Source organism: Myotis myotis, unplaced genomic scaffold, assembly GCF_014108235.1.
Source record: "Myotis myotis isolate mMyoMyo1 unplaced genomic scaffold, mMyoMyo1.p scaffold_m19_p_18, whole genome shotgun sequence".
Classification (NCBI taxonomy): Eukaryota; Metazoa; Chordata; class Mammalia; order Chiroptera; family Vespertilionidae; genus Myotis; species Myotis myotis.
Genome location: NW_023416322.1, coordinates 30,827,103 through 30,966,402, shown reverse-complemented (window position 1 = coordinate 30,966,402; position 139,300 = coordinate 30,827,103). Strand labels below are relative to the sequence as shown.

General features: G+C 49.8%; 9 protein-coding genes and 1 pseudogene across 11 annotated transcripts; 8 read left to right on the top strand and 2 right to left on the bottom strand.

The window, feature by feature from the left end:
• The first annotated feature begins 18,733 nt into the window (after window positions 1-18,733).
• On the top strand, window positions 18,734-32,315 carry THEM4 (thioesterase superfamily member 4). The gene is given in 7 exon segments (XM_036344111.1): window positions 18,734-18,991; window positions 18,994-19,167; window positions 23,831-24,017; window positions 24,561-24,735; window positions 25,329-25,439; window positions 27,875-27,999; window positions 30,417-32,315. Coding segments are annotated over 7 exon segments (1,107 nt in total). The 3' UTR covers window positions 30,494-32,315.
• Window positions 32,316-36,326: 4,011 nt separating this feature from the next.
• Window positions 36,327-37,745, top strand: LOC118673638 (annotated as a pseudogene).
• A 1,345-nt stretch (window positions 37,746-39,090) lies between these two features.
• Window positions 39,091-45,934, top strand: THEM5 (thioesterase superfamily member 5). Its single transcript, XM_036344714.1, has 6 exons — window positions 39,091-39,359; window positions 40,785-40,986; window positions 42,005-42,143; window positions 44,681-44,791; window positions 45,096-45,220; window positions 45,762-45,934. The coding sequence occupies exons 1-6, from the start codon at window positions 39,237-39,239 to the stop codon at window positions 45,794-45,796; spliced, it is 735 nt and encodes a 244-aa protein (XP_036200607.1). The 5' UTR covers window positions 39,091-39,236; the 3' UTR covers window positions 45,797-45,934.
• Window positions 45,935-49,591: 3,657 nt separating this feature from the next.
• C2CD4D (C2 calcium dependent domain containing 4D) lies at window positions 49,592-51,926 on the top strand. Its single transcript, XM_036344708.1, has 2 exons — window positions 49,592-49,791; window positions 50,727-51,926. Exon 2 carries the CDS (start codon window positions 50,810-50,812, stop codon window positions 51,869-51,871), a length of 1,062 nt encoding a protein of 353 aa, XP_036200601.1. The 5' UTR covers window positions 49,592-49,791; window positions 50,727-50,809; the 3' UTR covers window positions 51,872-51,926.
• A 5,066-nt stretch (window positions 51,927-56,992) lies between these two features.
• Window positions 56,993-78,691, top strand: RORC (RAR related orphan receptor C). Of its 2 annotated transcripts, none has more exons than XM_036344203.1 (11): window positions 56,993-57,076; window positions 59,257-59,303; window positions 69,611-69,696; window positions 69,998-70,139; window positions 71,285-71,827; window positions 72,061-72,182; window positions 73,099-73,231; window positions 73,401-73,508; window positions 73,662-73,772; window positions 75,453-75,562; window positions 78,401-78,690. In XM_036344203.1, the coding sequence occupies exons 4-11, from the start codon at window positions 70,127-70,129 to the stop codon at window positions 78,560-78,562; spliced, it is 1,302 nt and encodes a 433-aa protein (XP_036200096.1). In that variant the 5' UTR covers window positions 56,993-57,076; window positions 59,257-59,303; window positions 69,611-69,696; window positions 69,998-70,126; the 3' UTR covers window positions 78,563-78,690. The 2 variants fall into 2 exon arrangements, with proteins under 2 accessions (XP_036200096.1, XP_036200095.1); XM_036344202.1 differs by lacking the exon at window positions 56,993-57,076 and adding an exon at window positions 58,089-58,325 and having other exon boundaries at window positions 59,257-59,286; window positions 78,401-78,691.
• A 1,916-nt stretch (window positions 78,692-80,607) lies between these two features.
• On the top strand, window positions 80,608-85,957 carry LINGO4 (leucine rich repeat and Ig domain containing 4). Of its 2 annotated transcripts, none has more exons than XM_036343896.1 (2): window positions 80,608-80,712; window positions 83,442-85,957. In XM_036343896.1, the coding sequence occupies exon 2, from the start codon at window positions 83,455-83,457 to the stop codon at window positions 85,237-85,239; it is 1,785 nt and encodes a 594-aa protein (XP_036199789.1). In that variant the 5' UTR covers window positions 80,608-80,712; window positions 83,442-83,454; the 3' UTR covers window positions 85,240-85,957. The 2 variants fall into 2 exon arrangements, with proteins under 2 accessions (XP_036199789.1, XP_036199788.1); XM_036343895.1 differs by having other exon boundaries at window positions 80,610-80,712; window positions 83,367-85,957.
• Window positions 85,958-91,270: 5,313 nt separating this feature from the next.
• TDRKH (tudor and KH domain containing) lies at window positions 91,271-103,136 on the top strand. The gene is given in 14 exon segments (XM_036343913.1): window positions 91,271-91,378; window positions 96,577-96,725; window positions 97,455-97,561; window positions 98,157-98,346; window positions 99,553-99,692; window positions 99,804-100,125; window positions 100,949-101,109; window positions 101,298-101,470; window positions 101,693-101,757; window positions 102,035-102,186; window positions 102,387-102,488; window positions 102,740-102,836; window positions 103,020-103,077; window positions 103,079-103,136. Coding segments are annotated over 13 exon segments (1,749 nt in total). The 5' UTR covers window positions 91,271-91,378; window positions 96,577-96,601.
• Window positions 103,137-105,787: 2,651 nt separating this feature from the next.
• On the bottom strand, window positions 105,788-112,043 carry OAZ3 (ornithine decarboxylase antizyme 3). The gene is given in 6 exon segments (XM_036343712.1): window positions 105,788-106,036; window positions 107,004-107,089; window positions 107,573-107,748; window positions 108,699-108,773; window positions 108,775-108,835; window positions 112,015-112,043. Coding segments are annotated over 6 exon segments (570 nt in total). The 3' UTR covers window positions 105,788-105,893.
• Window positions 111,688-118,534, top strand: MRPL9 (mitochondrial ribosomal protein L9). Its single transcript, XM_036343711.1, has 7 exons — window positions 111,688-111,863; window positions 112,033-112,189; window positions 112,591-112,715; window positions 112,915-112,965; window positions 117,235-117,336; window positions 117,813-117,896; window positions 118,012-118,534. The coding sequence occupies exons 1-7, from the start codon at window positions 111,726-111,728 to the stop codon at window positions 118,144-118,146; spliced, it is 792 nt and encodes a 263-aa protein (XP_036199604.1). The 5' UTR covers window positions 111,688-111,725; the 3' UTR covers window positions 118,147-118,534.
• A 9,213-nt stretch (window positions 118,535-127,747) lies between these two features.
• Window positions 127,748-135,046, bottom strand: RIIAD1 (regulatory subunit of type II PKA R-subunit domain containing 1). The gene is made up of 5 exons (XM_036344948.1): window positions 134,933-135,046; window positions 134,379-134,455; window positions 129,647-129,693; window positions 128,430-128,557; window positions 127,748-127,861 (listed from the first exon to the last, which is right to left on the bottom strand). The coding sequence occupies exons 1-4, from the start codon at window positions 135,014-135,016 to the stop codon at window positions 128,487-128,489; spliced, it is 279 nt and encodes a 92-aa protein (XP_036200841.1). The 5' UTR covers window positions 135,017-135,046; the 3' UTR covers window positions 127,748-127,861; window positions 128,430-128,486.
• Between the last annotated feature and the right edge of the window lie 4,254 nt (window positions 135,047-139,300).

Genomic DNA, 139,300 nt, shown 5'->3' with positions numbered 1-139,300 from the left:
GGGTGTTGCCAGCTTCTCTCATGGGGACCTTTGCAATATTCTCTGCCCTGTTGAACACTCTTACTCCAATTTCATCCTGTTTCACCCTCACTGCCACTTCCAACTGATCAGACAATTTGCTTTTAGAATAACTGCTCTAAATTCAAATCGGCCCCATTTAAATCACATCCATGGCTCTTTAGTGCCTTTAGGATGAAGTGGTCATTCCTCTGCAGGGCATCAAAGGCCCAGCAAGCTCTGGGTTTGGCCTACCCCTCCAACCTCATCTCCTGCCGTCCCTCTCCCACTCTACGCTCCAAACCACCTACAGTTCTCCAAAGCATCGAGCTACGTCATGCCTTCATGCCTGCACATGTGCGTGACTCTATCTGAAATGCCCACATGTTCGCCTTCAAGATTCAGCTCAAGTCCCTCTTCCTCTGTGAAGCTGGTTTGAATCCACCCACCCTCCCCCCAACCACAGTTAACCATTTTCTTCTTTGAGCCATGGCTTTTCTTTGTACATACATTAATTACCACACTGCATTACAATTGCTTACGTATACATCTGTCTTACCTATTAGACTGTGACAGCCTTAAGTTCAAGAACCAAGTCTTTCCATCACTTTGTTTCCAGAGCCTCACATCCTATTCAGTACGTACTAGGAACTCAGAAAATGTTTAATGAATGAATTAATGCATGTCTATACATGTGAAGGGATCACAAGTCACGCAGAAGGAACGACGAGTGGTGACATTCTTTTGTTGCTTATGGAAGCCAACAGATGAAGATAATTTTCCCAAGCAAATAACTATGCCTCTGGGGCTTCCAGTTTCAATGCAGCTTGTGACTAGAAACGTCATGACCATTTCATTCTGATCTCAGATCCAGCTGGGGAGACAAAACAGTATTTTCTCATTTCTGCTGATTCTTTTATACATATCATAAGTTTAAACTAAACAGGCAGAACTAACTCAGACACCCACATGAAACAGCAAGCAGGAGCGATTTCCTGTCAATGAGAAATTGACACAATAGAGAATCTATGCCCAGTTTAAGCAACTTTCTATGGATGAAGATAGATTCAAATTCGGAATCAAATTTCTATCAGAACCAGGTAGAAATAGGTGAGCTTGTTTTATTAAAGAATTTTTTTAAAAAGTTGAATAGTCATGCTTTTTCTCACTGTTGAAGCTGAAATACTACATACTTGCTTTCCCAGACTCCTTTGCTGCTAGGGAACAGCAGATGACCTAAGTTCTCCAAGCAGACACACTGCATTGGAAGGTATTGTGCCGGAAGCCGGTCCATCCTTGCTGCTTGACACAGTCGCTGCAGGAAAGAAACATCTGCACAGCATATGTTTCAAGGGACCTGGCGTATATAGCATACTGTTCTTAATATGTTTGCTCCCCTTAGCGCTGTGTGTTTTAACCAAGGTCACCTCTCCAAGAAAGGTTGTTTCCCCAGGTAGGAATTTTTCCCTGAAGTCAGGGAGGGGATGAAACTCCTTAACTAAGTGCCAGGCGGGTAGTTAATCACTACAAACAATCATGCTTAAGCTACATAATCTTTACTCCCTGGAATGAAGATAAGAAACGCCCTAACCTTTGTAATAGAGATTGATAGGATTGAATCAACTGGTATAAATACAGATGTAACAAGACAGCAAGAGACAGAACTTAGAACACAGAACTTAGTATACGGAACCAAGAGAGACAGAACCTAGGCACAGAACCTACACAGAACGTTCTCTAGAGACAGAAGAACTTCGCTGGAGAGAACATGGCAAAAGATACTGGACAGAAACTGGCCTCAGAACCTAGAGACAGAACCTAGCGAGAGAACATGGCAAAAGATCCTGGACTGAACCTGACTACAGAAATTGGCAAGAGAACCTGACTAGAACCTGGTGACTGAACCTGGCTGGAGAACCTGGACAGAACCTGGCTGGAGAACCTAGCGAGGGAACATGGCTACAGAACCTGGCTGGAGAACCTAGCAAGGGAACATGGCTACAGAACCTGGCTGGAGATCCAAAGCAGAACTTCGCTGGAGATCCAGACCAGAACTTGGCTGGAGATTCTGGCTAGAGATCCTGGCTAGGCTGCTGATCAACTGAACGCTGTCTCCGTGTCCTTCCTTCTTCACCGACTCCATCCACACCTTTGGGGACCCCTGGACCCGCTGGGGTTGGACCCCGGCATCTGGCGCCAGTATTGATGCTAAAAAAGCAGACTACAGAGAACCGACTGCATCGGTTGCAGGGCAGAAGGGCAGCAATCCTGATTTTTCATGAGCAGAGAGGGCATGGGTGCCAGCTAGCATCCAGTACCCAAGTCAGCAATCAACATCCAGCTACAGGGCAGTGCTATCTCTGCCAGATCAGCTTGGTAACTTACTTCCCTCGTGGTCCTGGCAGCTGCCTGGCTGCCCTTGTTCCTATGCATTTATCTTTCTCAAGATTCCATGAGCTATCCAATAAGTACCCTTTTAGTAAAATCCTTTATTCCTCAAGTGTGTGATTAAATGTGTACTTGGTTTCTGTTGTTATAAACCAAGAGCCTTGACTGATATAGGTGGATACTACTCATTCCCCCATATGGAAATCAAAACTTTAGAGAGGTTAAGTACCCACAATATAAGACATAACCAAGGAGTGTTTTTTCCAGTCCAGCCCACAGCAATAGCCAGAATTGAAAAGATCCCCCCATGAAGGAAAACTGCTCAAATCAAAGATGCTGTTAGATTAATGAAGAGAAAAGTCATGCACAATAATTTAACAGATGATGAGGAAATATCTTTTTTTTCCCCCAACAACGTTTCCCAAATCTGCTTATCAGAATCAGCCACCAGAGTGGAAAGCACTGGAATGCAATACTTTCAACCCTCTTCATAACAAAACCTGTTTCCTTTCTCTGTCAGAGCATGCCAGAAAGAAATGCTGTGCCTAAGAAAGCAAAGAAAAAGTCAAAGGACGGTGTCTTTTTTCCTCCTGCTAGAACGTGGAAACAATCTTTTGAATAATTAATTGACTACGGGCCATCACTCCAGGGAGACTCCGGTTCCTGTCTATCATTGAACAATCGCGGGAGGTGCACCAACTCCAAATCAACAAGACCAGCCCTTTCAAAAGAACACGGAGTTGGCTCCGACACTGTTGTTGATTAGGGCAACACCCTGCCACTTCCTCTCAGAGATCTTTGGACTGGTCGGTCTTGCATGCAGTGGGCGCCCAATAAATGCTTACTGGGTGAATACATTTTTTAAATCCTCACCCAAGGATATGTTTATTGATTAGAGAGAGAGAAACATTGATGTGAGAGAGAAACATCTTACAACCTTTTGTTGTACAGGACGACGCTCCAATCATCAGGCACCAGGGCTGATGAATACATTTTTGTCATTCCTATATTAAGAGTTCAAAGCCATCTAACTGGAGTTCAGATACTAAGTTTATGGGGGATCTGAAAAATAGAAATTATTTTCATCTTTTTTGAGAGGAGTCTGGGAAAGCTTTAGTGTCTTCTCTCATCCACTTCTGTTAATGCCCCGAATTCCATTCCCTAATGTTACTGCGGAAGATGAGCTGAAAGCAAAATAAGCATAACCGACTTTCTAAAGCAGTGGTTCTCAACCTGTGGGTCGCGACCCTTTGGGGGTCGAACGGCCCTTTCACAGGGGTCGCCTAAGACCATCAGAAAACACATATATAATTACTATTGTTTTTGTGATTAATCACTATGCTTTAATTATGTTCAATTTGTAACAATGAAATTGGGGGTCACCACAACATGAGAACTGTATTAAAGGGCCGTGGCATTAGGAAGGTTGAGAACCACCTAAAGGTAAAGGATTCCTAGCAAGGCAGAGAGTTCCATGAGATGGGGATGAAAACCTCTGGCCCAGAAGCGAGGGTGTTTTCAGCGACTGGTGCGTGATCTCACAGAAGATACACATGGAATTACACAAGCTATATTTTCTTATCCCTGAGCTAAAAAGAAAGGCCAGACCTAGCATTCTCAATGTCTAGGATTCCCTTCTACCTACTCTGGGAAACCACTTATATCAGATAAACACCTGCATCAACCTCCAGGATCAAGATAAAGTGATTCTGAAGATAACCTAAGACCTACCTTGTACCACAAGCTCCCACTTCTGTTTTTTATCTTATTTTAAAAAATCTTTACCTAAAGGCACAGGGTAGGCAGAAAAATGCCGTTCCTTTCCCCCTTTCTCCCAGGACCTCATCCTAATCTTTGGAATTTGTGAATGGTATTTTACATGGCAAAAGAGAATTTGCCAATGTGACTAAGGTTAAGGACCTTAAAATAAGAAGAATATCCTGTATCATCAGGGTTGCCCGGTTTTATCACATTGGTCCTTAAAAGCAGAGCAACTCTCCTGGCTGGGTTAGAGAGAAGAGGAGAGATTAGTAGTGTTTTCAAGGGGACTCAACCTACCATTGCTGGCTTTGAAGATGGAAGAAGGGGACCATTAGTCAAGGAATGTGGGTGGTCTCTAGAACAGCTCTCAGATAACAGCCACCAAGGCATTCGGATCACAGTCCTACAACAGCAAGGAACTAAATTCTGCCAACAACCCAAATGAGCAAGGACCTTCCCCTAAAGCCTCCAGAAAAGAACCGTCCCTGGACAACTGGATATTAGTCCTGAGACCATCCATGTCAGACTTCTGACCCATGGAACGTTAAGATAACACATATGGGTTGTTTAAGCCTCTAAATCCGTGGTAACTTGTTACAACAGAAAACTAATACAAGATACAAGCCTGCACCTGAGAGTTCAAATTCACTATAGAAACAAGAAGACAGGCAAGTCACAGGAAGTGAGTCTACTCTCATTGCTATTGATCGTTTGTTCTCTTCTTTACTTTCCTGACCAGCTATAAAAGTCCCTACTTATCTCTCTGGAGTGACTGCTAGCATCTCCTTTCCTGAGTGAAATTCCTCCAGAATGAGTGGGCGATTGGGTGTGGTTGTGGGCAGGTCAGTATCTGAGCTCATGAAGAACATACTAGTAGCTTCTATGAGTCACGGAATGTCGGAGCTAGTTGGGATCTGGAGCTCATCTAGTCCAGTCTTATTGAGTGAAGAACACAGATGCCCAGAGAGGTAAAGTGACTTCCCTGGAATGCAGAGCGAGCTGCTTCAGAACTGGGACTCTAAACCTGGTCTTTCAGCTTCCAGCTCAGGACCTGGTTCCCATCACACTGGTGTTTACCAGCCCTGAATGTGCACAGTTACTGGGGGACCTCTTAAAAAAGCACTGATGCCAAGCTCCCGCCCCCAGAGATGCTGATTCAATTGGTCTGCAGTGGGGCCCAATCAGTATTATTTTTTAAAAGCTCTTCTATTCTAATGTGCTTTATATTGATCCTCTGAATTTTGGCTCCTTCTTAGCACAAGCTGAATTCTACTTAAAGGTCCAGGTTAATAATTAACATCCAATATAACAAAGAGACCAATACCAGTTTTATTCCTGTTTACTACAGGCTTTATTAGCAAAGTAAAAGCAAAATATTTCAGTGGCTTTCCACATATTCTTTCCTAAAAGAAGTTCTCTTTTTCCCTGTGTTTGTTTAACCTTGTCACATAGAACCTTATGCTACTAAGAATTCCTGATATCTGACATCACTCAGCCACTTAGAATTCCTGGCATCTAACATCATTCAGCCTGTGCTGCCAATCTTTCTTCTTCCTCCCCATGCCTCCGGGAACTAGAGTTTCTCTCTCAAATGCAATCCCAATAACTGACAGCCCTCTACCTGGTGGGCTGCCTGCACCACCTTTGGCCTGCCGTGGACACCTTCCACGCTGTGCTCAGTCTTCGAGCAGCAGCTAAGGTCTTCCTCCCTGAAGGTCTGCTACTGAAACCAGCCCACGCCAGGGTGAGGTTGTTGGTGTCCTCCAATGTGGCGGTTGTGCACAGAAAAAGCTATTTGCACATGCTCTGATTTTTAAGATTAACTTTCGGTTTAAAGTTACATTTCAGAGCCCAGTATTTCTAGTATGTATCTTCATATTCTAGTTATCAACCAAGCATAATTCAACACTCACTTTTAAGGCGTGCCTTCACAAATTAATTAAATACCCTTGAATATTTTAAAACTGATTTTGTAGATTTAGTATATTTTTTTCCTTTTAGATTCCTTTTCTGATTCATGAGACCTTCCATTGGGCTCCCAAGTAACTGTAATGTCAATGCCAATTTGTCAGAGTCTTCATGCCTGATGGAATTACGTTATAAACATTTGCACTTTGTCGCATGATTTGAGTTGATTGCATTCTGTATTCTTCTTGTCTTTGCTTGGCAGGGCCATTACTCATACATTTTTAAATAGCCCGCTTTGGATTCTACATGGCTCACCTGGTTTTATTTGGCTCCACAATCACTAGGCTCTTGCTACTGACTGTCCCACTATGTGCTAATAGCACCCCACACCAATGCCTTGTCTTGTCCCTCTCCTGGCCTGTCCCAACTTACCTACACAGACAGATTCCAGTGCTGACACCTGACCTCTGCACTGTTGCTCTTATCTTTCCCCTTCCTGAAAGCCCTCTTCCTCTCCTTACCCATCCATCGAGTCCCAGCTCAAATCCCACCTTCCTTCACTACAGCCCACATGGTTTCTCCCTCCACACACGCATTGCCCGTTGGTGGTACTATTCATTTAATATTACCTTGTGCATCAATCAGATTTTGCTAGCCATTTTTTCCTTTTTTTTTTTTTTTTTTTTTTTTTTTGGTCTTCTCTTACCCAGATTAGAAACTCTTAGAAGGCAAGGGCTATGATTTTTAGTGTTTCCCTGCTTATGGCCTACCATAGTGCCTTGGGAACAACAGCTTAAAAGACCTAATTGGGTGAGTGAGAGGTTGAATTTTATTAGCATGTCATTCCTAGAGGGTATGTCTACATTCTGCTCTTGCCCAATATGCCATGGGTCATCAATGACAAGTGAGCATTACTAATTCAGTTACCACCTGAGACCTATGGCACATCCTATCAGCAGACAGCACATAACCTGCTTCTCAGCTTGCTTGATGCAGATTTCCTGACCTCAACCAACTAGTAAATTGAAGTGGAGTCACATCTGGTATAGGTTTTCCATCCTGAAATTACAATGCCTACAGTGGTTCAAACACTTCTAGCTGAAAAATGTCCTCCCGTGTTTTTAACCCGAACTAAAAATAAAATGCTGAGTCATATGTTTAGGCGTGCCCCACTTGTGGACAATGAAGAGACCGGGCATGGGAGAAGCAGCAGCTCACAAAAGCCTTTTGCTGGATTTAGTTGTGTCATGACTTCACAGGTAAACAGATCTTACTTCTGTCAGAACTAATTTGCAGTTTCTTGCTATACATGGAGGAGCAAAAGAGTACCTATAGCTCCCTCTAGCCCGAGGAAGGAAATAAGAGAAAATGTCCACAAGACAAATGAACCTGAGATGTCTCTGGTTTACTGCAGGAACCAGGAGTGTCTCCCCACTAAACTATTGGTCTGGTTGGCCGTTTTAATTGAAAGCAGTTGCCCTCTCCCCACCCAGCCAGGAGTATGACTCATCCCATGTCCTCCAAGCCAACTGTTTTACAAAATACTCTTCATCACCATGGCAACAGCCCAGCATCTGCCCTCACTTGGGTGTGGTTAGACTAAATACTACCGCTTTTTTTTTTTTCCTGGTATCTGTTTGTTTCACTAGTTATAAATTTGAAACATTAATCACAGGAAGAGGCCACTTGGCACAAAGCAGAGCTGCCACATAGCTACACAAGAAGCAAAGATAAAATGGGAAATACAAAAATAACACAATTAACTTTCTGTTAACAGCTACTATTCGCAATGACTTAGTTACAGACAACACTGAACCACCTGAGAATGTTGGGAAACAATAGAATGATAATTACTGAGGTCTGACTATGAGGCACCCTTAACCCACACAGCATCATGAATTATTATTCCCATTTTACAGATGAAGCAACTGAGACACAGAGCTTAAGGTTACACAACTGGTAAGTAACAGGGCCAGGATTCAAATTCAGGCAGTCTGATTGCAAAGACCCACACTCTTAACCTCTATCTGATCACCGCAGGTTATAGGAGAGGAAGGCACTTACAAGTTGTTTGGTTGGGATTTTTGTTTGTTTGTTTTTGCCAATTCAGGTGAAATTATATCAGGCTTTAAAGACTAAAACAGGATGGATTTCTAATTTAAGAGTTAACTGCTAAGGCCCTGGCTGGTGTGGTTCAGTGGATAGATCATCAGCCCACGCACCAAAGAGTCACGGTTCAATTCCTGGTCAAAGGCATGTACCTGGATTGCAGGTTCAAGCCCCAGCCCCAGTCGGAGTGCTTGCAGAAGGCAACCAATCAATGTATCTCTCTTACATCAATGTTTCTCTCTCTCTCCACCCCCCTCTCCTACTCTTTTTAAAGACTAATGGAAAAAATATCCTCATGTTAGGATTACCAAAAAAAAAAAAAAAGAGTTAACTGCTAAGTAAGCAGAAAGTGAAGAAGCGGTATAGTAGAGACTTGGCTACCACAATAGTCATGCCTCACTCACAGATACATGCAGAAAGTTCTGCGTTTGGTGCCCAACAACCTAAATCCTCCTTACAGTTGGCAACTTCAGCCTCTTTCACAGCCACAGACTCTGCCCACTTTGTGAAAGCATCCCCCAAACCCCACCCATCATCACAAGAGGGCTCTGTGGGGGACAGATGAGCACAAGTCCATTGCCATTACTGGAAACACAATTCGCAGGCCCTGTCCTAAGGACAGAGGGCCATCAGGTCATGCAGGACAGCCTAAGTCCTGAAGAAATGTCCTATTTGCCAGGATGCCCCAGGCTGCTTGAACTGTTTGACTTCCGAAGGGTTCTTAGCTCTGGGTCCAGAACCCATTATCTGAGGCTTAGGATAAAAAAGGAGGCAATGACCACATTCATTTAATGCGCAGCTGAGAGTGGAGGTGTGGTTGAACCTAAATGCAAAAGCTAACGGAAAATGATGTGAAATCACTTTTTTAGGCACTGAAGTAATTTAGGTGCTCTGTCATGGTTGGCTAGCAATTTCTTAGGTGTGATTAGGGTCATCGCAGGTAGCATGGAGTTCCTCTAAGCTTACAGCATTATCATATGTCATAATGCAAAAGCACTGTGCCACAGTAAGCAAGTGTGCGAGGTGCATCCCCATGTTAGGCATTGGGTAAGCTGGGCAAGATGTTCTACACACCAGGTAATAGCTAACTCAGATGCCTTGGAGCTGGCAGATCACAAGTAAATGAAGAGAGCGAGCCCATGGGGGCAGCCCTACCTCAGTTCCAGTCTGCTGCGGCCATGTAGGAAACAGGGCAGGGGATCTTCAGATGTTCCCATATTTTCAAGAGGAGCCAGAAGTTGAGGTTGTTATAGAAAAATCTGATTTTAAGGCTGGTAAATTATTAATTTACTAACTAAATATTTTTAAAGCATTGCATGGATGACCAAATGTATACATACCATGAATTCACAACCTCTGGCCATTAATGACACCCCCTGCACATGACCTTAAAGCACTCATCATATTAAGTTCATGTCTGTGTTATTATTTGCTTTGGTTGCCCACTGGCCTGCTTGCTGTACACCCATCATCTCCTTTCATCTCCCACAACAACACAATAAATTATGGACTAATGCTACTATCTCCATTTACAGATAAGAAAACTTGAGTCTGGAAGAGTTGGAGTAACTTACCCAAGGTCACAGACAAGTGCTCCGGGATCTGCCCTGGGGCAGCCATGCACTCTAGCTGCGGGGTGGGACTCCACTAGCACCTTTGCCCTAATGTCCTGGGTTCCATTGAGCTCATCTCTCAGACCAGGGGTCCTAATACATTCAAATACAGTGTGGTCAGATGTTAACCACTCAAAACATAAAATATACTAAATTCTTCTTTAGTGAAGGACAGCAGTATTAGACTTTTGCCATGAGTATCTAAAAATAGGAATTGTAAAAGCCACCATGAAGCAATTCCATGCCATAGATCCAAATGTCTGAACTTGCAAAATTTGGCAAAAAAAAACCACACAACAACACAAAAAACAAAACAGTGTTATGAGTAATGCCAAACATAAGGAAGAAGGAAGGGAAAAGGTACAGCATGGAGGACTATTGTATTTTTGTTTTCCCATGATAGTGGTGAGAATTAGAGACTGTAAAAAGAGAGGAAAAATCTGTATGGAGCTGGTTTTAATTTTTTTTAACTCCTTACAACGGCATATACTAGTAGTTACCAAGCAACTGTAACCAAGTTACTATATCAGTGATGAAAATACAGCACACACACAAACCTGATCTTTCCAATGAATAGCCCCTGACTCATTTTCACCAGTCCTGAACACCACTGTTCACAGATCTGCAGCAGCTATGATATCATCATTTCTTCCAGTGAGCCAGAGGGAAAGAAATTGTGTGTGTGCATGTGTGTGTGTGTGTGTGTGTGTGTGTGTGTGTATGTGTGTGTGTAAATGAAAAATGGGGCAGTGGAGCTGGGCAGGAAGTCAGATGATTCTGATTAATTTCCCCAGCAGCAGGCTTAGTCAGATTAGTTGAGGACACTGATAAATTTTAATAGAGCCACCCTGTATTTTGAGGGAACTGATTCAAGATTGACCAGCTCTACCCAGCCAGCATGGTTCAGTGGTTGAGCATCAATCTGTGAACCAGGAGGTCACAGTTTGATTCCTGGTCAGGGCACATGCCTAGGTTGTGGGCTCGATCCCCAATGTGGAACATGCAGGAGACAGCCAATCAAGGAATCTCTCTCATTATTGATGTTTCTATCTCTCTCTACTGCTCCCTTCCTCTCTGAAATCAATAAAAAAATATATATATTTTTAAAAAGATTGACCAGCTTCTATTATAAAGCGGTGAGGTGCAATGGGTTACTCACACGGGTTCTAGCATCAGACTGACTTGGTTTGAATTCCAATTTCTTTATTTATTAGATATGTTTATGTTGGTACCTAATGTGATGGGCAGAATAATGCAGCCCCCACCAAGGATGTTCATGTCCTAATCCCCAGAACCCATTGCCCAAAACACGGCGAAGGGGAATTTAGGTTCCAGACAGAATGCAAGTTACCAATCAGCTGACCTTAGACTAGGAATTATCCAGGCAGGCCAATGTAGACAGCAGAGTCCTTAGAAGTCAAAGCGAGGCAGAAGAGTGAGAGTTAGAGGAAGATGTGATTCTGAAAGAAAGGTACAGAGAGGTTCAGCACTGATGGCTTTAAAGGGGCCATCCCTAGAAGCTAGAAAGGGCAAAGAAACAGATTCTCCCCTCAAGCCTCCAGGAAGGAAAACAACCCCGCTGACTTGGAGATTCTAACCCAGCGGGACCTGGGTTAGACTTGTAATCTACAGATCTGTAAGATGACAATACATTGCTGTTGTTTAAACTGCTACATCTGTGGTGACTTATTCAAGCAGCAATAGAGAGCCGATATAACTGAAAATACAAAATATTATTAAATGATAAAAATAAAATTCAGAACATACAAGTACCCATACACACACACACACACACACACACACACACACACACACTGCCCGCAGCTGGGTTTAAATTTCGATGGGAAATGAAGAGTGTAGAGCTGATGTGTCAGTGACTCAACAGGGACCAGCCAGACCAGCGAACACAGGTCAGGGACCTGGGCCCAGCCCGGCTCCACAACAGACGTGCTGAGGGAAGTTTTTAAGATTCTTATGAATCAGTCCTTTCTCTGGGCCTCAGCTTTTCTCATTCAGATAAGAAATATTTACAGAACACCTGCCACTGGGCTGGGCTGGGCTTTAATGGAGTCAAAAAATGAGTCATTGTCCTTGGCCTCAAGGAGATTCTTGGTCACTCTGGAAGAGAAAGGCGGTGACCAGAGGCTGTCTGAGGTCTCCTCCTGCTTTAACAGTCTATAAATCCACTAGTTGAAAGATAAGTTCATGCTTACTACCTTTTATGAATGTGTGTGAGGTTGCCTGAGTTCACAAATATTTTAGGTTGCAGGAAACAGTCATGTGAAATTGGAGTACTGAAAATATTTCTCTAAAACAGCAAAGGAAATCACAATCTCTGTTTTTCTCAATTAAAAACATCAGTTAAACATTCCTTTATTTCCAGACTAAAGTGTAAGTATTGAAGTATTGCTATTATGTTCAACTAGAGGCCCAGTGCACAAAAATTTGTGCACTGGGGGGGGGGGTGCCCTCAGCCCAGCCTGTGTCCTCTCACAGTCTGGGACCCCTCGGGGGATGACCACCTGCTGGCTTAGGCCCGCTCCCCAGGGGATTGGGCGTAAGCTGGCAGTCAGACATCCCTCTGGCAGTCCGGGAGCCCTCAGGGGATATCCACTTGCCAGCGGGGAGCAGGCCTAAGCTGCAGTCAGACATCCTTAGCTCTGCTGAGGAGGCGGGAGAGGCTCCCACCACCACCGCTGTACTGGCAGCCATCAGCCTGGCTTGTGGCTGAGCAGAGCTCCCCCTGTGGGAGTGCACTGACCACCAGGGGGCAGCTCCTGCATTGAGCGTCTGCCCCTGGTGGTCAGTGTGTGTCATAGTGACCAGTCATTCCCAGTCGTTCTGCTGTTAGGGTCAATTTGCATATTACCCTTTTATTATATAGGATAGAGGCCTGGTGCATGGGTGGGGACCGGCTGGTTTGCCCTGAAGGGTGTCCCAGATCAGGGTGGGGGTCCCGCTGGGGTACCTGGCCAGCCTGGGTGAGGGGCTAAGGGCTGTTTTCAGACTGGCCACACCCCCTTCAGGGTGGGGGTCCCCGCTGGAGTGCCTGGCCAGCCTGGGTCAGGGGCTGATGGCTGTTTGCAGGCTGGCCATGGCCCCCAGCCACCCAAGCTCCCAGTGGAGGCTGGCTGGAAGCAGGTATCTGGGATTTATTTATCTTCTATAATTGAAACTTTGTTGCCTTGAGCAGCAGCCATAGCCGGCCAGGGCAGGTGGAAAGCTTGGCTTACTCCATCGCCAGGGCAACCAAGCCTCCTCTTGCTCCAGCTCCGTGCCTGCCAGCCGCCATCTTGGTTGGGTTAATTTGCATATAGTCGCTCTGATTGGCTGGTGGGTGTGGCATGGGGTGTAGCAGAGGTGCAGTCAATTTGCATGTTTCTCTCTTTTTTTAATATATATTTTATTGATTTTTTACAGAGAGGAAGGGAGAGGGATAGTTAGAAACATCGATGAGAGAGAAACATCGATCAGCTGCCTCCTGCTCACCCCCTACTGGGGATGTGCCCGCAACCAAGGTACATGCCCTTGACTGGAATCGAACCTGGGACCCTTCAGTCCGCAGGCCAACGCTCTATCCACTGAGCCAAACCAGTTAGGGCTGCATGTTTCTCTTTTATTAGATTACATTACTTTTAATTCAGTGTCTCCCCCAACCCTAACCCCACCCCCCTCCAAAAAACCAGTGAGTACTTACTATTACTCTCTTCTCTTGATAGTAATTATTAGTTTATAATATCAGTGCTGCTGTGTTAGCTTTCATTTACATGTATAGAGGCAATTTTAAATGAGTACATTTTAAGACAAATTTGAAGTTCTTAAAAATAAGAGAAATAATCTAAAGGGAGAGAGAGAAAGAGTAGGAAGGAGAGTGACTTATAAGGAACAAAGAAGCTAAGTTAATGTAGGAAGCAAAATGTAATTGTGGTGGACAGGATTAGGAAGAAAGTTTAAAGACAACACTAAAACAAAAAAATTTTTTTTTAAAGAAAGAGAAATGTGGTAGGAAACAGCCAGGAGGAAAGTGAGGTGGCTCTTTGCCTCTGTAAGCCCCGCTCTGTTTTATTCCTGTCCCACATCCCCCATACAGAGACACCCTGTCCCAGTGCCCTTCGGCTTCTTTCTGAATTGTGCTAAAGGCCCATGAGAACCAGGTTCAATGGTCCTCTGATGCCCCCTGCAGGGTTCTCAAGGCAATTTGCTCTTTTTTTTTCCCCTTTTTTCTTTCATTTTTTTTTTTAATTTGATTTACCAGACCATACTTAACCTTTGTATAGAAACCTGGGTCCAATAATGACTTAGAGCAGTGATGGCGAACCTTTTGAGCTCAGCGTGTCAGCATTTTGAAAAACCCTAACTTAACTCTGGTGCCGTGTCACATATAGAAATTTTTTAATATTTGCAACCATAGTAAAACAAAGATGTATATTTTTGATATTTATTTTATATATTTAAATGCCATTTAACAAAGAAAAATCAACCAAAAAAATGAGTTCGCGTGTCACCTCTGACATGCGTGTCATAGGTTCGCCATCACTGACTTAGAGCAACGACAGATTTCAACAAGTATGGTCCTGGGAATTACTTTCATATCAGGCTTTGGCATTCCCCATATTAATGAAATGAGAGATTTCATCATGATTTATAAAAGACTGGCTGTGTAGTTTGCTGTGATTTAGTCAAAATGCATGGACCTTGTTAAGAAGACCTGGCTTTGAATTCCTTTCCCATCACTTACTAGCTGTGTGGTCCAGGGAAAATTCATTAATCTCTTGTTAATCCTTGCCTGAGGATATCTTGCCATTGATTTTTAGAGAGAGTGGAAGGGATGGGAAGAGACAGAGAAACATCAAAGTGAGAGAGACACATGGATTGGCTGCCTCCTGCACATCACCCTGGAGGTACGTGCCCTTGACTGGGTTCAAACCCAGGACCCTTCAGTCTTTGGGCCAACGTTCTATCCACTGAGCCAAAACGGCTAGGGCTGTTTCCTTGCATTTAAAAGGGAGCTATCGCCCTAAGCGGTTTGGCTCAGTGGATAGAGCTTCGTCCTGCGGACTGAAAGGTCCCAGGTTCGATTCTGGTCAAGGGCATGTACCTTGGTTTCGGGCACATCCCCAGTAGGATGTGTGCAGGAGGCAGCTGATTGATGTTTCTCTCTCATCAATGTTTCTTGTTCTCTATCCCTCTCCCTCTCTGTAAAAAACCAATAAAATAAAAAATAAAAAAGGGCTGCTATCAAGATAGATCTTATAGGGCTGCTATGAGAGTTAAATGAGATGCTATGGGTATATAAAGTGCTTCATTCAGCATCTAGTACCTGGTAGCTCCTCAGTAAGCTTTTATTGCTTTAGTCCAGTGGTTCTCAACCTTCTGGCCCTTTAAATACAGTTCCTCATGTTGTGACCCAACCATAAAATTATTTTCGTAGCTACTTCTTAACTGTAATGTTGCTACTGTTATGAATCATAATGTAAATATCTGATATGCAAGATGGTCTTAGGCGACCCCTGTAAAAGGGTCGTTCGACCGCCAAAGTGGTCTCGACCCACAGGTTGAGAACCGCAGCTTTAGTCCAAAGAGAAAAGTATATTGTTAAGAGCTCTACGTCCCTTGTGATACCAGAAGCCAATTCATAATAATAATTAGGTGTTACTCCGCTGCTAACAGTCCTTCAGTGCCTCCTCTCTTAAACCCTAAGCTCATTGGTATGGATGGTCATAGTCTTTCAGGATACTGAAGGCCCTGCCTGTTTCCCCAGCCTCATTTCTCCCTACACCCCCTCCTAACAAATACCCAAACCCCACAGAAACTACTGGTAATTCCATGAACTTGCCAAATGATTCCACACTCTCCTTTGGCATGAAAATCACTCTTAGATGCCCTGCCCCTGCATGTTCACTTCCGCCTCATCTGCTCCTGCTCACCCTCAAGGCTTAACTCAAACTTCACTTGCTCAGGGATTTAGCAACCCATACGAGAACAATTTCACTAGGAATCGACTGTAGCTTTCTTTTTCAAGTCTGTTAAGGCATTTGGATTAGTGTCTAATCCTAAATGGTTTTCTACAATAGTAAAGGCAGTATGGCCGACAGTAATGCCACAACTACAGAAGTGGATTTGTTTCTTGAGTCACATGTTGGTGCCTTAAAATCTGTATTGAACATTTATAAGTATTTATAAATGGTGCTGTTATTACTCATGGCATACCAAAGCAAAATAAGCTTTTTAAATTAGAATCCTGTAAAGAATGCTGCTTATCCGGTTCAGCTGATCCCACTCATTACCAGAATTTTCATCTAACAGCTTGGTCAGGTCCATCAATCCAGCTGCCTTTGCATTACAAATATGGGGATCCTTAACTCTGAGTTCAACAAAAGCAATATTGAAAAAGAACAACCCAGCATTCTGTAATAAAACCAACATAGCAGAATCTTCTCAGGAATGCATCATAACATCCATAAAACTCTACATTTGATGGTGTAGGCACCACAACATATCACTTTCTCCATGCATTCCATCTATAAATAGAAATGATAATGGCAATTTCACACGATTATCCTAGTGATTAAGTGCAGATAAAAAGTGGGGACTTACCAGCATCTAGATGGTGTTTGAATCCAATAGAATTGATGAAATAACCTGGAGAGAAAAAGTTGAGGGAGGGGAGGGAAAGGGCCCAACCTCCTTCTAAATGTTTCCCATTCATTTGTTCATTCACCAAGCATTTTCTGAGTGTCTATGGTCTGCCAGTTACCATGCTAGACACCAGGGATGCAGAGACATGGAGAAAGCTTATCGTCTCCTAAGGGATTCAGCACAAAAATATGTGCTTAATTACAAACGATGATAAGTGCTTTAAAGGAAAAATTCCAACTACTATGAGAGAAAATGGGACTGAGGACCAAATTCAGATGAAATAAAATATTGTATGTAAAGCAATTTAGCACAGAAGCAGACACACAGTAAACACTTTGGTCAAGGACAGTCCCACTAAGAAAGTGACAATTATGCTGAGACCAAAGGATTAGTAGGAGTTAGTCAGGTTGGGAGTCAGGGGGAGATGGGAAGGGCATTTGCCAGCTGAGGAACAACACACAAGAAGGCCCTGGGGCTGCTAAGAGCCTAGGGTATTCCAGGACCTGAAAAGGGACCTGTGTGGCTAGAGCACGACAGTTAAGAAATTACAACAGCCTCTACCTGGCTCCCCAACGTAGAAATCTCCTTACCATATGTGATTAAAATGACCTGAAGACCCACACAACAACACTAGATACTAAATCAAGATGGTAATGATACAAATGAATTGTACCTGCCTGAAAATGAGACTGAAGTCTACGGGTTCTCTTCCCAACCTCCGTTTTCAATCATCCTTCTCCTACTACACAAAGGAAAGGCACACTCTTCATCCAGAATCTCACTTCAGGTTGCCAATACATTCTTCCTGAGGAAAAGTCCAATGACAACAAACCTGAGAGAGATTCACCAAGAATATTAAATGAGGCAGCAACTTGTCATCATCCAGGTTATGTATAAATGCAACTTAAAATGTATAAATTTAACCTAAAATTCAGAAGTAAAATGGTTATCAGAGAGATACCTATTAATATCATTATTTGAGTTTAAAAAAGACAGACTTTTTCTAATAGAAACCCCAATTTGGCTGACTGTTTTTCCAGTGAGGATTAATTTCGACAATTAATTCATATGGTGAGCATTTTCCAAAACTTGAATGAGCTAAATCTGCAGCCCCAACATTTTGATGAAAATAAATTGAAAGTGCATATTCATTATACGAGTCACAAAAGATTATGAACCTTACAACTACTTAAGTTTATGAGGAAAATCTTAGATATCAACTTTAATAAGTACAAGAATATAAAATTTTTCAAAATTATTTTAAGGTTATGCTAGCAAAAAACAAAATGTGGAGACCACTAGCTTACATGAAAAACTTAAGAGTATCTGCTACCTAGATGGGGTGGGTGGGGTGTGGAACAAGGAGACATCAAGAGGAATCCCTAGATTTATAACCAGGAAATTTAAGTTTGAACGCCACTCAAAATTCTTGTATGTTCATGGTTCATTAAGGCACATCAACGCCAAATGGGGGGAAAAATGATAAAAATAAAATTGTAAAAGCATCCAGAGGAAGAAGGCAGATCATGTATAAAGATAAGAGTGACATCAGATTTATTGCCAAAAATAATGCAAGTGATAATAATATAGTAGAGGAATATCTTTAAAATACTGAAAGAAATACTGTCAACACAGAATCCTATACTTGGCAATAATCTTTCAAAAGTGACAGCAAAAAAATAATGACATATTCAAACACATGAAAGCTGAAAAGAATACATTACCACACTACAGACTACAAGAAGCCACAGAAAACTACACTGTAAGAAATATAAAGGATGGCTCAGGCAGAAAAAAAATGAGCCCAGATGAACCCTGGCTGGGTGGTTCAGCTGGTTGGAGCGTCATCCCATACATCATTAGGTTGTAAGTTCAACTCTGAGTCAGGGCACAAGCCAGCTTCTGGGGAGACCTTCTTTGTAAAGGACAGAGAAGGCCAGGTAACTTCTAACTTCGTGATTCCTACGGAAAGAGAAGGTCCTGGCAATAGTAAAAGCGGATATACACTCTTTTGCGTTCTCACAAGTAAAAGAGGAAGCAGAGGCCAGGTGCAGTTCAAGTATCTGTACAAGGTGTTAAGGGGTGGAGGGGAAGTTTGAACTCAGGTTTGTCTCCAAAGCCAGAGATAACACATCCTTCAGATGTTCCTACGATTTCGAGTTCTATTTGGAGAAGACTTCAGGACTTTTAGCTCCGCGGAAAGGTTTTAAGAGGTGGACAAGGGCATTTTAAGCATACACTCTGCACCCAGAAAGTTCTCGGGAAGCCAGTACCAGGGTCTTGCCCATGGCCGCCTGAGGAAACACTAGATTCCTGCAATGCACTGTGTGTGCTCCTACCCGCCCCAGGGCCTTCAGTCTTCTGCCGGAGGGCCCCTCGCTGGGGAACAAAACCGCGCTGAGCTGGGCAGCAAGGGAGCCGGCGGAAAGACGGCGACTCCTGCACTCGCAGCGCGCAGGCGCCAGGGGTCGCTGTGCCGCAGCGGCGGGTCGGGCCAATCCCGCCCCTCCCTCCGCTCCCGCCCCGGCGCCCCTCGCGAGCACGTGGCCTTGGCGCCAGGCTCCGCCCCCCTGTCACGGCATTAAGAGGAGCAGCGGGCGTGCCGCCGGGAGGGTCGGCGATCGCCGCGGGCCGGGCCGAGTCCCCGCGCGCCCTGGGAGCCATGCTGGGGCGCTGCGCCGCGCGCGCGCTCGGGGCCCTGCGCGGCCTGCGGGAAGGCGCGCCGCCGGCGAGGAGCCCAGGACCCTCGCGGGTGAGTTCTCGGGGCGGAGAAGTGGGCGCTGTGGCGACACGGTCCGTCAAGAAGGCACCTTGAGCGGTGCACGTGTTATCTCAGCCAACTGATGGCAGAATCCAGGCCCAGAGGCATCCGCGTTCGCGGCCGCAGGACCTTTCAGCCCCGAGGTTGAAACCAGGAGAGACCGCGTAGGAAGGTGACGCCGTTTTGAAAGCGTGCAGGACGTTTGACTCTGGTGTGTAAGTGAAGGACTTCCCCTGCCACTAATGTTAATAAGGGAAGGTTACGTTATTCAAACAAGGTCACGCCGCAAACACGTGGCAGGGTTGCGTCGGAGGCTGGCTCTTACCGTTACACCCTGCTGCACTCTCTCCCCCGGGTTCAACCCTAATTTCCTCTGCTTGGCAGATAACCAGACCCTGTCTAAGCCAGTTTCCTCATAGGAGTTAAAGGAGATAATGCAAGCAGAGTGGTTCACACGGGGCCTGGCGTTAATAATAAAGAGATTATTGTCTTCTATCACTGTTTTTATACCACCAAGTTTTATTTCATTGGTGTAGTCAATATTCACTTAATTTGGAAGAAATGTGAAATTTCAAAATTAAAAAAATACATGTACTGCCCGGCCTGTGTGGCTCAATGGTTGAATGTTGACCTATGAACCAGGAGGTCACAGTTCAGTTCCTGGTCAGAGCACATTGCCTGGGTTGCTGGCTCCATCCCCAGTGTGGGGTGTGCAGGAGGCAGCCGATCAATGATTTTCTCTCATTGATGTTTCTATCTCCTTCCTTCCTCTCTGAAATCAATAAAAAGTATATATATATATACTTTTTAATAGTCTGATGGTTTTATTAACAAGTACATAATACATATATTGCATACTGTATATAGTATATGAGGACTGTACAGTACAAATTTATGTTCACAGTTTGACATGACAAAATGTTATTACTGAATTCCCATTGGACTTCAGAGTAGAAACAGAGAAGGTACATTAAACATTCACATCTTTAGTAAGAAAGATTACCAAAATGTTTCAGTATTTGCAAGTATACTAATGCATGCTAAAAACCTTTACCCATTCAGTCTTATTAGCTTATAAAATATATTACACTTTATTAAAAATTTCTGCATAGTTTATACTAGTATTAAAGTACTGTAAATGTAATGATCCTGCTATACTTGCAGGTATGGTTTAAGAGATGCTAAGCAGAAAGATTATTTTGACCCTCTAACACTAAGTACATATCAGCAAAAAAAAAAAAAGTGCTAGTATTTGTAAAACTTAATATTGTAGCCCTCGTTTAATGCATGGAAAATGGCTTTGCAAATGTATTATTTCATAAGTGGATTTGCAATCATTTAGAAATTGTTAACCTTGTTAACCTTGACCAAGAAGAGAATATATATATATATATATATATATATATATATATATATATATATTGCTTAAAATGTACTATGTGCTATAATGAAGTACTATATCGAGGAGGGAACCGCTCTGTATTGAGCAAGAACTGGAAGCTACTGTAGCTTTCTTTTAAAGAATGATAAAGTGCAGATTGTTAATCCTGTATCATCTTACACTTTAGAAAAGAAAATGTCCTGGGCTGATTTTACAACAAAGATAAATCCGTTTCCTTAATTCAGTGGTTCTCAACCTTCCTAATGCAGGATGGATCTCATACAAATGAGGACTCCAAATCCTTGAAGTTTGATTGATCCAGAAGGCACTGTCCTGACTGATCAGAATGGAGCCACTTTGGTCAGTGAAGATGTTGATGGGAATATAGCAATATGGCTCCTACTGGATGGGGAAAGCCTCAGTCCTATGGGTTGAAATAGGATTCCAGGAGCTCCTTTATAAGGGCTGGTTCAGATGGCAGAAGACAGTGCAGGCAGTTCAGTGCAAGCACGCTCTCACCTCCACCTGCACCACCCCACACTTTAGGAGGAAAGAGGGGAAGCTAATGGCCTGCTACTCAGAAAAGCCAAGGACTCAGAAGTCTTCTGGACTTGATTGGGCTCTGACATAAGGAAATGCATGACTGTGCACCTGCCTAGATAGAATCAGTGATCTCAAGACCATCTTGCATATGAATGAACAGGAACCAATCAATTACTTCTTAAGACCACTTTGAAATCTTACTAAAAGCAGTTCATTTTCCTGTGTCATTTCTACCTTCCTCTCCCATACTATGTGGCTAGGAAGCCCAACCTTTGACCTCTGTTATTCAAAATACATACATGTGATTGATTCTACCTGCTTCATTTTTGCAAGTCCAATAAAGCTGACTCAAATGACGTTTTTAAATCATAGCAGACTTTTTTCTCTTTTTCTGGCACCAATCCAATCGGGTAATCTATTTTTCCCCCAATACTCCTAGGATAGTTGGCCTGTGTTACCACACCTTTGGTAAAATTTCTAAAATCAAAGCATAGAATATTTCTTTATATCAATGAGACTCTTTGAAGAGATGTGTCATATAATTTTTTTTCTTAGCCTTCAGAGAAGGAAAGCAGTGGGAGTCTTATTCAAACTGCTTATAGATAAAATGAGTAATTCTTTCCATATAACCTCAAGCATACATCTTTACACCATTGGCCATACGCTGGCCCCAAGTCCCATAGCCAAGCCTTTGCCTCTCAGTCTTGCTTATCTTCTAGAAAAGAGATCCCTCTCTTCTGTCCCAAATCACCTCCACTGGAAACCTTGAGCTCACGTGCTTGTCTTCCTTAGTGAGTGTGGTACCACCTATCATGGGAATCTTGCTGTTCAGGGAACTGCTGGGGTGCCATTCCCATTTCCCATCATGAGTTCCCCTCTGGCTGGGAGTGCTTCAGAGGTGTACTCATTGGGTGGAAACGGGGCGGGAGTTGCTGGGGAGAAGCTTATATGTGGTTACTAGATGCTGAAACCCAAGGGAGCAAAGAAGCTGTGCTTAGAAAACAGTGCCACCCAAGTCCACGGTGGACTCCCAGCCTAGAGCAAGGCTACTTGGACAGGACAGGCAATTTTCTACCATTAACCCATTTGTTATATTTCTTAATTTATATAAGCCCTTCATTTCTTTAAGTCAAATAAGCAGAGCTCTTTTTATCCAGTTCTGAAGAATGCACTCCAGGGGGCTGCGTTTGGGTATCGAGTTTGAGTTTTTCCCATAGCCGACACACACATTTACATATAAGACAAAAGGCAAATGAAAATATACCCACAAAGAAGAAAATTCAACTCCTGCAGGACAACCAGACCAGAGAGTCTCACCAGAGGATGTGTCGGATTGCCCAGCAGACATTCCTCAACCCCAGAGTTAGACAACCCAACCAGAGACTGTCACCTAAGGGTGTCTTGGATTGCTCGCAGGCGTTTCTCAACCCGCCAACCAGCGGACCACTGGTGGTTCGTGAGGTCCGAAAGGTTGGCGACCGCTGCTCTAGACCCTAGAGGTAAACAGCCAGACCAGGGATCATCACCTGAGGATGGTTTAGATTGTCCCACGGGTGTTTCTCAACCCTCGAGAATTAAACATAACGCTGTTCCCTGAATCTAATGTCCTGGAGGCTGTTCCTGCTTAACCAACCACAAGCTCAGTGCACACCAGGACTGAAATGACCTTTCCTACAACCCTATGCCCCAAATAGAAATACTGATTAAAGCAACCACAGGGGCTGACCTACCCACCTCCCTGTCGAAGCACTGAATGAAACAAGTTCAGTAGGCCATTTCACTTCACTGTCAAGGCAGGCTAGGCAGCCATTCCAGTGGTCAGCACCCAGTTGGAGTACCCTATAAAATAGATCCTCCATCCAGTTGAGACACAGGTGAATAAACCTTAGACAAGCTGCCACTGCCAACTGCTTCACCAGTGTCTATACCAGGCCAAGAGGGAGTTCTTTTAAGAGAGTCCCGTCTGGTCTGGCTGGTATGGCTCAGTGGTTGCGTGTCGACCTGTGAACCAGGAGGTCATGGTTCAATTCCTGGTCTCCTGACTGGGTTTCTTAGGGCTTGATCTCCAGTAGGGGCGTGCAGGAGGCAGCTGATCAATGATTCTCTCTCATCATTGATGTTTCTATCTCTCTCCCTCACCCTTCTCTGAAATCAATAAAAATATATTTGCAAAAGTATGAGTAATGACCGTAAGTGACAAAAAGAACTGCAAAAGGCATGGTTATAGATCTGATTATTTGCAATTGATAAAGAAATTTGCTCTTCTCTGTAACATAATATTTTAAGATACCAAATAGAACCCCTCCTAGAATCCCCAATCTGAGATGAATACCTCTTCCCTGTGCTCTGGCTTCCTATGCATACCCCACTGGTAGCACTTTTTACATGGAAAAAACTGTCTATCCTTCATTTATCTTTATTTCCAGTACCTGGCTCACCTGTGCTTGATTAAAGTTTGAAAAAAAGGGGGCGGGGGGGGGCGGGATCCACAGACCTGGGCTTGATGCTGCCTCTTCCAGTAGCTAGTTGGGTGACACTGAGCAAATCATTTACTTTATCACAATCCCCATTTTTCCCAGGGAGGTTGGACCAGATAATCCTTGAAATTTGCTTCCATTCTGAAATGAATGCTTCTGTGAAGAGGAAAAGCAGCAAAATAGTCTTAAAAATAGGCGAATGTGTTATGACATAGAATGCACCTCCCATTACTCTTCCTTCTCTTTTCTTTAGAGGTTGCTTTCTTCTGAGAAGGTCTCTGAGAAGGACCATTCTCTCCCCAAACCCTGCTGGAGCAAGGACATGAGGCTCCTCTTTGACCAGTTCATGAAGAAATGTGAAGATGGCTCCTGGATACATTTGCCTTCATATGAGGATATAGCAACTCAACGGAGTCAAGACTTCTCAACCTTTATTCATGGTAGGAACAGCAATTCACCCATAAAGAATATTTAAATATTGTCCTGGCTGGTGTTGCTCAGTTGCTTAAGCATCCTCCCATGCACCAAAAGGTCATCGGTTTGATTCCTGGGCTGTGCAGGAGGCAGCTGATCAATGTTTTTCTCTCACATAAATATTTCTCAATATGTATCTCCCCCGCCCCCCCGCCTCTCTTTTCCTCCCTCTCTAAAATCAATAAAAACGTATTTTCAAAAAGAATATTTAAATATCAAATATAAAACTAAGAAGAGATTGAAGCACGAGTTACCACTTGAAAAGGAGAGGAGTGTAATGCAGGGGTTTCTATAGTCTCCAGTTTTATAGACCAGAAATCTCAATGAATTTTGCAGTTTGTGGGGAGGCGTAAAGCCTTTTGCCAAGAATAAGACTGCCTCCCACTGGCATCCTCCTCACCATTAGCAGGAGTGAACAAAAGACCCCAGAGAGCCTCCACCCTCCCACAGCCCCAGCACTTCTCTGTGATGGCATCTTTCTCATACGTGTTTCTCATGTGCCCATCCAGCTTATTTCCCGACAGCCTCCGAGCAGATAAACAAAGAAAAGCTGTCACAGGGCCGGATCTTCACCAGAAGCTTTGAGGACGGCCTGGGCTTTGAGTATGTGATGTTCTATAATGACGCTGAGAAAAGGATAGTTTGTGTGTTTCAAGGAGGCCCCCACCTGCAGGGAATGCCTGGGTAAGAGTGCCGGCCTGAAAACGGGGGTCTAAAGGGGTGTGATTCACACACACTGCCCCTGTGTGTTCAGGGACTAGACTGGAGGCATTAAAACGGTGATGTAGAGACATTCGTTGACATGGAAAGATGTTTGTAATAAGTCACAAAAGCATAGGAGACATAAGGCAACAGTATGATTTGAGAGAGTATCATTGGCATGTTAACAGTGGCTTTGTCACTAGAGGGCCTCATAACTTTTTATTTATTTTTCATTTTCTTTTGTTTACCTACATTTCCTAAATTTTTACACGATGATGTGTATAGTTAGTTAAATGCAAACAGCAATTTTCTAAATTATATTTTAACGTTTTGCTTGCTTGTGATCTGATTACCTGGTGTATTATAAGTACTACACCATTATGGTATGAACACAGGAAAGTTGGGGACATGGATATTTGACATTCAGTACACTGAACATGGACAAAGTGGACCTTTCTTAAGCAAATTATGTGGAGATGCTTGGATAATCTCCCCCCCTCCAACCCCCCCGGCTAAGGGACTCTCTCTTTTCAGACTTTTTTGAAACACTTCTCTTTTCCTCTTATTATAACTAGATTTTTTCATGGAGGTGCCATTGCAACCATGATTGATGCTACTGTTGGTATGAATGCGATTGTATCTGGGGGGATCGTCATGACTGCCAATCTCAACATCAATTTTAAAAGGTAAATTCATGGGTATTCTCACTACTTAGGTGTCATAGGTCAGGTTTACCAGCAACAGAGCCTGAGACAAAGATGTATGTGCAAATAATTATGAAGGCGGTGCTCCCAGAAGCAAGCTAGCAAGGCAGTGGGAGACGCAGCACAGGGAAGGGGAAGAAGCCAACGGAGGTTGAGCTCACGGTCCCAAAAAGGGGAGCAGCTGCCTGATCACACATGGAACTTTGGAGTGAAACATGTGCCTCAGAATTGGCCCTACCTCAGGCAAAGGAACTGGAGACTTCACATCTCACACATCAATCACAGGCTAAGTCATAAGGAAATCCTACCTGGGGACCATAAATTCCCAGGCATGTCTCATCGTGAGCAGTAAATGAATCAATCCATGTAAACTCCCAGCACAGTATCTGGCCGCATAGTAGGTACTCAGTAAATGTTAGCGGCTTATTATTATTATTATTATTATTATTATTATTAACATTATTGTTATCATTACTTTTACTTCTAGCAACAAGGCACATCTGTGCCAGGGCAAGGAATAGCTACAAAGGTCCCTGATTCCTATCCATGGAGAATAGTGCTAAAGATCCGAAAAATATTAGACTGTTCCACCTGTGCCATGTTGAGCGGGATGACCTCACTGCTATAGATCGCTTTGGGTACTGTGGACCTCTTCAAATTATGAAGTCTTTCAACCCATAAACATGGGATATCTTTCCATTTATTTGTATTTTTAATTTCTTTCAGCATTGTTTTGCAATTTTCAGTTTTTGTGAATCAGCAAGAAACAATGAGTAACATCTCCCTTAGATCCTCAGGGACTTAAGGTATGATAATCAGATACACAATCTAACAGAACTGTGTATGAGGTGTTTAAAGAAATAAAAGATGAAATCACAAAAAGAGAATTTGCAAGTTTTTGGCCTCCTTAGTTAAGTTGATTCCTAAGTATGTTAGTTTTGATGCTATTATAAATGAAATCGATTTTTTAAATTCCCTTTTCAGATTGTTCATTGTTAATGTATAGAAATGCAGCTGATTTTTGTGTGTTGATTTTATATCCTGCAACTTTGCTGAATTCATTTATTAGTTCTAACAGTTTTTTGTGGAATCTTTGGGGTTTTCTACATACTAGATCATGTCACCTGTGAACAGAGATAATGTACTTCTTCCTTTTCAGTTTGGATGCCTTTTTTCCTTGCCTAATTGCTCTGGCTGGGACTTACAGTACAATGTTGAATAGAAATAGCAAAAGTGGGCATACTTATCTTTTTCCTCATCTTAGAGGAAAAGCATTCAGTGTTTCACCATTGAGTGTGGTGATGTTAGCTGTGGGCTTTTCATATATAGCCTTTAGTATGTTAATTTAATTCCTCATGCTTAGCACATTAAGATAAACTTATCAAGATAAATAGACAAAGCAGCTAATGATTAGTGGTGGCTAGCAGCTGCAAGATCAATATTTCAGCATTTCTGTAACGCATCCATGGCATATTGGTTGGGAAGCTCTGGATTAGGCTTTTTCATGCAACATGGCAGACAAGAAATTTCAAAGGACATTTTCCTTTCCTAACAATTAGATCCTGTGTCAAATTCACAAGGAAACAAACCACCATAAGTGAGAATCAGCACGAAACAATGAGTAACATATTTAGATCCTCAGGGACTTAAGGTATGATAATCAGATATACAATATCACAGAACTGTGTATGAGGTGTTTAAAGAAAGAAAAGATGAAATCACAAAAAGAGAACGCAACAAGAAATTATAAAATTATTAAGCAGATTTGCCACAGAAATTAAAATTTTTAGAAATGAAAATGTAATTGTTTAAAAACAAGCACCCCCTCAGCTGATAGGTTAAAGGGCTATTTAAACACATCTGAAAGTGAACAGAAATATAGAACTGAAGAAATTACCCTGAATCCAGCACAAAGAAAAAAAAAGAGATGGAAAATATAAAATAGAGGTTAAGCTATAGAGGACAGATGAAAATGTATGTGATCTATTCAGAGTCCTCGAAGAAGAGAGGAGAGAATGGAAGGGATCCAGTGTTTGGAGAGAGAATGGATGAACATAGTCTCAAACTAAAGAAAGTCATGCACAACATGTATCAAGCAAAATGAATAAAAATAAATTCATATCTAGATATATTACAGAGAAATTAAAGAAGATGAAGGCAAAGAAATCTTTAAAAACAAGAGATACACAGGTATCCATAACAGAGCAGTCTTGCTTCTTAGAAGCAAGAGGGCACCATTGCACTGGCAGTAAGCTCATCGGTAACAATAGCAGAAGTCAGAAGACCAACCTCTTTAAGGAATGTTTATCTAGGATGGTCACACCACTGACATCAGGTGTCATACGCTTGATCATCTCTGAATGTCACAAAAATCTGATAAAAACGGATTTTTCCCCCTTTTTTTCTTTTTTCTACAGACCTATCCCCCTTTGTTCTATTGTTTTGATAAATAGCCAACTTGATAAAATTGAAGGAAGGAAACTGCTTGTGTCCTGTAATGTTCAGAGCGTTGATGAGAAGATCCTATACACAGAGGCAACAAGTAAGGAGCTGCCACTCCCTTTTTTTGGTTTAGTTTGGTTTGGTTTGGGTACTTTTCCTTTGGGGGGTTTGTTTGAGTGAGGGTTTTTTTTCTGGGCCGATTTTTGTTGTTTTGTTGATTGTTGGTTTTGTTTTGTTTTTTTTGCTTTGGTTTTATAAGCCATACATGCCCAGAAAATTTTAATTTCCTGTCATTCAAAGAATAAGTTAAAGGTATTCCATACACATGCCAGTAGGGAGCTATTTGCCAACATTTATCAAAATTACAGCATCATATATATATACCCTTTGACCCATTTCCAGGACTTAATCCCACAAGTGTACTAACTTGTGCAAAATTACAATGTATGCAGTTGCTCTAGGGTTCCAGTAATTGTGTGGTTTATGCAGCGTTATTTGGGATAGCACAAGATTTGGCAAAACACAGATATCCATAGATAGGGACTGATTAAAAAGATAACAGGTCATCCATAAACTGTATTGTGTGTGCCATAAAAAGGTACTGTGGGCCCTGGCTGGGTGGCTCAGTTGGATGGAGTGTCCTCCCAAGCACCAGAAGGTTTTCTTATTTTACATGAGAAAAGAATTCGCAACATTTTACTAGTGTCTTGGAGATGCAGGTCTCTTCCTTCTGGGATCTCTATAGCAGTCTGTTAGAAATGCTCACATAGAGATGCTCCCCAACCGCATCCGGGGCACAGCGCAACTCCCCGCTCCCACCTTTGCAGGTGGGGGACCCTTGAAGCCTCACTTTTACTCACTTCAGATTTAGACAAATTAATTTAGATATCCAGTGCTTTTTGTTTGTTTATATTTTTTCTTGTAACGAATCCCAGATGCAGAGGTTTGGAAATATATATTTCTCCTTTAGGATACACAGTCATCATTGGTACATGAATGATCATCTCATTTATTCATTCACTAATGTATCTGTTTTTTAATTGAATAATAAACACCCTGGAACCTATCATCAAACAAGAACCAGAATCTTAATAGTTTATCCCTGCCCAATTACTTTTCCTCATCTCATTCTCCTGCATTTCCTCCAGAAGTAACTCTGGTCTAGAATTTTGGGGGTTTTATTCCTTTGTACCTTATTATTTTTTTAAAATCAAGAATATAGGTGTACCTAAGGAATATATTGTTTAGTGTTTGCTTTTGAACTTGGTAGGAAAATTTTGTGCTGCATGTGCTTGTTTGGGATTTAATTTTTTGTCACTCAGCTTCATGGTCCTGAGGTTCACCCATGATGCTGGCTATGTAGTTTGCCCGTTTTTACTGCTGTATAGTATCCCACTGTCTCACAATGGATTTATCTCCTCTTCTGATGGTGGGCCTCTGACTATTATGAATGGGGCTGCTACAAACATTCTTGGTCATGTCTGCTGGTGGTGTGCATGGGCCGGCTCTTGGCATGAACTGAGGAGTAGTATTTCTGGGTTGTAGAGTATGAGAGTGTTCAGTTCTACAGGGGAATGTCAGATTGTTTTCTAAAGTGGTGCCAGTTTACACACCCACCAGCAATATATGAGATTCTGTTGATCCCCATCTTCTCTAGCAGTTGGTAAAATCAGACTTCTGGATTTTTGCCAATCAAATGGTTATAAAATTGTATCTTAGTGTGATTTCGATTTGTATTTCTTTGATCACATACGGAGTTGAGCATCTCTTCATATATTTATTGACCATATTTGTTTCCCATTCTGTGGCATTCCTATTTGTTCAGCCTCTTTTATTGTGTTTTTTTTCTCATTTTTTCTGGTTTATGTTTATTATGTTATACTAAACTAATCTTTTTATTGAATACATAAACTGCATATATTTCCTTTTAGTATGTAAGTTGTCTTATTTTCTTTAAGGAGTATTTTTTCTGAACAAGAGTTTTTCATGTTAATATAGTCACCTTTATTAACTTTTTTCCTTGATGGTTAATGCTTTTTGTGTCTTGTTTAAGAAATTCATTTAGCCCCTAAGCATCAGCTATTTGCAGGAATGATGGATGAAAGAAGCAGGAGGAAGACCATGAATAATTTGAATCCGTAATCAATTTAAAAACTCCATTCCAGGCTGTGGTTTATACTTCCTATCTTACAAAATCTTTCAGTATCCTAAAGGTACCAGATGGCCCGGTTGTAATAGTACTTCCTTTCACTTCCCTGACTCTCTGTAATGAAAGTGGTAATGAACCATGAAATGACCAAGTGGTAGAGGATCTGGTTACCTAGGGAAGGTAATACAGTATTGATATCATCAAAAGTTGATTCATAATTTTGCTGAAAAATGAGAGATAGACTGAAGGTACAAATATGAATCTAAATGCCTTTCTTTGAATACATATTTCTACTTAGAGAAGTCTCATGAGGTTGAAGTCAGTTGACTTATAATCATCTTCTGGTTTTTTGTTGTTTGTTCATTTAGGCTTATTTATAAAGCTGAATCCTGAAAAAGAGTTTCACATAAAAGAGCTTGTGTTGAATTCTGCTCCACCTGCTTAAGGCTCTCTGTCCTTCACAAGAGGCTGTGTTCCCCAGTCCTGCTCTGCTCGCCCACTGTGAGCCCCTATACGGTGAAGCCTGCTGACACTGCCTTTATGAACAGTCTTCTGAATGCAACTCGAAGAGCTCCGTTTCCACCTTCTACATTTCCTAACACAGAAGCACTTCCTATGAGAGTATCAGCAATGTTAGAATTGCTGTGTCACCTGTAAACTTGAAAATTCCAGAAAACCAAATGAAGGAGCAAATATGTGCATGCATATTTGCATGTGTGTCTAATGTGTGCATGCATGCATTCATGATTTGTAAATTCCAAAGCTAATCTTGTTGTATCTAAAATCTTTTTGAGCCTGGCCGGCGTGGTTGAGTGTCGAACTATGAACCAGGAGTCATAGTTCGAATCCTGATCAGGGCACATGCCCGGGTTGCAGGTTTGATCCCCAGTGTGGGGCGTTCAGGAGGCAGCCGATCAATGATTCTCTCTCATCACTGATGTTTCTATTTCCCTCTCCCTTCCTCTTCGAAATCAATAAAAATATATTTAAAAAATAAAAATAAAATCTTTTTTACTATAGTAGGAAACACAACTAGTTCCTATAGGAATAGATTCCTCAGTGCAGTTCTCTTGGATTCTAGGGATAACACCACTGTGCCATCTTTAACATGGGCAGTGCAGTTGTGTCTTTCCAACAGCATAGTTTCTCATCACTGGAAGGGACCTGGTTTTGTTTCCTGTGTGTCTTAATCTATTCAGCTGCTATAACAAAATACCACAGACTGGGGAACTTATAAACAACAGAAATTTAATGCTCATGGTTCTGGAGGCTGGAAAGTCCAAGATCAAAGCGTCAGCATGGCCACCTTCTGCTGGAGGCTTGCTTCCAGGTTCATAGCTGGCACCTTCTCACTGTGTCCTCACATGGAGGAAGGGGTGGGGCTGGGATCTCTCTGGATCCTCTTTTATAAGGGCACTAATCCCATTCATGAGGGCTCCATCCTCATTAGTTAAGAATCTCCCAAAGGCCCCACCTATTAGCACCATCACATTGGACATTAGGGTTTCAACATGAGAATTTGGGGGCAACACAAACATTCAGACCATAGCATTAGGGCTGCCATAACAAAGTACCACTAACTGGATGCTTCAAACAACAGAAACTCATGGTCTCACAATTGTGGAGACCAGAAGTCCAAAACCAAGGCGTCATCGAGGCCATGCTCTGAAAGCACCAGGGAAGGAGCTATTCTGAGCCTCTCTCCCAACTGCTGGTAGCCTCAGGCCTCCCTTGGCTTGTAGACACAGCGTGCCTCATTTTATGGTGTTTCACGCTATTGCGCTTTACAGATACGTTTTTACTCACTGAAGGTTTATGACAATCCTGTCTGGAGCAGTTCTCATAGGCACCATTTTTCTAACAGCATTTACTCAGCATTAGTCTCTGTCACTTTTTTTTTTAATCCTCACCTGAGGATATTTTTTCCCATTGATTGTTTTAGAGAGAATGGAGGGGAGGAAGGAGAGGAGAGAGAGAGAGAGAGAAACATCGCTGTGAAAGAGACACATCAATCCGTTGCCTCCTGCACACGCCCCAACTGGGGCCAGGGATTGCACCCGCAACCCTTTGTTCCAAGGGCCGACACTCTAACCACTGAGCAAAACTTGCCAGGGCTCTGTGTCACATTTTGATAATTCCCACACCATTTCAAAATTTTCCTTATTATATTTTATAGCAATCTTTGTGTTACTATTGTAATTGCTTTAGGGTGCTGTGAACTCTGGCTATAGAAGATGGTGAGCCTAATAAATGTGTGTTCTGACTGCTCCACTGACTGGCCATTCCCCCATCTCTCTCCCTCTCCTCAGGCCTCCCTATTCCATGAGACAGCAATATCAAAATTATGCCAATTAACCCTATAATGGCCTTAAAGTGTTCAAATGAAAGGGAGAGTCATGTCTCTTTAAATCAAAAGGTAGAAATTATTGAGGTTAGTGAGGAACGCACATTGAAAGCCAAGATACACTGAAAGCCTGTACCAAACAGCCATGTTGTGAAATCAGAGGAAGTTTTTGAAGGAAATTAAAAGTGCTGCTCCAGTGAACACACGAATGGTGAGAAAGCAAAATAGCCTTATCGCTGATGTGGAGAAAGTTGTAGTGGTCTGGGTAGAAGATCAGACTGAGAGGGTTGTGTGGGCCCACACTCGGTGTCTACTCCTTTGCAAACCCTAGTAACCAGGTGGTGAGGGCTGTTCCCTCCCACTGTGTTCCAGGTGCTCACCCACACCTGCCAAGGTGCCTGCAGGCCAAGCCTTCAGCCACAACATTCCCTTGGTCAAAACCTAATAAAAAAACACACAAACCTAATCCAGAACAAGGCCCCCTGCAACAAGAGTCCCAAGAGCGTAAGAGCAACCAAGAAAGTGAGTTCCTTTGTTTAGGGCAGCGGTTCTCAACCTGTGGGTCGCCACACTTTGGGGGTCAAGTGACCCTTTCACAGGGGTCGCCTAAGACCATCGGAAAACACATATAATTACATATTGGTTTTGTGATTAATCACTATGCTTTAATTATGTTCAATTTGCAACAATGAAATTGGGGGTCACCACAACATGAGGAACTGTATTAAAGGGTTGCGGCATTAGGAAGGTTGAGAACCACTGGTTTAGGGGATTAAATGGTCCAAATTTCACACCCTTGCAGTGGCCGTACCCATTCTGGCCAATGACCTATTCCCAGCTGTGACTGACAGACAAGGACCTTCCTGGGGTCACCCCAACATTACTGGGCATGCGTCTGTTCTCCCTGTCTGTCCCTTCTCCCAGTGATCTGCAGGGAATAGATCGGTGGCTCCCTGGGGAGTGGAAAGCTTTAGCTTCCTGGTGAAGCTGTCCAAATGACATGTCTATGATAATTGGCCTTCCCTTTGCTCCTTTCCTTTTATTAATAACTGGGTTAATTACAACGGTATCACATTGTTTCTGAGTATGTATATCCACACCAGGGTATGACTGTGGAGTGTGTCTGTGAGTATGCGATTGTGTGTGAATGCATATATGAGTGTGTGTGGCCATGCATAGTATATTTGTGAGTGTATGCATTGCACACGCCCGTGTGTGCACACGTGCACCTGTGCATGCATTATAAGAGCCAGGTAACTCTGGAGCTGCACCTGCCAGAGGTGGGGAGCAGGGAAGCAAGTCACTGGCGTCCTCAGTGTCCGGGAGCCAGGCCAGCTCAGCCTAACAGAAGGCACCGGGAGGGAGCAAGACTTTCTCTGCACCAAGGAACTCTACACCTGAGCAGCTACGCCATTGTTCTTTGCTGACAGGGCCACCAACGCACAGTGGTGATGCCGTGTGCCCAGTGCCCAGCCGTGGACAGAAGACCTTACCTCCAAGGAGGCCACATCTCCCAGACTCCCCTGCCCAGCTAAAGGCCAGCAGCCAGAGCCTCAGGGAGGAAATGCGCTCCCTCCCCCCCCCCCCCCCCCCCCCCCCCCAGTGGGTTCTTCCTCTGTCCTCATGGACAGAGCCTAAGGCAGAGCCCCCAGAGCCAGATACCCCTGAACAGCTCGGCTTCCAAGAAGGAATCCATGGCCAAGTAGTTTAATAGGAAACTTAATCTTGCCATGCCGCTCACAGAATGGAATGCTAAAATTGCCCTCATTCCCCAGAGGTATGAAGACAGAGTCCTACCAGCTCCCAGGGAGGAAGAACTGGTTTTTCATATGCTAACCATTCTGGCCTGTGCTCTGGGAACTCTTGTGAAAGATAAGAAGGATTTTGAAAGAAAGGGGATCCCTCCACCCCATCTCAGTGGAGGTCTGAGGATTGTCTAGGGAGCCAGGAAGTGAAAAAGGGTGACTATAGGGCAGGTAGCAGGGAAATTTGCCCCCAAAAGGAGAGGGCACCTTGCTTCGGACGCACAGAGGAGGGCTGGAGGTAGAAGAGCCCTGAGTGGCTCCTCTGTGTGGAACAAGGTTCAGAAACTCCTCCAGGAGCCACCTGGGAGCTAAGCCATCACCTGGCAAGCATCTCCCTCCACCTGCTCCTAAGATCTGGTGGTGGTGCTCCTGGGGCCTGATGAGGACTTGCCTTCACAGGCCCACACTGCACCTACTCCTCCTGTGACTCAGCAGCAAGACTGATGCACCATCAGGGCCACAGGACCTAGGCCTGTACCCATCTGATTATCTTATGTGGACATATGCTCCACTCCCAGGATGCCCATGGCCCCGAGGAAAGGGAACAAGGGTCACCTTTCTAGGAAGGCTCGTGAGCTTGCTCCTTGACCTTGTTTACAATTAGTAACACCTGGTTTCAGAGTTCTCAGGGGATAAAGGGGCTCAGGATATCATGGGGGCAGGTGGTCATCATTTCATATGCTTTTAAAATGATTTGACCTAACTTTCTACTCCAAGCTGGTAAAGCAGGTGTGCCATTGGCACCATGTGGCTGTCTCATTGGTCTGGAGAAACCACCTCTCAAGTGATTGTCTGGGTTGAAGACAAGGGGATTTCAGGTCTGGCTTGGGCCTATGAGCCCCACCCTGAGTGTGTAAACACACACACACACACACACACACACACACACACACACACACCCTTCAGCATTTGTTACTTTCTGAGCTTAGAGGTCTTGCCTCTGCCTCTTAGTGTTTCACAAATAGGAACTCAGTTCCAGTTGAGCTGTGGTAGGGGCTCTCCCATTTCCAGGGGAGCTCAGGGTCCCCTTGGTCCTGGCACATTCTCTGCCCCTATATCAACCGTGGGCAAACTACGGCCTGTGGGCCGGATTCGGCCCGTTTGAAATGAATAAAACTAAAAAAAAAAAAAAAAAAAGACCGTACCCTTTTATGTAATGATGTTTACTTTGAATTTATATTAGTTCACACAAACACTCCATCCATGCTTTTGTTCCGGCACTCCGGTCCAGTTTAAGAACCCATTGTGGCCCTCGAGTCAAAAAGTTTGCCCACCCCTGCCCTATACTCTGCTGGGACCCCCTCCATTAGCCTAGTGATCGATCACACGGCTTATCAGCCCTGCCCTCTCAGGTGTGTACCCACCCAGCCACCGGGGCCCTCTGGGCAGAGCCCTTAGCAACCACATTCTTACCTCCATCCTGTGCCCCAGGCTTGGTGAAGATAGCCTCTTCCCTATGTGGGCTACCCTGAAGCTGTGCTTCCACCCTTCCCCAAACTTCCCCATTAACACTTTCCACCCACACCAAGACCCAAAACCTTAAAAACTGGATGAAGCAAAAACCCTGAGGCAGCCCTGGCTTACGTGGCTCAGTTGGTTGGAGGTTCATCCAGTACACCAAAAGGTTGCGGATTCGATTCCTGGTCAGGGCACATACCCAGGTTGCGGGTTTGATCCCTGGTTGGGGTGCATAATATCGCAGCAAGAGAAGCCCCCAAACTCAACAGTTCCCTCTAGTCAGGCACCAAGAGAGGGAGATCCCCCTGGGATGTGTGATTTGCGAAGAAAGTCTGGTCGTGCAAGGGTGATGACGCAGCTCCCACGTGGCTCTGAAGCAAAGAAACAGAATCCCCTTTCCCAGCTGCAGCTACTGACTCTCGGAAGAACAGCCCTTGTATCACCCCTGGGCAACCTTTCTGGGATCAGCTCCCAGCCTCAGGGGCCCCTGTGGAGCCCCTCCCCTCCCCATTCTCTTTTCCTCGGACCCCTCTTCAGTCCATCTGCCCTTTCTATGATCCCCCTTTCTCTCCTGTCTCTTCCTTGAGTCCCATCTTGCAAATCAAGAGTCACACACAGCTGCCCCGCCGGAAGTGAAGGTGTGGGTTCCAACGCGGCTCTGAGCGGCCCCTGCCCAGATGGCAGCAGTAGTTCTAAGGGGAAACACATGGGCCCTGAGTGTATCTTCCCCAATCAAACCAAGGAACTGGGGCTGCACCAGGGCCCTGCAGAAGGCACTGTGGGTTGGAACAGTGAGGAGCCTGAGGAAGAGCAGGAGAAAAATGGGGCAGGCCCAGCTGGCGACTCCTCTCAGTCCCTGAACCACGATCCTGAACTGGCACCGGTGGGGGATGGAGAAGATGTAGTTGCCAATATCCAGGATCCGATCCAGGCCCTGGGATTCATTTGCCAGAACCACCATTAGAGAGTGAGGATGAAGATGAGGGAGAGCTATAGTGTTGAGCAAGAACAGCCCTATTTCCATGGAGCCAGAACAGGTAGAACTGGTGAAAAGGACATTGGCCGGAGTAAGCCTGCTTGCCTCAGGGGTTCCTGCCTGTGCTCGGAGATATCAGATGCCCAGTGGGAACACGTGGTAGCGAAGGCTCTCCAAGCCCGCAGGCATCCCCTACCTGGGAGGAACCAGCTTGAGAGCTGCCCTATCTCCCTGCATTCCACACTGGAGCCAGCACAGGACTAAGCTCTTCTCCCTGTCCACATCCAGGTAAATCCGACTTCTTCTCAGAGACCCACTGTATTCAGTTCTGTGCATATGGGGACATAGGCCCAAGCCCAACCCACCATAGCAGTATCACTCTAGAGCAGTGGTTCTCAACCTCGGCTGCACATTAGAATCACCTGGGAATCCTTTTAAAATCCTGATTTCTGGGCCTCATCCTCTGGAAATTCTGTTTCTTTGTTATGGAGTGGGGCCACAACATTAGTAATATATATATATATCTCACACATAGAGGCTGGCAGAGGGCAGAGGGGAGGAAGGAATACTCAGTACTGGGACGGGGGGCGGGGGGCAGGGGCCTGCAGTGAACCAGAGGGCCCAGGGTGTCAGCTCCAACCAGCTGCTGCCACACAGGAATGAAGATGCACCCTTGCCAGACCTTTCCACTTATCAGGAGATCTTTGACCTTCTACTCTGTATGAAACTCTCTGTTTTTAAATGTTGATGACTAATGCACATATTTTTGGTTAGGCCCAGAACCCAAATCTATCAAAAAACTGGTTCCTCCCCTAGCCAGTTTGGCTCAGTGGATAGAGCATTGGCCCACAGATTGAAGGTTACTGGGTTTGATTCTGGTCAAGGGCATGTACCTGGGTTGCAGGTTCTGATCCCTGGCCCCGGTCCAGACGTGAGTGGGGGTAACCAATTGATGTCTATCTTTCACAATGATGTTTTTCTCTCTTTTCCTCTGTGTCTCTCTTCCTCCCTTCCATTATCTCTAAAAATCAATGGGAAAATATCCTTGGGCAAGGAACAAGAAAAACCTGGTTCCTCCAGTCCTTAACAAAGTTTCATCAGAGGCTCATACGAGGTGAGTGAAGTCTATCCTAGTCTTCTAGGGACAAAACCTTTAAATGTCCACATTATATCAGTTTAGCCTTTCAGATACCAAAATATCATCATCATTATTATCATTCCACCTTTGCACAGTTCTAATCTGTAGAATTTGCTTTATTCTAGTGAAGTAGAAACTGGCAGTTTTAACTCAAAAAAGAAGCACCACCAAAAAAGTCCACAGCCTTGCAGATGCTGGCTGAGCACTCCTCCCCCCTCCTCCACTCCAAGCCGCCTCATTTCCAAGCGTAGCAATGGCAAAGCTTCCACGGCCCTGCTCCCCCCCACCCCCACCCCCAGCAAGTCTGCTGCCACCATCCCCTCCCTGGGGTTCCCAAAGCACAGAGGGGCCTTGCTAAGCTGCTTCCTCCCACATGGTTTTTTGTCCTCGCCTCCACCCCACCTATCCCTGCCAGGACCAGCAGGTGGAGGCTTTCCTTGTCTGGGATAAAAGGGTGTGGCTAAGGCCTGTGCATTGGTTTTCTGAGTCCCAGACTGATCACAGAGCTTCTGGCACACAGGCCATGTAAACGCACCCTCATACACAGATGTGCCGCCAAAACCTTACACCAGTGATGTCGAACCTATGACACCTCTGACACGCGAACTCATTTTTTGGTTGATTTTTCTTTGTTAAATGGCATTTAAATATATAAAATAAATATCAAAAATATAAATCTTTGTTTTACTATGGTTGCAAATATAAAAAAAATTCTATATGTGACACGGCACCAGAGTTAAGTTAGGGTTTTTCAGAATGCTGACACACCGAGCTCAAAAGGTTCACCATCACTGCCTTACACTCAAGAGACACCATCCCAGCCTGGCTGGCCTGGCTCAGTGGTTGAACTTGGATCTATGAACCAGGAGGTCACAGTTCAATTCCCAGCCAGAGCACAGGTCTGGGTTGCGGGCTCAATCCCCACTGCGGGGTGTGCAGGAGGCAGCCGATCAATGATTTTTCTCTTATCATTGATGTTTCTATTGTTCTCTCCCTCTCCCTTCCTCTCTGAAATCAATAAAAAAAAATTAAAAATTTGAAAAAGAGACACCCTCCCATATCTTTCTGGGAATTCTCTTGGGTTCTCTCCCCAAACTCCAGAGCAGCTCTCCAAGTCTCCACATACCCTACATTATTTTTTATGCACTTTTTTGCTTCTTTAACAAATGTTTCTTTCTGAACTCAAGCCTGTCCTGCTATGCATTCGTGCCCAGGCAGCATCTGCCCTCCCCAAGCACTGGGTGGGGCTTGGGGCCATCTAAGGCCCCAAACACAGATGGGTGTGGCCTCAAACCAGCTTGGTCTTGTCCAATCACCTGCCCTGGAAGCTTGCTGATGAAAGCTTTGCGACAGAAAGGAGAGAGGCCTGGCTGAGAGCTGGCTGCACCCACAGCCCAGGGTGCAGATGAAAAGTGCTCTCACCTTGAGCTTCCAGCAGCCCTGCAGACCAGATCCCCGTGCTCAGCCATGATGAGGCGAGGCTTCCAAGCGGCAGCCACACTCAGCCGCCTCAGAGCCCTTCCTGGTGCGCCCCGCATCCTGCCCATACTCAACCCCGCCGCAGCATTCGGATCCTCCATTGACTCCCGGGTGAGTTCCCAGCTCAACTAGATGGACAGCCTTTCTTCTGGGGACCTTGGCAAATCTTCTCCCTGATTGTGGCTGGGGCAGGTGGGCAGGGTGTTGGGGAGCTATTTGATTTGGCAAAGGGAGGACTCTTTGAATACCAAGTAGCTCTTGGAATACCAAGTAGCCTACATCCAAAACTTTCGTCCTGGTCTGAGTTTGGTGTGGCCACCAATGAAATCATTTTTCTCTTGTGAGACTCAGACTGCTGCAGCAGAGGTGGGGCATCCCCAGACGGAGGACCCTGTGAGTGGTCTTGGCAAGCCCGGGCTTACTGCCCCCCATTGTAATTGGTGCATAAGCACTATTGCCATGGGAGAACCCTCGTCCCACAATTTGTACCGCACCTCTCCGGGCACCCAAAACATGTCTCAAAGGAGCCACCCTGCCAGGGCAGGCCTACAGCTGTGGGCAGAGCTGGAATGGCCCCTGCCAGTCTCTCAGAATGGGCTCTAGTCTGACCATCAGCTCTCACAATCACAAGCTTGGCAGCCTTAGCCATATTTCCTCCATATCCCCATTTCTACAGGGGGCGGGGGGCTAATACTAGCAATTCACAGTCTCAAAGAACAGCTCACAGGTTTGTACTCTTTTATTTTTTAATTTCAAACTTTCATTTATTAGTGTACTACTCACACCCCAATTTCCAAACATATCATTATTGTCTTGGTCATGGACATTTCCAAATATGAGAGTTTATATTTCACTCCCATCACTGCCGGCGATCAGAAAACCCACGCTTTCCTTTATTAAAGGAGTTCAGTCCTGCTGAGGTTAGAGTACCCCTTCCAGTCTTCATCCTCATCTTTGCTTCCGGAGGCACTTCCTCTGCTTGGCTCTTTTCATCTTCATTAAAAGCTGCTGCTACCACCGAAAGGGTTTTTGGAGCAAGAGTTGGAACAGTTTCTCCAGGTTTCCTGGCTCTAAGTCTGAGGGAGATGGCTGAGGTTTTCTTCGCCATCTGACTACTATGGCAGGTCCAAACTTGGAGATCTTGTAGGCCTTGTTGGGAGGTCTGCAGCTTCTTCACCCATCGCTTCTCAGAGATGTGACTGGGGCTTTCCCCTCCATTACTCTGGCGGCTCCAGCTCCCTGCAGCTTCTCCGGCTTTTTTTTTTTCCTCCAGCTCGCGGGTTTTAAAACAGGACAATTGTAACGCACAAAGCACTAGCAGTATGCCCTTCCCTCACTGTCAGCCCCAATTCCTTTCTTTCCCTTGCCCAGTCACCCACAGGGGTCCCCAACCCTCCCCCCATCCCCACCTCCCCACACCCCTGCAAGGAGGAACCCAAGAATGCACACTGCCCAGAAGTCCTGCAGCCCAAGCAGCAGTCCCCACCCCACCCCCAGGAAGCTAGCTGTCTAGTCTCCCTGATTTTTCGTACCCAGATCTCAAGATTCTGCCCAAAGAAGACAGACTTTAAGGATTATGCCCTTCCCAATGCCAGCTGGTGTCCCGACATGCTGAGCCTGTACCAGGAATTTCTGGAGAAGACCAAGACCGACGGCTGGATCAAACTGCCCTCCTTCGCGTCCAACAGAGAGCATATCCAGGGGCTCAAACTCCCAACCGGATTAGCAGTTACCCCGGGTAAGACCTGGCCGGAGTGGTCACAGCAGCACAGGTGTCCCAGCCCACGGGAGTCGGTTCAGCCAGCCCCTTTCCCTGCGTTCAAAGATTCTGGGGAAGGAAACCACAAAGCCCCCATCCAGTTCTCAGCCGCAAGTTCTTTCTGCTAATCTCAGCCCTCTTGCCGGCAGTGACTGTATCTTCTCCTCCCATTTGAAAAGAGAGCGCATCCTAGCGGCCTCACTGGAGAACTGCCTGCTCAGCCTCTGTCCTGCCTCATCCCAAATCCTCCTTCCCCAACTCAAAAGTTTTTGGGGGGCCCGTCTCCCACCGCAGGCCTGGCCCACCGTCCATGCTCTGCTAGACCCAGGCCGGCTCTCCTGAAACGCCCACCAGTCAGACTGACAGAGCTTCCCACCTCCATCTTCCTTGTACGTGTGTGTCCGTATTTTCTTGTCTCGCTCATTCATAAATATGATTTTCCTGCCCAGTGATGAATGTACACAGTACAGTACAAAGACTACCGTTTGGGTTTATGGCACACACAAAAAAAACCAGGGACACCAAAATAATTTTTAAAAGAATTTGGTATCTATACAAAAAGGATATAGTTGTAGTTGACTTGAAGGAAGAAAAATATCAGAATTTTGGTGGACTTTTCAGCACTTATTTTGCTGTTTAGCATTGTTGTTATTTTGAATTACTATCTGTGAATGCCATGAGTTGTGTTTTTTAATTTTTTACTGTTTAAAGTCTGTTAAAGTCTTCACTTGACATTGACCCTGTCCCCACCCTCAACCAGGGATCTTTCTGAGTGTTTCTCCCTCCAGACCAAGGGCTCCCTGGGGACAGGGCTGTGCCTCTGGTCTCAGATGGAAGGCTCTCGGCTGGTGGAGCCTGGCTGTCCTCTGGTTCTCTCCGGACCCTGTGCCTGACTCAGGACAACCCGGGGGCTGCATGACCAGCGCTGCACCCTGAGCGGGCCCCATGCCCTGACGCACTCCCTGCTCCAGCTGCCACACTGCTCATCTCTCCCCAGACAACAGTGACTGCCGCATCATCACCAGGAGCCTCCAAGTGGAAGGACAAGGCTACGAACATGCCATCTTTTTTAACCCATCTGAGAAGAAGTCCGTCTGTCTTTTCCAACCAGGCCCCTACTTGGAGGGGGCCCCAGGGTAAGGCCACCAGCTGAGGTAGACGTCCTTGGCTGCTTCCTAGCCTTGGCTCAGGAGGTGGATTGGGGATTGTTCCTCTCCCTAAGGAGCTGGGTGTGTGTGGGGGGGGGTGCCCTGGACTGGAAGGACATCCGGGTCACCAGGTCCAGTCCCATTGTGAAGATAACAGAGAGCCTCCTTGCCGAGTCGGGGAATTTTCCAGTAAGGGATTTTAGAGGCCGCTCTGAGACAGATGTGGTGAACTTAGAAGTGGACAAGATCTGGAATCAGGAGCCCAGCTTCCAGTCCTGCTCTGCCGCTGCTGGCCACGGGACCCCAAGCAAGCAATTTAACCTCTGGCTTTCTGTCTCCTTACCTAAAACCTGGGGCAAGGATATATACCTTCCAGAGAGGGTCTGTGTGTATGTGCTCATGAACCATAAGGCACAATCTAGCTGTCATACACCATCTATCCACGCTTCATGTTTTAGCCACCAGCAAACTGAGGCAACTTGCCCATGGTAGCACAGGCAGCCAAGGTCAGATGCAGGACTCTAGTCCAGGCACTGGGGCTCCAAGTCCACTGCTCTCTCCATTGTACTCTGCTGCCTCCAAGCTTGGAAGAGAGCCAGGAAAGAACTCACTCTGGACATAACTATGTCTTGCCAAAGGCCACTGACCCATCAAGTCCACAGTTGACTTGCCTTCTCCATCCCTGCTCCTGCAAGGAGAGAGAGAAGGAGGGATAAGGAGCAGCTATAGGGTCCCAAGACCTGAGAAGGACTCATTTGTAGTTAAAAAGAATTCAGAGAGTTTAGTAGATGCCAGCACCTGCAGAGGTGGTGAGTTCAGACTGTAGCCCTCGGTCCCCTAGGCTAGAAGTTGGCAAAATACCAACTTCTGCACATGAGCCACGAAGTTTCAATCGCACTGTACATGCGCGCCCACACGTGGTATTTTGTGGAAGAGCCACACTCAAGGGGCCAAAGAGCCGCATGTGGCTCACGAGCTGCAGTTTGCCGACCACTGCTCTAGGCCATCCCAAAGGCATCTTCCATGGAGACACTGGTTCCCACCCTAGTGCATGCAGACACTGAAGGACTAGGTCAGGATCCCCTCCCTTCTGAAAACCTCAAAAAGGCAGTGATGGGGTGGTGGTGACTGGCTTTTATTTAAGGGCTCATGGAGGTGGGGCAGGAGAGGCCAAGGAGGACCATCCAACACTGGGGGGATCCAGCGAAGAGATTATTACTGAATTAGAAAAACCCAGTTCAGTCTGCCTCCTGTGCAGGAAAACACCCAGCTCTTCTCTACTGCGTCTTTTTCTTTTCTTTTCTTTCTTCTTTTTTCTTTTCTTTCTTTCTTCTTTCTTCTTTCTTTCTTCTTCTTTCTCTCTTTCTTTCTTTCTTTCTTTCTTTCTTTCTTTCTTTCTTTCTTTCTTTCTTTCTTTCTTCTCTTTCCTGTGTGCTACTCACACAGAACACTTCACTTCTGATATTTCTGGTCACCAAAAGTGTGACCACACCAAACACTTCTCTGGGACACCCGCTGGGCGTTCTACAGTTTTATTCAGTTCTGACCTGGAGATAGCGTCAGTTCCCACAGGTTAAGGACTCAGTCCCACAAGAGTGTCCCCCCCACGTCGGACCCCAAACCCAACTAGTAGGTCCCCAGGTTCCTCGCAACTTCTGTTTGACTTGGCTACAAACCTGAGGTTCTCACAACCCCTTCCTCAGGTTTGATTGATTTGCTAGACCAGCTCAGAGAACTCAGGGAAACAGGTTTACCACTTCAGTAAAGGGGAGGACAAAGAAGCCAGGTGAGCGTCCAGATGAAGAGGCGTGTGGAGCCCTGAGCGCAGGAGCTTCTGTCTCGGTGGAAGTGGGTGCGCCACCCTCCCTCCGGGTGTGAGTGTGTTTGCCAACCTGGAAGCCCTCTGAACTCCACACGTTTGTGATTTGATGGAGGCTTCCTCACGTAGGCGAGATGATCATTAACTCCATTTTCAGTCCTTCTCCCTTCTCAAGAGAATGGGGGCAGTGCTGAAAACTGCAAATGTCCAGTCCTGGCCTGGTCTTTCTAGTGCCCAGCCCCCATCCAGGAGCCATCTGTCTGACAAAGGATCTCGCAACCCCCCCCCCCCCCCCCGCGCCCGGAAATTACAAGGGTTTCAGGAGCTCTGTGCCCGGAATTGGGGGCAGAAACCAAGCCATATATTTTCTATTGTCTCCCAAGCACCCACCCAGCCCCTAGACAATGGGGAGAGATAGGTTACAGCAATTAGGTGATGAATCAGAAAAATGTTTTTCGATGAACTCTTAGGGAAAAACAACACAGAAACCTTTTTTCCTGGTGAAATAAAATAATTGTACATGGTTGCTAATACCCGCAGAAGCAACAGTTGATTGAGAAGGATTTGATCAGATGGGATCCAGCTCCATTCCCTTTCCTTTCCCGGGAAAGGCAGAGGTGGTGGTTCCACCTCAGGGTCCGGGGAAGGCCCAGGGAGCCAGTCTGCCCAGCCCGCAGCCCTGCCTTGCTTCCCACCCCCACCCCAGGTTTGCCCACGGAGGGTCCCTGGCAACCATGACGGATGAGACCTTTTCTAAAACTGCCTACCTGGCTGGAGAGGGGCTGTTCACACTAAGCCTCAGCATCAGGTTCAAAAAGTAAGTACTGTATAGAACCTCACGGTGTTGGCCAAAGTCATGGCCCTCTTCGTCACTGAGGGGTGGCCATCCTCAGCAGTTGGGGTGCAGGAGCCCTGCCTCAGTCTCCTTCCCCACCCGCTGCCAGAAAACCACCCCCGCCATCTGCTCTGGGAGCTGGCAGGCCAGCCCTGAGCCCAGAGCCACCCGCTTGAGGCGGGGGGGGGGGGGGGGGGCGTGAAGAGAAGGATGGGGGGACGGAAGGGTGAAGGGATGAGCGCCGGGGGTCCATGGGAGGGATGGGCTAAGCCAACTCCTCTCCCAGCTTGATCCCCGTGGGCTCACTGGCTGTACTAAACGTCAGTGTGGACAAGATTGAGGACCAGAAGCTTTACATGTCCTGCATCACCCAGACCAGAGACCAGAAGACAGTCTATGCCAAGTCCTCAGGTAAAGGGCTCCTTCAGGCCCAGGCCCTGTCCTGCCACCGCCAGCCCTCAGGCCAAATGGAAGAAAGGATGCTCAGGACCCAGTCCCACTCGGGGCTCCAGCTTCTCCGCCTGGGATTGGGCGCCTGCTGTAGACATGGGGGGAGTGAGGGAAAGATCAGCTAGGATTTTTTAAATTTTTTAATTAATTAATTTGTAGAGAGAGTGGAAAGGAGGGAGGAGGGAGAGAGAGAAACATCAATGTGAGAGAGACACATCAATTGGTTGCCTCCCGTACCCGGGGCCAGGGATCGAGCCCACAACCGAGGTACTGTCCTTGACTGGAATCGAAGGCGGGACCCTTCAGTCTGCGGGCTGGTGCTCTAACCACTAAGCAAAACTGGTTAGGGCATAGGATTTTTTTTTTCTATGTGTGAGTTGCCCAACCTGCACCACAGGACAGGATTCCAGGTAACTAGATGCAAATGCTCAGAGCACCCCACCAAGCTCCTGCCATCTCCGCCCTCACGCCTGCCTCTCACTTGCCCTTCTTTCTCTTCCAGGTGTTTTCCTTCAGCTGCAGCTGGAACAGGAGTAACAGGAGAGCCTACCTCTGACTGTTCTGTCTGCTTGGGAACCCCCCAACAGGTTGGGGGGGCTCTCCATGGAATCCACTGATGAGGTGAAGGAGGGGGCACTTTCCTCTGAGCAAATAAAGTCTCTCGGCCCCATTTCAGCTCAAGACCCTTCTTGTAGTTGGAAATGAAAATCCTTCCAGGGCCTCCCACACACCCAACTTCCGGTCAATACCCACGGAAGAGATCTGCTGAGCCTCTGCCAAGCACCAGGCGCTACGTGAGGCACTGAGCACACAACAATGAAAAGACAGGACCCCTGGCCTTGAGATGCACAACCACGGGCCAGGAGCTGAATACACAGAATGGGGTAGGCGTTGAGGGAAAGAGGAGGAGGGCAGGGACAAAAACAGGCCACAGAGGCTTCATAAACCCTGCTGTGAGCTTGAACTCTGTCTGATAGGCAACAGGATGCCTTAACAGGGTTTGGGCCATAGCCAAAACCCGTGTGGCAAAAAACTCCCCCCCCCTCATATACTCCATAAAAACCCCTTTCTCTTTGTGTGCTTTCACAGTTGCCCTTGATAATCTGTTAAACCCAGAGTCTAAATCATTGCATACCAAATACATGATTAACCTTGATTCGTGGACAAGAAGCACCTAATCTTCATTTTTTAAAAAATATATTTTTATTGATTTCAGAGAGGAAGGAAAGGGAGCAAGAGATAGAAACATCAATGATGAGAGAGAATCATTGATCAGCTGCCTCCTGCACGCCCCCCACTGGGGATCAAGCCCACAACCCAGGCATGTGCCCATGACCGGAATGGAACCTGGGACCCTTCAGTCCGCAGGCAAATGTTCTATCCACTGAGCCAAGCCGGCTAGGGCCCCAATCTTCATTTTAACACTCCCAAGAAAAGAAGGGAAATATATTCCATCCTTTATTGTGCAGCGAAGAAAAAACAGAACAGTTATACTTCAGTTTCCATATTAAAGTAGGTTGAATGGGTCCTGCCACTTCTCTGCCGGGGCCATTTTTTAAGAGAAACAGGCACGAGCTGGAAATCTGCAGAAGCTCTCTCTTGGGCAAGGCGCATAGCCAGGCGGGGCGCCAGCCGTAACTGGACAAGGCCAGGCGGGCAGGCAGGGATCTTGGTAAGGGAAGTAAGGTCATCAGCCTCTGAAACACTTCTTAGTGTCTAGGGCTTTGACAGCTGCCTCTGCTCTCCTAAGAGGCCACGTACTGCAGCTTTCTAGGCTGAAACAACGGGAGCTGCTGCCTCCACGCTCCAAACACCCATCCCCATGCCCAGCGCGTTCATCTGGGAGGCAACTGCTGCCGAGGCAGATGGGGTGGGATCCAATAGGCCAGTGGTCGGCAAACTCATTGGTCAACAGAGCCAAATATCAACAGTACAACGATTGAAATTTCTTTTGAGAGCCAAATTTTTTAAACTTAAACTATATAGGTAGGTACATTGTTATTAACTTAATTAGGGTACTCCTAAGGCTTAGGAAGAGCCACACTCAAGGGGCCAAAGAGCCACATGTGGCTCTTGAGCCACAGTTTGCCGACCACTGCAAGAGGCCATCCAGGCAAAGGTGGCAGCTTATTCTGCTGGAAGCAGCGGCTGTGCTGTGTTCTTCAGGTGCCTGAGTTAAGTACCAGGAGAAAGAGTGAATAAGGCAACTGGTGTCTGACTTCATCTCCCCCTCACTCATCCTGTTCCAGCTACACTGGCCTCTTTGCCTCCTTGAACACTCCAGGAGTGTTTCAGAAACACTCCTCAGTGCTTCTGCCTGAGGGCCTTTGCACTTGCAATTTTCCCTTCATAGAATGCTTGTCCCTCGCCTTCCCTCCCTCCTTCCTTCATGTCATTACTGGAACATTACATTCTCCAGGGGGCCAGCCTGACCACTCTATTTAAAATTGTATACTCTCCTGATACCCGCTGTGAGCCTTCCCTACTTTAATTTTCTCCCCAACACTGATTTGCATTTAATTAATGATTTTTTTTTACTGATTTATTTTTGTCTATTGTCTTTCTTTCCCCACTAAAGTATAAACTCCATTGGCCAGGAGAGTTCTCTTTTTTCTCACTGCTATGTCTCCAGAGTCCAGCACAGTGCCTGCCCCAAAAAGGTAGCAAAGAACTATTGATGAATGAATGAATGAAGCCACAGAACCAAACTCCCCTGAATCCTAACCTACCTCTGGACTTACTACAGAAGCCAAAAATGTCCTTATTGTTAGGTCAGATGGAGTCGGGCTTCTGTTTTCTTACACTTTTGCAGAAGTCAGTTTAACTGATGCCCATGTGATCTCATGTAATCCTCATGCCAGCTCTGCGAGTCAGGTATATTTCTCTCCATTTTCCAGATGGGTAAGATGAGCCCTAGAGAGATGAAGTTACCTATCAGCAGTCACACGGCACAGACAGCATGTCACACAGCCCACATCCCAGCCTGTCTGACTGATGCCAAAGCCATGAGTTCTTGGCCACAGCACTGCATGTAGACCACCCTTCCCAGACACGACACCCAAGCTGAGCTGAGTCGGGAGCCACAAGAATGGAGAGCCTGGGGGGTCGCCATGAATCTCCGCAAAAGAAATGCTTGCTTCCTCTAAACTCTCAAGTATCAGATGTTAAAATAATCATCTTGTTTATTTCCTGCATTTCCCAGTCTTTTTTGTTATTGTTGTTTGCACATTTATTGAATGTCTCTCCCCTTAGACTCCTCCCCTTTCTATCTATCCCCAGCATCTAGTACGGTGAATGAAGGAATGAACTGATTCAAGTACAAATCTACTTAATATCATGAATTCATTCAACAAATTCTGACTGAATATCTGTCTTGTCCTCGTGATGCTTACAGTCTAGTAAGATATTAAATAATTGCATACATAAATCACAGGGGGAAATGTGATCAGTGCCATAAAGGAAAAGTATGGGGTGCTGTGAAACTGTACAGCAGAAGCCCCTAATTTATATGACAGGGTGTCAGAGAGGGCCTCCAGATCTGAAGGATGAGGGGTAATAATGGTCCAAGGTCCTAAGGAGGAAATGAGCTTGATGCCTTTGAGATACTGAAGGATGGTGGGCATGCCGGGGGTGCAAGTTGAGGGCCTCATTTTGCCAGCGGTGGGCTGTGCTTCCTAGGACCTGCCTATGGGGATAGGAGGGGACATCCTCCGTGTTTATGTTTAACTGCCTTTTGCCAAGGATGGGGGAAGGGCACACAGATAAGCCTGCCCTGGACTAGGATGGAACCAGCTCTGTCCTCAGTGTCTATGTCCATCCATCTTGAGCCTGGTCACTTTTCCTTGGGCCAATACAATTCAGAGAATTAGTCACTACAAGTCACTCTGTCTGGGAGAACAAGACAATGGAAGCCAAGGCCAGATTCCAGCAAGGAGGGTTTTGCAGATGTGATGTGTGTGGCCGTGGCTATGGGCTCACCTCCCTGCACCCTGATGGCCACCTCCCTCTCCCCTGAAGCCCTCCCCAACTCCCAAGGAGCCCAGGCCCAGCATCTGCACCCCAGGCATACCCACCATCCTTCAGGCTCTCAAAGGCATCAAGCTCATTTCCTCCTTAGGATCTTTGTATGGGGTCTCTCCTTGGACCATTATTGCCCCTCATCCTTCAGATCTGGAGACCCTGACACCCTGGCATATAAATTAGGGGCTTCTGCTGTACAGTTTCACAGCACCCCATACTTTCCCTTTGTAGCATTGATCACATTTTTCCCCCTGTGATTTATGTATGCAATTATTAACAGGGCAGGCTTGCTGTTACAAACCTGGGTGGAGGAAGGAGTTAAGAAGGCCAGGCTGATGGTCACAGAGACAGGGCGCTGTTTATCCAGGAAAAGAGGTCGTACGTAGGCAACGGCGGCCCCTGCCAGCTCCTCCCAGAAGGCCTGGGCTGGGGGAGCAAGCTGGAGAGGAAGCTGCTCCCCCGGGCTCTGAGCGCCTCCCGGCCTGAGGCCGAGACCCAGCGGCGGCCCAAAGGTGAGGCCTGCAGTCCGGGCACCGGACCGAGCCCGCGGTGGGCTCTGTCTCCCAGGCAGGCAGTGGGAAAACGCGCTCGCGAGGGTGCGGGGAGGGCGAGGTGGTGGAGCCTCCGGGAGCCGCTGGGGGTGGCGGGGAATCAATACTGCCTTTGTGCTCAGTGGTTTCCTAGGGAGAAAGGAGAGGAGAGTGGGAGGGGCGGCCCAGCGGTCGGCCCGCCCTGCAGACTCTGGATGCCGTGGGGCTGGGAGGCGGGGAGCCCGACCTCAGGGCTTGAGGCGGGTGGGATTCTGTGCCCCCGGGCAGGAGGCGGGGTGCGTCTCCTAGGACAGGCCCTGGGTGCTCGCAGGGCAGCAGCCAGGTGTGCAGCGAGTCTGCTTCTGGCCGGAGGAAGGCAAGGGAGGAGCCAGAGGAGGCTGGTGGGGCTGCGGGCCAAAGAATGGCTCAGCCTGGAGGAGCTTTCAGTGGGGCCTGGGATGGCAGCTGTGGGCCCCCGAGGGCCTCCAGATTAGACCGTGCAGCAGGCCCCGGAATGGGCTGGGGAGAGGAGGTGGGTGCGCCCTTTCAGGGGGCGTGTGTATATGAATGGGGTTCAGGACCTGGGCCCCTCTTTAGGACGACAGAGCTTGGGATAAACGGGTGTTACTCTGGTCCCCTAACAGGCGTCCAGGACTCTGGTGGATGTGTTGGGCCTTCTAACTCTGAAGTGGGTGGCATCTTTAGTTCCCATGGGAGAGCCCAAGGCCTGCATCTGAAAATCTAGCCCAAGGCTCCCTCCATGTCTTCCCGGGTCCCAGACTTCGCCATCCTTGGCTTTTCCTGCTCAAATAGAGGGGCCCGTGCGCGCCTTGGGCCCCGGGAGAGGTCGCGGCGGCGGCGGGCCCGGTGCGCTTTCCACCATCACCCACCCCGGCTCCTCTTCTCTCCGCGCCCAGCCCAGCTCCCCAGCCTCCGCCGAGACGCTGCTCCCCGGAACCTTTCGGCCCGAGGACCCGCACTTCCACCCCCCACTCGCCGCATGTGGCTCTTGGAGAAAGCTGGCTACAGGGTGGGCGCCGCGGAGCCCGGGGCCCGGTGGGCGCCCCGCAGCCTGCTCCCTAAGCGCCGCGCCCCGGGCCCCGCGGAACGCGCCTGCCCCAACGTCCTCACGCCCGACCGCATCCCGCCGTTCTGCATCCCGCCGCGGCTCCCCGACCCCGGCGGCGCCGAGCCCCCGGCCGGGCGCGCGGCGGGCGGGCGCGGCCTCCCGGCGGCCTGCTCGCTGCCGCACCTGGCGGGCCGCGAGGGCTGGCCCTTCCTGCCCGAGAGCCCGCACACGCGCCGCCGCGAGTCCCTGTTCCACGCGCCGCCGCCCGCCCCCGGGAGGCTGCCCCCGGCGCCCCCGAGGCTGAACGTCTCCGCCCCGGACCTGCGCCTCTGCTGGGCCCCCGACAGCGACACGGCCTCGGCCTCCTCGCCCGACTCGTCGCCCTTCGGCTCCCCGCGGCCACCTCCGGGCCGGGCCCGCGCGCCCCGGCCGCACTCGCTGTCCCCGGAGGAGGCGAGCTCGGCCGACACCAGCCCGCACGCGCCGCGCCGCGCGGAGCCGGCCCCGCCGCCGCTCTTCCACCTGGACGTGCTGTGCCGCCCGCTGCGGCCCACGCGCGAGAGCGTGCTGCGCCTCGGGCCGCGCGGCGGGCAGCTGCGCCTCTCCGCCGAGTACCAGGCCGGGCCCGGGCGCCTGCGGCTGCGCCTGGTCAGCGCCGAGGGCCTGCCCCGCTCGAGAGCCGGGCCCGGCGGCGGCGGCGGCTGCTTCGTGGTGCTGGGGCTGCGGCCCCGCCTCCGGCCGCGGGGCCAGCGGAGCCGCGTGGTCAGGTGCAGCGCTAACCCCATCTTCAACGAGGACTTCTTCTTCGACGGGCTCGGCCCGCCGGACCTGGCCGCCCGCAGCCTGAGGGCCAAGGTGCTGGACAGGGGCGCGGGGTGGCGCCGGGACGTGCTGCTGGGGGCGTGTGAGACGCCCCTGATCGCCCTGCTGCCCCCCTTGGATGGGGGGCTAGGTCTCGGGGCCTCCCTGGCGCCTGCCCATCTCAGCCTGTAGACGGAGACCTTCCTCAGGAGCTCTCCGCCGGGCCTGCAGCCCCCCATTTCTTCCATCTGCCTGGCATGTGTATTTATTTTTGGTAATAAAAGGTCTGTTTGTCTCTATCGCCACTGTGGGCACGCTGCACGGTGTCAGGTCTGCAGCTACCCTCCTCCCTCCGCCCTGGAAGAAGCTCATTCAGATGGTCTCAGTCGGGGCAGACCTGAAGTAGTGGCTCTCAAACTTGAAAGAGCATCAGAATAACCAGACATCAGAAACCCTGGGGGAGCTTGTTAAACATGCAGAGTCCTGGGCTCCATCCCCGAGAAACACTGGTCCTGGTTTCAGCAGGTCTGAGCTAGGGAGGAGCTAGGGTCCCTGTCCAACAAGGCCCTTGCCCTTTCAGAGGCCCCTCTAATCACTGAGTCACTCCAGACAAGGTTCTGTGACTGAAACCAACACCAGTCACCTCCCCGCTAGGGGCTGCACAGGGGAAATCAACCCACCCTCCCTACTCCAGCCATATCTGACCCGAAGAGAGAGGAAGAGCCTGTCTCAGCAGTGCCTTTAGGAGTCCTCTCTCTTGCCTTTCCCTTCCACACCTGTGCCACGCTGGCCACTAAATGACATAACGTGATGTCCCAGGAATTGAGACCTTGGGAGAGAAGGGTGTCCCACTGGAGTGTGAGAGCTGGGGGATGCCCAGAGAAGGGCACCCCAGTGAGTAAGGGAGGGTGTGGAAGATGGATGACTGAATGTAGGTCAGATTGTGTTTACCTCCTACCTGAATGTCTCTGACGTCAGCAGTGACCTTCTTCTCTCTCTCTCTCTCTCTCTCTCTCTCTCTCTCTCTCTCTCTCTCTCTCCCTTTCCTGGAGCTGGTTCCTCTTGGCTCAGGCCAGGCTTGGAGGAGGGGAGGAGGGAAGGAGGGAGGTACTCACCTAACTCAGCTCCTTTGCCCTCCCCGTGGGCCCTTTCTCATTTTCCATAGAGTTCTGAACCAGGGTGGAGCCTGCTGGATCCCGATAAACCTCAGCATGTGTAATGCTGACACAGCACATATCTCCATCCAGATGGCTCCCCGGTTCCTTCTTCCTCCACCCCCCCCCCCCAACACACACACACACACACACACACACACACACACACACACACACACTCCTCCCCAGCCCTAGGCCTCCTAGGCCAGGGACATGGCTTGCTCCAGGTGTCCACCAGGTGGTAGCATTAACCAACAAGATCACCACCATGCACAGAACTACTGTTCCAACAACTTGTAAAGTCATCAAAGTCATTTCTTTCTCCTGGCAACTCCCTGGAGGGTTAAGTACTATTGTGTTCAATGTGACCTTGCACTTGACTCATCTAAGAGAAGTAGAATTAGGATTGAACCCAGAGTCTGGCTCCAGAGTCACTTCACTATAATATACCTAAGTGCCAGCTACCCAGTGGAAGTCCCTCACCACTTCCACCCCTCCCCCCCCCCCCCCCCGACCCCCAGCAACCAGGTCACTCTGAAAGGTCTCCTTCCAACCTTCCAACTGGCTCAGCCTGAGGAGGCCACCCCTCAACCTCACCCTATCCCTAGTACTGTCCTCTGCTTCAGCCTCAATCTCCCTGTAACAACCATTTGAAAATAACTGGAAAGATATGTCGAAGTCATTTAACCTTCGTCCATGCATTTCTCTAACAAATACTTAGGGAGGGCCTAGGAGGTAATAGGCGTAGGATACAGCAGTGGTCAAATCAGACGAGGGGGGTCAGACAAGATACAAAATAAATGTAAAAAATGTTACAGAGAAAAGTAAAGGGGAAAGGGGGCACAGGAAAGGGATGTCAGATAAAGAGAAGAAGGGATGATTATAGGAACGGAGGGGGGTCCTGTATTTTACCTGTCATCCCAGTTAATTGTCACACCCACTCGGTGAGGTAGGTGTATCCCCATTTTACGGAGGAGCTGGATCAGAGAGGTGACATAAACTTGCCTAGGGACCCTCCTGGCTGCAGGGGAGATTTAGGACGGTAGCCCCACCCAGGCTCCCCACACCCCTCCCCCACCCCCTCAGAGCGGGCTGCTAGGTAGAATTCAAGTCCACCCACTGAGGAGCAGTCCACTCAGTATTCATAGCTTCCAACTCCCCTGTGATGGGAGCCACAATGTTCCTGGAGGAACTTCCTGGCCAGCTAACCCACAGAAACCTGCCCTGGGGCAGATGAGGCCCTAAGAAGCCCTCCTGCCTCCAAGCACAGGCACGTTCACAAACAAGCCAGACCCCTTTTGTAAACAGCAGAGCAGAAGCCAACCAGTAAGTATTCCTTTGGCTCCTGCACAGTCTTTTGGCTCCTGTTTTTCAACCCTCCTTGCTATGTCCAACCCTAAGTGACCGCACATGTTCATGGATAGATGAGTGGTCTAGTCAGGGTCACCATGGAAAGTTCAGGGCCAGGAGCGGGGTCAAACTCCAGCTGCTCCCTCCACCCACAGTGGCCTTTGTGGCAGAAGGGGGAGGGGTGGAGGCTGTGAGATTTACTGATGTTTACAGAGACTGGGTTGTCCTTCTTTTAATGGGTGAGTGGGGAGGGGTACCATCCCCTCCTTGAGTCATTCTAGTTGGTTGAGGTCTCCCCAGGCATGGACCTCCTAGAGAGGACCCCAAGATAGCTGGTCCCTCATCACTGGGTCAGGCTTCCCAGAGAGGGTGGGCCTCAAAGGATGGCTGTCCGGGACCACATACTTTTCACCTTCACAGCCCCAGGCCCTCCCTAGAAGGCCAGGCTTGCACTCGGCTTCAAGTGGTTTCTGTGGTTTAGGGGGTGGGAAGGAAGGGAAAGAGAAGTTGGTGACTGCTCCCCAGTTCCAAGCCACCACCACCACCCTCCGCCCCTTCCAACCTGCTTGCCCCTTGGCTGAGATGCCAGCTTGATAAGAGAACTTGGGCACGTGGGGGGTGAAATGATTCTCTTGAAAGTATCTGAGGAGGAAATACCCACTGCCCTGCTTTGAAAGGTCTGATTCATCTAGAAAAGGGGCTGTGATTGAAGCAGGAGGGAGGAAGGTTAGGCATCAGGGGGGACTTCCCAAAAGGATGTCCGAGGTGCGTTCTTACCCTGGGAAGAAAGAACCCGTCATTCATGCTTAGGGCAGGAAAGGGGTAGAGACATGAGAATGTCTAAGAAGCATGTGACTCACTGAGGCCTAGAGGCCAGGACCCTGGCTTCCAACCCCCTGCCCTCCCCCTTACTTCCTCCCCATCCCACACAGTGGTACAAAGTGGCACAGCTCTGAGAGTCAGCCATACCTGTGGTATCTGGGGTGGGAAGGGCTGCCTGGCATCGTTCCAGAGCCAAGTGCCCATCCCCAGGCACTCGGCATGCTCAGTGTCCACAGTTGGCAAGTCGGAAAGGGCCCAGGGGACCCAGAGTTACGGAGGAAGAGGGGCTTAAAGAGGAGAAGAGACAGAGAAGGAAGAGCTGGAGGGGACAGAAAACAGAAGTGCCATGGACAGGGAGGGGCTGCAGGGAGAGACAGGGAGAGGATACTGAGTGGATGGAAGCAAAGCTGGTCATCAGAGGGAAGGGAGAGCAGGGCATCATGCCAGCACCCAGCCCTCTGCCTTGTCTACCAGAAGGCGCTGGTGGGATGGTATTTTGCAGAACTTTGCTTCTTACTCCAAGCCTGCCCAGGGACAGAGCCCCAGAACAGACCAACATCCTGTTCTGTGCAGAGAAGTGCACATAGACGCGTGGGTTATGCATTTACCAAAAGGACATGGGGACAGCCAGAGGCTGTTTGTGAGAGGCACGAACACACACCCTCAGACTCTCCATACGAGAAGGTTCCCCAAAAGTTTCCACTTCGCTCTTCCTCGTTCCCCATCTCTTTGTCAACTCTCTGGGCAGTTGGAAAGTCCTCCTCTACGTCTAACCTTTGTCCCTCAAGCTGCAGCCATTGGGAGACGCTGGGAGCTACTCAGGAACAGAGGTGCTGATGGTAGCAGAGCCTGACGCTCCAGGGCCGGGCAGGAGTGGAGGATGGCGAGATGGGAGGGCCCAGGAGGAAGGGACAGCTGCCTGCCCTCTCCACGCCAGGTGCCACGTGCGCCAGGTTGGGGGGGGGGGTGGTGCGGGTGAGTCACGAGGCTGTGGCGTGGCTGGCTTCTGCTCCGCTGTTTACCAGCTGGGAGGGAAAGCAGGAGGAGGTGCCAGGGAGCCTCCCCACTGCAGCCTGGCCCCTAGCCAGCTGGCCTGTTGGGTAACCAGGGGAGCCAGGCCCAGCTAATCAAACTCTGGCCAAGGCTGTGCAGGAGAGAAGTGGCAGCCAGAACCTGCTGAAGCCTCCCCCTGCAGCCCTCCCCCTGCAGCGAGCCCTTCCCGGGGCTGGCCCAGTGCGGGCCCACTCAGCTTGGGCTCCTCATCCCCCAACCAGTAAGTGTAGCACCTCTCCTCTCCCCTCCCATTGATCCTCTGCCTCCACACACTCCTCCAGGCCTGCCCCCACCCCAGCCCCAACAGCCCCAGGAGGACGTCAGGGAACTCCAGGGAAGGGCGGCCGTGAGGGTCAGGGGCTAAGCAGACAGAGGCCTCAAGGAACCCAGGACCCACTGGGATGTCTGATCGCATCCTGGAGAAAAGGCACAATCTACTCCCCCCCAACCCCCCAAATAAACCTACCTCTCTCTCCCTTTGCCTGTCTCTGTCAGGGAAAAAGCACATGCTTTTGAAGTCACAAAGACCCGGGTTCAAAATCACAGTCCAACCGACCACTTATTGACTTTGTACAAGTCCGTGAGTCATTAATCCCTTTGAGCATCACTTAGCTTATGTGCAAACCTGGAATAATTATGTTTACCTCCTGGTGGATATTGTAAGGATGGAAGAAAATCATGGGTTTACATAAAGTGCCTGGCAAAGGGCCCAGCACACAGTAGGCGATCAGTAAATTCCAGGCCCCTTCCCTTGCCTTCACCTATCCTATTTCTCCTCAAGGCTCCAAAATCTGTTCCTTGGGCCCCTCCCCTTGTCCCCTCCCAGTGCCAGGACGCTCTGCCAGCCACTCCTTTCCCCTGCCTGCTGGCGGGCCAGGTGCTCCCTCCCTCCACACACTCCTCCCCCCTCCCCTGGGCCTTGCTCCCTGCCCTCCTGGGCAGCCAGGGCAGCAAGGACGGCACCCAGGGAGTTGCCCCATGGACAGGGCCCCACAGAGACACCACCGAGCCTCCCAGGGTAAGAGGCCCTAGGCCCTGCAGGCAGGTGGAAGGGACTGCCAGGAGGTTCAGAGGAGAGGGTAGAGACAGGACTGGTCAAGAAATGAGGAGGGAAGGAGGAACAAGAGAAGCAGAAAGGAGAGATGGATTGTCAGGGGACCGCAGACAGGTGAGACAGGACAAGCCTTGATAGAACTGAAGGAGAAACGGGAGGAGGGGCTGGGGACATGAGAGGAGAATAGGAAAGGGGGGAAATGCATTGAGGGAAAAGAAAGGGAGAAGTGAGGAAGGAGACAGTGCGGTGGAGGGAGGAGAGAGGGGCTCAGGCAGGGAAGCTAGAGCCAGGGGAGGATTAGAGTATGGGCAGGCCCCACAAGAGGCTGCACCCCTGGGAGAAGTGGGGGCACTGCTATACTGCCTCCGCCGGCTGGAACCCCGCACAGCAGTGGCTGGGAAGCTGGCCACTTCCATTCTGTTCACTTGCCACTGGAGAAACCTGTCCTGCCTTTGAGGGTGACAGACAAGGGTGGGGGAGGAAGCAAGTTGCCCATGTCCACTAGCCTGGCACCTTCCTCCCACTGGGGCTTCGTTTCTGCAGAGAATGTGGGGTACTGAGCCCAGGGCAGCGGGGGACAGAGAGGCGGGCAGTCCTTGGCCCTACCAATGATCTAATCAGAGACCCTCTCAAAGCAGATCCCACGGCCACATGTTTGGTCAGCTGTGAGCTCGGAGGGGGAAGCCTGAGGGCCAGAGCTGCCAGCTCCAGGGCCATCTGGTGGAGGAAGGACGCCACTGCCACGCAGGGGACACCCCCACCCCAGGACTGCTCTCAGGCGCAAGGCTGGAGGCCAGAGAGCAGTGTGGGGTGCCACGTCAGGGAGTCAGGGAGGAAGCCGGGTGGGGCTAGGCAGGATCGGGCGGGTAGGCGGGAGGGGCCGGATGGAGCCACTCCCTCTTGGGGAGTCCAACCCCCTTAACCCCACCCCAGCAGAGGCCAGGCCTTCACATCCACTCACCCGCACTGGGCAGAGCGGAGGAAGCCTGCCAGGGGGACAGTGAGGGGCTGGGAGAGGCGTTGCCCAGGATTGGGCCACAGAAGGAACAGAACAGGAGAGCAGATTCAGGGGGTGGGGAAACTGGAGGGGACATGAGGCAGGGCTGCAGGGTTTTCTGGGACAACACACTGGCCTGTGCCCTCTGAGGAGCTGCTGTGTGGATGTAGAAAATGGACCAGGTCTGGCAGGGAAGCGCCTTCAGGGGCTCCCTGGGTAGGTGTTTAATACATGTTAACCACATGAATGAACAGCCCCCAGAGATGCTCTGGCTAAGGCTTTCCCCTCAGCAGCTGCCCCGCTCAGGCCTGCGCCTCCCTGCTCACCCGCATCCACCCACCTGTGCTCCCTGCTGCCCGCTCTCCACCCAGATACCACACAGCTGGTGGCAAGGGACTCCTTCCTGTGCGGGCTGGTGAATGCGAGCCAGGGCCTAGGAGGGCAGAGCAGGCTCCATGCTCGCCGCTCTCCCATCCTCTGCCTCCAAACACCCTCGCCACCCCACTTCAACCCCCACACGTCTGGGGTCCCCAGGTGCCTAAAGGAACAAACAAACAGCCAAGAGCTTGAACTCCCACAGAGGATTAACGGTGGCTGCAGAATAGGCTCTGTGTGCCTAACGGGCCAGGCCTCTGGAAGGCTCTGGGAATATCAGCGTGAACAGGGCAGACACAGTCCCTGCCTCCAGAGGGCTTACCATCCATCTACGGAAAGCCCTGGTTCAGGGATAATGACACAAGGCTATCAGCCAGGCGATGGGGTACCAGGAAGTCAGCTGCCAGGTGCTGAGTGTAAACACCTGGGCGTGGGAGGTGTAGCTTCCCCAGGGAAGAGGTGTAATGGGAAACGCCAGGGCTGAGGAAGTTGGCTCCACTGAGGGGTGTGAGGGAAGGCCATTCTGGGCAGAAGGGAGAGCTTGGGCCTCCCAGAGCTGGTGAGCCTGCCACTCCCGAGGACCTGGGAGAGGGCCAGGATGACTGCAGGGCAGAGAAGGGAGAGAGGAGGTGCAGAGGGTGGTCCCACCTTCCCCTCAGACACCAGGTTCCGCTGGGAAGCAATGGGATGGGGATGGAGACCAGTGAGGGGGGGTGTGGGGGTGAGGGACATCTTTAACTGTCAGCCCTGACCCCCTCTCTTCTCTTTACAGAGCTGCTGGCTGCAAAGAAGACCCACACCTGTGAGTAGAGGCTTGGGGTGAGCACTGGTGCTGGGGTGTGGAGAGATGGCACAGAATCCAGCAAGGGCTGTGGGAGGTTCTTGGGAGAGAAAGGCACGGTAGGTTACAGAGATGGAGGGGCCGTGCACAGGTGGCCCGGCCTGAAGAGAGGTGGAGCCTAGAAAAGCAGGGGAGATGGGGAGACAGACAGGGAGATGAGGAAAGGAGAGGGAGGGATGAAGAAACCTCAAGATCAGGGCAATGGAGGAGATAAGGGAGAAGCCCGAAGAGCCGAAGAGCGAGGGGGAACATTGCAAAGAAACAAGGAGTAAAAGGGCGCTGCAGGGCAAGGAGGGGAGGGATGCTGGACAGAGACACCGAGAGGGAAGGGGTGGGGGCAGGGAGGCAGGGTGGCCAACACCAGGCTTTGCGGCAGCTGAGCCAGGTTTGGTGTTCCTCTCTGTGGTTAACACATCCTGAGGTGTGAACAAGCCTGGGGCCAGGCTGTGCAGGGCTGGAGAGCAGGAAAGTGTTCATTGCTGCAGGGAACACATGGACAGGGACACTCTGGGTCCCAGGGCCCAGGAAGACTGAGGCTACAGCATGCAAGAAGGGGCTAGAGCTGAGGAAGGACTTCTCCAATGGATGTGAGGGAGTAAGCACATCAGATCTACCCTCCTGGTTTGTGGGAAGAGCTACTCCCCCAGAAAATGCACCCACTCCACCTCATTCCCAGAGCTTGTGTCATACCAGAGCCAGGCGTGCCCTTCACAGCCTGAGGGCGCTCTGGGGAAGGCCTCCATGAGCCAGGAGTCCCTCCCTTGATGGGGACAGCTCTGGGATAGGAGAGGCTGCCTCTCTGGCCCTGCCTTGAATGGCCTACCAGTTCCTCCTGAGAGCTCGCCACCACCCCTTCCGCTGATAACAGTGCCTAGGACCTTGCCGTTCCAGGCAGAGGCACGGCCGAGGGCAGCAGCGCCACTGTCTCCCTGAGCCGGGCAGACTGGGGCTGGGGGCCATCCAGGATGCTTCAACTTCCTGGGTGGGGGCTTGCTTTGCTCAGCACAATCCTGGTGGGGCCTCGCCTGCCCCTAGCCACAGGGCCCCACGGAAATGCTGAGCAGGGCCCGGGGAGGAAAACGGGTCAAGGAGTGACGTGCGAGCGAGGGGAAAGGAGCCGGGGACCATATGTGGGTGGGGGGTAGAGGGGGAGTTTCAGAGCAGCTAGAACTGGAAGTGGCTAAACTCCATTCCTACCCTTAACCCCTAACCACAGAAACCTCTGCCTGGGCCACCCCCCTGATGCCCTTCCCAACCCACTGGCCCTGTGCAACCGCACCCCCACCCCCACCCCATGAGTGTCCTCCCAAACCCAGGCGGCCAGCCCTTCGCCCAATTCACTGCCCAGCTCCTGGGGACTGAGGACGGCCAGCAGGGAGAGGGCTGTACCAGGCTGAGGAGCTACTGGGGTTCCGGTAAGAACGGAGACCTCCGGGGATCTGACCCAGAGAGCCAGGAAAGATACACCTACCTTCTCCAGGCAGAGAGGCCCTAATCGATGGGCTCCGAATTGAGACAACTCCAAGAAGGGAGGAACCCAGGAGGGAACCCCCCAGACTGAGGTACCCAGAGAGCAGATATGAGGCTGAGAGGGTCTCTAAAATGGATTGGCCCCTCAGAGGGACCCCTAGGCCAAGAAACTCTATAGAGAGACTCACCCACGAGGAGCCCTCTCCCAAGCTGAGGCACCCTTAAGGGCAGACTTGAACCAGAGAAACCCTGGTTCAGTGGGATCCAGGATCAAACTGCCTGAGTTTGAATCCTGACTTCACCGCTTGCTAGCTGTGTGATCTTGGGCAAGTTACTTAAACTCTCTGTGTCTCACTTTCAACTTTGAAGTGGGGATAACGGTACCTACCTCATAACGTATTTTGTGAGGATTAGATAACCCACATAAAACATTGAAAAAAACATTTCTGGCACATAGTATCAGTTTTGTTCCCAAGGAAATTTCTGACAGACTAACCCTTCCTACAGATAGTGGGCATTTGTCGGATGGTTATTACTGCTACTATTGTCATTTATTCCCTACCTCAGGGCATACATGGTGTCTGTAGGGAGGGCGTGAGCATGGTGGGTGGTGGGGGCAGCCTCCCAGACTGTGCCTCAGTGGGCACGGCTCTTAGCAGTCCACGGGGTCTCAGGTGGAACACGCCACCACCCCAGGCAGACATATCTGTGACTTACCTCTAGAAACATCCCTGTCCCTGGCGTCACCTGGCAAAGAGGGTCAGGCTTGGGAGTCCCCAGAGGGAGGGGGAGTCGGAAACTGGCCCCAGGCTCGTGTGAGCTCCATGCTGGCTCCCCAGCCAGAGCCACCCTGTCAGGTGGAAACAGCTTTTACCGTGTGTGGCTGTCGATTGTGGTTTTGGAATTTTCCAACGCCCCCTGCCACTGGCTGCCCCGCCCCTCACACCCTGCCCCAGGCCCAGATTGGCCACGTGGGGCGCCTGTTATCCTACCCGCTGCACCCTAGGGAGGGGTGGGGGTGGCGGAGTGGAGTTGGGGGGTTGTCACTGGGCCACCTGTGTGGTGCTGGCTTAAACCCCCCAGCCCAGAAGCATTGGGGGAGAGCTGGGTGCAGAGCTGCAGGCTGAGGCTCTGCTGAGAGGCCTCGCCCCCAACCCTGCTGCCAGCTGTGCCCCATCTCTGGACCACTCCGGGCTGAGAAGGACAGGGAGCCACGGTGGCAAAGCCCACAGCTCAGCCATGAGAAGTAAGTGAATGGGGCCGCCTGGGAGCGGGGAAGCCTGGATCCCGCATCATCCCCAGGCCTTCTGGAAAGCAGGGGTGTCTTGGGAACAGTGAGCAAAATTGAGCCCTCTCCCCTGGCAGGGTGTGTCTCGGTCAAGGCCAAGGTCTGTAGGCAGGTGGGTGGAGTAGCTGGGGAGTCTGAGAGCAGCGAGAGGAAAGGGCTCCCCTGCCCTGAGTGCTGGAAAGGATTCCAAGAGGTGCCCTGCCCCTCACTTTAGAAAGAGACTGAGCCCTGAGAGGCCGGGAGGCCGGGGGCTGCCCTCCAGACCACACAGTTGAAGTAGATGGAGGTTGGTGAGTAACCCGCACCCTGAACGCACTCACCGGCTCCCGCGGCAGGGTTGCCCTCTGTGCCTTCAGCCTGCCTGCGAATGTGGTGGGAAAGGGGCCAGAGGAGCTGCTGGGCCCTGGAGCAGCCGGACTTGAGAGGCGGGTGAGGTCAGTAGGCGGAAAGGGTCAGAACCCCAGCATCCAGGCCTCAGAGCCACCAGTCCAGGGGCGTGTGTGTGTGTGTGTGTGTGTGTGTGTCCCCAGGCCCAGTCTCCAGGGGGATCAGGCAGAGGAGATGGGAGCAGAAAGCTTTCAGATTCACCCCCTTTCTGGCCCGGGGTCACAGGCCAGCAGCTAGTGGGCAGATGTCTGGGGTCCCTGTGCCATCCAGCAGAGCAAGAGTGGGCGAATCTGCCAGTGCCCAGGTTCATGTAGGAGAAGCCAGAGAACTGCTCAGAGCAGTGGGTGCAGGAGAGAGAGGAAAGCCCGGGCCCCTATGGCCCGTACCTGGGGCAGCCCGGCCTCCACCTGGCGCCTTCCCACAGGACACAGGAGCAAGGCCATCTGGGGACCCAGAAAGGCCCATGGCTGAGAGTCTGATGACCAGGCTCTGCTGCCACCTGCCACCGACCAGCCATGCAGTCTTAGGCGAGTCCCTGGGTCCTGGTCTCCTCTGCAAAACAAGGGAGCCCAACTTAAAAAACAAAACCAATTCTGGAGAGGCTCTGAGGGCCCAGGACCAAGGAGAGAGCTCTGGGCCCAAGTTAGGCACCCCCAAGAGTAGCGAGGGACACTCAGCTTTCTGGGGTTGGGGGGACAGGCAGGAAAGAACTCCGCTCCCAAGCTTGGGATGGAGACTCCCGTCCGTGCAGGTGGATGAGCCTGGGTGGGCCAGGAGGGGTGAGAAGAGCCAAAAGCATCCGCAGGAAGAAGGGCCCCTTAGAGTGTCAGTTTCCCTTCTAGCGTCTTCCCATTCGCAGCAAAGGTTAGCCCAGCTGTCTTCCCAGAAATGGCCTCAAATCCGCTGCCCCAGGAACCAATGACTGGGCGTGCTGCGGCGCCTGGCATGCGGGCAGCAGTCCCTGGGACTGGGTGAGGGAGACACGGGGGCACCCCGATGTGGGACCCCCCACAGCTCCATCCAGGCTGGGAAGAAGGAGAGGGGTCTCTTCTGTTTGGGGCTCTGTGCCACTGGTCCTTCTCACTAGGACATCTCTGGGTATCTCACAGCCCCAACTTACCTGACTTCACCCCCAATGAGCCAGACACCACCATGCCCTCTGAGGAGAGCTGGGGCAAGTCGGAGCACTGGGGGCTTGGGATCGGGACTTACCCAAAGACCAGGGAGCAGAAACAGACTGAGACATAGAGATGCAGAGGCCCAACTCACAAGACAGAGACTAATGTGACACACGGGAGGGAGTGGCGGCCGTCCGGGTGGAGATATAATGGAGAAACCCCGGGAGAGCCAAAACACTGCGTGTGAAGGCCCAGACGGAACACAGAGAGGCCCGCAGACTCGGAGAGAGGAAGCGGGGAGCGTGGAGGGAGACACTGAGTACCCATGGCGTCGAGGAAGGTGGAGAGGAGGAGGCATGGGCTTCCGGAGCTTCTGGAAGGGTGGTACAGGCTCCCTGCTCCTAAGTAGAGAGGAAATGTCCATGAGCCAAAACGTCCCAGCCAGCCAGAGGGCGGGCAGTGCAGCCAGCCGTCACACTCCGGCAATGGCCAGGGTGGAGCCAAGAGGCACAGGCCCTGGCGAGAGGCCTGGATGGGGAGGTAAGAGGATGAGCGGGACAGGTGCCTGCCTGGCTTTGCTGTACCTGGTCTCTCTCAGGTCTGATCCGGCTGGTGAGGAGCCGTGGGCCAGATAGAAGCCCACTCCCCAGGGTGCCACCGGTCTCCCCCTGAGAGCCGGGCCATCGGAGACTTTACAAAGGGCCCCTCCTTCCTGGCATCACTCCTGCGCCTGCCCTTTTCCTCTCTTCCCATTCCTCACTGGGATCCCAAACACCCCTTACTCACCCCACCCCAGCCCGGGGCTCTGGAGGCTGGAGCGTCCAGCCTGTCTCATCACAGCGAGACCTGGGTATTGGTGTGGCCGTCCCTCCTGGGGGCTCCCTCCTCTGCCCTGCCTCTGTGCCCCTGACTCAAACGGGGAACAGGGACTTTCCCCTGCTAAAGAGCTCTCCGAAGAAGGCAGTCCCGGGGTCCTCTCCAGCCTCCACGGCTGGTCCACTCCTGCTGCTGCTGCAACACTGCCCCTTCCCCGCGAGACCTTGGGCTCAGAAAGGATGGAGCCGTCTATTTGCCTATTTGTGGGGAGGGATAGTCGCAGAGCAGGGCCTGGGGCCAGAGCCAGGGTCTTTCTGACCCCTTGAGCCTCCTGGAGCAGAAGGAAGAGACAGGCCTGGAGGCAGGGAAGGCGGCTGAGGGTGCCCTCTGGGCTCTCACTCCTCAGAGCTTCCTCCTGGTGATTCATCCCCTCCCCCATCCTCTAGTTGTTTTCACTCAATTCTTTTGTTTCCCCTCCTTTTGCCAGTCCCAGACTGCGGGGGTGGCGGGGGCACAAGGAGGGGGTTTCAGGTGGCTGGCTGGCTTTCATGGCTTTTCAAAACCCCAGACTCTCCCTCGCCCACCTGAGTTTTAGCTTCGCTACTTTCTCAGCCCTGGGATCTGGGTGCATCAGCAGAAAATTCTCGGCATGGGCTGGGAGGGGTGCTCACCAGGTAGCCTGACCCCCCGCCTAGCCCTCCCCTCCACCTCCCCTGCGGTGGTACCCACCACCGTGGTTTCCAGCTTTGCAGAAGCTGCGGGAACTGAGAGCTGAGGAAGGAGGGAGGGAGGCTGGCGACTGGCTGGGCACACTTGTGGTCTCCCTGGGCAAAGGGACTCAGAGTCTGGGCTGGGGGGAGAATGGGGCCTAAGCTAAGAAAAGAGACACGTTCATTCCCCTTTCCCATTCACTCACTCGAATCTGCAGAGAGGTCTGCAGAGATACGTGAAAGCCAGTCCACACCCAGTGGAGCTGTGTCCTGCCAGAGGAGTCCCAGTCGGGAGCTCTGCTGGGCTGGGCAAGCTGCCCACCTTCCCCTGGGTAAAGGCGGGAGGAAGAGCCGGGACAGAGGGCATATTGTCTCTCTGGATCTTTACATTACACATAAGTCCCGGCTATAGTTCCACGGGTGTCCTCCCTGAATTCGGTTGCTAGCCTGCCCCCTCACTTCACACTTCCCCCTGCAGCCAGTAAGGACCCCGTCCCCTATCCCATCCTCCTCAGTGCGTTTGGGCAGCTCATTCTTGTAGGGTCCAAAGCTAAATGGTTGAGGACACTGTTGTAACCTTAGGCAAGCCGTTTACTCTCTCCCCCGGACTCAGTTATTCCTCATCTGTGCAATGGGGACAGTAAAGTAGTGCCTACTTCGCAGAGTTGTGATCATTCAATGAAAAATGTCCACAAAACCTGGCAGAGAGATGGAATTCAGCCTACCATTGTTATTCCTCCTCAATCGACGTCCACTGGAGAAAGGGAGAAAGAGGAGACAGGGAAGGCCCAGCTCGAGAGTGACAGAGCCCTAGAGGAGATGAGGACCCCAGGTTCCGCTGTCTGCGTCCATTCTCCACCAGACCCCGGGGCGCAGTGGTTCTGGGGTTTGAGGGGAGAGATCCTCCAAGATGGAAGCCCCCACTTTGCACCTACCATTTCCTCTCTGTGGCATAGGGCACCTGGACAGGGCCCAGGGCTGGCTTCCTAGGGTGGCACAGAGCAGCTCTGGATGTATTCAAAGCGCGCTATCAATGAATCTCACAGCTGTGAGGAGGGTGAGATTAGAAGCTAGAGGGAGGGGAGCACAGACTACTTGCTCTCTACCGTATTTCCCCCTAGGACGCTCGCTGCTGATCCTTCACTGTGCAAAGCAATCCAGGAGAGATGCATTTTCTTTTCTCGGTGTCTCACCAGAATGACATTGTTAGAGGTCACACTGGGTGGTGGAGAAGATACCAGAATGAGCTGGGAGAGAGACCACCAACACCACACTCACCTGGCACAAAAGCAGGAAGAGGGAAGAAGTTCTCGCTGCTCAAAAGTGTAGGCTGAGCCCAGCCAGCTTGGGTGCCAACCAGGAGCTTGTTCAAATGCAGAATCGAGGCCCCTCTCAGACCTCCCGAGTCAGGACCTGCCTTTTAACCAGATCCCTGGGCGATCTCATTTGAGACAAGCAAAGGCTAGAGTCATCTAGTCACTGGGTGGCTTCAGGAGACCACATGCATAAGTGGCCATGTCTCTGTCCTTGGAATGAAAGGATGTCCTTGGATGGGCCCTGGGAGAGATCCCCCCAGAGCAGCATGCGGGCAGACGGGGCTCTGCAGGGGCTGTGCTGCAAGGCTGGCCTCAGGGTTCCCGACCTTTGCTTGGTTCTAGTTCCTGGCACCGTTGGGCTCTTAGATGGTAAGTTCCTGGCAGGCCAGGCTCCCAGGCAACAGTTTGAGTAATCCTGTGATTACTCAGCTCCCCCTCCCCAATCTGGGTTCCCAGCACCTGCTGCTTCAGGGCAGTGGCTCAGGGGTAGGTTCAGAAGGGGAGGTATCCGAGGTGTTTTTCAATTCCTGCTGCCCCCACTGCCACCTCTGCCCGTCCCCTTCTCATCCTCTCCCCTCCCCTCCTCCACAGTCACACTTATGCGCACCAGGACTTTAACGTTGAGGTTTTGGGTAGATGGCTTCGAAGGGGACCCAGGTGTCAGGGGAAGGAGGGAGGAGTAGGAAAAAGGGCCTGACAGGGCTGACAGAGCCAGGACGTGACTGGGTTTTTCTGTGTTTCTTTGGCCCTCTCTCCATCTCTGGGTCTAAGTCTCTATTAATCTGACCCTCTAGTTTGGACCCTCTGCCTCTGTGTCTGTCTCCCTGGGTACCGCTGTCTTGGACTACAGCTGGGGACATAGGGCAGTGGCTGGCCTCATGGCTGGGGTCTAAACTCAGACATCCCCCAAACCCGGTATTTGTGCTGGAGGCCTGTGGCTGGCCACAGAGCCCCAGGAGAAGGGTGAGGTCGTGGTGACACTGTTGTGAGGTTCCTAGAGCCGGGCCAGCAGCGGGTCAGGCGTGGGACAGGGAGATGTGTCTGGGTCACCCGTGTGGTCAGCGCACACACGCATGCGGATGTGGCTCTGGGAGAAGGGAACAGGCTGGGAGGCCTGTGGTCGACGGCGGGGCTGGAGCCTGAGTTCCCACTGTGGCTTGGCCTAATCTCCCTCCCGCTTACTTTTGTGGGCGACCCACGTTGGTTTCTCCCCTCTCTGGGCTCAGGTCCACCGAGGAGAGCGAGACCACAGTGTTGGGGGGAAGGTGTTGAGGCAAGGGCAGACTCCATGGGGCACAAGCATGTCTGGCGACCTCAGATGCCCACTGGCTTTCCTCGCCCTCAGCTCCACTCAGCGGTAACCGGCGTGGCACATGCTCCCCATGGTGATATCATTTAACTGTACCACCTACAACCACCCCAGGGACAGGCAATGTTATTTTCATCCTGATTTTACCAACGAGGAACCTGAGGCCCAGAGAACCTAAGTGACTTGACGTGCAGGTGCCCCCACATTTTCTGCCCCTTTTCCAAGCACCCGAACCCCTCTTGTTCCCTCTTCCCTCCATGCTTTCCAATCTTCTCTTAACGCACTGGAAGGAACCTGCACTGCCCACTTTCCCCCGGTCCTGGGTGACCACAGCTTTCTGTGTGTGTGATGCACAGGCAAGTAGGGCTGGGGCTGGGGATCGAGTCCTAGCGGAGGGTTTCAGACCCCTGGTGCCCTGCCTCTTTGAGGAGGCAGCTTAGTCTGACTCACCTCAAGGATGATGGACACAATACTACAGGGAGTGGCGGGCAAGTCATGGTCACCCTCCCACCTCACCTCAGCAGACCCTACACGTGATCAGGGCCTAGGTGTGGGCCCGAAGGGAACTCAGAGGGAGGCAGCAGGTCAGCAATGGCAGAGAATAGACCTCTATGCCCTTGGGAGGGACAAAAACACCGGCAGTAGCAGGAATCCCAACTCTGCCAGCTCCCTTCAAAGATGGGCTGGAGGAAGGCCAGCTGCTGGGCCCTGGAACTCAGTAGAGAGCTGTGGGCATTGACAGCATCAGTCAAAGGAGGGGGCAGGCACAGCTTATAGTGAGTTCAGTGAACAAACACTAACACACAAACATGTACGTGTGCCCCCTGGCTCACGCAGACATGCATTGGCTTACAAATCACATGTACCTTTCATGTGTACACACACACACACACACACACGCAAACATGCCCACTGATATGTGCACCCCAAACGCCGTGTACACAGAGCAGCTTAATGGAAAGCTCAGGGGAATTGGAGTGTAGACCCAGCTGTGGGTCAAACTAGCCGTGTGAGCCTGGGCCAACGGCCTTCCTCATCTGGTCTCTTTCTTCGCTTTCTTCGTCGGCAAAGGAAAGAAAAGGTTGAGCGAGATGGTCTCAAGCCCCAGGCAGCGTTACACCCCTGATCTGTGTGCATGCAGTTGGACACGGAGGCCTTCGTGTGCACATAAGCATATTCACAGAGCCACCCGCTCTCTGCTCTGGGGCCAGGGCCCTGGGAGCCCTGCCTGATGCTCTCCCTGGCTCCCAGGCGTCCAGCAGAACTGGCTTGCTAGCCCCACTCTCCTGTGCTCCATCTTGCTCTTCTCCCTCCCCTCTCCGGGCCCCCCTCTGTGGACCCTGTCCCTCCCTGAGCCTTCTCTGCCCGGCTGAAGATGGCTGGCATCTCTACCTGGCCCAGGTGCCCCCTGGCTTGGTGAGCCACATCTTCCCGCCAGGCCCCACACTCTGCCCGGGGGAGCCCAGTGGGGGAGGGTGGCCCAGAGGAAGCCCCCTGGGCGGGAAGCAGGTGTTGTGAAGTAGCGAGGACTCCTAGGTCCCCAGGCGGGCGGGAGGGAGGCAACGGGGCCTTTTAAACTTGAAGCGCTGAGCAGGTGGCCTCCTCGCAGCTGCTGTCTCTGCCCCGCTAGAGCTGGAACAGCTCCTGGCCGTCCCACAAAACAAAACAAAAAAATACAAAAACCGGCCCCCACAGCCCCTGGGCTGGCAGCACTTCGCACATTACTCCTTCCAGTTTGCAGGAGGGAAAGAGGCTGAGCTGAGCCGGGCGGGGCGGGGTGGGAAGCACCGTGGCCCTGTATCCACAGGCCAGGCACACGGGGTAGGGCCCAGAGAAGGCCCCAGGCCCACCTCCTGCTCTTTCTTTTCCAGCACAAATCGAAGTGATTCCTTGCAAAATCTGTGGGGACAAGTCATCTGGGATCCATTACGGGGTTATTACCTGTGAGGGGTGCAAGGTGAGTGCACACGTGCACATGGTGTCCGAGAGATGAGGAGGGGGTGGTCGGTGGCCATGGACCCCAGGGATGGGCTCCTGAGGCGGCCGGGGCGGTGCCTGACCTGGAGGGCCCTGCACGCAGGGGCCTTGTCTTAAGCTGGGGAAGCGATTGCGGGACGAATCGCAATCACACCAAGAAATGGAGAGGAAACTGACCTCAGGACCTGGGAAAGCTGGGGTCAGAGCTCGTGGGCTGGAGGCGCTGGGGGCTGAGCTGGCCTGGCCACGACCAGCAGCCCGGTCTCCACCTGCCTCCCCAGGGTTTCTTCCGCCGGAGCCAGCACTGTGGCGTGGCCTACGCCTGCACCCGCCAGCAGAACTGCCCCATCGACCGCACCAGCCGGAACCGATGCCAGCACTGCCGCCTGCAGAAATGCCTGGCCCTGGGCATGTCCCGAGACGGTGAGGCCCCGTGGGCAGACCCCCCAGCTTTCCCTGCAGCCTTGAGGGACCTCCTGGCCTCTGCACATGCCCTTCCCAGGGTCCCCTCTCCATCCCTCCCGATAGGCCCTGTCTCCTCTGCTGCCCACTGTGGGGTGAGCAGGCCACCCTCATCGGAGCTCTTCCCAGCCCCCAACTTCAGGCTCGGCTAGAACAACCCTCCTTTCCCTGTGGCCCCCAGCTCCTCCTTTTCTTCTCCTCGGGATGGATCCTCCTCCCTCCACTCACCTCTTTCCCTCCTGCCCCATCGCTCTAGCCCTGGCCCCTCTCTCTTCCCAGCCCCTCACCCCTGTCCTGAACTCTGTGTCAGGAATGGTGGCCTCAGGGTAACCCAGAGGCCGGGAGGGTGTGGGCTTGCTGTTCCTGGGGCCTTTCTCCACCTTCCTTGCCTACCCCCTCCTCACACCCCCACCCCCACCCCACCACAGAGGGAACCCAGGCTGGGGGGGCATGAGCTGAGGGGGAGCCAGAAGGAGCCTGTCAGCACTTTTCAGCGCCCAAAATAACAAAGTGAAAGGAAGCAGGCAGGGGTGCGAGGGGCAGGCGGGGCGAGGGGCTGTGCCCCCACACCTGGGAGGGGGGGGGGGCGAAAAGGCAGGAAAGAGAGAGCAGAAGAGGATGTTCAGACACCAGCCGCGGAGCCTGGGTTGGGCTGTGGTGAGTATCTAGGTCACCAGGGAGCCTGCAGCCTGACCACAGGGAGACCTGTGTTCTCAGCCTCCTCTTCCTCCGACCCTCCTCGAAAGGCGAGGTGACCCCGATACAGCCTGAGGCCCCCTCCTCGGCCACCCCCAGTCCGGCTTCGAAAGGCCAGGATTCTCAGTCCAGAGTCATGGCCTAGACTCGGCCACATTTAGAAGCTGGGTTCACGCCGGGAGAGTTTACTCAGATGAAATGCCTGGGCCCCCGAAGCCGACAAGAGAGAGAGGTGGGAGGGTCCTGAGCAGAGTCCCCCAAAAGGAGGCGCTCGGGCAAGACCCCAGAAGCTCTGCTTGGAGTCGGCTATTCAGGGAGCAGCAAGTTAACCCCCCATCATCAAAACGCTGTGGGCTCTGCCCAGTGCCTGTCCTCCTGCCTCAAAAGCTCCCGGCCCCCACCTCTTGCAGCTGTCAAGTTTGGCCGCATGTCCAAGAAGCAAAGGGACAGCCTCCACGCTGAGGTGCAGAAACAGCTACAGCAGCAGCAGCAGCAGCAGCAGCGGGAGCAGCGGGAGCCACGGGAGCCACGGGAGCAGGTGGCCAGAACCCCTCCTGCGGGGGGCCAGGGGGCAGCCGCCCTCTCCTGCACCCTGGGGCTCCCCGATGGGCAGCTGCCCCTGGGCTCCTCGCCTGACCTGCCCGAGGCCTCCGCCTGCCCCCCTGGCCTCCTGAGAGTCCCAGGCACCAGGCCTACCTACTCCCACAGCTTGGCCAAGGCCGGGCTCAACGGGGCCTCGTACCACCTCGAATACAGCCCAGAGCGGGGCAAGGCTGAGGGCAGAGAGAGCTTCTACAGCCCGGGCGGCCCGCTGACCCCTGACAGATACGGACTTCATGTGGAGGATCCCAGGCATCCTGGGCGGGGGGACCCAGGACAAGGCCCGGACAGCTACCGCAGCCCCAGTTTCCGCAGCACCCCCGAGGCGCCCTATGCCTCCCTGACGGAGATCGGTGAGCAGCTGAGGAGGCGGAGGGGGTGGGCAGGATGAGGGGGGGCATTCTGAGAAAGAGGTCCTAGTCGGCCCCCCATGTAAACCAAATGCGAGCCCCAGAGAGCTGAGGGGTCCTGGACAAGGGGTGGAGGGGTCAGCAGAGCAGGGATGCGCCAGGCAGAGGGGTGCCCTCGTATGTGTGGCGAGGCGCCAGCTGAGACGGAGCCCGTGTGCCTTCTCCTCTGGCCCCAGAGCACTTGGTGCAGAACGTGTCCAAGTCCTACCGAGAGACGTGTCAGCTGCGGCTGGAGGACCTGCTACGGCAGCGCGCCAACCTCTTCTCCCGGGAGGAGGTGGCTGGCTACCAGCGGAAGGTGAGGCCGGGGCACCTGCCCGGAGCGGGACACCCCACCACTGGGGAGTCCAGAGGTGGCCACCTGCACACCATGTGGGCTGGGGCCGAGCGGCGCATCCCAGATAGACACATGTGCACCCACGTTGGGGTGGGGGTGTCTACCTCCCAGCAGATGGACCCCAGCTTTCCCCGAGCCTCTGCCTGGTAACACTTGGCTGGGTCTCCACGCCCCCACCTTGGCGCACTGTCCCTCCTCTGTCAACCACAACACCAGGCAGAGCCCTGATGGCCACTCGTTGAGCACCCTCCCCGGCCAGGCTCTGTGCGAAATACTCTCTGACATCCACTGTCCCTGACCCTCTGACAACCAACCCGTGAGGTGGGGATGTGTTTCTATTTGTAACAGACCTGGAAACTGAGTGCGGAGTGATTAACAGACTCACTCCAGGCCCCAGGGCGTGGAGCCAAAGGCAAATCCAGGTCCGCTGGGCTCCAGAGCGAATGTTCCCTCCTCTGTCCCGCTGGGACGGTACCGCCAGCTCTAAACACACTCGTCCGGCCCTGGCCTGTTGCCTCTCTAGACCATTAAGGCCTTTGGGTGTGTCTTTTTGGGAGGGGGTCAGTAGGTGCTTTTCACTTCAACAAAGATGCAGACTCTTTGAGGGCAGAGCTGTGTCTTAGACTTTCTTATTCTCCCACAAGAGCTCAGTCCGTGCCAGCCGCTGGTGGGTGCTCAGGAAGTGGGACCCAACCCCCGGGGAATGGACCCCGAGTGTGCATCTGTGCTGAGAATAGGCTAACGCGGCCGCGCGGAGAGAATGTGGGAGTTCATAAACTATCCCCGGCCGCTTGGCTTGTCTGTGCGGGCTCCCAGGGGCATGGGGCGGTCCCCGGGTCATAAGGGGCTACAGTGGGACCCTCCTCCCTCCCTGCAGTCCATGTGGGAGATGTGGGAGCGCTGCGCCCACCGCCTCACCGAAGCCATTCAGTACGTGGTGGAGTTCGCCAAGAGGCTCTCGGGCTTTATGGAGCTCTGCCAGAACGACCAGATTGTGCTCCTCAAAGCAGGTGCCCAGGGAGGGTGGGCAGGCCTGGGGGTAAGGGGGGGTGGGGCTGGGCGTGCAACGGGGCAGGGCTGAGTGGAGGGAGGAGGTCAAGGAACCAGGATGCCCAGCGGGACAGAGACGCAGGCCTGGCTTTGTGTGACGCTGCACCTGCCTTTTCCTCCCCGCCCCAGGAGCCATGGAAGTGGTGCTGGTGAGGATGTGCCGGGCCTACAATGCCAGCAACCACACCGTCTTTTTTGAGGGCAAATACGGTGGTGTGGAGCTGTTCCGAGCCTTGGGTGAGAAGCAGGGGAACGAGAGAGAGGAGTCGGGTGGGTCTAAAGCTTCAAGCCCCAGGGCAGATTGCCCCCTCTGCGCCAAACCCCAACAGGGTGTCCCTGGGCACTGAGGCCTCACGCAGCGGGCCCACTCTTCCGCTTCCTCTCCATCAGGCTGCAGTGAGCTCATCAGCTCCATCTTCGACTTCTCCCGCTCCCTGAGTGCCCTGCGCCTTTCTGAGGACGAGATTGCCCTCTACACAGCCCTGGTCCTCATCAATGCCAGTGAGTGTCGCTGGGCCAGGGTAAGGGACATTCAGTGGGCTGGGGTGTGCCAGATATTGAAGAGTCTAGACCTTCGGATGTGGTTAAGTCTGGGAAATTGCTTTAAAGAGCATATAAGCCTGGCCAGTGTGGCTCAGTGGTTGAGCATCAACCTATGAGCCAGGAGGTCACGGTTTGATTCCTCGTAAGGGCACATGCCCGGGTTCCAGGCTCAATCCCTGGTAGGGGGCGTGCAAGAAGCAGCCAATTGATGATTCTCTCTCATCATTGATGTTCTATCTCTCTCTCCCTCTCCCTTCCTACCTCTGAAATCAATTAAAAAATATTTAAAGAGCATATGCACCCATTAAAGCCCAATATTGCTATAAAATAAAATGAGTTAAAATGAAGATTCAGAGGAGCCCGAGAGAGGGAAAGGCGCAGCACAGGTGCGGTTGGAGAAGTGGGCGATGAGAGGATGAGGGGAAGCGAGCCAGTTCCCTGGGAGAAACGAGTCTGGCTGTGCATCCAAGTCAGTCATGCCACTGTGACCACACGTCGGAATCACCTGGGGAGCTGTAAGCAGGATTGTCACCTGGGCCCGTCTCCCAGAGATTCCAAGGTTTATTAATCTGGGTGCAGCCAGAGCATCAGAATTGTTAACAGCCTCCCCAGGTAGGTGATCATAATGTGCCACCAACCTTGAGAGTCTCTGCTCTGTGTGGACTCACTTGAAGCCTGTACGCCATCATGGCAGGACTCCGGACAGCACTCCACTAGGCGGGCGAGGCCTGGGCTGGGCCTGGCCAGCAGAATGCTAATCAGTATTCGGAGAACCTGGGGAAGAGTGTCCAGCAACTAACCTGCGTTTACAGACCAAAACGATCAGTTTCTGGCTCTGCCACTGAGTAGAGACCTAAAAATACTCCTTAAACTGGAAATAACGACTTAAAAGGTGACATCTGGCTATTTTATGAAGCCAGGGCAAATGGTGGTTTGTCTGCTGACGTTAGCTGCAGACTGCGGCAGAGGCCCTGATGCTGGCCTAGGTGACCTCATGAAGGCCATCTCCTATCTGAGGTCACCCTTGGCTAGTGGACAAGGGCTCTCTTCCAATCTCTTGGGGGTTTTTTTCCATAGCAGAAGCCTAGTGCCTAGGATTGGATGGGTTAAGAGAAATACCAGGGTACCAGGGAGAAGACAGCTTGGAAGTTCTTATCTTTTTAATCTCTCTCCCCAGTTTTCCTTGTAGGCAGCCAAGCCCAAGGCCCTAGAGCTAACAATTATCAAATCAACACACACACACACACACACACACACACACACACACACTCAGCTGAAAGACCTCATCCAGAACAGATGTCCAAAATAGTACACCCTAGGCCTAGTCGGTTTGGCTCAGTAGATAGGTCATTGGCCCACAGATTGAAGGGTCCTGGGTTCAGTTCCGGTCAAGGGCACATACCTGGGTTGCAGGCTCGATCCCTGGCCCGGGTCAGGGTGTGTGCTAGAGGCAACCAATCGATGGATCTTTCTCACATCAATGTTTCTTTCTCTCTGTCTCTACCCCCTCCCTTCCACTTTCTAACAACAACAACAAAAAATAACCAGCCAACCAAACAAAAAATAGTACACCCTTTTGGTGGAAGCTATTGTCCATGTGTTTTCTTGTTCTCACTGTGGCCCCTTCCCCTCCTTCAGGCCGGCCGGGGCTCCAAGAGAAAAGGAAAGTAGAACAGCTTCAGTCCAATCTGGAGCTGGCCTTTCACCATCATCTCTGCAAGACTCATCGCCAAGGCATCCTGGCAGAGGTAGGAGCAGTCCCTGGGGCAGACAAGGCCGGCCCAGCGCCAGAGCTGTGACATCAGGGCTTGTGGGGCCCGGGCTCCGAGGGTACAGAGAAGCATCTGCCACAATGCATTAGAGAGCTTGCAACAGCACGGGAACTGAGGGATCCGGCAATCACTTCTATGTGCGTAAAGATGGAAAGTTAGAGAGCCCGGGATTGGGAGGGACCTCCAGGGAGCAATTCAGTTTAATATAGCCAACACTTACCCAGCACCCGCTCGTACAAGGCACTGTGGAATGGAAATATACAGGGATGTGTCCTTGTCCCTGCCGCGAGTTTTCAATCTGCTACGAAGAAGAGACTCCTGCACGAATAGCTCTAATATAGCGTAGAATGTGATATAGTAATAACGCAATTAACACAGTTCTGTCTGTGGCAGATGTGATCGCTCATCCTCAGCGCAGCTCATTCAATAGGGCAGGTACTAATATCTTCCTGGACGATTCAGGAGGCTTAAGTGACTTAGCCAATTTTACACGATAGGTAGGTGATACACGAAAGATTTAATCCCAGTGGTCTTTCCACCATATCCCTTGCCTGGATACATTACTTTGATAAGAGCTTTGGGGGAAATGTTTGGAGAACATAGAACAGGATTAAAAATAATTTGGGGGTAAAAGGAGTGAATCATAAATGCTTCCTAGAGGAGCGTTTAAAGTAGGCCATGAAATAGGTAAGATTTTTAACAGACATTCACGGGATGGGGCAGGCATTTCAAGTTTAGAGAACATCTGAGTAAAGCTAAGGAGACGGAATAATGCCTACATGGAGAATATAGTTCATGGTGCATTTGCACTAAAGGGTAAGATCAGGATAGATTGATGGAGGCAGGGAAGTAGCGGAAGACGCGCTTGAAAATTAGGTCAGGGAGCAAATCAGAGAGCACTTTAAATGACATAGTAAAGAGTAAAGGCTTTATTTCTAGGCAGTGGCGAGCCCCAAGGGCTAAAAGAATGATATCATCAGAGCTATTATTTAGGCAATTTAATTTGGAACCAGTGTAAAGGAACCACTTATGTAAGTGTTCAAGCAACGGGCCCTTGCTATGTGCCAGGCACGGTGCCCGGTGCTGAGGATACAGCAATGACTTAAACAACTGTCTGTCTCTGCCCTAAAGAACTTCCAGTCCAGTAGACTAGATTAGGAGGAGAGACGGAGGCTGGAACCTGGGAGAACAGCTGTGAAGCACATCTGCTTAGATCCACCTTCAGAATATATCACCTCCCCACTGTCACCACACACATGGCACCCACCCCCCAGCTATCAGTTTTCACTTGGATTGTTAGAGAGGCCTCCTAACGGGACCCCTGTCCCACCCTTGCCTGCCCTGTGTCAGCCAAACAGCACTGTTCTCAGCCCTCCAATAGCTGCCCTCCATGCTGAGAGTCAAATCCAGTGTCTGTGTCAGGGTCTACCGGCCTCATGACATGACCCCTGACTGCTTCTCTCACCTCTTCTCCTTCCGCTGCCCCCTCAACTACCCTTTCCAGCAACACTGGCCTCCTTGCTATTCCTTGAACACACCACACACAGTGGTATCTCTGAGCTTTCGTACTTGCGGTTCCAGCTGCTGGAATGTTCTTCCTCGAGTTTTCTAAATGGCCTGCTCCATGCCTTCATTCTGGAAAGGTTTTCCCAGACCACATTGTACCAAAAGCCCCTTACCCTGCTTTATTGTTCTTTAAAGAAATTCTCGGACATGTTATATATTTGTTTAGTTTCTGGATCCTTGACTAGAATATACATTTAGTAAAGGTAGATATCTTATCCACTGATGTATTATCCCCACAGCCCATCCCAGTGTCTACCTGAGTAAGTGCTCAACACCTACTTGTTGAATGAATGAATGAATGAATGAAACTACTGCAAAAGCCAAAGAAACTCAAAGTAAAGCAGACAAATGAAAAGACAATGAATTCAAGAGATGCCAAAGGGTCCCATGCTGCCTGCTTTTCCCTGGCTGCCCCTTTCCCAGGAAACTAAGCTGGGCAGAAGGGGTGGGGGTGGCTGTGAGAGGTATTTTTAAGCCTTGCTTGCTTATAGAGGAAACTGCAGAAGATAAATGGCTTTCTCAGCCTTTTCCCAATGAGGTCTCCCTCCCTCTGTCACCTCATGGGTCTCTGGGTCTTTTTCATTCCCCCCTCCCCAACTGAGTCCTGGCAGTGTTGAGGAGAGAGAGAGAGAGAGAGAGAGAGAGAGAGAGAGAGAGAGAGAGAGAGAAAGAGACTGACTCTACCCAAGGAGCTTAAACCTAGGGTAGGAAGGCAGACAAATTGGATCGTTTTTCTAAAATGGGATTTAAGTGCTACACAGAGGAAAGACCTTTAATCTGGCAGAGGGATGGGGGCACTAGTTAGAGAAATGTTCCCAGAGGTGGTGACACTTGAAACTAAGAATTAGCCAAACAAAGAGCTGGAAAGGCATTCCAGGTGAGGGGAACAGTATCAACAAAAGCAAAGAGTCATGTGACCGTACAGAAATCAGAGACTCACAGAGTTTCACTATTATAAGAGCATAAAGTATCAATTAAAGGCTTTGACAAGCTTCCTTTTTAGGGGTAGCAGGAACATGATTGGGGGTTTCACCCAGAAAACATACACCTGGCCCACATCAGCGTTCCCTTGCCTCTGCTTCCTGACAATACCTACCCCTACCCATGGGGTCTGGCTGTCCCAACAAGTGCCAAGTGCACAGAGAGAGAGGCAGAGGGTTACCCTTGGCGAGGAAAGATGAGAGGACTCCATTGCTCTGGGGAGAGCGCTGAAGTACTGACCCTCCTTCCCCATTAACTCATCTCCAGCTGCCACCCAAGGGGAAGCTTCGGAGCCTGTGCAGCCAGCATGTGGAAAAGCTGCAAACCTTCCAGCATCTGCACCCCATCGTGGTCCAAGCTGCTTTCCCCCCACTCTACAAGGAGCTCTTCAGCACTGAAATCGAGGCCCCCGAGGGGCTGTCCGAGTGACCTGGAGGAAGGACTCCTTTCCTGTCTAGAACCTGCTGGACCACCTCCCTGGACACCGCCCCCCCCCCCCCCCGCCTTTTCCTTTCCCGTGACCCTGGAGGGTGGCCCTACCTGTTCTTTGGGACTGAGCAAGTGCTGAGACTGGCTTTCTACCCACAGGCCCGCCTGGCCAGTGGGCCGAGACCCAGAGGGCGGGGCGAGGGGAACAAGGTCTCCAGCCTCAGCTTTGCTTGATCCTCTCTCCCATGCCCCTTACCCCAGCTTCTGGAGCGAGGGGGTGGCGAATATTAGGACCTCTAGGAGGACCAAGGTGTCCTCGGGACAACAGGGGGGATCCAGGACAGCCTGGACAGATGGAACTCAGCTCTGGGCTCAGAAGCTAAGAATAGACCGTTGAAATACCTCATTGCATTTCCCGTGGGCTTCAGCGCAGGGGGAGCATCAAGCTGAGACTGGCGGCTGGAGCCCAGAAGGACCTGTACAGAACTTGAATCTGGACCTTTAGATTTTCTGCCTTCCCCTCTCCTCCCAGCCCAGCAAGGAAATGGTTGGGCACCCTGCCCTTCTCCTGGGGTCTAAAAAACACACAAAAGAAACCCTGCATACATGGAGGGAGGGGCTGGGGATAATTTTTTATGGGATTTGGGTATAGGCTAGGGTACAAGGAGAGCCAAGAGCATCACAGACAGAGAGAGGGTGAGAACTCAAACCTCCCTCATGTGCACTTTAAGAATAGACGTTAGGGGTTAACACAAATCTGATCCGGCACACGTCCGCAAACAGGGGAAACACACACACACACACACACACACACACACACGCACTCGACCTGCAGTTATGCGGCTCTACAGACACGTCTGATCTCACATGATCTCCGTCTTCCTTGAGGTCACTGAGGAGCTTAGCGGCCTCAGGAAGAGCACCAATCCTGAGGGACCCAGAGCATGCCCATGGTGCCCCACCCACCAGTCTTAGACCTGGGGCGCTCCCAACGCTATCCCAGCCCAGCGGTCTCCTATCACAAGACAATCCAAGAGAAGCAGAGCTGGCTGGCCACTGGACAGTCCGAAGGCCACGGATGGACCTCCAAGAGGACAGTGTAGGCCCAGCTCTCGCGAGGGAGGAAGGAAGCAGGAACAGGTGCAGTCCGGGCACTCAGCGATTGGGAACCACCGACCGCAGCAGGGGGAGGAGGCCCCCGTCTCCAGCCCCAGCCCCAGGCTTTACAATGAGCTGCCAGCCCTCTGCTGAGGGATGAACAGCAGAGGGAGGGGGTTTGCCTGTCAGGGGAGGGATTCATCGGGTAAACGTAAACCCCAATCTGTGCCATTCTTTATAAAATGATTTCAGAGGCAAGAGGTGTGTGTGTCTTCAATAACATCATCTACACACGGCTCCGCAGTCTGGCTCCTAGGTGGGGACCCAGGTCTCCGGCCCAGCCAGCCGTCAGGTCAGCGTTGTCAGGGCTCAGCCCCTACTCCGATCACCCCTCGCTGAAGCTTGGGAGCGGATCCCCGGGAACCCCCACACAAGGAGCCTCAGACTCAGCTCCGCAGGGGACGTTCCGGGCGGAGAACTTTCCCCACAAATGATACCCACAGGGGACATTTACAGTGAGAGGCTGCCGGGAATTGCCCTGCATCTGGGAAGACAGCCCTAAGGGGCTTGGCCCTGGAGCTCCCCGGAGGGAATTGGGATGTGGGGGAGACTCTTTGGAGCTGCCCAGCTGCTTCCACTGCTCGGCCCCCACCCCTGGGGGCTCCAGACTCTCCCCCTCACCCCCCCCCCCGCCCCCTCACCCGCTCCCCAGCAGTGGCGCTGCTGCAGCCCTCCCTGGCTGCTTTATTTATTTATTTTGCACCAACGGGGTTGCTGCAGACTCATTCTCGCCTGGTTTAAAAAGAGAGAGAGAGGAAAAAAAATGCTTTCTGGTTCTTTTTTCTACCTCAGTCTTGGCAGCAGTGGCCGCAGCAGCAACAGCAGCGGCGGCGGGCAGGGCGGGTGGACTGGCAGGCGGGCGGGCAGGCAGGTGGGGGGCAGTGGGAGTGAGCACCAGGGGAGGTGTGGACCCAGGTGCGGCTCGAATGGGACGAGCCCCCAGCCCTGGGCAGATGCGGAGCCTAACTTGATGCGGCCCTCCAGCTTCTCCGGTAAGTGCCCCCACCTCCCGACCGGGGCTGCAACTGCCCTTCTCCATAGCGTTCTCAGAGAAAAGGCCAGACCCCCGCCCGTCAGGGCTAGAGGGTTTGTAGCCCCACCTCCATCCCGCCCCCCAGGTAACCATTGATCCTGGCCCCACAGGACTTTGGTGGGAGAACTAAGATGTCCCAAGGGCCCCTGGGGGCAGGGACTCCAAGGAGACCTCCGTTCAGCTCCCCGGGGCTCACTGTCTCTGAGAAGTGTCTTCCCACCCAACGAGCAGTGTGGCTATTCCAGAAATCTTTCCTCTTGGAGCCCCCTCCCCATGCAGGTCCCCATGTCTCAGCGAGGTCTGCCTTAAAGAGGCTCTCCAGGTGCAAATGTGTTCCTGACGGCCACAGAGAGACAAAACAGCACCCCATTCCTTGAGGGGATGGCGCCCCAGCCCCCAGCCCATTTGAGGAGAGAGAAAAGTGGTTCTGACACTGATTTCTTCCTGCAAAGTGGCCGGAAGCCAGTCCTGTAGCCATGGAAATTGGCAAGGGAAGCCCGTGATGAAATTAGCCACCTTATAAATAAAGAAAATGGATTAGCCCCAGATCCCGCAGCCCCGGGCCCAGGAGGCTTTGGGAACGAAGAGGGAACAGGCGGCAGAGGGAAGGAGGGAAAGAGAGAAGGAGGGAAGCTGGGCTGCACGCTTCGCTGCACTTTTGCTGAGTGCAGAGCAAGAGGGATGAGCAGGAACTGCGGCTGGTGGTGACAAAGTGCGAGCTGCTGGGTGGACTTCCCAGAGCAGGCACAGGGAGAATGAGACAGGCTGGAGCGGCTCTTAGCAGGCCATCGATACCTGTGGGGTTGACGTAGGGGCGAGAGGAGGCTGGTCAGCAGCCCTTGCCCGCCCTGTGCCCACCCCATGCCATTCTTTCTCAAGCTCAAGTCTCAGAGTAGTGTCCTACATCCCTCTACTGTTTGGGCCTCTTTCTTCAGTTTTCCATTTCCTGTATGTCTGAAGTGGCTATAGGACAGCCACCACAGCGACCCTTCTAGAGGAGAGTGTCGAGTGGGAAGGGAAGGAGAAGGAATCCTACCACCTCGCAAACTGCCTCTCCTGAGTTCCACGGGGCGGGGAGAAAGTGAGGCGTGCAGTAGCGAGCTAACCCTGTGAGGGCCAGAAAGCCGGAAGCCTGGAAGCCCAGAGGTGACCAGGATCTGCAGCCAGAAAGAAACCCGGGCATCCTGCCTCCATCTGGCCAGCCCTTGCCAATTCCAAACCCTCCCCTCCTTGGGGGGTCCCTGTTGGCATTGGACAGGGTGTCAGTCGGTGCCCAGTGGGCACTGTAATCACAGCCTTCCTGACTTTGTCCACACCCCTGGCACCCAGAAACCCACTTTAACAGGCTGCGCACGCAGCCTGTGCCCAGAGATCTGCTGCGCCTGCCAAGGGCCGCCTTGCTCCCTACCCACCTGTCTGAGCAGGTGCTGTCCCGCCCGCCCCCGCCCCGTCCCCCCCATACATTTCTCTGTCTCCCTGGTTCTCAATCTGTCCCTTGTGTATTGCTCAGGAGGCTGAAGCCAAAAGGGACAAGAGATTTCCCTCAGATTCACACACTGGACTTGAATCAGAGCACCATGAAGAAGGGACCTAGGAGAAGCTTAAGTCTGAGGACCAAGCAACAAAACTCCAAGCTTGGGCAACTCACATACCCCAACATCATCTATCGGGGAGGCGGGGTTGCCCTTGGGGTTCTTATGAGGGGCTCAAGTGGGCCCTGTGTCCTGTGCCACAGCTAATGTGCCGCTTGGCTGTGGTCCACACAGCATTCTGGGGAAAGTGGATCTCGCTAGTCCAGAGCCTCAGGCTCTGTGCCAGCTTAAAGGAAGGCAGACAGGCAGTCAGTGGAGGCTGGGGGGCTGTGGCCTGCACAGTTCCCAGCTTTGGGCGATGGACTCATGGTAAAGCCTCTCTCCAATCAGGATCCAAGGTTATGATCCCCCTGAGCCTTCAACAAAACTACAGGCAGATATATGGGAGGAGAGGGTGGAAAGAGAGGGAGAGAACGGAGCTTGGGAAGAGCAGATAAGGGACCTGAAGCATTTCTGGACCTCACAGGTACAGAGGAAAACCCGTTACAGGGAGACTCAAAGTTGCCTCCTGCTGCTTCCTATCCCAGTCCAGTCCCATAAACCTTCCCACAGAAATCAGTTTTTTAAAAATATTTTTTAAATTGATTTCAGAGAGGACAGGAGAGGGAGAAAGAGATAGGAACATCAATGATGAGAGAGAATCGTCGATTGGCTGCCTCCTGCAGGCCCCCAATGGGGATCAAGCACACAACTCAGGCATGTGCCCTGACCAGGAATCGAACCGTAACTTCCTGGTTCATAGGTCGGTACTCAGCCACTGAGCCACGCCAGCTGGGCCAGAATTCAGTCTTGACTAGGGCTCCACTTGACCTGCAGGCACCCAGGACCGGGAGGAAGGGAAAGTAGAGCTTCCCCAAAAAGAAGCCCCCAGGAGGTACACACCAGAATTCCTCCTGGTCTGTGCCCCACTTCCCGGCAGTTCTGAGGTGGTGGCTCTCTCTCCTTTCTCTCTCTCTCTCTCTCTCTCTCTCTCTCTCTCTCTCTCTCTCTCCCCCCCTTCTCTCTCTCTCTCTCCCCTAAGGAAGTCCAGGGAAGCCCAGGGTCACCATCATCTGAAGCCACTTTCCAAAAAAGGCCATGTCATCATCTGTTCCAGGACTGAAGAGGGGATGGCTGCCGTCACAGTAGCTCCAAAGCAAGCCCGGCCCCCATGGCCGCCTCTCCTGCTCTTGCTCCTCCTGCCCGCAGGGAGCAGTGGCGGCTGCCCTGCGGTGTGTGACTGCACCTCCCAGCCCCGGGCAGTGCTCTGCGCCCACCGGCGGCTGGAGGCTGTGCCCGGGGGCCTCCCGCTGGACACTGAGCTCCTGGACCTGAGTGGGAACCGTCTGTGGGGGCTGCAGCAGGGGATGCTGTCTCGCCTGGGCCTGCTCCGGGAACTGGACCTCAGCTACAACCAGCTGTCCAGCCTGGAGCCCGGGGCCTTCCACGGCCTGCAGAGCCTGCTCACCCTGAGGCTGCAGGGCAATCGGTTGCGAATCATGGGGCCTGGGGTCTTCTCGGGCCTGTCCGCCCTCACCGTGCTGGACCTCCGCCTCAACCAGATTGTCCTCTTCCTTGATGGAGCTTTTGGGGAGCTGGGCAGCCTCCAGCAACTGGAGGTTGGGGACAACCACCTGGTGTTTGTGGCTCCGGGGGCCTTCGCCGGGCTGGCCAAGCTGAGCGCCCTCACCCTGGAGCGCTGCAACCTCAGCACGGTGCCTGGCCTGGCCCTGGCCCGGCTCCCTGAACTCGTGTCCCTCCGGCTTCGAGAACTGGATATCGGGAGGCTGCCGGCGGGGGCGCTCCAGGGGCTGGGGCAGCTCAAGGAGCTGGAGATCCACCACTGGCCCGCTCTGGAGGCCCTGGAGCCGGGGAGCCTGGCTGGGCTCAATCTGAGCAGCCTGGCCATCACCCGCTGCAATCTGAGCTCCGTGCCCTTCCAGGCGCTGCGCCACCTGAGCTTCCTCAGGGTCCTGGATCTCTCCCAGAACCCCATCTCGGCCATCCCGGCCCGAAGGCTCAGTCCGCTGGTGCGCCTCCAGGAGCTGCGGCTGTCGGGGGCCTGCCTCACCTCCATCGCCGCCCATGCCTTCCACGGCCTGACCGCCTTCCACCTCCTGGACGTGGCGGATAATGCCCTTCAGACACTCGAGGAAACGGCCTTCCCTTCTCCAGATAAACTGGTCACCCTGAAGCTGTCTGGCAACCCCCTGACCTGTGACTGCCGCCTCCTCTGGCTGCTCCGGCTCCGCCGCCGCCTGGACTTCGGGACGTCGCCGCCTGCCTGTGCTGGCCCTCGGCATGTCCAGGGGAAGAGCCTGAGGGAGTTCTCAGACATCCTCCCTCCAGGGCACTTCACTTGCCAACCAGCCCTGATCCAAAAGTCTGGGCCTCGCTGGGTCATCGCAGAGGAGGGGGGGCGCGCTGTCTTCTCCTGCTCTGGGGATGGAGACCCAGCCCCCACCGTCTCCTGGATGAGGCCTCCGGGGGCCTGGCTGGGGAGGGCTGGGAGAGTTCGGGTGCTTGAGGACGGGACCCTGGAGATCCGCTCTGTGCAGCTACGGGATAGAGGGGCCTATGTCTGTGTGGTGAGCAACGTCGCTGGCAACGACTCCCTGAGGACCTGGCTGGAAGTAATCCAAGTTGAGCCACCGAACGGCACTCTCTTTGACCCCAACATCACGGTGCCAGGGGTCCCGGAGCCTTTCTTCCTGGACAGCAGAGGGGTAGCTATGGTGCTGGCAGTGGGCTTCCTCCCCTTCCTCACCTCCGTGACCCTCTGCTTTGGCCTCATTGCCCTCTGGAGCAAGGGCAAAGGTCGGGTCAAGCATCACATGACCTTTGACTTTGTGGCACCTCGGCCCTCTGGGGATAAGAACTCTGGGGGAAACCGGGTCACTGCCAAGCTCTTCTGACCTTTCCTTCCACTCTGGGGACCCAGCCAAGCCAGCTTCAGATACCAAAGGGGGAGGACCCACGGCCGCTTGGGCCAGAACCCAGCCCCAAGCAGCACAGGTGTCCCAGGCCTCCTGCCCGCGGCCATGGGACCCCCGGTTAGTCTGCCTCGTGCTGCTGCAGTCTGAGGATGGCATTGTCATCTCTTCCCCGAGGGCCCCAGCGAGCTGGTGTGGAGACCTTGTAGTCAGCCCAGCCCTCGCCCCACAATACACAAAGCAGGAACTATCACCAGGGCTCCAGTCTGCTCGGCTACCCATCAGGCTTTCTTTACACATACTTCTAGGTTTCAATAAGCAATAGCAATTGCCAACCACAGCTAAACGATTACTTCAGAGGGAAGTGCCATTTGCTTCTTGGAGTCTCTGCTCCTCAACCAGGTGGTCTCCCCCTCTTTCTCCTCCATCCCCTCCCCCAGGAAGAAGGAAAGAGGGCCGAGGGCCGCAGCTGAGGAGAAGAGGAGGTGAGTGGGGGATGGGGGAGGACAGACTACACCCTGGCACTGTGTCCGCATGAGCCTCCACATCCGGCCTCTGTCTGTCTCATCATTAAACCTGCTGCCCAAAGGCCCTGACAGTAGCAGCCCAGACTAAATGTGATTTCTGGAGTTTTCTTTACTTCAGACTTTTCCTGCCCCTTATTGCTGTCAAATCTCCCCCTTCCTATCCTTCCTGCCCATTGAGCATGTATCCCAACGGCCTTGCCTAAATGTAATAAACAGGGGTTTATGCAAAAGGTGACCAGCCAGGTCTGGGGAGAGCAGCACTCCTAGCCCATTTCCGTTTTAACCCTTTAACATACTCTCCGTCTCTGGGATGGGCGGAGCAATCCTCCACCTCCCAGAATTCCAATCCAGGACACCCAGCTCCGACCCTCCATCCTCATTCCAGTTGGGATCTCCCTCTCATTCCCTTGTCACAGATCCCTACTGCCCTTCAGGAAAGGCACGAGGGGAACTCCTAGAAAATGACTAACAAAAGCAAAATCTGCCCTTGTCAGAGGAGAGAGACCCAGAACAGAGCAGGGCTGGGCTTGGAGGAACAGGGAGGAGGGGCTGCGAGCTGTACTGAAAAGTAGAGGTAGAGGCAGCCGCAGGAAAGCCTCGGGGTGCACTTCACTGCCCTCCGCAGTCCCCGTCCAGTCCGGGTTTAGTGCAGCCCCAGCGGGAAGCCGTCTCCTGAGTGAGGTCACTGTCAGACAGAGACCTCTGATGCAGAGGCGGGGCGGGAGCTCGAGATGCTGACGGCCTCTGAGTGTGCTTCAAATAGAGGGCAAAGCGGAGCCAGAAAAAGTAGAGATGCTGAACGCTCAAGGGACAGCAGCCGAGACGGGAAGAGTGAAGGGAGAGAAAAGGAGCAGGGAGGAGGGGCCAAGAGTGGAGATTCACAGCCCTGGCAAGCCTCTCCGCAGCAGCATCTGCAGGGCGTCCACCCCAGGAGCCCCCACCACCCTCACCCCCCTTACAGCACCGCGAGCCTCCCGGCTGATTCCTGCTGCTGCTGTCCCTGTCCTGCGGAGACCACTCGTTACAGTCCCCAGGGAGGGAGGGGAGCCGGCACCACCAGGACACAGGGGGACTCAACCGCCAGGACAGCGCCTCAGTGGGGCAGAGGTGAATGTGAGACCCCGCAGTTTGGAGACTGAAGCTGGAGAATCAACCATCTTCAGAAATGGGTACCCTTGAGCCTCCAACCCTATCCCCACCTTGCACACAATTCTCTTCGCCTCCCAACAACTCCCTCTCCAGCTCCGAAGACCCCAGGAAGGCTTCCCTGTCGGGTCGCAGCCCTGCCCCTCCTTCCCAAATGCTCCACCAGCATCTGATTATGTTGGCAGCGGGGTCAGGTGCTAGTGTTTCTCGCTCGTGTTGCCTACTCTGCAATGCAGAGGAGAGCGGAAGCCGCACTGCTGTCAGAGCAGCCCCCTGAGGGGCACAGATGGTGCGTGTCTGGAGCAGGAGGTGCTGCTGCCTGTGTCCCAGAGGCTCCAGGGCAGCCCAACAGAAATAGAGTATGTTCGAGTCGCAGGTGTAAGTTCAAATTTTCTAATGTCACATTTAAAAGCAAAGGGAAACACACACAAATTATTTTAATACTATACATTTTATTTAATTTAACCTAATGTACCCAGACTATTATTTCAACATATTATCAATATAAACGTTAGTGATGAACTGTTTTACATTGTCTTGTCATATTAGGTCTTTGAAATCCAGTGTATATTTCACACTTACAGCATATTCCAATTCAATCAGTAAATTTTCACCAGAAATATCTGATCTGTATTTAGATTTCATGAAATTCACTGTTGAAAAATTTGATTCACACATCCAAGCTGTCCCAAACATATTAAAAGTTTTACAATAACAAAATCAAGACTTGGTTTTCACATTTACATGAATTAAAATTGAATAAATGTAAAATTCCACTCCTGAGTTGGTTGCCTCCTGCTATTAGGGAATGAGACCACAACCTGGGCATGTGCCCTTGATTGGAATCAAACCTAGGACCCTTCAGTCCGCAGGCCAACGCTCTATCCACTGAGCAAACCAGCCAGGGCCCACTAGTTTTCTTTTCAGTGGCCAGTGTGTTGGACAGCACAGCTCTAATCACTACAACTCTGGGCCCAGACTAGGCCCTCCTTGGCAGAGATGGGCAAGTACCGCTCAAGAAACACATTGGAGCTGGGGGAGGGGGGAATGGAGTTGCTCTCCCCCCCTCACTGCCATCCCTTATTCTTCGTAACTGCTTTTCCAGAGACCTTGGAGAAGTGAGTCCCCTTAATGCAGCAGTTACTCAGATAAGCACTTCCATGGCCTATACAATCAGCAAATCAGTCCCCATCACACCTGTCTGGGAAGGCTGCCCTTAGCTCAGTGTGTAGACGTGTGTGTGTGTGTGTGTGTGTGTGTGTGTGTGTGTGTGTGTGTGTACAAGTGTGTGAAGCAACCAGGGACACAGGTGGCTGTGTGCATGTGTGTGCATGTGCAGCGATGTTACGGTCCACATCTTTGGGATAATCAATGGCGCTCTCCCCGGGGTGAGACATTTATTGAGGCCTATTCTGTCAGTGACTTTATCTTTGCTTTCTTATTTAACCCTCACATCAATCCTATAAGATTGACGTGAGGCTCTTAGCTGATCATGGAACTAAAGGTCAAATAGATTAAGAAACGTGCTGGAGTCCACAGGGCCAGTTAGGGCGGGAGCTGCACTGGAACTCAGGGCCGACTCAAAAGCCAAATGCCTCCACCAAACTGCGAAGCTGCTCTAGTCCCTGCATGTTCCTGCAACTCTTTCCAGGGCCTCTCCGCTGCAGGACCTGACCCGTGAGAAAGGCCAAATCCAGGGTCATCTTCCACCCCACTAGCTCTCCACAACTTTTTTAGGGGCACCGGGGTCACCTGTTAATCCTCACCTCCTTCAGTAACTGCAATGCAACTGACTCAGGAAGCTGAGGATTGGTTGGTTTTTACTCTTTCTTCTCAGTCACCTCTCCCAGCGTCTTGCTGCCTCTTTCCCAGGGACCAGCAGAGAGCAGCAGGAATTCCAGGGATCAGATGGACTGAACTGAAATGCCTGGCAGAGCCTCTCACGATTAAAACAGAGGCTTCAGATTTCCTAGGTCCTTTTTGGGGTTCTAACCTCAACCTCCTAGGTTACAGAGAGGCTGCTCGGGGAATTTCTTGTACGGTGGAACAATCTGTGAGCTGTTTCAGACTTGAGGGGGATTTGACTCGGCCCACCTTCTGACTACCCCGGCTTGACCGAACCTGCCGGAGGTCATTCCATCCACCCTCCCTCAACCTCTCCCCATTTCCATTTCAGACAGGGTGTCACCTAAGCCGAGAGACACTGGGACCCAAAGATACATGGGGAGCGCTGGCAGCATTTCAGCGCTCCCCATGTTGGTCCCTGATATATTTTAATTTCTGTATTTCCTTCGCTGTGCTGGCTCCCTGATCAAAGGATGAGAAGCCTGTCAACCTTTTTTGAGTCACAGATCCCTCTGAGAATACCCGGTGCAAGCTATGAAGAAAAATGTTTATAGATTGTCCACAGTCATCCTGAAGCCACCACAGATCCCACAGAACGCAGGTAACGAACCTCTGCTGTGACCAGCCCCAGGGGGCAGGGGAAGGAGGAGGGCTTAGGCTGCCTGTGCGCCCCAGGGTCCATTAGAGGCAAGGAGGAAAGGCTGGGAAGACTGTCAAACATCGAAAAGCTTGGTAACAAATTGCATAAGCATGTTGATGGGAGAGAAAATTAGTAGTAAAACTTCCATGGAAGGCAATTTGCAATTCTGTCTATACCGATATCCTGTTAATCATTTCTGGTGTGGAATGAAAATGACAAAAGTCTTCCTGGAAGGAAAGGAATTTGCAGAAGGCACCTATCCAAGTGGGACAAAGACACCACACACAATTCTTTGACCTAGTATTTGCAGTCCCGAGTATTTATTATACAGATATGCAAGAGCCAAAGGGCATAGACTTGGGTATCAATATACTAGTAAAGCGTGGTTGAATATATCAATATATCCCTCAGGCTTACTATGAAACTTTCCTATGAGGCAGACACGTATGTACTGCTATGAAAAGACATCTAGACTCTATAAAAGGAAATTGCAAAATAGTATGGATAGTATGTTATCAGCTGGTTAAATGATATATATGCATGTTTAGACTATCTTGTGAAAATTCACAAAAAATCTGGTAATATTGGTTGCTTCTGGGGGAAAGAAGATGTATTCGCTTGTAATAACCTTTATTCCTTTTGGATTTTGTAGACTGTGCATGTGTTATTCAAAGCACGCGTGCTTTTTAAATGAATACAACCGACAAACTGAGCCTCGAAGGTATCTCTCTAGCTGACGGAAGAGATAATCTTGCGTTCATTCAACGTTCCCTGAGCGCTTATCCTGCGCCAGGCACGGCGATAGAAGCTGGTGCGGAAGACCCCCGCCCGACGAGGAGCGCCCACCCCCTGGGCCCCGGGACGAGTCCTGGTGCGGGGCAGGGGCTGCGCTGGGAGGGGCGCAGGGCCGCCCGCGAGGCTGCCGGCGAGGCTGCCCGCGCGCAGAGGCCGGAGCGGGGCCCAACGGTCCCTAACGGTCCCGGGCCCGGACGGCGGGTGGAATGCATTTTCCCAAAGCAAACCGCGGCCTTCCGAGACCCACCCCCTTCCTCCTCCCGCACAGAAGCGGGCCCCGGCGCCCGGCGCCAGACCCGTTTCCCCCCAGGCCCAGGGAAGGGCGGGCCCGCAAACTCCCTTACCCCGGGGCGCTCGCATCTCGGGCTCTTCCTCTTTCCTGCTGCGTGTCCATCCTCATCGGCTATTCGTTCCTCTGCAGAGGAATAGCGGGCCCTCGCTCTTGACTGTCAGCTCCTTCCCCTTCACTTTCCATCTCTACGAAGCCTATTTTTTATGCCCCCACCCCCTCACCCCAACATGTTTTCCACGTCTCCCGAGCCCCCGTCACAGTATGGGAACCGATCGAGGCAAAAGATCGCAGAGCAAACAGGCAGCGGAGCGTGGCCCATCATGAGACTCTTTTCCCAATGGTCACCGGGTTGCGGGGTGGCACTGGCCTTGATGGTACAAAGGCACTAATTTGTGCGAACGACGACACGGCCGCGCTCGCACCTGGGTCCCAGTCCCGGGAGCGCAGACTTTCCTCCCAAGCTCAAAAGGTGGCAGCCTCCTCGGTAATTGGCCCGGAGGTGGGCCGGGGGACTCCGGGAAGCCTCCAATTGGCTGTTTAATTCTCAGCCGGTGCACTCTTCAATTAACAAAGCGCGCTTTCCCTGCGTCCTATTGGCTGATAGGGTGGGGCCGGCCTCGAATTCCTTCCGGGTAATTGGGTATCAATCCGCAGCCGTCCGTCTCTCGGGGGCAACCCGCGGAGGGATTGGTTGTGGCGGGGAAGGCGATTGGTCGGGCTGCGAGCCGGGCGTTGATTGGTGCGGGCGGGCTGCGGGGGGCGGGGCGGCGGCGTCTGAAGCGAGGTCCGCGGAGCTGCGAGGCGGCTGCGTATGGGAGGAGGCGCCGGCCGCTGGGCTGAGGTGCGAGGAGTGCGCGGCAGCTGATTCGAGGAGCGGTAAGGGCGGGGGCCCGGAGCGGCTGGCGGGGGGCGCCCCTGGCCGCGAAGAGAGGAAAACGTGGGGCTGAGGAAGGGGGGCGTCCGAGCGCCCCCGGGCGAGGCTGAGGCCAGGTTGCGGGGCCCGGGGGCGGCCGGAGCCCCCGGTGGGGAGGCGCTGTCGGGACGGCGTTACCTCCCACCCCGCCGCCCGCCGCCCAAGGAGATGCGCTGGGCCCACCCGGTGCGAGAGGATTTGCCACTTCAGACACTTCCATGGACCGCTTGTTTTTGAACACCGCTCGCAGTTTAGGTTTGCCTTTTATTTCCCCCTGCTTTTTCTTTCGTTATCTCTAATAAAATGACTATTTGCAGTCGTCAGAATAATAAATTGGGGGGGGGTGTGTTCCCAGTTCCCCTCCCTACTCCCTGCAGGTATTTTCTTGGGTTTTGGCTGAAGAGCCCCCTGCCAACGTTAAATTTTTTAGATTCTCAGCTTTCGAGAAATGGGTTGAGGCTTTTTTTCCCTCTCTCTGTGTCTCACTGATTTAAAAATAAATGCAGCAAGGATGAGGAAATGGGACGGGGCACTCCCACCACCCTGTCGCCGCGTCTTGGGTGCTGGGCAGGTTCTGGTTGTGAGGAGATGCCAGGTCCTTTCCCGATGGAACTCACAGTGTAACTTGACTCCTGGGTTTTCGAAATGATGATATAGGCGAAACCCTGTCAGATAGTTGTTAGCAGCTGTTTAATACACAAGCCAGGAAGCTTTGGAGTTAGCTTTGACTGATGAAAACCATCATCGAGCCACACTTCGCATCTCGAAGTGATCCGCGTCTCCTTTTCCCGTTTCCCAGCTTCCCCTGGGACTTGTGGCCTTAACTGGTGATCGATCGCCTCCTCTCCACATTCAATTTGAAGTAATAAAATGAAACACAAGCTGGCAGTCGGTACTGTACAGTTGTCCCCGTTTCCGTCATATTATTTCCCATTTTTCTTCTAAAGAGAATCTTACAGCAGTGGGAAAGAATGGGTCAGTTGTAAAATAAATAAAAACAAAACACTAGACCCGTCAAGTCGATAGGCGTTCTTTTGAGATATCCGCCGATAACTCCGTGGGCACACACTTCATTTGTAATATCCAAAGAGAAGTTAGTAAAATGTAGCTTTCGGTTCACATAGAAGTCACCCAATGAATGGATCCTGGTCCCAGATACTCATCTGCCTACCCCACACACCCCTTCCACCACCAGATTGTCAGTAGTCTCTATCTTAGATGCCACCTCTGCCAGGTGCTCAGATGGGGAGCCTGGTAGCCAGCTGCCTGGCTCGCCCTCCAACGTTTCCATAATCAATTCCTAAGCCTTATGTATGCCGCCTGTTAAAACTCGCCGATCCAGCTACTTTTCTCCATCTGTATCTTTGACACCTGGACTAGCTTCTGAATTAAGTCTCCCTGCCTCCACTGTTGCTGCCTCCAGTTCGTTCTCGCTACAGACACAGCCATTAGTCAGAAATCACAAGCAATGGATGTGTTGGGAAGGGATGTTTGGAGTACATACTATGGAAGCCCATAGCGGTGAAATCCAATATATAGTGTAAGGGCCAGGACTGGGGGGATTTGGTTGCAGAGCCAGAGGAATATCAGGTATCCTTTTGCCTTGATCCTGGTAGTTTCTGAGCTGGAACAAACAAACAAACAAAAAAATGCTGTGAGTCTCCTTTAAAGAGGTGCCATTCCTGACTGGTCTTCAAACCGCATTGTGTGGAAATGACTCATTAGCTGTGTATCCTTAGGGAAATTTCTTTATCTCCCTGGGCCTCAGTTTCCCCACTTGCAACATTATTAGTGGAATTAGGTAATGTCTGTGGTCCCTTCCAGTTCTAAAATTCTATGATTTCTTTGTCCCATAAGCATGAATTATGGCCAGAAAGGTGGTGGTAAAGGCAGACAGCATTAGAGTTCGGATCGAGTTATTACTGATCTTGTTCACAAACTGGATTTGTTTCAGTTTCCCCAAACGTTTGACACCTGCAAACTGCTGTCGATCAAAATAAGACCTTCCCTACCTGATAGGAAGCTTCTTGAAGGCAGCTACTAAGTTTGTCTGAGCTGTTGTATCCCCAAGGCCACGCACACATTGAATACTATATATTTATTGCTATGAATGCAGAAGATAAATGATTTGCATTTTAACAGGGTGGTTTTTCACCTGTGTACCAGCTAAGAAATAAACCATTTAAGTTCTAGCTCTTCCCAGCTGTTGCATTAACCAGAAATTTATATTGTTTTTGCATTGCCATTTGGTTTGGTATTGATCTTTCCTACTAGACCATTTCAGGGCAACAGTTATTCCTTGTTGTGTCCTGAGCATGCTCAGCCCACAACTGTTAATTAACTGGTGCACATTAATAGTGAAGACAAGCTTTGCATTTTAGAGACCATATGAGGAAATATACAAAGTAGCCAGTACATAAAAGAAGTGAAATCTTTTCTAGACACCCAGAATAAACCATATCTTCGTATAGAAAAATGGTAGTTGTTTTGGCTCAAGAATTAAGCAAAAAAGAAATCTCCTTTATGAAGCCAAGCTTGTTTCCTTTCCTTTGGTATATAAAAAGATGTTTACATGATACCACCCAAACTTTCACAGAAATGTTGAAAGGTTTATTTGCAGCCTACTTAGGGGGGCGGGGGAGAGAGAAACTGATATTTATCCAGTTAGGGAAGGAACCGCATATCTCTAATAACCCCACATTAAAACTCAACCCTTTTATTCCTACCCATTATAAGGTGGGTGCGCGTGTGGAGCAGGCACAATCTTTTGGGTTGATACTCAGTCTCTACAAGTGATATAGGCTCACTTGGTCAGAACATCGTCCCATACACCAGAAGGTTGCAGGTTTGATTCCCAGTCAGGACACAAACCTAGGTTGTGGGTTCTATCCATGGTCAGAGTGTCTGAGAGGCAACCGGTCAATGTGTCTGTCTGTCTGTCTGTCTGTCTGCCTCTCTCTCTCTCTCTCCCTTCCTTCCTCCCTCTCTCCCTCTCTCTCTGCTTCCCCCTCTCTCTCTAAAAATCAATAAACATGTCCTCAGGTGAGGATTAAAAATAAATAAATAAATAAATAAACAAATAAAAGTGATATAGTATACTGGGTCTACTTACTGGGTAACTAATTGCCTAGAATAACAAGATACTTGAAAAGAGTCCCTCATTGAGGTGATAAAAGGAGGTTTTGTTTTTTTCTATTCAAGCCATGAGTCTGGGCAAGAGAGTGGATTAAATTTCTAGGAAAAAAATAGATTTGTCAAACTTTTGACAACCTTTATTCATTTCTGCTGATCAGTAAAGCTCTCTGAGGCCAGATGCAAAACTGGGTCCTCTGACTGACAGTAGTAAGAAATCCACCTACAGTCTCCTTATGTGATGTTTATGTGCTCCTCAGAATGAGATTTCTGAGCTAGGTCTTCTGTTCCTTGTCACTCCTCCTGAAAGGCTTTCAGGAAAAGCACATATGGAACCAAAGTTTTATTCCTAAGTAGGAATAAATGTTTATTAATGAATGTGCTTTTTTTAGGCTTACTAGGATACAACCATTTTTTTTCTTATATCATAAGGGTTGAATTTTTTTTACCTGGAAGCAAATTGTAGCATAAATTACATTTCCTCGCTCATTTTAAAGCAGATCTTACTAAAAGCTGCATTGTATCTTATTCTACGGATTGTAATATCTGGAAATAGAGACTGTCTTTGTTTATTTTTGCCACCTATAGTGTTTTCCAACAGTATTTATTCATTTTGAATTGAGTATGTTGACCAAAATAAAGATACCAGGTACTGTTTCGCTGAGAGTGCTTCCAAAGTAACTTTAAAAGTTTTTAAATATGGCCAAAACCGGTTTGGCTCAGTGGATAGAGCGTCGGCCTGCGGACTGAGGGGTCCTAGGTTCGATTCCGGTCAAGGGCGCGTACCTGGGTTGCGGGCACATCCCCAGTAGGAGATGTGCAGGAGGCAGCTGATCAATGTTTCTCTCTCATCGATGTTTCTAACTATCTCTCTTCCTTCCTCTCTGTAAAAAAAAAAAAGAAAAAAAAAGTGTTTAAATATGCAAATAATAACCCAGACTCTGGGTAAGAGTTTAGGTGACCTCTTTAATCAGGTGTACTCTTCTGCAAAATGGGTTACTTCCTATTTCACAGGATTGTATGAAGATTGAATAAAATAATGTATGTAAAGTGGCTGGTGGCATTTTATTAAATACATATATCATTTCATCTTCATACATATACTGTAGCATCTAGCACATCTACTTAATACATGTGGTTGAACTGCTCTGGTGAAACCAGTGGTCTAGAGACAGCAGGTAAACCATTGCCTACAGTATGAACAAGTGCTGTCATGGAGGCATCATTTACAGGGCAGTGTGAGCTAAGGAGAAACGCACCTGATGTCAGCTAGGGGAAACCCTAGAGACCTCAGAAGACATGGTAGTGGTAGAGATGAGACCTAAAGAAGGAATAGCTTTTGCCAGGGATATCAGATGGACTAAAGAGTAAGACTCGGAAGACAGAAGTGACACGTCAGAGCAAGGATACATAGAGAGCACATCACATGCCTGTGGTAGAGCTGGGATTAGAATCTAATGGTAGGCAGAAATCAGATTACAAAGAACCTTTTATGCCATTAATGAGTTCACATGCAGGCAACAGTTGCTGAAGTAGAGGAAGTTCATTCATTCAACAAATGATTATTGACCAAATACTTACTGAATGGCTACTGTTTACTAAGCACTGGAAACCACTGGAAAGTTTACTTCAAGAAAGGCTTGGAAGCATAGACAGGCGCATATATGAAATTTTAAATAGTTTGAAATAAAAATCTAATATTTTAAATATTTAATAATTTTTTGTTCCTTTGTCTTTTAAAACTGTGATCAGTGTATAATTCTAATTGCAATGCAGGGATGAAGTGTGCCTCTATTTAGTTGTATATGTATGTGTCCCTTAACTAACTTAAAAAATACCCTGAGACCTTTTACATGATACAGATTTTGAGTCTGCTCAAGCTCTTAACATGGAGAAAAGTAGGCAGTAGTATTCTCTTTAATAATAATAATAAATAGTAATAATAATATAATGTGTTCCCATATGTCTCTGCCAGTCATAAAGGAACTTGGATGAAAGTTCCTTCTTTTCCCTCATTTGCTTATTTTAGGATATAAGTCAGACTACAGCAGAAAATGTCCACTGAACGGACTTCGTGGACAAGTTTGTCCACTACTCAGAAAATAGCACTGGGCCTCGGGATCCCAGCCAGTGCAACGGTTGCCTACATCCTATACCGCAGATACAGAGAAAGCAGAGGTATGTGAACCACACAGCTGTACATATGGACATGTTCAGACCATGTTCAGTTTAACAGCCTTGTTAAATTGAAATGAAAACTGTCCTTGCTAGCCTGGGGATCATTTGTTGGGATGTAATTGGCTTTCATGAGGAGTCTTTGAAACTATTTGATTTCTTCTTTTTTATATTCTTAATGTGAAATGAATTCATTTTATAATTCTATTGATCTGTTCTCTTCGGCAACATCAACATTGCAGTGGATTCTTTTAATTTTTTTAATATCCATACTCTTATCTTTTTTATATGTTCCTTCTATTTAATTGTTAGGAGAAAGCTAACTGTGGGGTTTAATTTTCCCTAAGGGCTGGACCTAGAGAGGACCTAGAGAAATTATTTCTGTAGAAACAGGAGAAGTTCTGAGCCTAATGGACTACTCGGGCAACATCTAGCCTTCATTTTTCTCCAAGAGAAATAGTTTGCCTAAAGTCCAACAGCTCTTGAGTGCAGAGCCAAACGCTTTACCAAAACACTGAGCATCTGTAACAGTATCCCAGAGATAATACTCATCTTCTGGTCTTTGGGGATCTTCTAATTGCCACTCAGATGCTACTTCTCTTTGTCATTGTGGTTGAGATTTTCAGTTTATCTCTTGGATCAGTGTCCCTTTGACAGCTAGGTTCAGGGGAGGGCTGGTAGTAGCTTTGGGTGTTAATCTAAGTCTGATCTGATGAGCCATGATCTGTGCAGAAGAGCGGCTGACGTTTGTTGGGGAGGACGACATTGAGATAGAGATGCGAGTGCCCCAGGAGGCTGTGAAGTTCATAATTGGCCGGCAAGGAGCCAATATTAAACAGGTAAGTGTGTGAGCCAGCAATCTGCTTTTCCAGAGATTGATTCTTTCCCTTCTCTGCCCTCATCCCACAAAATCCACCCACATTATGTATATTTTGAAAAGAAAAAACACACAAAAAAAGAAAAAACACAGGAACTTTTTAGCTAATATGCTGTTTACCTTCTAGAATTGAATATTCTCCCTAGAGAATGGACAATTTAGCTTGAAATGGGGATTGGCTGCATTTTAGCTTTTTTGCTTTTCAAATTCTCATTAATTGACATTAAATAGTGAATTTCTGCCTGGTTCTTCTTACCATCTTCCATTGTTCAGGCGGTGTGTCAAGAAAGCAAAATACTTGATTCTCTAATACAAATCAAATTAGGAGAAAAGAGGGTTCAAAGCACAAAGAGAAAGTGTTTTAAATTAACTGCTATTTGGAGTTACCCTTGTCACTAATCTCCTTCCATAAGTTCCTATAAGTGAGGACTGCTTATACAGCCTGATTTTGCTGATAATTGTGTCCAGTTCCACCTACCTCCGGGTTAGGTTTAGGGTGTCTTTCGCTAAAGGGGAGCTCTTCCAGAGCATGTCGCCATGTATCCTTTTCTCTGCAGCTGCGGAAACAGACAGGTGCGCGGATTGATGTGGACACGGAGGATGTAGGCGATGAGCGGGTGCTGCTTATCAGTGGTTTTCCTGTTCAGGTGTGCAAGGCCAAAGCAGCAATCCATCAGATCCTGACAGAGACTGCCCCAGTGTCTGAGCAGCTCTCAGTTCCCCAGAGATCTGTGGGCAGAATCATAGGTACCACTGGACAGCTTCCTCTACTGTTTCCTTTTATTCTTTACCTTTGCCTTTCTTTCACATCTGCCCAAGGGTTTTTCCTGGCCTACTTCCCCTTCACCTTGCTGAGGAAAAAAAAAAGGGACATTGAGATCAGAGCTTTACTTTTTTACAGAGCTGTTGGCAAAGTAAAACCCATCATCTCAAGAAGTTGTTTGATCTGAACTTTACAAATATGTTCCAAAAGGGTTCAGGTAATGTTACTTACCTCATAATAGATTTTTGTTGTTGCTAATCCTCACCGAGGAGGATATTTTAAAAAAGTATATTGTTACTTAGAGAGGAAGGGGGAGAGAGAGAGAAAAATCAATAGTGAGAGAGAATCATTGAGTGGCTGCCTCCTGCATGCCCCCCACTGGGGACCAAGCACGCAACCCGGGCATGTATCCCTGACGGGAATCGAACCCAGAACCTTTCAGTCCACAGGCCGACACTCTATCCACTAAGCCAAACCAGTTAGGGCAAGAAGGGTATTTTTTTCCATTGATTTTTAGAGAGAGTGAAAGGAAGGAAAGGAGAGAGAGAGAAACTTCGATGTGAGAGAGATATGTTAATTGGTTGCTTACGAACACACCCCGACAGGGGCCGGGGATGGGACCTGCATTGCAGGTATGTGGCCTTGACCAGGAATGGAACCCACAACCCTTCGGTGCATGGGCTAATGCCCTTAACTCCTGAGAACGCCGGCCAGGGTATAATAATGGATTTTTAAAGGGAAGCTGAGGATGCTTCAATTATCCCAAATCATTGTAGACAGTGCTCTGTAGAGCACCTGTCATGCTTTCCTCTAGTCTAGAGCATTACTTATGCTGCTGTTAGAGGCAGAGAAATGTCCTTTCCTTGGTCCAATGTTTCATGCACCTTGTATGATCTCTTCTAATGAAGTGGGGATGTAAAGTATGCTGAGTGGTCAGAAAATGGAAATGACACGAAGAAGTTAACCTAGCCAGTGTTAGAGTTTAAATAAAGTGGATAGAGCAAATATCCAGAACTATCCTTCTTACAGTAGGGATTTTAGTAGCTCCTGCTTTCCATTCAATATTTTGCATTCTGTTCAATTTGAAAATGGGCACTGACTCTCTTCTAGTATATACAAAATAGTGATTTCTCTAGCAGTTAATGTTGGCCAGAATGTAAGGACAGGATTTTATGTATTGTTCAATGTAGGGAGAGGTGGTGAGACGATTCGTTCCATCTGTAAGGCCTCTGGAGCCAAAATTACCTGTGACAAAGAATCAGAGGGGACATTACTACTATCAAGGCTTATAAAGATCTCAGGAACACAGAAGGAAGTGACAGCAGCCAAGGCAAGTAGCTGATAGACTTGGATCATCTCTAAGAATGAGAAGAACCCTTCATTCCATCCTGGGTCAAAATATCTGGCCACATAGCTATCATCTCTTTTCTGATTTTCACAGCATTTGATACTAGAGAAAGTTTCAGAAGATGAAGAACTTCGGAAGAGAATCACTCATTCTGCAGAAACCAGAGTCCCACGCAAGCAGCCAATCAGTGTAAGAAGAGAGGAAGTGACAGAGCCAGGTGCAGCTGGAGAGCCAGCCTTATGGAGAAACACTAGTACTAGCATGGAGCAGCCTTCTCCGCTGGCAGATCCTCCCTGCAAAGGAGGTGGTGACATGGCTGTTGCAGGGCCAGAAGAAGGTTCCTGGGAGAAACCTAATGGTGACGGCTTTCAGAAGTCTGGAGCCCAGACCAGTCCAGAGATGTCCATGTTTGAAAGTATGTAACAGAGGGAACCCATAGTTACATGGAAAATAGAAATACTAGCTTAGATAATCCAAAATAGGAAGTATTTTTTACTACACTTAGAAGTTTTCATCACAGATATGTCTTTCTGGTACTATTTTACTTGGATTAGTACTTAAGATAATATTTTTCTGAATATAAACCAGCTAATGTGGAGAACACTATAGAAATATTCTAGTTCATAGGAAACTAGTCTGTAATATATCAAATAATGAATTTACATGATATTCTTTCACCAAACATACTTATTAAATAAAACAGCATGATTTTTCTTGCCTGTCTCATTTTTTTTAAAAATCATCACCATTCAAGAAGAATTAAAAGGCTGTCAGCTTTGTCTTTTATACATAGGTATAGGGTGAGCAGGGGAAAATAGGGCCCCTGAGAAGTTCAAATTTGTCCAGGGTCACATAGTGAGTCAGTGGAGGAATGGAATCTGGACAAGCCCCTGTCTGTCCATGTATCTTTTCACTGGTCCATGCTGCAGCTAGCATATGAAGGATTTACCGTCACTATAATTGGTGACTAATTTGAATACATAGCTGATGAGTAAGAATGTAAACTCTCTTATTACTCAGTTATATAGGAAGTACAAAACATAGCTTAGACCTCTCTTCAGGATGTTCTTTTATGATTCATCCAGTTGTCCCTCCAGCCACTTCTAAAATGGTAATAGCCGCTTGGTATTTGTACCCCCTGATGCAGTCTAGTCATTCCAACCAGAGGTGAGTCTGATATGATTGCCATATTAGATGGTGATGATTCTGCAGCTTAACTTGCTTATCCCTGTGTTTAGTCCCCAGTCCTGACTTCAGTTTCCATGCTGATGAGTTCCTAGAAGTCTACGTCTCTGCTTCTGAACATCCTAACCATTTCTGGATCCAAATCATTGGCTCCCGAAGCCTGCAATTGGATAAGCTTGTCAATGAGATGACCCAGCACTATGGGAATAGTCTGGTGAGTTGCCAAAGGGACAGGGCTCGGTCTGATGAAAAAAAGGGCATATCTTTTTGATTGTGGTATATTTTTTTCCTTTTCCTGTGGAGCAACTACTTGTTCTTTTTTCCTTCTGACACTGTCTGTTTATTTTTAAGCCTACCCCTTCCTAACTCTAACCCCTCCTGACTCCTTATCCCCATGTCTAGCCTGACGACCTAACTGTGCATGTAGGAGACATTGTAGCAGCTCCTTTATCTACAAATGGTTCCTGGTATCGAGCCCGGGTCCTTGGCACCTTGGAGAATGGGAACCTGGACCTCTACTTTGTTGACTTTGGAGATAATGGAGATTGCCCAGTGAGGGACCTCAGGGCACTCAGGTCAGTGTGGAGGCCAGAGTAGAATCCGGCTGGAGTGCCAACTGTTGACTCAACCCTAGCCACAGGGTGGTGAGCTAGCTGTTGGCACTCCTCACAGGGGGATTTGGGAGAACCTATTTCAGAGAACAGAAGATTATCTTCTCCTGCTGGGTGGGTCAGAAGCAAGGAATGTAAGCAGGCCCTCTGGCACCAGGAGTCTAATGTCAATTTCTTTCACTTTAGGAGTGACTTCCTAAGCCTTCCATTTCAAGCAATTGAGTGTAGTCTGGCGCAGATCGCCCCCGCAGGTAAATTGTCACAACACTTACTGACCTTGCCTCCAAATAGAATAACTTTGATACAGCACATGGGAGGAGTCCTCACATTCCAAGGCTTTTTGAGTTAAAGGGGCTCAGGTGTCTTTTCCTCACCAGCACTAGAAAGCAACAGCCAGAAACTGGCCTGGCAGTCAGACATAAGTGCCTTCCAGAGTAGGAAGAGGTAGTTCCAGTTTCCCTCCAGGGTATAATCCTCCCCGTGTCAGCACTGACCCCTTCTTGGGCTCTCCCTACAATCTTTTATCAGGTGAACAGTGGGAAGAGGAAGCTTTGGATGAGTTTGACAGACTTACTCACTGTGCTGACTGGAAGCCCTTGGTGGCCAAGATCTCTAGCTATGTCCAGACTGGGGCCTCAACTTGGCCCAAGATCTACTTATATGATACTAGCAATGGGAAGGTAAGATTGGGGTTCACTCATTGTTCACTAGCTTTAGTATATTTATAGATTCATTTACTTTTTCTGTCCCAGGAAACCTATCTGATGTTACTCCTACTTTGTAAGATCTTTCAAGTATCAATCTTAGCTCTCCTGCCGTTTCTTCAGATGTGCCCTTCCTTACAGAGAGAGCATGATTCCCTTTTCGTTTTTCTTCTCAGAAACTTGATATTGGGTTAGAATTAGTTCGTAAAGGATATGCAGTTGAGCTTCCTGAAGACATGGAGGAAAACAGAACTGTCCCAGGCATGTTGCACGATGCGGTGAGTGAGCGAGCTATTGCAGTCATTGAGGGTGCTGCTCTGGGGCAAAGCTCGTGCCTTGCGAAACACGAGGGCTTCTAGTCATGCATGACATTTTGTAGAGTGCTTTCCTAGGTTATCGGAGGGGCATTGTGTCCCTCTCAGCTACCAAGCTCAACTGCCTGAACCAGGTCCTGTGAGCAGAGTGACCGAGTGGCTGCTCCTTTCCCACCAGCTCAGTCTTCCTTTTCCTCTTGCTTTCATCCTCTCAGGCCACAGAAGCAGCTGCCTCTCTCAGCAGCACGTTCACTGAGAGTAAGAAGAGCCCTGGAGAGATGGCAAACACCCTGTCCTGCCTCAGCTTATCAGGTACAAGCAGCATTTACTCCCTAGAGCGTCTTTGGAAGCTACCACTTCTCAGTCAGTCTCTCCAAACTAGGGAGCTTGTCAGGCTTGGCCCTTAACCCAGGTGGCCGTTGAGCATCCTGAGCCTGTGGCGATGCCTGCTACATTAGGGCAGTGGCTAACTTTCTCCTCACCCCTGCTGTGTAGAGGCTGCCTCTGTGTCTGGTGATGATAACCTTGAAGAGGACTACTTAATCTGAAGTCTGCTTCAGCTGCCTCGGCCATCTGCTTTGCTTTGTGAGTGGAGCTATCGTCTATCCGTAGCAACAGGAAAAGTAACGAGGGTGACAACAGGGGCCTTGCTTAGTCTCTTCCCCACAGCCTATCTAAACACTGCTTCTCTGCAGCTGCTTTCCTGCAGCTTAACTTGCTCTCAGATTGAGTCCTTTCAAGCTTTTTGTGTCTTTGTGTTTTTGGCAGGATTTGGGACCTGGAGAGAGGAGCCTATGATAAAGATCTCTATGCAGTCCTTTATTAATACACAGTCTGGCTTGCTGTGGACCAAATGCGTTTTCTCCTTCCTTGGGACGACCAGAAAGAGTGTAGGGCAGGAGACAAATACATGTCCCTACTCCACTCTCCACCCCACCCCGACCCTTCCAGGGTTGGAATACGGCTGCATTCTGTCCGGGCTGTTCAACATGACTGTCCCCTCCGCCAGTCAGAATGCACACTCCTGCTAGTCCTTTTCGAGGCTGGGAAGTAGCCAGGGTTTGGTCATTGGAGGTGATGATTCTGCATAGTTCTGACTCTGGTAAGGAAAGTTTTTTAATGATGAACTAACTCAAAGACTGCAGTTCAGTCAGGAGGCAAAGGGGAAAAAATCAGCATATTTATATTAAAAAATCCTCATGAACTGGGAAAAGAATGCTGCCTCCCAGCCTCAGCTGCTGAATTTATTGGAGACAGGTTTTTTGAAAACAGTACTCTATTTCCCTTTACATTTTGGTTAAAATATAAGCAAGAAGAGAGGCAGCTCAGGAAATATTCTAAATTGCTAGTATAGTATCTACTATATATTTGTGTATGCACACACCCAGAGAGAGAAAGAAAACATGTATAGTTTTTCAAAGCGTTGTTTTTGGGGAGGGGGTTCTTTGCTGAATAAAGTTATCAAAAAATGATCTAAAACTAAATGCTGGTTGAATCACAAGGTGGAAGCAGGTCTCTGGGTATCTCTTCTGAAACTAAATCTGGTGAAAATTATGAACACCTCACATAGAGGGGTCCATCTATAACAAGTGTTCCTCCGTGTATAGATCATATTCTTTCCCTAAAGTTACCAGAACCAACTTAGGTTTGGACTGTGTAAAAAAGACCCCACCTAAAGTATTGGAAATAAAAGCCTGGAATATGATTCTAGAAGCCTGGGTTCCAGAAATAAATCTCTGGACTCTAGGGAGCCTGTTTCCCTAAAACCTCTCTCCTCTGAGTATTGTCAGGATCCAGTGAGAACTGGGAAGGTACTTGAAGTAAATATTATCAATGTAGTGTGGGTGGTAGGATAATGGCAAATTAACTTTTTTTTTTAAGGATCAGCAGAGTAAACTGAAAACTTGAAATAGCACATAAGGATGTCTTGTGCAGGTTTTTTTGAATCTAGGAATTAGTGCCCGCTCATTGTGACTCAGTGGTTGAGTGTCGATCCATGAACCAAGAGGTCCCGGTTTGATTCCTGGTCAGGGCACATGCCTGGGTTATGGGTTCAATCCCCAGTAGAGGGTCTGTAGGAGGCAGCTGACCAATGTCTCTCTCTAATCAATGTTTCCATCTCTCTATCCCTCTCTCTTCCTCTTTCCCTATGAAAAAAATTTAAAATCTAGGAATTAGTGAGCGAGGTCTACCCATATATTACATGGCAATTCTATTTTCCCATAGCCACAATTTTCAAAAATTTTCTCAAAAATCTCAGTGCTTGCCCTGGTCAGTTTGGTTCAGTGGACAGAACATTGGCCTGCGGACTGTAAAGGTCCTGAGTTCAATTCCCAGTCCAGGGCACATACCCAGGTTGTGGGCTCGATCCCCAATAGGGGGTCGTGCAGGACACAGCCAATCCTTGCTTCTCATCATTGATGTATCTCTCTCTCCCTCTCCCTTCCTCTCTGAAGTCAATAAAAATATTTTTTAAACATCTCAGTGCCACTTAGCAGAGGCCCTCCTGTGAAGGAGCACCTCTGATGAGTAGTTTTAGAAAATTCAACGCAGGGCTACCACTGACCTTTCAGACCTTGGCTTAGCCCTGGAATTGGAGCCACTCTACAAGGTCATGAGGTCACTTAGTCCCTAGTTTCCTCAGCTCCTCAGCCTTCACTGTTAAGTAGAGAGGACCCCTAACATAAATCATTCGTAGAACTTCTTGCTGTGGAAAATAAGTAGTGTCTCATTCCTAGCTGCAGTTTGCTGCTGTGTGTAAAAGTTTGTTCCTTTAAGTGGCCTTTAAGTCTTGTCAGTTTACATCCCATTCTGATGTGTTCCTTAGTCTTCCAACACAAGCCTGTACCTTTCCTGCTACCCGGAATGCCTGTGCTTCCTATTTCTTATTTTGTCTGTTGCAGTCCCCTGAGTCAAAGTCAGGGGACCCATGTGCCTCCTCTCATCTCTACATCCAAAGAGAAGGAATTAGCACTTGTCTCCAATTTGAACTGAAATATATGAATGAAAATCTCCCAATAAGGCTTGGTTCTTGCTCTTGACAGCTGTTCAGTAAATGGTTAGAATAAATGGGGAAATGGCTTTGGGGTGAGGGGAAGGCAAAAGGAACCTAAAATCCTTGTGTCCCTTTCCTCTCTGTTCAGCTCCGTCTGATCTTTTCAGTCATTGAATGTTTCTCCTACAGTGAATTCATTCAGCTCTGTAAGGCCCATGTTCCACTCCAGTCACCCCCAACTTTCCCCCAAGAAACAGTGAACACTGGAGGATTGCACTACCCTTTATTCCTAGGATACAAGGAGGTGTCCAGAATCACATCCTGGTCCCACTTATCAAGGCCTCCAGCCCCTCACGGAGTATGAATAAGCATGTTCAGGGAGGCTCACTGGGCAGGCGGCCCAGATCCCTTTCAAGGGGATACACCATAAAGATGGTATTGTCCCAGGGAGGGAGGGCGGGGTGACCTGGTCTGACCAGCTCAAAGCCCATGTAGCTGAAGGCCCGAAGCAGGGCACCTGTGAAGAGAGAGAACAAATTAGAAAACTCAAACTCAGTACCACTGTTCCCCCAGATTTCCGTTGTTTTCCACTAAGGAATGGATGTCAGGGGGTGTGTAGTGCAGGTATTAGGATGATGTGCTTTGGACTCAAACAGACTTAAGCTCTAACCCTGGCTTTAACATTTACTTTGTGACATTTTACGAATTAACCCTTCTGAACTTTTTTTCTCATTTGTAAAATGAGGACTATAGAACTTTCTTCACAGAATTTAAGATTAAATAAGATGGCCCTGGTCTGTGTGGCTCAGTTGGTTGGAGTATTGTCCTATGTACTGAAAGGTCACGGGTTCAGTTTCCATTCAGGGCAATACCCTGGTTGCAGGCCTGATCCCCAGTTGGTGTATGTGTGGGGGCAACCAGTTCTGTTTCTCCTCTCTCCCTTTCCCTTCTCTCTCTCTAACCTCAATAAAATAAAGAGTAAATTCCCATAGGGGAAAAAAAGATTAAACAAGATGTTTATGAAGTGCCTAACACAATGATGGTATTATAAACTCTTGACCATCCTTTGTCTTAAATACAACAGAGTATGAAGTCCTTGAAGGAAGAGATTGTGGTTTCTATAACATGTGCTCCAAGCATCTAGTTATATTCCTATTCTGGCATTATGCCCAACCCTTTCATACTGTTGGTGCTTAATACATTTAATATCCTTCCTGTTCTACCAGCCACATCCCTTGAATGGATTCTGATTTCACCAGTGGTCCTTTAGTCTGGCTTCTGAGATCTACCTGCAGGGACTTCCTAATAGACCTGTAACTTGAACAGAATGCTAAATACCTTCATTTCCTTAGCGGGGGTGGGGGGGGGACTGAAATGCTGGAGCATTCCCTTTTTCAAGAGTTGGGGAAAGAGGGTCTCTTAAAAAGGAAAAGTCACTGTTAGCTGCTTCAGCACCAAGGGCCAAGGACAGAGCAGATTCCCACCTCTGTCATTCCGGTCGTTTTGGAAGTTTACAAACACGGAATCCACATTGGTCTTCTCCTCCACATACTCCAGTGTTGCAGTCAAACTAGGAGCCAGGGAGAAACATGGTTAATGGAAATGTTTAGCGAACTCAGAACCCAAAAGAAATCTCATTGGTCAGTTTTTGCTAACCCAAGCCAAGAAATGAAAGTTGCTAAACTAGTTTTGATAGTTTTTTCTCCTAAGCCAAGGGATTGTACACTATGAGACTGAATCCATGCCATGGATGGAGTCTGGGGAGAAGCGACTATAGTCAACAGCTGGAAAGCACATCCTATTCAACTGTTTATGGATTCTCCCTTCTGTGTTTCTCACTCTGAATCCAGCAACCTCCCATGGGTTGTTATCCCTTGAACTCCAGATCCAGGCTGATCACAGGCCTGTCTGCATGCCATTTCATTGGTTTGAAAGTATTCAGCTCCTGAATCAGCCCTCACTGGCTAGTATACCCAGTACCTGATGATGACATGATAAAATAGTGAAACCCCAACCCCCATCCCTCCCGACTCTACCATCCAGGCTCAGTCACCTTTTCTGGTTGCCTTGATCCAAGGCCCGATATGGGATATCCAGGAAAAGCTGACGGTCACAGAGAAGGCCGTGCCAATGGACAGAGGTCTGGGGGGTGAGGCGGAAATGGAAATCTAACTGCACTGGGTCCTGGTGGATCAGGGCATCAGTAGCCAGCACTGTCAAATTCCCAGCCTGGAAAAGGAATACAAATGAGGTTAATAGTCCCCTGCTTTTGTGTGCTTCTAGTCCTCACATAACAGGTCTCGGGCCGATTTGGGTGTCTGAGGAAGCAAGGAAGGGGCTGATGGAGAGCCTGGGAGAGTTGGAGCCAATGTCTTATTCAACAATATAGATCTCTTAGACCTAGGACCTAACTCCATCCCTGTCATGGAGTTCTCCTGGATACCAAACGTCTGAAATCCAGATTCAATGCAGGATTACTGCCTGCTAACCTCACCTCAGGATGTACTATCCCTTTAGAAACTGCCATTTACATCAGAGAGCTTATTTTTTTTAATATTTTTAATTGATTTCAGAGAGGAAGGGAGAGAGAGAAACATCAATAATGAGAGAGAATCACTGATCGGCTGCCACCTGCACATCCCCTACTGGGAATCGAGCCCACAACCCAAACATGTGCCCTGGCTGGAATAGAACCGTGACCATCCTGGTTCATAGGTCAATGCTCAACCACTGAGACACACCAGCAACAAAGCTGTCTCATTTGTTTACTGTCTCGCTGATAATACTCTTCCACTTTTCCCCATCATATGGGTTTTCTGTAATGTCTCCCATTTCTCATCTAAAATGCAAACGTCACACACAAGCATGTTATTGCAAAATGATATAAGGGCAAGTGCAGGAGTTCTGGGTTCTAGTCCAAGTAAGCATCTGAACAGCCTTATGTCCTGCAAGTCTCAATACATTCTGCTCTTGGTTCCCACCTACTCTTCCCATCCTGCTTTTCACTACCACCTGAAGATCTCTAGGCAGAATCATTGTCTATAAAGCAAGTAGTTTTTACACATGAGCTTTGAGGTCTCATCTTGCTCTTTCTAATGTTCCTTCTCCTCAAGGTATCATTACAGTAGGCATGGGGCTTCCTGACACCAACTCACAGCACCAGCTCACACTCTGCTTACCGAGTACAGTTCTTTAAGCTGATCATGGTCACTCTGCTTGGTGCTTCTGCCCATCTGGAGGCCTACTGGGGAATCAGGAGCACTGAAGGCAGGAACGGGGCCGGAGTGTCAAGTCCTCCTGTTCCTTATAAGTGATGCTGGTTGGGAAAAAGAGACCCAAATTAGTTTACCTCTTAGTCTGATGTGGGGAGAGGGTCCTAACTTCCAGGAACGCAGGACCAGGCTCTGGCACTGTCTTCTGTATCTTCCCTAGACGAGCCTATTTCCATTTTCCCAGGTCAGCCCAGTTGGAAAAATTCTAAAGTTCCATGGCAGCCTTCCACCCTATTTTGCTATTATCATCTCTTGCCACTTGGAAAGTTCTTCCAAATTCTTTTATTTTTCCTTACTATTTACATAAACTATTACAAGTAGAGATGAAAACAAGTACCTTCTAGCCCAAGGCAGCATCTTCTCCCGGAGGGTGATCCGGTATTTGTAACAGTAGAAGTAATAGGCGTATGGTGACCAGATTGGGTAGTAGTAGTTCCGTGTTTTTCCCCTCTTGATATAAGAAAGGGAGTAAAGAGAGGGGCGCCACCTGTTACAAGGCAGTTTCTCCGTTCAGTGCCTCCCTGTGGCAAAGTGAGGTTCAGAGATGGGTGACAAAGATTTAGGCAGTCTGGCACCATTGTGACCTGATGGGCACTATGACATGCACAAGGAGTCAGCCCTTATGTCACTTAGGACTCTTCCTGCTGCTTCCCTACCCCACCCTTTCCCTTTAGCCAAGTGTGCACTTCACAACTGGACCAGTGGTAAACAGCCCTGCCTCGGCTTGTGTTGTGCCCCCTCCCAACACACATACCACTTCCCCTAAAATTCAGCAGCTAAAGGGTTAGTGTCTGACACTGCAAGAAGCTCCCAAGATCCTTATCCAGGGTCTGACCTGATTGGTTGGTTTCTATTAATTCAATATTTTCATTATTATCCCTACCTTTAACAACCCAGGGGTGCTACACATTTTTGAACTTTCTAATTGCCTTGTAGGAATTGCAAACTAACTGTCTCTAGGGCTCTGGACAGCTAAAGGGAATTAGTGGAGCTTCTGGGTGAGGCTGTAGCAAAATGGAAAGCTCACACCCTGTCTCTCAGAAGCCAACACAACTCCACTCCATCCCTCCAGTTGTCATACAGAAATGTAGACTCCGTGGTACCAGATTGTATGATTTTCAACAGAAACTAGACAGATTTTTGTGGTAAATTTAATTTTTAAAAAAATACTAACTCAAAACTTGTTTTAAAGCAACATTGTGAGTAAAATTAAGTTCTGGGGCCATCAGTTTGAGACCTCACTCATCTGTTCAACAAATATTTGAGGGCCGCCTATGAGCCAGACACTATTTTAGGTGCCTGGGATATATCAGTAAAAAAAATCCCTGACCCATGGAACATAACTTCTAACACTGAGAGAAAAAACAGTAATCATAATAAAGTCCTTTAATATGTTAGAAGATAATATGCAATGAAGAAAAAATGGAGCAGGATAAAGGAGGGTCAGGAGTGTGAAGGGGGTGGGACAGGCTGCAGTAATAAATAGGGTGACGCAAGTGGGCCTCATCGGAAAGGTGACATTTAATCAAAGATGTGAAGGAGGTGAGGGAGTTAGCCAAGGTAAGAGCATTCCATGCCTACACAACAACAGTGCAAAAAACCCTGTGCCTTAGTGTTTTCAAGAAATAGCCAGGAGCCTACTGTGAGTAGAGCAGTGTAAGCTGAAGAGAGAACAGAGGGAGATGAGGTCAGAGAGCTATCAGACCATCGCCTGGACTTTTTCACTCTGAGTGAAGGGGGAAGTAATTTCAGAGTTTCGGCTGGAAGAGTGACATGATCTGTCTTACATTCTCAAAAGATTGTGACTGATGTAACTGCAGAGCATTGAAGGGAGCTTTGTCAGGAGACCAGTGCAGCAATTGAGAAGGATCGTGTCTAATTCCAGGGTGAAGCATCGGAGGTGGGAAGTGGTCGGATTTTGTAACTAGAACCCACAGGGTTTCCTGGGGTATGAGAGGAAGAAGCTGGGTCCCAGAACTGAAAGAATGGAGTTTCCATCAACTGAGATGAGAAGGCTCCAGGTGAGGGAGTTTGGGCAGGAGGCTAGGGATGGGTTTAGTTTGGAGCTTGCTAACTTCGCATGGTCCCTTAGACACGTAAGGGGGAGATGATAAATAAGCAGTTGGATATTCAAGGCTGGAGCTTCGAAGTCTAGGATGGAGATAGGAATTTTGAAGTCCCTGCATATTAACAGTACTGGAAGCCCTGGACTGCATGAGATGTCAGGAGTGTGTGTATTGAGAAGAGTGTCCACCCTAAGAAGGGAGAAAGAAGTCAGCAAAGGAGACGGAAGAACCTGGTGACGCAGGAAGGGAAGAAGCATAGAGCGTCTCCCCATAACCTCCTCTGCCGAGCAGACCCCACTCATTCCATTTATCTGCTCTTCTCTCCAGCACTGCGACCCTCCGAAGAGAGAGCCGTCTGGGCCTGGTCGTGTTTAGTTTTTCTCGGGCTTATCTCCCTAGTGATTGAGAATTCTTTAAATATTAGCTTAAATACTGCCGTTGTAAAGATTAAGAGAGACAGCTCCTGGGCTGGTATAGTTTTCCAGACAATCCATCCTTTCACCACCTTCAGGTAGCTGTCAAGGAAGGAGAAGGGACCCCTCCGTGTCGTTTCCTAGACTGTCAGGTTGGCATGACTTGAGAGGCCACACCGACACCAGGGGGAGAGGGTCTCCCTATGGCGGCACAGTGGGCGTCCCTCCCCCGAAGAGGAACGGGGAGAAGGGCGTGAGGGAGACGCTCAGTCGGGGAGCGTCGGCTCAGTTCTCTGGTCTCGCGGCTGCGCGACGCCGGAAGCCGAGACCCCCGCGCCTGCCCCTCGGCTCCGCCGGGACCAATCCGCGTCGCCTCAGGCGCGCCGCGGGCACCCGGCGGGGGCCTTCCTTGCGCAGGCGCGGGCCGCCGCCTGGCCCCCTCCGCGCCCGGGAACATGGCGGTCCCCGGCCGGGCTCTGCTGCGCGTGGCCGCGGAGCAGCTACTGCGAGGACGAGTCGGGGCGCTGCTCCGGCCGCAACTCCAAGGGGGCACCCCCGGCCCGGAGCGCGGCTTCAGCCTCTCTCACAACCGGGTGAGGGCCGGGTCTGGCTTACGGGACCCTTGACTTTGGCGGGGCCGTTTACGCCCGTCGCGTTTCTGGGGGCGCGTTGAGCCGTGGCGGGCTCCCCTGGAGGGGCGGACGGAGGGGGGACGGAGGGGTCGCTCCGCGGAGACTCGCTCACCCGCTCTCCGGCCGCCAGGGCACGGTCATCGTGGAGCGCTGGTGGAAGGTGCCGCTGGCCGGGGAGGGTCGGAAGCCGCGCCTGCACCGGCGGCACCGCGTCTACCGGCTGGTGGAGGACACGAAGCACCGGCCCAAAGACAAACTGGAGCTCATCCTCACGCAGTCGGTGGAGGGTAAGGCTGGGGCACGGGTGCCTCTACCTCAGGCCGGGCCTGTTTGGCCCCAGCTCTTTCCTGCCCTTTCCTACTTTGTTTGATTGAGGAGAAAGGCGTAAACCGCGCTGTGATTATCGGCGATGTTGGCCTGTGGAGGAGGACGGGGCGCAGGAGGCGGGAGGCCTACGCGCCGCCGATCCTGAAACCCTGGCATTGGACACGCTTCGCTTTGTATGGAGAATATCAAGCTTCTGAATCAGACCCTCACTAGTTAGAAGCCTCTTAAATGTTGTTCCCGGTGAATGTTAACATTCTTCCAGGAAGAACAGAGCTGAGAGAATCAGAGGCGCTTCCTGCTTTGGTCATTCCTTCCCTAGGGACCCCAGCTGGTCTGACCCAGTGTCTGTTCGCTTTGGCAGAGCTCGGAGTCCGCGGTGACTTGGTTTCGGTGGAGAAATCTGTGGGCCGGAACCGGCTGCTTCCTCAGGGACTGGCTGTATACGCATCCCCTGAAAACAAGAAGCTGTTTGAAGAGGAGAAGTTGGTGAGCTCAAAGACAGGCAGGGGGACTCAGACCTTAAGATTTCCTCTAGCAACTTCTGTCCCTTTTATATTTAATTTGAAAATGAAATAGTGACTGGACCAGGAATCCAGAAATCCAGCCCATGCCTAGCATAGTAAGAGTTTGTTGTTATTTACTGTGGACTCACTTTTTTTTTTTCATCTTTATCTTTCTTTTCTAGCTAAGAAAAGAAGGGAAGTTAGAAAGGATCCAGACCAAGGCCGGTGAGGCGGTGAGTAGAAACACAGAAAGTCTGTATTTGTTGATCATCTGCAGGAGTCACCAGCCTCTGCGTGAGTGGTTTCTGATTTCCTTGAACTCTCTTGATTGCAGACACAAGGTAGGGAAAGGGGAAGCGTTGTGGCTGCCATAGCTGGTATTGAGACCGGGAAACCCTGGCCTTGTGAGTGAGGCCCCAACATGGAAGAGAGTGAGAGGGAAGCTCTGCCTCGATGATATTTGCAGACAAGTTGGAGAGAACATTAACACATACAAAAGTAATCAATAAACGTAAGACAGTCAATTAGAAGAGTGGCAGGGACCAAAACGGACGAGGGTGATTGGAGAGGGCTTTTGTCCAGATGGGATTGAATTTGGCCTTGTGGGATTAATAGAATTTGGATAGGCCAGGAGGGTATTTTCTTTTTTTTTTTAATCTTTATTGTTGAGAGTACTACAGATGTCCCCATTCCCCCCTCCACCTGGTTCCCACCCACCCAGGCCTTCACCACCCTACTGTCTGTGTCCGTCCGTAGGTAAGACCTTTGGTTAATCTCTTCCCGCACCCCTTCCCCATTTCCCTCTGAGATTCGTCAGTCTGTTCCATGCTTCCCTGCCCCTGATTCTATTTTATTCACCAGTTTATTTTGTCCACTAGATTTCTTGTTCGTTTATTTTGATTTTTAGATTCAATTGTTGATAGATATGTATTTGTTGCCATTTTATTGTTAATATTTTTTATCTCTTCTTCCTCTTTTTAAATATTCTTCAACATTTCATGTAATATTGGTTTGATGGTGATGAACTCCTTTAGCTTTTTCTTGTTTGTGAAGCTCTTTATCTGGCCCTCAGTTCTAAATGAGAGTTTTGCTGGGTAGAGTAATCTTGATTGTAGGGCCTTACTATTCATCACTTTGAATATTTCTTTCCACTCCCTTCTGGCCTGCCAAATTTCTGTTGAGAAATCAGCTAACAGTCGTATGGGCGCTCCCTTGTAGGTAAGGTAACTAACTAACTGCTTTTCTCTTGCTGCTTTTAAGATTCTTTCATTAGGTAGGGGAAGTTTTCTGTCATTATTTCTTCAAATAGGTTTTTTCTCTCTCTCTTCTCCTTCTGGCCCCCCCATAATGCAAATGTTGGTACGTTTGAACTTGTCCCAGAGGCTCCTTGCACTGCCTTCATATTTTTAGATTCTTTTTGCTCTTTTGATTGGGTGTTTTTGGTTCCTCATATTCCAGATCATTGATCTGATTCTCAGAATCCTCTACTCTATTGTTAAATCCCCGTATATTCTTTCTTTCAGTTAGTGTATGCTCATTTTCTGACTGATCCTTTTCATGTCTTTGACATTCTCACTAAGATCTTTGAAAGTTTCATGGAGATCTTTGAGTAGCCTTATAACCATGGTTTTGAACTCTGTATCCAGTAGTTTGCTTACTTTCATTTCTTTCATTTGTGACATGTTTCTTTGTCTCCACATTTTGGCTGCTTCCTTGCGTTTGTTTCTATGTATTAGGTAGAGCTGCTATGTCTCCTGGAATTGGTAGAGTGGCCTTGTGTAATAGGTGTCCTGGAGGTCCCAGTGGCTCAGTCTCCCCAGGCACCTGAGCTGGACACTCTAGGTGCACCCCTGTGTGGGCTGTGTGCACAGTCTTGTAGTTGAGCCTTGATTGTTGTTGGCGTCACTGGGAGGAGTTGACCTTTAGGACAATTGGCTATGAGGACCAGCTGAGACCACAGTGGGAGAGGACTTGCTGCAGTGATGCTTTGGTGCTGAGTCTGCCTCTTGAGCAGTGGTTCTCAACCTTGGCTGCACATTAGAATCACCTGAGAATCTTTTTTTAAAATCCTGATTTCTGGGCTTCATCCTCGGGAAATTCTGTTTCTTTGTTACTAATGTTGTGGCCCCACCCCATAACAAAAAAACAAAATTTCCGGAGGGTGAGGCCCAGAAATCAGGATTTTAAAAAGATTCCCAGGCCAAAGCCGGTTTGGCTCAGCGGATAGAGCGTCGGCCTTCGGACTGAAAGGTCCCAGGTTCGATTCCGGTCAAGGGCATGTACCTGGGTTGCAGGCACTTCCCCAGTGGGGGATGTGCAGGAGGCAGCTGATGGATGTTTCTCTCTCATCGATGTTTCTAACTCTCTATCTCTCTCCCTTCCTCTCTGTAAAAAATCAATAAAATATATTTAAAAAAAAAAAAAAATGACCCCCAGGTGATTCTAATGTGCAGCCAAGGTTGAGAACCACTGCTCTTGAGTGTGCCCTTGTGGATGTATAGAGTTGAAATCTGCTATGGTCTAAAGCTGCCCACCTAGTGCACTAGCTCTAGGACCTCCAGGGAGGTGCAAAGTCAGCCTCCCACAACCAGGGAGGGCAGGAGCTACAAAGGGATCTGCAGGCAGCTGCCATTTGCTGTTTTTATTGGGCTTGGAGGTGCCCAGGCGAGGCTGGTACTAGTGCCAGGTTGTGGGCCTTTTATTGATAGGTTTGGGGCACTCTGTCACCAGCTGCAGCTTGTTTGATTTTAGGAAGCCTGAAGCCTGAGCCAGGACAGGTCTATGCATATGGAAAAGCTGCTGCAAACAGCTTGAGTGGTGCTGCAAATTGGATGGGGCAGGGTCTCGGGGAATACCCAGGGTGGAGCATACAGTGTGCTCCAGGCTCACGGAGCCTCAGCTATGGCTGCCTGTCAGCCCCGGGACAGGGAAAGTCCCAGCACAGGAACAGTGGTCCCTGTGAGTGCCCCTGCCTGGCAGAAAGCCGCCCCCCGAGTTCCTGCCTGATGCCAGGCAATTCAGTTCCTCCACCTATGTGTCTGGGTTCCCGGCGCTGAAGCTCAGAAGTGGGACCGTGTAAGTTTGTGTGCGGGTCCTTTAAGGGGAGCGCCTGGGTCTCCAGCAGCCTCCCTGTCACTCAGCCACAGTCCCTGCTGGTTTTTACAACCAGCCCGTAGTTGCAGGGATATCTCTTCCAAACTCTGAAACCCCGAGTTGGGGGTCTGATATGGCTCCTCACAGGCTGCCTCCATAGAGACAATCTCCCCCCCAATGAAAAAAAAAACAAAAAACACAAAACGGTACAGGTGGGTGTCAGACCTGCATGTCCTGCACCTCCACTCCTGTGCCAGTCTCAGTGCGCTTTCTTCTTGCTCTGGTTGTAGAATTTCCACTCAGCCAGCTTTACAGTGGTTCCACATGATGGATGTTCTGTATTTGTTGTAATTTTGATGAGGTTGTGGGAGGCATTACATATGCCACCATCTTGGTTCTCCCTTTCTTTTTTAAAATCTTTATTGTTGAAAGTATTACAGATGTTCCCCCTCTTTTCCCCCGATTGACCTCCTTCACCCTGCACCCACTCCTCCCAGGCCTTTACCACACTATTGTCCCAGGTAATCTCTCCCAACACCACCTTCCATCTGAAATTCGTCAGTCTTCCATGCTTCTATGTCTCTAGATCTATTTTGTTCATCAGTTTATTTTGTTCATTAGAGTCCACATATGGGTGAGATCATGTGATGCTTGTGTCTGACTGGTTTATTTCACTTGAGGAGGGTGTGTTCTTAAGGGAGAAAAAGTATAAGAAGATAGCTAACGCAGAGGACTTGTGTAGTATAATGTTAGGAAACATATGGCTGTAAAGGGGGTTGGGGTAGGATTTACAAAACATCTTGAATCCTCCGTTAGTAAATTTATATTTCATTCTGTAAGCAAGGAGGAATCATTAATAGGAATAGGGGTGTGATTGAAGGGCCAGAAGCATTGAATTAAAACAGCCTACGAAAATCATTTCATCCTGAGATGTACCAGTGGCTCCCTTTTTTTTTTTTTAATCCTCACCCTGAGTGTATTTGTTTTAGGAAGGGAAAGAGAAACATCAATTGGTTGCCTCCTATACATGCCCTGACTGGCCAGGGATCCAACTCTCGGCCTAGTTATGTGTGCCCTGACCAGAAACAGTCCACAACCTTTTGGTTTATGGGACATGATACAACCAACTGAGCCAACTGGGCAGGGCCAGTGGCCCCAATTGATGAAAAACGGCCACTTGATGAGGGACAACCAGATATAGAGTACATTCTCCTCCAAAGTGTCACAAAAACATCTTTCCACACTATCAGCCTTGGGACAAGAGTGTTCTCTGTCTTTCCATTTATCTTCTCACCGTCTTGGCTGGCTGTGAGGCAGAAATTGTGCCCTTTTCCTGAGCTCTCAGACCTTGTGCCTCTTGCTAATATGTTTCTAACTCTAACATAGCCTCTGTTTATAATTCCTCTCAGACAGTGAAATTTCTGAAGAGCTGTCACCTGGAGGTGGGGATGAAGAACAATGTCAAATGGGAGCTAAACCCTGAAATAGTTGCCCGCCATTTTCTAAAAAACGTGAGTGTTTCCAAACAGTACTATACCACTGATGGTGGGAGCTACCTGTGGGAAGAAAGCCTGGGATTGAGCTTTTTGTTAGAAACAGGTGTGAGTCCAGCTAGAGTTAGGGAAAGTGTTCTTGGCTAGTTTGCAGGGGTGTGGGAGGGAAACGGCTAAGGACTAAGGTTGGTCACATAGAATCTGAAAACAGATAAGAAAATATGGTATAGTTTATTTCCTCTCGGGAAAACCTGAGAAAATATGACTTCACTGGAAAATTGTTCTTGTAATTTTGGTCTCTAGCCCTGTTTCTTTTTGTGAATCCACCTCTCTTTCTGAGAAATGAGGACTGAGTTTCTCTGCCACTGTCTTCTCTGCCCTCTTGTGGGATCAGCCAGGATAAACTATACAGGAAATTCTAGAACCCTCTTTATGAGATTGCCTATAACGACAGATATGTAAACAGAGCTTCTTTTTCTATGATTTTTTCCCAGCTTGGTGTTGTGGTAGCCCCACATGCATTAAAGTTACCAGAAGAGCCCATCACACGATGGGGCGAGTATTGGTGTGAGGTGACGGTGAGTATTTTACATACTGTCTCCTTTTTCTGACTTGGTGAAAAGCTGGGATTGGGTGTTGTTGGCTATTACCTGCCCAACTCATCTCTGGGGATTCCTATTGTTTTGTATGCAGGTAAATGGGCTTGACACTATCAGGGTACCTATGTCTGTGGTGAACTTTGAGAGGCCCAAGACAAAAAGATACAAGTACTGGTTGGCCCAGCAAGCTGCCAAGGAAATGGCCCCCACCAGCTCCCAGACGATCTGAACCTACTCTCCCTCAAAAGTGGTGAAGCAGAATCTGAGGCAGTGGAGCAAAGATGAGCCAGCTCTGACCAAATACAGAATTTTAGAGACCATATGGGGACATCGGACTAAACTGCATATATATGTTGAATTCTCCAAATTTGTCATCTCCATCGACTATTATCACATCTCGCCTTATTGGGGCAGTCCTGCTCAAGAAGTACCAAGTTGTAGATATAAGGTAAATATTCAATAGATCAAAAACAGTCTAGATCCTATTTCCTCTTCCTCCATTGGAATTCATTGGAATAAATGGAAGAGCTAGCCATTGTTTTTAGTACTTGCCTATCCTCATTATCCAAGTTGAACATTTATATCTCAAAAAGAAATAAAAAGGTTGTGTTCTTTTTAGGTGTTTACTGAGCTTGAGTAGTCTAGGGACAGGACATCCACATTGTATGTCCTCTTGAGCCACTGGGGTTTGCTGCTAAAAAGAAAGAACACATTTGCAGACCACACCCCACAGTTGCTGTGGGCAAATTACTCAACAAACTGTTATGTTTTTAGTCTTAAAATTTACTCTCACCCTTGCTGGTTTGGGTCAATGGATAGAACATCGGTCTGTGGACTGAAGGGTTCCAGGTTTAATTCTGGTCAAGGGCGCAGGCTCGATCCCCAGTGGGGGACGTGCAGGAGGCAGCCGATCAATGGTTCTCTCTCATCATTGATGTTTCTAACTCTCCCTCTCTGAAATCAATAAAAATTTAAAAAAAAAAACAACTTTCACCCTGACTTAACAGTTAAAGCATCAGCCTGTGCACCACTGGGTTACAGGTTTGATCACCCGGGCTGTGTGTGCAGGAGGCAACCTATCGATGTGTCTCTCTCACATCAGTGTTCCTTTCCCCTCTCTCCCTCTGTCCTCCCCTTCTTCTCCCTCCCTCTCTCCTTGCTTTCCTCACTCCCTCTCTTACACTTTTTCTAAAAATCAGTAGAAAAAAACATCCTCAGGTGAGGATATAAAAAACACACACAAAAACTTACTCTCATTAGGTATATTGATAAAGTCAGCAATATGAGTAAGCACAATGGATTCTACTTTCCTAAGGCAATCTGAATTAAAGCCTACGGGTAAATGTTGGCTAAAATAAAAATGGGATGAAAGAAGTTTAAAAAAGAAACTTCTGTATTGTTTCTTGAACCAATTCCTAACATTTTGAAAAAAAAGTCTTGGTTTCCAGACCAAAGTTAAGATAGGGGCTGGTTGTTAGGTAATTATAGAGTATGTGTCATGATAGGAGATGAAGTAGTTCTGCATAAGTTCAAGGTCCATTAGTAGGAAAAATACCCAACTGTTAACAAATGGATTATGTGAGAGACACTCAAATACAGTGCGAGGTCATGCAGTTCAGGTGGCTAGAGATGGGACCACTGACACTGCTCTCCTTACCAGAAACCCAGAGCTTGGTTGGTGTCATCATTTTTGAGCCCATTAAGCTACCACTCCAAGACCATTAAGCACTTACATGCACTTTCGTTCACATGAGGCCATCCCGACTGGAAGGTCTGTCAGTAGTTGCACTGAGAACTACCCAACCTCACACTTGCCGGAACTCCATAACCCGGGTCTACCACAGGTATTGTTTGAAACTTGCCATTTCTCTGATCCCCATCCCTATTGTCATTAAAATGGAAAGCTCATTGAACACAGCATCTTTCCACATCATGAAGCGCTCTGAAGCTGAGCAATAGGCACAACATCTACACAACTAATCTCAGTGTTCAAATACTCGCCATGGGGTGAAGTCCTGGTGGGACAGATTGAGTTGGAGATTTGCATGCAGGAAGTTTATTGGAGGAGTTTTCTGGATCAACACCTGTGCGGGAATGAAGGCAGCAGGATTTGGTAGAGAGAGACGTTGAGCTGATGTAGTCTCAACAAAGACCTCAGTCAGTCCCCCCCACAAGCTCAAGCTAGGATAGCTCTGCAGAGATGTGTATCCTATTGAAACAAATGGCCAGACCAATATACCCCCACATAGACTAGAAAAGGGGCATAGACCTAGGGTGAGGTTATCAACTTTAGGCAAAGGCAGTTCCCAGAGGTGTACTCAGATCAAAGCAGTCACCCCTGTACCCCTGCCAGGGTGGTATCACAGAAAGCAAAGTAGGGAACCATGATTTTCATCCCACCAGCCAGTAAGGAGCTCTCCCCCTCCATGGTGTCAGTAGGGAACCTGGATATCTGCTTCCACTTGCCTTCCCACAGGGTAGTATCAGAGGAGATCTACTGAAGAGTTAGGACTCCCACCCTTACCTAGCAGTAATGAAGTCACATCCATCATAATACTAGTGGAGACCATGAGGAGAGCTGCAATCCACCAGCAGTAAAGAGAGCTCAACTTACCTTGGGTATCAGTGGAGGTGAAGTAGGGAATCAAATTCCACTTCCACCTAGAAGCATGAAGTCCCCTCCCTCCCATGCCAAAGCAGTCTCAGAAAATACAAAAATGTTCGTTCCCCCTAATGAGTTCCAATTCTTAAAAATATACCAAGAACTAGGAAGATCTCAAACTGAATTTTAAGAAGACAATAGATGCAAAGATTGAGATGACAGATATTAGAATTATCTGATGAAGATTTTAAAGTACCCATGACAAAAATGCTTCAACAAGCAATTATGAACATGTTTGAAACAAATGGGAAAAAAAAATAGTTTCAGCAAAGAAATGGAAAGATCTCCACAAAGAAATAGAAGCTATAAAGGAGAACCAAACAAACAGAACTACAAGGCCCTGGCCAGGTAGCCAACTGGGTATAGTGTTATCCGATAATGCCAAGATTGTGGGTTCAGTCCCTAGTCGGGGTACATACAAGAATCAACCAATGAATGTATAAGTAAGTGGGACAACAAATCAATGTTTCTCTTGCTCTTGTTCTCTCCCCCTTCCTCTAAAATCAATAAAATAAACTGTAAAAATAAAATGAAAAATTCAGTGGATGGATTCAACAACAGAATATAAAGACAGAGAAAAGAATCATTGAGCCATACCTGGTTACCCTTCAGAAGGGCCTTAAAGAGACAGCATATGCCCCTCTGGATCTCTTGCATGAACTCTGGACAGACTGCTCTGTCTCCTTTTCAATCCCAGCTGGAAAAAGATGGCGCATGTGAAAGATTTTCTGGAAGGACTTTGGCAAAGGGACTGTTGACAGATGTGAGAGCAGAGGCAGACAGCTAACCAGGGAGGTGGTACCCCTGAAACAGACCATCCAAGGTCTCAAGGGAGTTGGGCCATGTGATCACATAAGAGTGGGCATGTGAACACACAGGATGAGGACGGAGGAGGGGCCATGTGAAGATTGAAGGGATGCGGCCAGGAGCCCCCAGAAACTGAAGAGGCAGCAAGAATCCTCCCCTAGAGAGCACAGCCCTGGAAGTGGGCACGAGAACAAGGGGGCAGGGCCACATGATCTAGGGGACATGGGCACTGTTTTCTGTTTCACACTAAAATAGCCCTAACCTGCAACATGAAGACTTTTGGTTTACACCCTCTCTCACCAGCATGGCCACACTTGTGACTGTCTCCTCAGTGACTGTTCCCTGTGCAGGTCCAATTGGTCCTGCTACCCTGAAATAATAGCCGCTATCTATGGCCTACTATGGGCTAGAAATGGCTACCGAGCTCAGGTATGGTGACAACTCACAACAAATCCACAAGGGCCGTGCTATCACCCTATCGATAAACTCAGCAACCCAGGAGAACAACAGGAGTGGTGTAAGAATGCTGAGAGTGGATCCTTTTCAACAAGCCCTTAGTGAGAGGCTAATATATGCAGAGCACCTGGTTCTTCTGCATTCAAGCTGCATTTCCCGTGGGTGCTGAAAAACTTCGGGGTTTACACATTCATTGCACATGCCAACCTGCTCCTGGGGAGACGCTTTTACAAGTCGGATGTGAGCATCCTTAGAGTTCCGTCATGTTAAGGGTGTGTGAAGGTAACATCTAGTAGCAGCCCCTCTTTTTACAGTTAGGAAAGCCAAGGCGCTAAGAGGCAAACACCGAGGTCAAAGGAGGGAAGACTTCAGGCAGAATTTCCTTGGAGGAAACAAGTATTGCCCTTCAGGTTTAATAATGGAGAGCTATGGGATGAGAGAGTAACTTGGTGCCTACAATTCCGATTCAACTGTTAGCATTCAGTTCCCATGTGGGGACACATTTTATGGTCACCTCCTTGTCGTGCCCCCACCACAGTGCCAGTCAAGTGCTCCTCCTTTATGTACCCATAATGACTTATCGGATGTTCCTCGTATCATTTCACTTTAGAAACTATTATAATTATCTCTCTACTAGTGGCCTGGTGCACGAATCCGTGCACATTGAAATTAATTAGAATAAATATTTTAATATCACTATTTTCCCTTTATAAGTGTCAACCAAATTCACAATCAACGACAGATGGACACACACACGTGCAATTGGTACCAGTGAGAGCTTTATATGTATTGCGCATGTGTGGGTCAGCTTAGCCTTTTCTAGATATAAACTTGCTTAATTAGACCTGCTTTCTGATTTAGCTAAGCTTTTTCCAGCCCAGTGAAGCACCCCAACTTCTCTTTCAGATAATTCTCAGCAACACAGCAGTAAATATCAACACAAAGCAGATTATTGTAGATCATGCAGGGAGAACAAAGGGTAAAATATTTCACTGCAGCAGTGTTTGACTATATTCTGTGCAGTGAGAAAACCTGAAGCCATTTTCAAGGTCCACCATTTCTTACTTCTTTTCAGTCAGGTCAAGTTTCTAAGCTTCCTAAGTCTCCATTTTCTGGCTAATGAAAAGAAAATAGGATTCCACCAAGTCTCCTATCAACCTACTGCAGGACTTCTGTGAGGATCAAATGAGATGAGGCATGGGAAAACGCTTCACAGACATTTGGTTACAGTGTGAAATGTTTCCACCTGGCTATAGAGCAAGTGGTGTTCCTTGGCTGAAGAAACTGCAAGGAGGCTAGTCCCTAGGGAAAGGAAGGCGGGCATTGCTACATGACATCATTACCCTGACTGTCCCTTAGCATATTAGCCTTTTATATATACAGATTTGTCTTCACTCCTTGAGGAAAGAGTGTGTTTTATTCCCCAAACTGCATCCTGAGTACATAATATGCTCTGATATCTGTTGAATAAATAAGTAAATGAATTACCAACCTGGCAAGATTCCTTTTCTTCCAACACTGAAGGAGGAGACATCTAAGGAGCTCAGGAAGCAGCACTGCCAGAGATAAGGTCCTGGATTTGGTAACTTGGGGAGAAACTTACTATTACAGGAATCTGTAAATCTGTGAATATTTTCCCACTCCCAGCCCTGTTTCTCTTCCTCCTGCTTTTCCCACGCAGGCCTAGAACAGGCATTCTCCCAGTGGTGTCTCGAGTTCTGCCTCCCCAGGAGAGGGCAGCAGAGGCCCACCCAGCTAGGGGAGGGCCTTGCTTTCTGGATGCTGTCCTTCCTTCCCACCCCTTGAACGGTGAGACCAAGGCCGTCCTTACTGCAGGCCCGTCTTGGCATGAACAAGACTGACAAGGCCTGCTTTCGCTGGAGCCACAGACAATAATGAGAAAATAAGCAAACCAGACACATGAGACAGCGGTAGGTGCTGTGTAAAACAAAACAGTGACATGAGAGAATGGCGTCGGGGGGGGGGGGGGTTACATATTTTTTAAGTGCCTGGGGAGGTTCTTCAGCTGGAGTCAGGACTCTCAGAGAAAGTGACAAGAAGCTACGTAGGATACTGTTGGCTACTCAATACTCAGCCTCCCTTAAGCAGTCCTGGCCAATGAGATGTTAGTGGAAGTTGGCAGAGTGGGCAGAGGGAAGCCTTTGCTTCCCAGAAAAGAAAGACAAGTCTCACTGTAGAGTCCCTGCCTGGTCCTCCAGCTCCTCCTTGGCCATAAGGAGGAGAGGAAACTGCTCAGAGGCAGGCGCCGAACACCACCAGCAGCCACCATCTCCACACTTGCCATGTGAGAAAAGCAAGCCCTATTTGCTTAGCAGGGTTACTCTTCGCAGAGTTCTCTCTTCCCTTCCCTGCAGAGCACCCCAACTTGGACCACCAGCCCCGTGAAGATCTGGGCAGGAGAAATGCAGGCGGAGTCCAAAGACCCTAAAGTGGGAACGACCTTGGCATGTTTGGAGGAAGAGAGAAAAGGTGGGCGTGGCTGGAGTGTGGCGAGGGGGATAAAGTCAGAGAGGTGCAGGTCTGGCAAAGCTTCATGCCCCTGGGTTTTATTTAAATACATGGAAGCCTGCCAAAGGGTTTTAGGCAGAAGAATGACATACTCTGACTTAGGTTTCTTAAAAGAGCATTCTAGCTGTGACATGGGAAATGAGTCAGGGATGCAGGTGGGCCGACACTGCTCTGTGGCTAACTTAGCTGCTCCCACTCTTCTCTTGCCACCTTTTGCTCTAAAACAGTGGTTCTCAACCTTCCTAATGCCACGACCCTTTAATACAGTTCTTCATGTTGTGGTGACCCCCAACCATAATTTTCGTTGCTACTTCATAACTGTAATTTTGCTACTGTTATGAATCATAATGTAAATATCTGATATGCAGGATGTATTTTCATTGTTACAAATTGACCATAATTAAAGCATAGTGATTAATCACAAAAACAATATGTAATTATATTTGTGTTTTCTGATGGTCTTCGGCGACCCCTGTGAAAGGGTCGTTCGACCCCCAAAGGGGTTGCGACCCACAGGTTGAGAACCTCTGCTCTAAAAGCTAGAGGAGTTAAAGTTCCCTTTCCTGGTCTCTGTTGCACTTGGGGTGAACCACAGGACCCCCTGAGACACAGGGGGGAGGATTTTCAGAAACATTTTCTTTCCTGATAAAAAGGGATGGACTCAGCTGGTCTGGCTCTCCTCCCTTCTCCCCCCTTGGAGCACAGGAATGGCTGCTGGGAGTGCAGGGCCCTCTCAAACTGGGTGGTCACAGGCCACAGCCAGCAGTGGAGAGTTGGAAGCCTGGCCTGGGTGCCTGTCAGCATCATTAAACCTACTGCCAACTGCCAGCCTTAGTAGGTGAAAAAAATAACCCCCTATCTGCATACGACAATCTCCACCTGATTCTGACATGCAGCCTGCGTGGAAAATTATGGTTAGACTGTCAAGGTTCTCCTGGGAAACTGTGGGGGTGGGTGAGGGTGGAACCCACCAACACACTGCTCTTCACCTACTTCACTCCCACCTCCAGGGACCAGGTCCTTCCCTGTCCTCAGTCCCGTTTCTCAGTGACCACAGGTGGGCGAGAGAGCAGAGGAAAGGGGGCAGCATGGGCAATAATGGTATCAGGTGTGATGTCAGCCCAAACTCCTGTATTTTCCACCTCCTCTAAGCCAGCCTTAGTAGGTGAGAAAAATAACCCCTATCTGCATAAGACACTGTAACTTGGGTTTTGTTACATAAAACTAAATACATTCTCAGCTGACTTAGTGGACATGCGAGTCAGCAAAGAGACAGCTAAGCCTTGGTGCAGGTGAGAGACGACAGTGACTGGACTACGGCACTTATCTCCCTACCGGTCTTTCCAGTCTAGTCTCAGTTTACTCTAATTTGTCTTCCAGAGTATGACACTTTCTAAATACAAATCTCTTCATTGACTCCTGTTGGCTGAAAATGCTCTGCTGGCTCTCCATTGCCCACATGATAAAAAACGAGCCTCCTTTGTCTAACGCCCAAAGGGGTCGCCCTTTGTGATTTGTCCCCACCTTTCCCACTGCTCCGCCCTTGCATTTTGCACTCTTCCAATAGGACACACTCCTAGTGAGCATCTCCCACATGCCAGTACGTAGCAAACATTCTTCATCCTTAATCCAACAGCCCCGAGAGGTGGGTATCACCTCTAAGTTTACAGATGAGAAACTTAATGATAACAAGTTAAGTGGCACAGCCAAGACCACACATCTAGTAAGTGGTGCGTCAGGATTTAAACTCTGGTCTTTACTTCAAAACAAATTAGAGATTTATTTTCCTCACTTGCCACGTCTGAAGGCAGGTGAGTGCCGGGCTGTCCGGTTGCTCCACGATGCTGCCAGGGCCTCAGTCTTCTGCAGAGGACTGGCTCTCACCCTCCTTGTCGTTTCAAGGCCTTATGATGGCTGCTCAGCTCGACATCACATTCAGGTTCAAATCAGGGAGAAAGGGGAGAAAAGGGCAGGCTACACCAGCTTAATCTGTCACAACCCCCTCCTATATTTTTGTTATGAAAGCAAAGCTTTCCTAGAAACCCCCAGCACACGTACCTGTAGCTAGCTCATGGACACGTGGCTGCCCCTAGCTGCAAGGGAGCCTGGGAAATTGGGGAATATAATTGTGGTTGGCTTAGATAAATACAGTTCACCACTTGGGGTCCAGCCCCCTGCGGCCCTCAATAAAACCGCTGTCCTGTTAGCAAGGAAGAAAGGGGTGATGAGGAGCAGGTGACAAACGGGGTCTGCCACCACCATCTGCCCAGCAGAATGGAAGCACGTGTGGGACTCTGGCTGCCCCACGCCTCTCCCCACATCTGCAAATCCTTTCTTACCCATCACAGGCCAGCTCCTGTGAGCCCTGGTGCTCTTTCTTTTATCTTTTCCTATATTATTGCAGGTGGCTTCTCCCAAGAAGGGTTCCAAGAGTGTCTAATACAACACTGCACACCAAAGGCCCTCAGTGAATGTGTTTTGTTCTTTGTTTTTGTTTTTTGCTAAAGACTTCGTTAGGATTTTCTAAACAGAGCAATAGCCACTGATGTGTGAGTCTGAAAGCACTTAAAACAACGCTTCAGGTTCCTATTCCAAAGCTTTACTATATGTGGTTTTTAATAGTTATCTAAATGCTCTATTTTGTTGGCCTTTCTACTACTGCAGCTGAGAACAAGACAGGTAGGGACAGGGAAATGCAGTCTCTGCTTTGGGCTGTGCTTCTGTTGCCATGGTGATGTTGACAAGTGACACACAGGTGACAGGTGCTTCGTACAGTGGAGCCAGTGGGTGACGGAGGCCAGGCACGACATAAACAGGCAACACCCATGCCTCCCGGCCTGGAAAGGACTTCCTAACGCCACTGGTCCATGCCCCTGCCTTTTAGCTGAAAACCAAATGGATGGAGGTCTCGTTTCTAAAAATCCTCAAGAACAAGGTCTCCCACCCCTGAGTCACCTGTTAGGCTCACACTTCACAGGATTCACTGACCCTGGGTGGGTTCGCTATGTCTAACCTCATTCTCCCTGGCTGTCCTTCCAGCCCAATTCCTCTTATGGTCTCTCTGGAAATAAAAGTTAATCACCTGCACACTCTGCACAGTAACCCAGGAGGTAAGATCAAGAGAGAACAAAAGCCATCGAGGAAGGGCGGCCTGGTTCAGCACCACCAGCTGTGGGCCTCAGGGTCCCCAGCCCTGTTCTTCCATCCACTCTTGGCTCTGGGAGTGGGTGGTCTGGAGGGGTGGGGAGTCCACCTAGCGGGCCACAGGTGGAAACAGCTGCTGCCCCGAGAGGCCTACTGCCTCCCAGGTCGAAGCCGGGGCAGCGCAGCCCTCCCCCAAAGGACGCCGCCCTCCTTCTGAGTGAAATGAAGCAGAGACAGCAGGAAGGTCTGTTTTTAATGTGTCTTTAAAAGCCTTTGCGAAGTAGACAGAGCCCAAGGCAGCTTGGAAACCCACACTGATGACAACAGACTCTCACTTCCAGATGTCCTGCAAGACAGAAATGGTTCTGCTAAATCCGGACTGCGGCTTTCTCCCACCTCCCATTAAAAAGAGAAAAAAAACCCAACCTTGGAAATCACTTCAGATCATCCTGCCTGTGAAATGTGTGGCGGCCCTAATGGCCTCGCCTGGTTTGAAGGGGAGGAAAGCGCCCAATCCCAGATGCAGAGGGCAAGTGCTCCCACCTTTCCCAGGGCCTCTTGGCCCCACCACCAAGGACTCGGGGGAGAAGGCGTCTGCAGAGCAGAGCACTCTGCGATTCTGCAATCAGAGAGCAAGGGCTGGGCTGGATCCCAGCAGGTCCCACCCCCATCCCCCTGTCACTCTCTCTACCCCTCACTACTCCCACTTCCTTTCACTACAGAACGAAGACATGCTAGACACACCCTGTGCCTCTCCTCACTCCCTAATCCCCAAAATAGTGCCAAGAAAACGAAACACTGGCATGAAACTTCTGCTTCTCCGTTTGCTTTCTTTCACACCCTGGGCCCAGAAAGCCAGGGCTTCTGTTCACAAGAGTAAAGGAGCCTCTGTCTGCAAAGAGGTTGACACCCACCCCCAGGCTGGATCCTTTCTGGTCTCCCTCAGCAGCTGAGCATCGTGATTCTGCTAATTAAGCCTCTTTCTTCTGCTTAATTAGCTGCGTGTGAATCTTGTTGGGAAGTCTTGGATCCGTGAAATAGTCTGGGATAAGAATCAAAGAGAAGAAATCATCTAAGCCCAAGAGACAAAGGCTGGGGGGCAGCTTACTCTGCTAAAATGTTAGGCCGGCTCGGTCTTAGCCGGCTGTGACTAGCGGCCCCGCTTTGCTGCAATGAGATGTCACAGCAACTCCTGAAATCACTGCCCCCTTTACCACCACCCCACACCGCTGCCTGCACCTCCCTCCCCAGCCGTCCTGGGCCCGCCAGGGCCAGCCAGCGTTCCCAGGAAGAGCTTCCACGGGGCGGCCCCCTCCCTCCACACCGCCCTCCTGGGCTTGCTGACGCCCAGGGAGCCACCGGAGGGCTGAGCTCTGGCTTTTCTGCTCCCGGCCCATCTTGGGGCCCAAATAAATGCCAAGTGTTATTCTTGTCTCCACTGGGCCTGCCAGCCCTGCCTCTGCCTGCCACGCCCTCTCTGAGAATATCCTCTCTGAGGAGACAGGCTCTGGGAGAATGAGGACAGAAGCGGGTGTTAGACTCACAGCATAATGTGAACCCGAGGCAGCATCTGCATCTGAGGTGGCAGCAAAGACGTACTTCGGATCCGTTGGAAATGGTTGGCGGATGTAACCAACTCCCAGGGCTCCCAGGGCCCAAGAACCCGCCCAGCCCGGCCCCTCCCCTCTAGATACCACTGACCTTAAGCCAGCTCGGGGCAGTGGAGCCCATTAGAGTCACCTGGGGAGCCTTTAAAACTGCGGAGGCCAAGCCCCACCCCAGGCTAATTAAGTACAGACCTCCGGGTGGGCCTGGCCTCCGTGTTTTAAAAGCTCCCAGGTGATTCTCATGTGCAGCCGGGGCGGGCCCTGCTTCCAGATTCCCAGGGATGGAATCTCAAAATCCTTAACCCTCGCCGCAAGCAAGTTCTGCCTCCCTTCTTACCTGTCCCCATTTTGAGGAAACGACCATGGACGAAAGAGCCTTCTGAAGAGAGCTCCCTTGGGGGGCACCGGGTGAAGACATGGCCCAGACTTGTAGGGAGAACCCTGGGCTTGTCCGAGTCTAAATTCACAAGAATGCTCCTTGGGCTGGTTTATCAAACACTCGGAATGGGCCCCGCCTTACTCACCTGCAGCAAATTCTCGGATGTTTTCTGGCCTCTTCAGAAACATTTCTCTGGAAAACATGAAGGGACAGGGGTAGGGGGGGAAAGCAGGCTTTATGGCCGGCGGCTGTGGCCAGGTGAGGTTGTGCTGCAGCCAGAGGAAGCTTGTCACGTGTTCAGCAAACGTGTTCCCAGAACCAGAGACAGAGCCAGGGCGGGCAGCAAAGATGAGGGCAGCGGGGCAGACTGCAAGCCCGCCGTCTCCTGAGTAGGTTCCACCATGAAGCCCCAAGCCTTCAAAGGGTTAATCGTTGGCCCGAGTTCAGAAAGCAAGTGACGAAAGGGAGAGAGGGCCTGGGTTTTGCCCAGCCTCCCCAGCTCTACTAGAGGGCCTGGGCCTCAACCACGAAGGATTTTGCTTCCCTTCTTCTCTTCCACTTCAGCTTGAGAACTAGTGAGCACAGACTGTGTGTAAATAACTGCACTAGATGAGAGAGGTTGGGATATTTTTAAAGATAAAATGTAGCCCCACCTTAAAGAAATTACAGTCAAGATAAAGGCAATGGGTAAGTTCCCGAGTGTCCAACAGGCCACCTCCAGGCAGTGCCAGAGGAGGAGAGTAGTGTGTGGGAGGCAGGGACAGGAGGCTATGAGAGCAGGACCCCAACATCTCCGCAGAGCTGGCGCTTGAGAGGAGCCTTGAGGTGCACATGGGGTTTCCGCGCAGGACAAGGGCTGAGGGACAAGAGCATGCCAGACCCAGGCAAGCCCCAAGCACAGCGGCTGGGAAGTGAAACCCCGTGGTGGTCTATCGATGGTGAACTCCCCCAGGGCAGGTACTGGGTTGTATCCACCTTTGTACCCCCAGGACCCAGAAGGGCACACAAGGAGCGTCAGTGCCCCTCCATGGGGGTCAGTGGAATGATCAGGGCGGTCCGGTCTGGCCAGAGTAGGGGCACAAGAAGGGAGTAGTGGGAAGCTAAGGAGGCTCTATGGTGGGTTCATGAAGGCCTGGGAGAGACATTTATACTCAGTTGAAAAGACAGTGGCGGTGCATAAATAAAGTGTGGCAGAGTCACACGGTGGAATACGAGACAGAACAGGGAATGGGGATCTACGAGATACTGTTGGGAAAAGAAGCCAGGCACAATAGAGGACAGATTACAGAAATCCACGTATATAAAGGCAAACCAGATTTGTGCTCTTAGAAGTCAGGATGCTGGCGACCTTTTGGGGGGAAGTGACCGGAAGGGCCTGGGGTGCTAGTCGGGTTCCAGTCCTTGATCTGGACGCTGGTGCCCGTGTGTCCCAGCTTGTGAAATGGATCCGGGTCAGGATATGCCACTTTTCTGTACTCTGTATTTCAATAGAATGGTTTTGGGTTTGGTTTTTAAAAGCGATGGAATGGATCCACTGAAGATTTTTCCAGCCAAAGAATGATATGGTCAGTGCTGTATTGGGGAAGATTCGTCAATCTAACATTTAATAAAGCCTTTCTCAAATTTCACTCTTTGCTATCATATCTCCAGCCTAAAACCTGAACTCTCTGGGTGCCTAAATCCCTACTCTTTCCATTTTTCAGGTTCAAAATTCAAGGTATTAAGAGTTCTGACCCAGCCCATGTGGCTCAGTGGTTGACCCAGGAACCAAAAGGTCACCGGTTCCATTCCTGGTCAGGGCACATGCCCAGGTTGCGGGCTCAACCCCCAGTAGGGGGTGTGCAGGAGGCAGCCCATCAATGATGCTCCTCTCTCATCGATGTTTCTATCTCTTTATGCCTCTCCCTTCCTCTCTCTCTAAAAATCAATTTAAAAAACCATACTTTTTAAAAGGGAGTTCTGTACACTCTGTGTATGAGTATAGACTAGAGAACTGTGGCTGAATGGCCCTAAATCACTAGGATCAGAAAACCCAAGTGCGGAGCTTGCTTCCCAACAAAAACAGTCCGGAGCTTCTGGTGGTGTGGAGTGAGTCCAGAGCAGAGACCTGCACCACAGGGAAGACCGGTGTGCTGCCCAGGATTCCGCCCCCTCTCCTCCCTTCCTCTCCTTCACTGGAAGGACGGTCGGAAGCATCCAGTACAGAAGAGGGCCTGATTCTGGTTCATCCTGGCACCACCCAAGGGAAATAACAAGAACACCAAGAGCAACCCAAACTTCAAACACTTCCTCTCCCCCTCCCACCTCCCCCGCCCCCCCCCAGAAAGAGAAAGGCCTAAAAGGGGCCAGGAGGGTTTCCTGTGGGGAGTTCGGGAACAGGGAACAGCGAATGGGAAAGCCTGGTGCCCTCCCTGGCCTGGGGGAGGGGGTGATGAGGAAGGAAAGGCAAGGTGCCTCGGCTGCCCTAACAGCTAGGCACAGAGGTCCAGCTCCTGGAAACTCCCTGGAAGAGAAGCAGGGCCATCCCTGACAGGTAGGTGACAAATCAACGCCCTCTTCATTCACCCCCCAAGGATTCTAATCCTTCCATTTGTGAACAACACAGACAGACGGTGATTTGATTCAAGCTTTTATCATCTATCTCCCGATGGAATTATTTCTAACTTGGATTGCAAGCTCCCCACGATAGGAAGGCCATTATTCTTATTTCCCTTTAGAAAAAAAGGTACAGCCCAGCAGCATGGCTCAGTTGAGTGTCTACCTATGAACCAGGAGGTCAAGGTTTGATTCCCAGAGCACATGTCCGGGTTTCAGGCTCAGTCCCTAGTGTGGGGCATGCAGGAGGCAGCCCATCAATGATTGATCATTGATGTTTCTATCTCTCCCTCTCCCTTCCTCTCTGAATTCAATAAAAATATATTTAAGGGAAAAAAAGGTACAAAAAGTGATGGCCTGACCCCCAGGGCTGACATTGACAGAGGACTCCCTAAACTATCTTTTGCCCAGGCCTTACCCTAGACCCGTGGTTGGCAAACTGCAGCTCTCGAGCCACATGCGGCTCTTTGACCCCTTGAGTGTGGCTCTTCCTAAGCCTTAGGCGCACCCTAATTAAGTTAATAACAATGTACCTACCTATATAGTTTAAGTTTAAAAAATTTGGCTCTCAAAAGAAATTTCAATTGTTGTACTGTTGATATTTGGCTCTGTTGACTAATGAGTTTGCCGACCACTGCCCTAGACCAGTGGTTCTCAACCTTGGCTGCACATTAGAATCACCTGGGAATCTTTTTAAAATCCTGATTTCTGGGCTTCATTATCCGGAAATTCTGTTTCTTTGTTACTAATGTTGTGGCCCCACCCCATAACAAAGAAACAGAATTTCTGGAGGATGAGGCCCAGAAATCAGGATTTTAAAAAGATTTCCAGGTGATTCTAATGTGCAGCCAAGGTTGAGAACCACTGCCCTAGACCCAACCTTCACAGACAGGTTTCAGTTTTCCCTTGCTCTTTCCCTTCCTGCCCTCTGAGAATCTGCTGCCACTTGGAGAAATGGCTAAAATATAAAGAATGGTGAAATCCGGGAAAAACAAAGGGGCCTGGGGAAAGAAGACACCTCTCAGGTCTTCTTTTGATCAGAGAGGAGGAGAGCCCACCGGCGTCCCAGCTCCCACGTGCAAGGCAACAAAGTGGGAAAAACAGGGGCTTGGGTCCTACTTGAGCAACTTGGAGGCGGTACTTCACCTCTCAGAACTTAACCTGAAAGCCTGTAAAATGGAAGAGACGATAAGAGTCGCTGAGAGGATCAGCAGGAGTGTACCAATGCCGTCCCTGTGTGGGCACGGGGGACACCAAACATGGCTCCACCAGCTTAGAGCTTTGGTCCGGGGAGAGAAACGGAAGATCGACAATGCAATTACAGTACAGTGTGATAACTGCTGATGTCGGACACCAACACGGTGCCTGCAAATGGAAGCCATTATTATTATTTAAACCTTGCCGACGCGGTTATAGCCAAACAGTATTTGAGATCGTTCTGTTCTATTGTTTTCACCCCTTGCTGCTCCCCCTCGGCTCTTTGTCTTTCACCCCATTAGGAGACTTTTCTACTCAAACCAATGCCATACTGAAAGGCAGTGTGTGTGGGGGCGGGGGGAGAGACATGTTCCAGGAGATGAAGGAAAATGGTCTTTCCCCCAAGACTTACAGAGGAGTGACTCAACTCTCAGTCTTTCTGCAACTATGTTCTCAGGTAGGGAAAGGCCAGACACCTGAATTTTTTAAAAGTTCTAATGATTTCATTAAGAGTCTCTGATAGAGAATGATGTTCTATGCCAGCGGTTCTCAACCTGTGGGTCGCGACCCCTTTGGGGGTCAAACGACCCTTTCACAGGGGTCGCCTAAGACCATCGGAAAACACATACATAATTACATATTGTTTTTGCGATTGATCACTATGCTTTAATTATGTTCAATTTGTAACAATGAACTTGGGGGTCACCACAACATGAGGAACTGTATTAAAGGGTCTCGGCATTAGGAAGGTTGAGAACCGCTGCCCATTGAGTTTCACAAAGCCCGCTTCCTTCTTCCAAGTGTCACAAGGTATATAGTTACCCTGACAGCTACAGTGAATGAATATTAATATTGTTGAGACTTTAGAGGTAACTGAAGGAAACCTCTAGAGATAACTCAAGAAAACCCTGGATGCCTCAAATCCCAGAGCTGGGAAAAATTAAACCTTGGGCTATTTTGTAACTTTCAGGCCAGCAGGAAGCGATAGGGGTGCTTAAAGAAGGGAGTCCCTCACGCTCATCCTTCCCCGGGTTGGGCACAGTGTTGCCACTCGTTGCTCCATGCCAGCCTGGAATGCCACCTACCTGTAGAAACCCCTTAGCAGCAGCTCCACTTCTTCGTGGGATCTTAGGTACTTTTCGTTAGCAATCCGCGTCTGAATCTGGGGACCAGAGCAAAGCGTCACATGCTCCGTGAGGAGGCAGATTTCGGGGTTCAAGCCCTGGTGGTGTGAAGGGCTGGGGAGCAACGCGCGCTTTTACCCGGCCCTCCCTCGCGCAGGACAGTTGAACAGTTCGGCCCTGTTGTCTTAAGATCAACAGCTCCATGCTGCCTCCTGCTCGGCCTGAAGCGCCTTAACTACAGTCGCGTCTCCATTGCCGGGAACACCTGGTTTGTATCTGAGTTAACGTATCGGTCAGTCATTTCGGCCCATTTCTTGGTCCAGGTCCCTATGTTAGTTCTTCCTGCACTTTGAGGCGCCCCCCAGAGCCCCGTCCAGGGATCCGCCGGGGTTCTCCCCGGGCCTTCCCCTCTTGGTCGGGAACAGGCTCCCCTCTCTCGGGGTTCTCCTCCCTGTCTCGGCCCTTATCCTGGGGGAGCCGCGCTTGGCTGGAGGCGAGGGCGGAAGCGCACCCACCTTGTAGTCGCGCAGCTTCTCCAGCTGCTCGGGGCTCAGCGCCCCGGGGTCAGGCCCCAGCTGCCCGTCCTCCAGCGTCGTCATCTTGTCGTGGTCGTCAAGGCGACGGGCGCGCGGAGGACGCCCCGCCCCTCCCGGCCCCGGCCCCGCCCCCAAGCCCGCCCCTCTCCAGCCGCAATTCGGAGCTGAGGACTGAGCTCGGGAGGGTCTCTCTACAAGGACTTCCTTCCCCAAATTTGGGGACTTATTTCCCGGCTTGATTGTATATGCAATGAGCCCTTCTTCTCGACATCCCCCACGTTCAAATAGTTCATTTCCTATTTCTAGAGCAAAGCTGGAAAGGCAGTCTCCCAGAATCTGGATCCTGACCCTGTCTTGGGCAGAAGCTGGGTGAAGCCTGGTAGCAGGGAAAGAGAATCCAGGCTTTTCCCTCTCCGCCCGCCGGGAAGCCGAACCCCTCCCCCTGCCCCGTACACCCCCGACATTCAACTATTGGCTTCTTAACACGGAAGCACCCGCAGGGTGGAGTGAGCTGCGTCCTGCAAAGGAAGAAACAGTCTCAGACTAAAGATGCTGGAAAGGACCTGGGGGAACATCCTGCCCGAAGTCTCCCCTCCTGGACTCACTTTCTTGTGTAGGTTAACTTGATCCTCATAAATTCTAAATTATTTCTTCCAGCTGAGTAGAAGCGGGGAAAGGCAGTCGGCCTTCCAGGTGCGTTCTTCTAGTATCTGATTAAGAAGGGAAGCAAAACATAAAGCCGGAGAGCTGCAAATAACACCCTGGGAAGGGCAGGAGCCTGGCGGTCCATGCGCTTTTCCACGCCCCCAGGGAGCCTGCCCAGCAGCGTCTTCTGCGAGCCAGAGAAGAGCCCAAAAGGGGGATCAGCTGCCCAATGAGCAAGGGCAGAGCCGGAGAAGCAAGCCCTGCGTTAGGCCTTGGCCTTGGGGTCTCTCGGTGGTCTGCCTCTAGCCTCTTGGCAAACTGAGGAAAAGAGTGAAAATGTTGCGCTGGCCGACATGGCTCAGTTGGTTGAGCGTCATCCCAGGCGCCCAGAGGCTGCCGGTTTGATTCCAGGTCAGGGCCCAGGCCTGGGCTTTGGGGCTCGATCCTCAGTGGGGAGCCTGCAGGAGGCAGCCTTTCGTCCACATTTCCCTCTCTATCCCTCTCCCTTCTTCTCTAAAATGAATAAAAACATATTTTAAAAGAAGAAGTGAAAATGTTGGCAGTTCCCAAGCCCAGAAAAACCCAAAAGAAGCAGATTAGGTCGTGGCTACTGGCCTGTTTCCAAGAACCCCATCCAGTTAGTAATCCCTTTGGTTGTTTGTGTTTTTCTGGAGAGAGAGTTAGTAGAATGAGAGGTAGATAAGCTGCCATCTGTCGGAAGTGATTTTTTTTCAGGCAGGAGCAGAGATTAATCAGAGGCGATGGTTCCTGTTGGCCAAGACCTGTCTCTCTCCACCCTCTACCCCCCAGAGTAGTGAATGGTGGAGCCTCTAGACCTGCACCATTCAGTGTGGTCACCGCAAGCCACCTGTGCCCCCTGAGCACGTGAAATGTTGCTGTGTCAGATGTGGTGTGAGTGTAAAATACACACTAGATGTGAAGACTTAGTAAAAAAAAATGTAATGTATCTCATTAATAATCTTTATATTGATTACATGTTGAATAATATTTTGGCTATACATCAATGAAATAAAAAATATTATTAAAAGTAATTTCTGGGGGACTTTCAACTTTATATATATATTTTATTTTTTACAGAGAGGAAGGGAGAGGGATAGAGAACTAGAAACATCGATCAGCTGCCTCCTGCACACCCCCTACTGAGGATGTGCCCGCAACCAAGGCACACGGTTCCCTTAAGTGGAATCGAACCTGGGACCCTTCAGTCCCCAGGCCTACGCTCTATCCACTGAGCCAAACCAGTTAGGGCAACAATATATTTTTTTAATAAAAAATTTAATTTCCTCTCAGAGTCCCTCTGCCCTCCCCTCCCCGCAGGCTTGTTTTTTTCTATTTTTTTAAATGTGGCTCCTAGAAATTTTTAAATTAGATAGATTTGCTGGTCTGGACTGGCAAATCTACCCACACACACCTGCATATGCATGCACTATTCTCTTCATCCCTCACCCCCAAACCAAAAGTAATTAATTTCCTCCTCTGCTGGTCTATGGTCTGCTTGTGCTTTGAGAACCAATCAAGCCTTTCTTGACTGAGCACTTTTCATGGCCCAAATCCCAAATACCCATGTGTGTAAATGAGAGAGCCCACTTCTATTGCCTTAACAGCATCCCAGTCCTCCCTGCTGCACACTCCATTTGAGGTAGGAGCCACTCGAGGGAAGGAAGGTTATAGTATCAATTTTTTGTACTTTCTGCTGCAGATGTCTTCTCTCTGTTTTTAATTGGTGAGGCCGGCAAGCATTTGGTGACTAGCCACTCTGCCCACACATAGCACTACTACATTTTGCCCTTTCTGAAAAATAGCCCAGTTATTCAGCATTTCTCACTTCCTAAGTCTAAACCCAGGGGTGAGTTCTCCCTTTATAAAGTAAATAATCTTCTTTGTGAACCAATGTCACCCCAATAAATTCAATTAAAAAGAATCTCTTTATGTAGGGCAATTTAGCGTTGAGTGCAGTGGAACAAGAAAGGCGGGAGGGAGGGCTTGGGGACGGTGGGCAGAGAAAGTGCCTGGGGGACCCAGGACTTTGAAGCCTCATTTCCTCCTGGAATGCGCCTCTGAGTCATTGGGCCTCCTCCCACCCCTTGCCTCCCCAGTCTTTACCTCCCAGGGCTCCCCTCCCTGGGGGCTTGAAGGCAAACAGAGATGTGCCCACAGTCACCCAGCAAAGAGGGCCTGTGAGAGGCCCCACCTCTTCTCCCCTAAACCCTGCTTCTCCTCTAAGGCTAAAGCCTTCCATCTGGGGACCACAAACTAAGAGAGGGATTATGCTGTGGGCAGCTGACTCTCCGATTGCTGACTGGGAAGAGGAGTGAGGGGAGTTCATTATAATTCATTTTTTCGAATGTTTAATATTTCAATTAATGTGATTAGCCCCAAGCCTAAATGAGCAGCAGGGCGGCAGATCTGCTGACAAGACACAGGGTAATGAGATCAGCGGGGCAGTGGGGTCTTCCTGGAGTCCATCCGCACAGGGCGTGATCTGTTTATCGTCTCCATAAATACCAAGATCAGATTAGAAGCAAGGAAAGACGCACTGGGGGTGAGGGAGGTGAGTGGAAAGTTACTTCCCAGATGTGTTTGCACTCCCAGTTCCCTGGCACTGGCATCACATGCCTGACCACACAGCACTGGGTCCTCTTCCATCTCCCTCACACCCACCTTAGGAGACCCTACTAGGAGGACCTCAGTGCCCATGTGATGAAGTGTAATCATGTCTACACACACACACACACACACACACACACACACACACACACACACACACGGACCTGCCGAATATGGCTTCAGACCACAGACACCCACATAGGAAGGATGGAAAGTAGTCCCAGTGACTCAAGCAGTAGGAAGAAGGACCTCTCCCACTCAGGGCTCAAATGAAGACACAGGAAGAAGAAAGGCCAGGCTTGACCACTCTCCCATTCCCACTAGGAGCTTTTTACATTTTAATCCTCATTGGAGGATCCCTTGTTATTCATTTTAGAGAGAGAGAGGAGGCGGGAGAGAGAAACATCAATCCATTGCCTTTGACCAGGAACCAAACCTGCAACCTTCCGGTGCACAGAAAGACACTCCAACCAAACCAAATGCGCCACCTGGCCAGGGCCCCCCGGAGTTAAAGGCGTGGCCTCGGGCGCTGGGCTGCCTGCTTCACTCTCGGCCAGATCCCTTCCCAGCTGCGTGAGCTAATAACTGAACCTCCGCCATAGGGTGGTGCTGAGGTTAAACAAGTTAGTAAATACATAGCACTTGGAACCATGCCTGGGACACAGTGGGTCCCATCCAAGTGCTGTTACTCTTACTTCCCTTCCTGAGGGAAGCCTGCTCGCGGTGACAGCTGAGCAGGGGGCTGCTGGGAGTCCGCTGGGGCATTTTTCAGACACACCAGCACCCCTGTGAAGACATTGCTCCACTTGGGGTGAAGAAGGGGATGACGGGAGGCAGGGTGTTCTACAAAAGCGTTCGAGCCCCTGTGGTGAGCCCTGGCAGACAAGAGCTGCTCATCCAGGAGGCTGGGTGTCAGCAGGTGCTCCCTGCGTTGAGGGGGAGCTGTGAGTGGGCCCAGTGCATGGGGGGGGGGGGCAAGCTCCATCCAGATCATGAAACATAGTTGTTTAGGGGAGTAAGGGCCCCCAAATGTGCTTCCCCCACCTCTCTTCACTCCCTGACTCAATTCCAGTC

What these genes read in the sequence shown, in the direction of transcription:
- C2CD4D (XM_036344708.1), top strand. Translation starts at nt 50,810, where the DNA reads ATGTGGCTCTTGGAGAAAGCTGGCTACAGGGTGGGCGCCGCGGAGCCC.
- THEM5 (XM_036344714.1), top strand. Translation starts at nt 39,237, where the DNA reads ATGATGAGGCGAGGCTTCCAAGCGGCAGCCACACTCAGCCGCCTCAGA. An exon ending in TACTTGGAGGGGGCCCCAGG is followed by an intron (nt 42,144 to 44,680) that starts GTAAGGCCACCA and finishes CCCCCACCCCAG; the next exon opens with GTTTGCCCACGGAGGGTCCC. An exon ending in AGTCTATGCCAAGTCCTCAG is followed by an intron (nt 45,221 to 45,761) that starts GTAAAGGGCTCC and finishes TTTCTCTTCCAG; the next exon opens with GTGTTTTCCTTCAGCTGCAG.
- RORC (XM_036344202.1), top strand. Translation starts at nt 58,283, where the DNA reads ATGGACCAGGTCTGGCAGGGAAGCGCCTTCAGGGGCTCCCTGG. An exon ending in TGCCTCCCTGACGGAGATCG is followed by an intron (nt 71,828 to 72,060) that starts GTGAGCAGCTGA and finishes CTCTGGCCCCAG; the next exon opens with AGCACTTGGTGCAGAACGTG. An exon ending in CCTGGTCCTCATCAATGCCA is followed by an intron (nt 73,773 to 75,452) that starts GTGAGTGTCGCT and finishes CCCCTCCTTCAG; the next exon opens with GCCGGCCGGGGCTCCAAGAG.
- RIIAD1 (XM_036344948.1), bottom strand. Translation starts at nt 135,016, where the DNA reads ATGACGACGCTGGAGGACGGGCAGCTGGGGCCTGACCCCGGGGCGCTG. An exon ending in AGAAGCTGCGCGACTACAAG is followed by an intron (nt 134,456 to 134,932) that starts GTGGGTGCGCTT and finishes TCTGGTCCCCAG; the next exon opens with ATTCAGACGCGGATTGCTAA. An exon ending in CATCCGAGAATTTGCTGCAG is followed by an intron (nt 128,558 to 129,646) that starts GTGAGTAAGGCG and finishes TTCTTATCCCAG; the next exon opens with ACTATTTCACGGATCCAAGA.
- LINGO4 (XM_036343896.1), top strand. Translation starts at nt 83,455, where the DNA reads ATGGCTGCCGTCACAGTAGCTCCAAAGCAAGCCCGGCCCCCATGGCCG.
- MRPL9 (XM_036343711.1), top strand. Translation starts at nt 111,726, where the DNA reads ATGGCGGTCCCCGGCCGGGCTCTGCTGCGCGTGGCCGCGGAGCAGCTA. An exon ending in TGTTTGAAGAGGAGAAGTTG is followed by an intron (nt 112,716 to 112,914) that starts GTGAGCTCAAAG and finishes TTTCTTTTCTAG; the next exon opens with CTAAGAAAAGAAGGGAAGTT. An exon ending in AGACCAAGGCCGGTGAGGCG is followed by an intron (nt 112,966 to 117,234) that starts GTGAGTAGAAAC and finishes AATTCCTCTCAG; the next exon opens with ACAGTGAAATTTCTGAAGAG.